The sequence below is a fragment of the Thamnophis sirtalis genome, unplaced genomic scaffold (genome assembly GCF_051295495.1).
Source record: "Thamnophis sirtalis isolate CommonGarterSnake01/CBP01778 unplaced genomic scaffold, rThaSir2_p1.2 scaffold_5, whole genome shotgun sequence".
NCBI lineage: Eukaryota > Metazoa > Chordata > Lepidosauria > Squamata > Natricidae > Thamnophis > Thamnophis sirtalis.
In genome coordinates, this window is record NW_028261385.1 from 89,341,204 (window position 1) to 89,462,323 (window position 121,120).

At 41.8% G+C, this 121,120-nt stretch overlaps 1 protein-coding gene across 2 annotated transcripts; it reads right to left on the bottom strand.

Moving 5' to 3' along the window:
• Positions 1 to 12,328: 12,328 nt before the first annotated feature.
• Positions 12,329 to 98,860, bottom strand: PTBP3 (polypyrimidine tract binding protein 3). 2 transcript variants are annotated; one of them, XM_087716171.1, is made up of 15 exons: positions 98,754 to 98,839; positions 71,688 to 71,721; positions 44,216 to 44,291; positions 41,090 to 41,259; positions 36,069 to 36,215; positions 33,705 to 33,869; positions 32,382 to 32,492; positions 30,915 to 31,089; positions 27,499 to 27,576; positions 26,755 to 26,894; positions 24,771 to 24,804; positions 24,345 to 24,437; positions 23,394 to 23,610; positions 18,339 to 18,416; positions 12,329 to 17,914 (listed from the first exon to the last, which is right to left on the bottom strand). In XM_087716171.1, the coding sequence occupies exons 1-15, from the start codon at positions 98,759 to 98,761 to the stop codon at positions 17,782 to 17,784; spliced, it is 1,659 nt and encodes a 552-aa protein (XP_087572297.1). In that variant the 5' UTR covers positions 98,762 to 98,839; the 3' UTR covers positions 12,329 to 17,781. The 2 variants fall into 2 exon arrangements, with proteins under 2 accessions (XP_087572297.1, XP_087572298.1); XM_087716172.1 differs by lacking the exon at positions 71,688 to 71,721 and having other exon boundaries at positions 98,754 to 98,860.
• Between the last annotated feature and the right edge of the window lie 22,260 nt (positions 98,861 to 121,120).

Here is a 121,120-nt window from a genome sequence, read left to right on the forward strand (position 1 = left end):
AGGCATGCTGTCTGAATGGTGCAGCTAGCATTTTGCTGAGCGTCAAAACCAAAGAATTCCACAAATAATTCAATAAAACGTGAGACAAGGGAGTTACAAATGGATTCCCCAATCTGGCCTTGTCAGTCATCCAGGTTATGGTTGTCCCACAGGTGCTTTTTCAAGAGGCAACTAGACTGGTGGGGGGGGTTGGAGGCATTTTGCTTCTCATCCAAAAAGCTTCTTCAGCTCTGACTGGATGGTGGGAAAAGTTTTAGTCAGGTGGTCATCTGGAACAATGTTCCAGATAAATCTATAAATTAAAGTTTGCTTTCTTGCTTAGGTGGCATCATGTCAGTGCCAACTCTTAGTGAGCATATACTGTAGATTTTTTTCCCCAGCAGGATCTGTCCCCAATTTGATCCTTCAGGGGTTCCAATGGTGCACCTATCTCCACTGTAGCTGGGTCTGTAAGCTTTGCTCTTGGTTGCCTTCTCCTCTTTTCTTTCACCTTTCCCAGCATTATAGATTTTTCCAGAGAGCAAGGTCTTTTTATAGTGTGTTGGAGGAATGAGGTCTCTGAAGTATGATAGCTCTGGATTGATTTGTTCAACGATCTGTTTTCTTAGCTATCCACGGTATTTTCAGATCTCCTGAGCACCAAATTCCACAAAGCATGAACCCACTTTCTATTCTGCTTCTTCAAATGTCCAACTTTTGCTTTCACAGACTGTCACAGGGAAAAGTATGGATTTCAGATTCCCATTTCACTTTGAGCTATTTTTTTCTACACCCAAGTGCTATTCCACTGTGAGCATTGGAGAGCATAACCAGACTCCCTTTTACTCCTGTAGTTCTGATCATTGTTTTTTATTTGTTCTACATCATGAATACAGAAGTATTTGTAGCATACAGGATAGAGGAAGGGGGGGGGGAGAAAAACTTTAAAAGTGTGTTTAAAAATAAAAGCAATAAAATAACAGTGTGAAGATGCTCTTACAAAGCCACTAGGACCAAGGTCTAAAATTCTAAATGGAAGCATTGATTTCCATATTTGAGAAGGACCAGTTCGGGGGTGGGGGGTATTCTGTTACTCAACTACAACTCTCAGCAACTTCAGCCAGCCTGGCTACCATTAAGAGATGTTGAGTGTGACAATTTAGGAACATTAGGTTCATGTAATGACAGGAAATGATCATAAAACTGATCTTTGATGGTTGGAATCGGATTGTTATGAATTGGACACTATCCCCTCAAGGTTTGTTTTTTTTTTGCCTTGAAAAAAAATATAAATTCCACATGCCGGAAACTAGTTAATCGCTTTTGAAAGCCCCATCCTGGTGAAGTTCATGGAAGGGCTCCCTTTCACAGTTCAGAAACAAGGGGGTACAGGTGGCAAAGAAGTGATATTGTGTCACTGGCAGGGAGTGGGTAGGAATGTTTTGCTTTACAGTGTTTTTTTTTTTTAAGGAGTTTGGGAGAATTGACCTAGGGTAAAAGCAGTGCTTTCCAGCAAGGATGGAAGTAAGGGTAGGATTTAGTGTTAGTTGGCAAGAGAGAGATCTTTGCTTGAGAAGAGGACATTGAGGAAAATTAGGACTCCCTCTTAGCCCTTGACACCTTGACTTTCCTGACAGCAGGAAACCACCTACCAACCAGGCTTGATGGCCTTATTTTGGAGATATAGCAAAAGGAGCAGTTTCCCCATTTTCTTTTAGAATCTTTGCATATTCTATTTTCCTTTTATTTTTCTACCAACTAAACCTCTGTTTCTGTAGAACATTCCATAAAGCCCTCATATCCTTCATCAATAGTTAGAAGTGAAACCCAATCCTCTTGTATTGTTTCATGACATATTGCACTGGAGCAGAATTATTTTACAATGCTAACTCTATGTGTGTCTCTCCCTCCATTAACAGAAATGCCTGGCCAGTGAAAGGCTCAATCTAACATTCTAGAGGTGCATGTTGAAAGATCCCTGGGGGATCCTTGATGTTCTCTGAACTTGATTGTTTGCTTGAAGACCTTTCATTACCCAAACTAAGTAACATCATCAGGGCTAGTAAGGAGTGGGGTTTGTTCTCGAGTTTGCTCAAAGGTCCCTATAATAAGTAAACACCGGTCATCTTGAAATCAGTCTTGGGAGAGCATTAGCACCGAAATCTGCAGAAAACTTATTCAAACATTATCACAGTCTCATCTTTAAAAGAATACTACAGTTTAACAATATCTCTTGCGCCCTTCTACAATTTATGTTCTTCCAAGCAAAAACAAACCTAAAACTAAACAAAAAAAGCATAAATCTCTACATTGCAAGCAACCAAATAAATATGAAAGACGTGAACGGCTTGGGCAGTAGTTGCCTTTAAAAAAAAAAGCAATAAAAATTGTTTGTCTTCAACTCGGATAAATGGGAGCAAGCCGAGAGCCTCAATTAATACAGATTACCCATTCACAATGGAACTTACATTTATTTTTATACGCTTTGCTGTCATTTGCTTCCTGCTGAAGGGCTAAGATGAGACAGCGGAGCATGATGGAGGACTGCCATTGTGCACATGAAATAGAGAGCAAATACTGTCCTTCTGGCTTGGTTGTAATCAGATTAATTAACAATTGCCTCCTGGTTTGCTGATTAGACAACCAGGCAAGCATAAGCAATAAAGTGTGCTGGAGCAGATAGAAATGAAAAACTGTGTGTGTGGGAGAGGGAGGGGGGAGAGACAGAGAGAGATAGAGAGAAGGGGGGAACTGCCTAGAGTCTTGGTTCTCATCAAAATGCTTTAGTGGTTATTGTGCTTGAGCATTTTTCTTGTAATAATATTGACTGCAAAGGGAATACAGCACCCCTTATAATATTAAGCAAACCTCTCTCTTCCATGGATAGAATTTATTTCTTAGCATGCCGCTCATGCTAAACTGAACTTAAAACTGTAGAAATAGCCGGCAACTGAAACCAGCACACTACAGGAAAAAGGAGGCTATTGATGCTACAGTATATAGGAAGATTAAGCAAAACCAGACACAACAGCAAAGCTATTAAGAACCTTCGCTTGTAGCCTAAGATGGGATATACACATCTAAACACTGGGACAGCTGGACATAGCATTCTATAAGTGCATTTCAAATTTCCTCCTGTTTTCACCATAGTTCTTCCTCTCCCAGAGCATGGAGGGGGTGTTTTTTTTAATGATGCTGATGCAGGAACTGTAACCATAGAGACGTAATAGTCATTAGAAACTGGCATTTCCCTCAGTATAGCTATACCTGCTATCTGGTAGCCCTGAAGATGTTCCAAAAATGGCTTCAGGCTGACACAGGACTTGAATTTATGGCCTCCCACTTTCTAGCCTTAACCACTAGACCAAACTAGCTCTCAAGAGACCATTGCTACTCCAATAAAGGCAATCGATCATGCTAAATATAGAAATATCCCTTTTTCAACATTCTCACAGATGATGCCTTGTCTCTGTGGAGGTTTTTCAAAATGATGTTGGGACAAAAGGCACGTGTGTGCAAAAAGAAGATAATTCATCAGTTTTATCTCCTGATGTGCACTTTGTATGTGTGTTGAAAGTGCCAAAACTTGTATAATAATTTATGAAGGCTTGAACAGCTGAACTAAAACAGAAACCGTGGTTTTGTCCTCTTCTCAAAAAATGGTGTACTATTGCCAGAACAAGGGCTAGGTATATTGCAGAAGTCCCCAGTTCATTGTCTTTTCTATTCTTCTTTTCTTTTACATTTTGCAAAACTTCTACAACTTTCCCACAAGTTAAAGGAACATACTGTATAGCTTATGAAAGTAGGATGCAATTGTTACATCATTGCAGCTCTCACCAGGAACCTCCTGTGCAGTGTAATTACTGTATTGCCCCATCATGCTTCAGCTGTTATTTCCCCTTCCATAACTTTTCTTAATGCAGTTAACATCTGGAGTGCAAGAGCTGGGAATGAACATGCTTGTCAGCCTCTGCCTTGCTGCTGCTTCGGCTGCCATTGGAACGGGGAGGGGGGCATGGTATTTGGGAGGGGAATCATTATATGCTGGAGGAATATTCTAGAAGCTGTCTTGACCATCTCATTGCGCATGTGGAGGAAGGGAGTTTCCCGTCAAGGTTAACTGTCCAGCATTCTACCCTGATGATGTTTTTTGAAGATATCTCCCACCTGACAGTTGGGTGAATTATAATTGGACTATGGACTGGGGTGCCAAGGGGAAGGGATTGAGCTATACATGATATTCATTGCTTTCGCGCCAATTAACTAGACTCAGCTTAGCTTTGCTACTATTCATTTGTAATTAGTAAAAGTACACTTAATTTCAAACAAATGGAGTTGAGTGGTTTCTTTCCTGATTATTAAATGAGGCAGCACCTGACATTAAGCTGAGTCTCACCTCGCACCCAACCCGGAGCGAACAACTTCCGAGGGGGGTGCCCTCACAGAAGGAAAAGAAAAATGTCTTTACATGAAAGCGACCAGGAAGAAGACATGGGTGCAACGGCAGCACCATCTTTAACACAAATGCTGGCCAACCTGAGAGTGGAGGAACCTGCTGTTCGACCCAGGTGGACTTGGGGTGTGGGACAGAAAGAGGAACCTGAGGAATTACTAACTGGAGTCACGAGAAGGAGACCAAAAAAATCAGCGGCTGACTCGGGTGGCTCTAGGGAGGAAGACTACAAAAGGCCCCAAGCCATGAGACTCCTTGAAGAGGCATGGAGTGAACACCGGGTTCGAGAGAGTGCTGTGGAAAGGGAACCAGCAGAGGAACTAGAAAAAAGGTACCCATAGCTTAAGGGAGACTGGAGGGGCCGAAGGGGGATGTGCGCAAGAAAACCCAGCACCGACCTCTCCCCCTGCGGTTAGAGACATTCCGAGAGCAAGGGCGGGCAGGCGACGCCGGGTGTCAGCACTTCTTCATTGGATAATCAGGAAAGAAAACCACAAGACTCCATTGATAGAAATCAAGTGTACTTTTACTAATTATAAATGAACAGAAGCGTAGTAAAGCGAAGTCTGATTATTTAGGCGCAAAAGCGAATAATATATTGTATAATTCATTCCCCTCCCCTTGGCATCCCAATTACAGTCCAATCATAATTCTCCCAAGTGTCAGGTGTGAGATAACTTCAAAAGGCATCACCAGGATGGAATGCCGGTGCCGTTGGCCTTGGCGGGAACCTTCCTCCGCATGGGCAATAAAGTGGACAGTTCAAACTCCAGAATCTTCCTCCAGCACAGTTAGTCCCCTCCCAAATACCATGCCCCCCGTTCAATGGCAGCCGAAGCAGCAGCAAAGCAGAGGCTGACATCCAGCCCTCCTCCGGAAAAAGGCGGTCAGACCTGGAAAAATGACAAAGCACAAACAAACAGACGAACAACAAGAAACGGAAAGTGAAAACGGGGGGGGGGGGGGAGAAAAAGTCAACATACGTGGAAAAACTAAGGCTTGGCAGGATAAGCAGAATAGAATTGGCGGAGCAGTTCAGGGGCCCGGACATGCGATTTGTCCACCCACTCGGCATGAGACGGGGGGAAATGCTTCCAAGCCACCAGGTACTGAACACGATTCCGCCATCTGCGAGATTCCAAAATTTCCCGAATCTCAAAATGCTGTTCACCATCAATCAACAGGGGGGCAGGAGGCGGATCTACCGGCGGACGTAAAGACGAAAATCGTAGAGGTTTAATGAGATTAACATGGAAAACAGGATACACACGGTTGAGGTGCTTAGGCAGCTGCAAGCGAACTGAAACAGGATTGATGACCTTGACAATAGGAAACGGGCTAACATACTTAGGCCCTAACTTTTTGGATTTCTGCGTAGTTTGTAGGAACTTCGTGGACAGATAAACCTGATCACCCACTTTGTAATCAGAAGGCTGAGCACGTTTCTTATCTGCCTGTTTCTTATGTGCGCGATGCGCAGCGTCTAAAGTCCGAAGTGCTAAAGGCCAAACACGTTGAAGACGATCACTCCACTCAGAGATCGATGAAACTTGCGGCTGCTGCCGAGGAACTTCGGGAATAGGAACAAAATCCTGTCCAGAGACCACCCGGAAAGGGGTGAAGCCAGTGCTGCTATGCACAGAATTATTATAAGTCACCTCCACATGCGGTAACAAGTCCACCCAATCATCTTGCTGGTAGTTGATGAAACAACGTAAATATTGCTCCAGAACAGAATTAGTCCTCTCACAAGCCCCATTAGTCTGAGGGTGGTGGGCAGAGCTTAAGCCCTGGGCAGAGCCAATCCATTTAAGAAACTCCCTCCAGAATACTGAGGTGAATTGTACGCCCCTATCCGAAATGATGCGATCAGGCACTCCATGTAAACGGTAAATGTAAGAAATGAACATTTTTGCGAGGGCTTTAGCAGAAGGAATCTTGGGGCAAGGTATAAAATTAACTTGCTTGGAGAACAAGTCAGTAACCACCCAGATAACAGTGTGTCCCTGGCTCTCAGGAAGGTCGACAATGAAGTCCATAGAGATCTCCTTCCACGGGGCGACAGGGCGAGCAACAGTCTGGAGCAAACCCTGTGGTTTTCCAGGCGGGCGTTTAGCGGCAGCACAAACGGGACAACTGGTGACATAAAGCTCAATGTCCTTTTTCAAAGAAGGCCACCAAAACTGCCGTTTCACGAGATGCAGCGTCTTCACGAACCCAAAATGCCCCGCCATCCTAGAATCATGAGCCCGTTGGAGAACCACCAGACGAAGAGAGGCAGGGACATAAAGCTTCGCCCCAATCCATGGCAAGTCATCCCTCATGGTGCATTCACTTTGATGCTGCTGGAACCAGTCATCATGAGGAAGGGCCTTCTTGAGATCGGAAAGAAAATCTTGAGACACGTCTGCCTTAGAACGTGCTTGTTGCCTAGTAATTACAGGAGCAGCGAGGCTTGATGTGGGAACAACGGGCTGGACAACGCTGAGCTTAGAACAGTTGTACTGAGGGAGTCTGGACAACGCATCAGCCATGAAGTTCTTCCCCCCTGGAATGTACTTCAGGGTGAAATTAAAACGATTGAAATGCTGAGCCCAGCGCATCTGCTTAGGGGAAAGTCTCCTGGGAGTTCTCAAAGCCTCCAAATTCTTATGGTCAGTCCACACCTCGAACGGGTGCTTAGCGCCCTCTAGGAAATGGCACCATGTGGCTAAAGCCCAACGAACAGCAAATGCTTTTCTCCCAGATCGCCCAACGTCTTTCTGTGTCAGTGAGTTTGCGAGAGGTGTATGCACAAGGTTGTAATTTACCTTGATCGTTGGTCTGAAGCAATACAGCCCCCACCGCCACGTCGCTGGCATCAGCTTGAACCACGAACGGCTTGTCCATGTCCGGGTGCTTCAGAACCGGCTCCTCGGCAAAAAGTCGTTTTAACTTCTCAAAAGCAGCTTGACACTCCATGGTCCAATCCAACGGCTTGCTAGGCTTGGGTTTCGGCCCACCTTTGGACTTTAACAAGTTAGTGATGGGAAGCGCTATTTTGGCAAAAGAAGGGATGAATTGACGATAGAAATTGGCAAAACCCAAAAATTTCTGCAACTGCCTGCGCGTACGAGGCGCCTTCCACTCAGTGACCGCTTTGACCGTAGCGGGGTCCATCTCCATACCTGCGTGGGAGATACGATAGCCAAGGTAGTCTATCTTTTCCTGGTGAAATTCACATTTGGACAACTTGGCATAAAGCTCTGCGGCTCAGAGTTTCTTTAGTACTGTACGAACCAACTTGACGTGTTCGTCACGTGTTTGCGTGTAAATAAGGATATCATCCAAATATACGATAACGCCCTTGTAGAGGTGGTCATGCAAAACTTCATTAATTAACTGCATGAAGACCGCAGGTGCCCCCTGCAGGCCAAAGGGCATTACACGGAACTGGAAACAACCCAGGGGGCAGTTGAAAGCTGTTTTCCACTCGTCTCCCTCCTTAATACGGACCCTATAGTATGCCTCCCGTAAGTCCAGTTTAGTAAAAATGCGGCCCTTCCCCAGGTGGGCCAGCATATCTTTCATCAGAGGCAATGGGTAGAGATTCTGGGCCGAGATGGAATTAAGATTTTTGAAATTAACAAACGCAGAGAGCCATCTTTCTTTTCTCTGAATAGCACAGGGGCAGCCACCTTGGGTCTGGCTGGTTCAATGAAACCCCTCTCCAAGTTCTTGTCAATAAATTTTCTCATCTCCCTGGGCGACATAGAATATATCTGAGGTTTTGGAAGCGCCACCCCAGGCAAAATCTCGATGGTGCAATCAGTGGGTCTGTGGGGTGGAAGCTTATCGGAAGATTTTTCACTAAAAACTCCTCTTAGGTCCCAATATTCTTTTGGAATCTTCTCCTCCCCTTCGATCCTCTCCTGCCCCCTGGCAGCCAAAGTGGGGTTGGAGCCAGTAGGCTCTGAGGCTTCGACCTCCCTGTCTGGGGCTGCGCTGGTGCGAATGCGCAGCCACCCCTCCCTCCAGTTAATGTGTGGGTTCCATTTACGAAGCCAGGGGAATCCCAAAATAAGGGGTCTGTCCATCCCAGGTGCCACAATAAAAGAGATTAACTCTTGATGGGTTCCCATCTTCATTTCTAGTGGTTCAGTGTAAAAATGGGCTGGGCCCCCACCTGCAATGAAACCATCAATTTGGCAAAAAACAATAGGAGTTTTTAAAGTTCTCAACTTCAATCCCAGTTTCTCAACCATTGCTGGACTAATCATACATCTGGAACAGCCGGAGTCCAAGAGAGCTGAAAGCTTCTCCGTCTCACCAGCAGGTGGCACTCTTAACTCAATTGGGATTTTACATGGGGCCTTTATTTGAACTCACCCAACGATGCGAGGCGTCGTCATCGGATTCATCAGAGGAACTGGTGGTCACGTCCCCTTCCTCCTCCTCCGGCTGGAAACGCTGGGGAACATTTTCAGCAGCGCACGCAGCCTCTCTCTTCTTCCCCAGGGCCTTGCCTGCCCTCCCCTCCCTCTTGGTAGGGGGTGGAGCAGTCTGGGTTAGTTTAACGCGGCAATCCACGGCGCGATGGCCTTCCTTCCCACAACGGAAGCACGTGAAAGGCTTGGTCTTGCCGGCGAAGCTTCCCCTCCCTTCACTCCTGATGCGAACCGGGGCTTTTTGAGCTGGGGAGGGGGGGCGACCTCTCCGCTTCTCTCTCTTTCATGCATTGAAGTCTAGCCAAATCTAACTCAATGTCTGCTGCATTTTCGTACCAAGCAACAACTCGTCTGGGAAGGTGTCTGTTAACGCATTGCTGGTAAATGTCCTCATTCAATCCCAAGGCAAACTGATCCAAGAGAGCCTCTTCTGACCATCCTCTCATGTAAGCTGATAGCTGTTGAAAATCCTGAACATATTCAGCCACTGGTCTATTTCCCTGCTTTAGGGCCATAAATTTCACCTTCCCGCGTTTCTCTATCAGCGGGTCATCAAACCTCCTTTTCAGTGCAGCCATAAAGTCATTAAAATTCCTCAGGAGAGGGGAATTGCACTGGTGTAAGCTCACCATCCAATCGGCCGCTTTTTCTTCCAATGAAAGTAAAACCATCCTCACTTTCATCTCATCCGTTTCTAAATCTGGACCATAGATTTCCATATAATTCCAAATTTGAATGACAAATAGCCCCAACCTCTTGGGATTACCGTTATATTTTACTGTTAAGGGAGGGACTTTTGCCATTCGGCGTCTCCTGGAGGGGGGCCTACTCTGGCAGCAGCCCTGGCTGGGGGGGGGAGGCTGGTTCTGGGTTTCCTTGCTCCCAACCTCCCTCGGCCTATTCACCCTCCCTTAATCTATGCATGGAGTACCCTTGTTCAAATTCCTCCGTTTGCTCCCTTTCCATCACTCTCCCACGGGTCTTTCGCTCGGACATAGCTTCCTCAAGGAGCCGTTTTGCCTGGGACAATCTGTAATCCTTGACCCCAGCTTCCTCCCATTCAGCTGGTTTCTTTTTCAGTCTCCTTCGGGTGACTCCTGCATCCAATTCTTCAGATTCCTCTTTTTGCCTAACACCAAAGTCCATCGAGGGCGAACAATAGGCTCTTCAACTCTTAGGCCAGCCAGCCTTTCAGTTAAAGATGGTTCTGCAGTTGCCCCTTCAGTCTCTTCATCGCTCGCATGCAACGAGATTCTTCTCTCTTTTTTTCTTGTGAGTACGGTAGGTTGAAACTCCTGGTGGGGTGTATTGTGAGACTTCGCTTAATTGTCAGCACTTCTTCATTGGATAATCAGGAAAGAAAACCACAAGACTCCATTGATAGAAATCAAGTGTACTTTTACTAATTATAAATGAACAGAAGCATAGTAAAGCGAAGTCTGATTATTTAGGCGCAAAAGCGAATAATATATTGTATAATTCATTCCCCTCCCCTTGGCATCCCAATTACAGTCCAATCATAATTCTCCCAAGTGTCAGGTGTGAGATAACTTCGAAAGGCATCACCAGGATGGAATGCCGGTGCCGTTGGCCTTGGCGGGAACCCTCCTCCGCATGGGCAGTAAAGTGGACAGTTCAAACTCCAGAATCTTCCTCCAGCACAACAGTTAGTCCCCTCCCAAATACCATGCCTCCCCTCCCCGTTTCAATGGCAGCCGAAGCAGCAGCAAAGCAGAGGCTGACACCGGGTGGCTAAGGTCCCACCCCTTAAGCGTAAAGTATGATGGAGAACCCAGCGGTCTGGGGCTGTTTATTATTCAGGTCTGGAATTATATGCAAATATATGGGCCTGATTTGGACTCTGATGAATCTAAAGTGAGAATAGTGTTAATGGCCCAGAGAAGAAAGTAGCAGACTGGATGGTCGGAGTACATAATAGTAACCCCCCTCTCCTGAGGAATTGGCTCTGAACTTCCAGTCCTTGATATTTATATCACACCTTTCATCCTGCTCCAAAGAGCTCAGGATTCTTTTATCACATTTGTGAACTGCCCATCTCCTTCATAGGGATGTTGTAATGTCAACCTCAGTCAACCTCTGAGATAGAATGAGGAAAGACTCTTGACTGAGTCACCTAGTAATTTCAGAATAGAATTCCAAGGATCAAGTTACAACTAGTGAATTAGGAAAGAAATAAAGCACCACCACATTTACAATCAGAGCTACTTTTAAATAGTCAGGGTACATATGCAAGGGCTTGGAGATAAAATAAAAATGTTGAGAAAAGAGATAATGGAATGTGCTGGGGGACAAAAAAGAAACGGGACAGATGTATTTGCTGCATTTGCATGAGGATGTCACTCCACCTATGCCATCATTGCAATCTCCTGTGACCACAGCTGGATAATGCAATGGCATTTGATACATTTCCTAGCTTGCTCATCACTGCTATCTGTTAACTGTTTTAAAATGCTTTTATGACCTTTGGAATATTGATATATTAATCAGCTATTCTTGTGTGCTTTAACTATTTGCTGCTGTGGTCTAACAGCAAATACAATAGCATGACTTGGGTCAAGTGCAGGGGTGTCAAACTTGTGGCCTCACATGATGTATCGGGAATCCCCCCCCCCCGCTAACCAGTCATGGCCGTGGCCAGCACATCCGGCCCGCGAGTTTGACAGCCCTGATCTAGTGAAATGGCAAGCCAATCTGGTATCCAAAGAGAGAGAGAGGCAAGATTATAAAATCATGTCTGTTGGGAATTAATTTAATGTTAATGCAAAGAAAAGATTTGCTCTCTTTTCCTCCAGCCACTCCCCCAAATGAAGCAGATTAGAATTAAAGAGTTGGCAATGGTATTCTGACTTGATGGAATGAACAAGGACAAAAAAAGTCACAATGTTTTTTACTTGTGGCAAAATGTTTCTCATGTTTGCTGGCTTGGGGTGGCAAGTGATAACTTGTAGCTGATGAGCTATGTGCTGTTATACTTTCTCTGCTAAGTCTGTTAAGTAGGCTCAGATGGCCTACTTATAATAGTAGGCCATAATAACTATTTGTTCTAAGAGTATTTGTCCCAGAACAAATTAAAACAAAACAGTACATTGTCTTGCAATTATATATTACTTTTTATAAGGTGGTTTCATGAAAACACGATTATCAAAGACTTGAGACAAAATCCAAAGAGAGCAAGTATAGATGGCCAATAGAAGAAAGAAAGACAAATAAAAGAGACAGACATTAGCTTAACAATTAAAAAGAGAAACCTAAAGTAATAGACAAGAACGCAGAAAAATTTGAGAGTACAGATGTCATGACATTTATTAAGAGGCATGCTACAACTAGAGTTTTAGAAAAAGAGTTAAGTAGATACTCAAGTAATAATCAGCAAGTACACAAAACTTAAAAGAAATGAAATAAAACGGCAGTGTACAGAAATTCAAATTAACCATGCACTACACAGTTAGAAAATAGGTTTCTTTAATATTTCAACTTCTTTGCATTTATAACATCAAGTCATCTCAACAACACGGGATCCTTTCTCCCCTCCAATGCCACAAGCTGCTTAACAAACAAAGCTGGTACTGTTGCTTTATCAAAATATACAAGACAATTGATGTTCTTTTTATTAATAATATAAAAACCATTTTATACTTGTTCCCAAAAACCTTTTTTTGCCAGGTAAAAAAATGTTGTTACAAATATTTACAGCATTTTCTTGTGTTAGATGAATATTTTTTACAAACTTAAAAAGGGATTTGTGAACACATGAAAAATTAGGGAATGTCTGGCTCCCATAACTGTGTGCCTTTATTTGTCTGAATACAGTATTAAATATCCACTCACCCCCCCTTCCCTTAGACCATTTTATTTGGTTCACATTTTTAGAAAATCTTATCTCTTGTTTAATTAATTAGTCTATTCACCACCCACAATCAGATAAAAGGCCACTTTACATGGAGTCTTTCAAGAAAAATACCTCAAGGACAGAACTGGCAAGATGTTTCAATAAAACTGGAGCAAGCAATCTTTGGTCATTGCAAATGAGGTGACAATCTAATAATGCAACATTTTGTTTGGTCAACAACCGTATCTTGAGAAAGTGGGAGGCTTGTTTGTTCAGAAACTGGAGAACAAATTGGGGAAGGAAAAAAAAACCCACAATTAAAGAGATGAATTAAAAATATAACTGATTGGGTGTTTTCCTCCTATCCTCACTAATGATGCACATTAATCCAAGAATGGGAATTTCTGCAAGAGCTCACTTATAAAAGAGGAAGTATATATCCTCCTCACTCATTTATTATTTTCCAGGTTACTGTGAGAACCGTAAAGCCAGATGTCTGGAACTCCTGTATGGTACAGCATGATTCATGTTACAATGGTAGACAGCAAAAGAGCTATAAACTGACTGAAACAGTAAGCAATCAACTGCACATAGACATTATATGTTCATGGGTCATTTGGTATTTTAGTCTATATAAATACACATTTCCTTGAACACAAGAGTATCGATTTAAAAGACTGAAAGATTAGGGGGGAAAAAACAGAAATCTACTGAAGGCACATAAACTTTGGTCCCATTGTTTTCTTCTTTGTAAAACCCTGAAATTAAGATTTATGAATCTTTCATTTTTTAAAAAATAATTCCTAATTGTTAAAATTTGCTTTAAAAATTAAAAACAGTTTCATATACTACATACAGATTTTTGCAAAGACAATTAGGAGTTTGTTTGCTTCAAAAACATATGTGTGCAAACTTCAACAGTTTTCAGCACAATTCAAATCTGGCAGTTGTAATTAAAGTTACCAGTCCACAAAAGTGTCAAGGCAAACAAAATGGCTTTAATACAGTTATCTACTCAGGTCTGCTTTGAACATAGCAATATATGTGTGACAGGATGAAGATTGGAACGGCACAGCTTAGATTTGCTATTCCCAGAAGTACCACCAGGGTCTTCCTCGGACATACTTAAATAGGCAGCAATGGATTTGGCTCACAAAATACCCCCCACATGCTAAACTTTAGAGTAAGTATCCATTGCAGGTGGAACCGTTCAGTCTGGAAGAAGAGATGCTACACAGACAACTCAAGGCTACTTTTGAAAATATAGGCACACAGAGCCTACAGAGTATCCTTCAAGCAGAGTTAAGAGTACAAAAGGTGAGAAACAGGAAAGGCAACCAAGTTAGGACAAAGCTTCAAATTAATGTTGCTTTGACATTCAGAAACCTGCAAATATATTGGATAGAAACAAAAATTGTGGCTCAATATTTAAATTAAACCATATTCAAATTTGGGCATGTATATATACCAATTATTATTATTAAAGACAGAATGTATGGTATGAAGAGACTGTAAGAGATTGCAGCTCTGTATGTATGCTGGATACATACTGCAGTTAACCTTCCCGAGCCAATTTTGAAAGAAAAAACAGTCTATTTTTTTCCTAGTTTATAGTCAAATACAGCCAGTTTGCATTTCACTGTTAAACTATTATGGCTTTTCCTCTAGGAATAAAAATCCTAAGGACTGTGGGTGATTATTTGATTGTAAACTTGAGCCAATACTATTTCAAATTAGCCTCTCCACAGACCTGAGGTTTGAACCTGGTTGTTTCTGAAGGAATTTTAGCTCTCTTACATTGCTATCAGATGAGGAATGTGGCACAATTCATAATTTAGAACGCATTTCACCACAAATGTTTATCTATGGAACTGCAAATTCTTCTTAATAAAAGGTGCTAATCGGTTTACTAAAAAAGCACCTTTGCTACTGCTGTTATGTATGAATATGATTAAAAACCAATTACCTTCAATTCTTCAACCCAAATACTAGAGATCACAAAAATGCCTGACAAGGAAGATTGTTACTTCAACTGCACTTCCAAAGGAATTGCAAGGGCCACGGAGCTTTACGGCTTGACAGAAAATAAAGGATAAGGCAACAAAAAGTGGTGAGAATGATCAAATAATTTCCTATACTAGGGTGCTTGATAAGGCAATATCTGCAAAAAATTATGTTACCCAATAACCACATCCTTAATTAAACCACTTGGTATTCTATGATAACATTATTTGTTGCTAATGTTCTGCAGCAAAGAAATAAAAGGACAAGAAAATGGTACTATCTGTTTTCATCTTAATCCAAATTCAAGAGGTTGCCTTCTAAAACATTCCACAGAAGGAGAAAATTAAGCTAACTATTGCTATAAATGGAATTCCTGTTTTAAACGCAAAGTTTGTACTGCCATTTTTTATATTTGCAATTCATGGAAAAAACAAGCTTGCCAAGTAAAATCACTCAAAATGTTAAACACACATACACTACAACCATGATTTATACAGAATATAATGTAATTATGATGAGACCTCACTAATATATGAATATATCCAAAATAAAATCCAAAACATTTGCCAGCATGTAACTATAATCATAGGTCTAAAAACTCAAGACTGAAAGTAGGAACTTTTATAGGAACTATGATATTTTTTAAAATCTTAAATTGACCATTTATTTTTCTTAACTCTACAAAATTGTTTAAGATTAGTAAAATCAATAAATTAAATGCTTGCAATGTTTATCAGCATAAAACATAAGGTATTTCACATCATACACATGCGCACACACACTCATACACAACACTCTTGATATTATACATGTTAATGCTCAGTCTCATTATTCCTGCTTCAGTTACATTCATCAAGTCCAACTACATCCCCCCTCTGTAGCAGCATTAAACACATGGTGACCAAGCCTAAAAGTAATTTAGCAAGTTACAATACAAGGCAAATTTATTGGTTCTCTAATCCAAGAAGCTATTTAATGGCTTAAGGGGCTAATCCTGAATATACTTATTTTGAGCCATGGTCCACTAAAATTGATAGAATGAAAGGAAACACTAAGGCTCATGTGCCATAATAGAATCAGGCACTCGTTTTAATCAGTTTGCTAAACTAAGAAAATATGTTGCTACTCTAGAGTTGGCTTGTTTTAATAGACTTATTATTTTCAAACAGCTGCAAGTCATAGCTAAAATGGGATCAGATCTTACTGGACACTAATGTAGCTTTACATGAAGAAACAAATATGTTGACAAAACAAAACAAATACATGCTAATCAAGTGTCCAAATTGTGATTATCAACTATCTTCCACGCACAACTACATAAATTTAAGGCAGCCAGTGTCTCACTGCGTATCCTTTCATGCTACAGCAAGGTTAGTAAGAAACTTGCATTTCAAAGGTAACTTATAATTTTGTCATTTTAAAGGAGTTTAGAGATTGATCTAAAGCTGTGAAATTCTTTTTGCCAAGCAAAAGTTGGTATTCACAGAACAACCTGATTTACTAAACATTCCAAAGACAATGAGCACACGTCATATTATCATGTTCCATTTTTTTCTTCTAAATCTTTATCTCCATTTTCAAATCAATGGAAAGGATTTACCATCCTTACTGACAAGAGGAATATTTTATAAAACAATGCATTTTTTTTCAGTAGACGTAACATCGTGAGACTCCTCTAAAAACATTGTATTACAATCATAGAAATAACTTGAGTATACCTATATTTCACAAAAAAATAGTTAAGATTGCATCTAAAAGGAGTGAACATTCACTCCTGAAGTTTTGACATTTGTGAATGCAAACCCATCTGCACCGAGCACAACAAGCCCATTACTGTTGGGTGAAAAGAATCCTGAGGCAAAATATTCTCAGAGTCAATAACTCAACTGTTACATAACAACCAGACACTGAGAACATTCTCTAAAGCCCAACAAGGGCATCACTCAACTGCAACCCCTAAAATATTGTAAAGAGGCCTAGATGCAGGAGCACTGAGTTATCTTCATTCCCAACCTACCCATCCCTATACCAAAGCACCAAAATCTGATTTGACTATTACTTATTAAAAACATCTTTAAAATCACCAAATGTTTAAAAACTAAGACAAAGGGGGAAAATTTCACAAAGCCACAGTACAGTTAAAGATACTTCAGATAAAACTCTAAACTATTATATCATTATAAGCACATAATAAGGCACATAAGAAATTAAGTAAATTCACAATAATTTTGATTTAAGTATTAGAGATTATAGTGGTACAAAAAACCCTTGAGGTTTAATTTTATATTTAAACAAGACCTTACCAAAAAATAACCTTTCTAAAAATTTGTCAAACCATATGACAGACCTGATTTTTTTCCTTAGGAGTGTAAACAATTATTTTTCTGAAAGAAATGTACAAAACTTGAAATCAGGACTATTTCTTCTTTCATTTTCTCCAATATCTTATTACACTTCATCCATAGTAACAACAGTTATCTCTCACACTCTGATGTAATGCCTAGTTAGAACTGTCAACATGGTCACCTTAGGACAATTTGCCTGTGTGGGTTACAGAATTAATTGGATATCATTATATTACTCCAAGGAGAAATAAGGCACGGCCTTTCCTCCAATATTTTCAATAGAGGATGATTAAAACATTAATTGGTAAAAAACACCTATTCCCAACAAAAATATATTGAATGTAACTGATGTATAAAGTAATTTCCCAAAATTATTTTTAAAACATTCCATCGATCACATTGTTTGAACACAAGAACACAAATATTGTTTGGGAATAAAAGCTTGATTATGTTCCTGAAATCACCAAAAAGGAAAAGAAAAGATGGGTTCTACTAAAGAAGGTAGATTATTAACAGAATTTTTTTGTGGAGGACTATTTGCCATTACAGCAAAAGATAAACCCATTATTTGTTACAATGTCTAGAATTACACATGAATCACACAAGTTTCATTGTTCAAGGATGCAGCATTGGTTTGGCCTGTTACAGTCTCTGCCTGAAATTTTTACTGGAACTATGGGCACACACGCTGAACTCCAAAAGGTCCTCAATGCATCAGGTTCAGATTGTAGATTTAGAAAAGGAAACTCTGAGGTGATGATTTTCTCCAAGATCGTGATTATGAAGCTCAGTAAGGGCTTGGATTGCTTCTTCCATAGTGCCCAATTGGATAAGAGCCATTTTGCGGTCTTTTCTAGAAGCAAAAAGGTTAACAGTTAAGTTCATATATTTATAAAGCACCATCCTCACTACCACAACTCTCACATTCTGCTTGTATGGTACTTATTTTGGAAAATCTTCAGAGACTCTCATTCTGCTTACATTGCAAGAGAAAAACACTGCTAAAAATCTTGGTTGTTATTTAGACTCCGATTTTTTCTTCTTCTATGTCAGTGCGCTAAAACTTGCTGTTAATTTTTTTAAAGCAAACACTTTTCAGCTACAGCTTTCCAGTCCTATGCTTTTAATTTCAGAAAAGGAAATTCAAAGATATAGTCAAGCTTTTAATTTTATGTAACTATGTCGTCCGTCCCCCCTAAAAAAAGATCAATCAATATTAATTCAAGATCAATTATCCTTCATATCCTTCATTCTTTGCACAAAGTGCAGAAACTTACGGAAAGAATTTGAAGGCTTTCACAATACACCCAGTACCAGCAAAAAGATTCTTCAGGTCATCAACTGTGATAGAAGGCCTGTAAACATGGAATTAAGTATCCAACATTAGCAAATATTCATGGAATCTAAAAAGAGAAATATTCTTCCCATTTGTCTCAGAGGTGCTTTTTCAAGAGGCAACTGGACTTTCTGAAGAAGCTTCTTGGATGAGAGTGACTATTTCCCCAGAAGCTACCCTGAACGGCAGAGAAGTGAATCCTGTGAAACCCAGCAAGACTCATGCCAATTTTGCTGCTGCAGATTGGTGGATATTTTCCCTACTGGTTTGTGAGATACTGAAAGGAGAATCATGTTGCCTATAAGAATTGGCCTGCTCATACACCCTTCAGCAATAAATCAGAAAAGTTTTTTTCTGAACAATAACTCAATTATTTAATAACTCAATTATTTTCTGAAAAGCAGTAACTCAGAAAACACCCTCCCTAGTGATAGGAATTGTCTAGGGCAGTGTCTAGCACACAAACCTTGGCACCTTCAACATGTATAGACTTCAACTCTCAGAAGTCTCGTAAGTGCTATGGAGTTAGAAGTCCATACATCTGGAAAATGTCATGTTTGGGAAAAGCTGGTCTGTTGGGACAGCATATATCAGCATTGCTTTGAGCCAAGTCAAGGATGAATAGATAGCATTTTAATTCAGAGGTCCATTACAGAATCAGGTATACCGAGTGATGCCAATCCACGACTGTTTATGACGCGATAGAGGGTTAGAATTAAAGTTGCCTAGATTATTTTTTTGTTACTGCATCAAATGAATACATTTTGCTCTGAAAATAAAACAATAGTCTTTAGAGTATGAAGGCCAAGAATGGAAACAACTTAATTCCTGCAGAAGTCAAATTATCTTGAGCTAAGGCACTAAGTAATGTATCAGAAGGATGCCTAATGTTCCCCATTCCATGCCAAATGCACTTCTTCGGCTGTAACTGGGCTGTGGCTCTTGGTAGGTCAGCATGAAAATGCAATATAGACTAAAACTAATTTTCTGCTGTAGGTTCTTCATTCAGTTAATCCTTATAGGTACATTTGCCTCCTTCTGGATTTGCCTCACTGTGGCTTTATTTATTTATTTATTAACCACATTTATATGCCGCCCAATCCCGAAGGACTCCGGGCGGCTTACAAAAATAAAGAGGAAAAAAAACACATAACGAAACACATAACGAAAGAAACAGTTTAAAACAGCAACACCTCATACATTCATTCTAATCGGGGCTGCACCTCAACAGTGAGGTCAACAGCCCCAGGCCTGCCGGAACAGCCAAGTTTTTACAGCTTTCCTGAAGGCCATGAGAGTGGGTATGGTCCGGATCTCTGGGGGTAGCTGGTTCCAAAGAGTCGGAGCAGTCACAGAGAAGGCTCTCCTCCGAGGCCCGCCAGCCGACACTGTCTGGCTGACGGCATCTGAAGGAGGCCCAATCTGTGGGATCTTACTGGCCGCTGGGAGGTATGTGGCAGTAGGCGGTCTCGAAGGTACTCTGGCCCTAAGTCATGTAGGGCTTTAAAGGTGATAACCAACACCTTGAATTGCGTCCGGAGACCAATTGGTAGCCAGTGCAGCTCGCAGAGGACAGGTGTAACGTGGGTGTACTTCGGTGCACCCAATATCGCTCGCGCGGCCACATTCTGGACTAACTGCAGTCTCAGAACGCTTTTCAAGGGTAGCCCCATGTAGAGCGCGTTGCAATAATCCAGCCTCGAGGTGACAAGGGCGTGAGTGACCGTTTGAAGTGCCTCCCGATCCAAATAGGGCCGCAATTGGTGCACCAGACGTACTTGGGCAAAGGCCCCCCGGTCACAGCCGATAGATGATGTTCCAGTTTCAGCTGCGAATCCAGGAGGACCCCCAAATTGCGAACCCTCTCTGAGGGGCGTAAGTTTTCGCCCCCCAGGGTTAAGGATGGACTGTCTAAGCAGTCCTTCAGGGGCAGCATCCAAAGCCACTCAGTCTTATCGGGATTGAGCACAAGTTTGTTCACCCCCATCCAGATCCTAACAGCCTCCAGGCATCGGCACATAACGTCCGCCGCTACACTGAGCTGGCACGGGGCAGAAAGATACAGTTGAGTATCATCTGCGTATTGATGGTACTTTACCCCATGCTGTCGCATGATCTCACCCAGCGGCTTCATGTAGATGTTAAATAGGAGGGGGGACAAGACCGAACCCTGTGGCACACCACATTTGAGGGGCCTAGGGGTCGACCTTTGCCCCGCGACCAACACCGACTGCGACCTGTCAGAGAGGTAAGAGGAGAACCACCGTAAAACGGTGCCTCTCACTCCCACCTCCCCTAGGCGTTGCAGAAGGATACCATGGTCGATGGTATCGAAGGCCGCTGAGAGGTCAAGAAGCACCAGGGTAGAGGAATGTCCTCTATCCCTGGCCCGCCAGAGATCATCTGTCAGGGCAACCAAAGCGGTTTCCATGCTGTACCCAGGCCTGAAACTGGACTGAAAGGAGTCTAGATAATCCGTTTCATTCAAGGTCCATCGGAGTTGAAGCGCCACCACCTTCTCAACAACCTTCCCCAAAAAAGGATGGTTGGAGACAGGACAATAGGTTTTCAAAATAGCTGGGTCCAGGGAAGGCTTCTTGAGGAGGGGTCTTACCACTGTTTCCTTTAATGGTTGCGGGAAAGACCCCTCCTGCATCGTATGGAGCCAGCCTCGTGTCACCTCTCTGCTGGTTGAAACCAGCCAGGAGTGGCACGGGTCCAATAAACAGGTGGAGGCACTCATCGCTCCCATGGCCTTGTCCACTTCCTCAGGGGTGACAAATTCGAACTCATCCCAGAAAATCCGATTAAGACTAACCCTCGGCATCTCGGCTAGTACTGTCCAAGCGGAGTCCAGGTCTGTCCGAATCTGAGTGATTTTATCCGACAGAAACTGAACGAACTCCTCAGCTCTTCCCTGCAGGGGTTCCCCTGCCTCCTCATCTTTCAGGAGGGAGCGGGTCACCCTAAACAGGGCGGCTGGGCGAGATTCCGTGGACGCAATAAGAGCGGAAAAATGCGTACATTTTGCCATCAGTATCACCACTAGATAAGTCCTAATAAAGGCTCTTAATAGTGATCGATGAGATTCAGTTACTAGCCCTCCAATGTCGCTCTAGGCATCTCTTTTGGCGCTTCATCTCCCGGAGTTCCTCGGTAAACCAAGGTGCCCTCCTGGATCCACTGCCGCGGAGAGGCCTCAAAGGCGCAATCCGATCCAATGCTCCAGCCGCCGCAATGTTCCAGGCAGCGACCAAAGACTTGGCCGGATTGCGGACAAGGGAGTCAGGTATCTCTCCAACCTCCCTCTGAAATCCCTCCGGGTCCATCAGGCGCCTGGGACGGAACCACTTAATCGGCTCCACCTCCCTGCAATGGGGAAGTAGCGTCCTGAAGTCAAGCCTCAGCAAGGAGTGATCTGACCATGACAAGGGCAAGGTCTCTATTCCCCTTAAATCAATATCACGTCTCCACTGCCCCAAGAGAAATACAAGGTCAAGCTTTCAGCTCAATTCCCGTTAATAGCACTAGTAATAGCACTTAAGACTTATATACTGCTTCACAATGCTTTACAGTCCTCTCTAAGTGGTTTAGAGTCAGCATATTGCCACTAACAATCTGGGTCCTCATTTTACCGACCTCGGAAGGATGGAAGGATGAGTCAACCTTGAACCGGTGAGACTTGTTTAGACCAGGGAAACAGGTCAAACAAGAGTATTTGAATTGGATATGCAGAATAATATAGTCTCAGTCCATTACAAATGGGGCCTCTATAGTAGACTTTTTGCTATACCTAGTTTTTTCTCCACCAGTCTCTCCCATTTAATATTTACACTAACAAGGCTTACCCATTGCATGTATTGGGTAAGAGTATAAAAGATATCACACATTCAGAGTGCACAATTGGAATGAGATCATTTAGACAATTGTAAATGTCTCATTGTGCTTCCCTTTATATCATAGGAGCACTTGACACTCCAAGCTGATTTTTCCCTACTTACTAAATGTACAGGTTAGCCTGATATTGAAGTTGCATCTTATTTCCTCATAGATCAATCTAGTGACATATCTCTATTCTCAAAATTTGTCAAGTGCAATTACTGTTTAAAGATGCTGGGTTTGAATTATGTTCTGGCTAAATGTGTCTTGCACAAAAGACTGTCAACATTTATGATTGTCACTACGTCTACCATCTCTAATATGCCAATTTCTCATCTAGTTTTATTAGCTAATACTGTTTTACTGCTTTCCTTTTGGTCCTTGACTGTAAACTAATAAATAAATAAATAAACTCCTCTGAAGTTTTATTTATTGTCCCACAGATAATTAAGGCTTTTTATAGGCTTGTGGCATTATAAATACATTTTATGGTACAACACTGCAATGAGACAATGCTGAGTTGTATTTAGAGCAAAAATAAACAAATGTTCTTGGGTTTAATTATGTCACCGCTCTGATGTGTTTTATCTACTCTACACATTATTTAATTTATGCACATGAAACTACAACTTATAAACAGGCACAAGAATTCTGAAATTCAGATACTTGTAGCTTTCAAAAATAGCTTTCCTCTCATAAATGTAAACTGCTACTGGCAAAAAGAAACTTCAAATGACCCCATGTGCAAATTTATAAATTCAAGGTTTTTTTTAGCAATATTAACATGCTCTACCAATCAAATTCATATCCTAGTAATAAAATTGGCAGGACAACAATACAATGGTCTCTATCTGCTCCAATACAATAAGAAACATCATTTAAAAAAAAAGAAAGCTCACTTAAAACTCAGAAGCTTCAGTTTTTGCCACTATCGCAAACTCAGAAGCGTGTACCATTACCAAGTCAACTGCTCATATCCTGAACTGGCCTACAATACAGCAGATTCCCTCAAACATCTGATGAAGAAGGCAACAAATCACTTATTTAGGCTGAATGGGAAGGAGGGAGACACAACAGCTCTCTTGACCAAGCCTTCTTTATATCTGGATGTACTTACGGAATGTTGGAGAGATGAAGAGTGGCAGATGGAGGGAAGATATTTTGGAAGTTTTTGGAGCCAGGCTTCTTAAAGCGATGCAAAGGGCTATTACCATAGTCCTTGGTTAGACCCTGGTCCTCTTGACCCTCACGAGGGAGCTGTACTGTTTGATGCTTTGAAAGTGTAATACGGAGCGCTTTCCCATACAGTTTTTGTCCATTTAAATGATTCATGGCTGAAGTATTTAAGACAACGAAATTAAGATTGGGGGGAAATAAAGAAAAAGATACTGTCCCAAGCAGTATTTTTAAAAAATCTGTTCCAATACTCAGTCAGTATATTAGATTCACCTTTTGCTAATTTTCAACTACACTGATTTTCATTATGCTATTTACAGCAAAAATAGCAATAGCAATAGCACTGAGGCTTATATACTTCGTCATAGTGCTTTACAGCTCTCTCTAGGTAGTTTATAGAATGAGTATTGCTCCCAACAATCTGGGTCCTTACTTTACCAACCTTGGAAAGGTGGAAGGTTGAGTTAACCTGAGCTGATGAGGACTGAACTCCTGGCAATGGGCAGAGTCAGCCTGCAATACTGCTTTCTAACCACTGCACCACCATGGCTGTTTCATTTTATGTTTCTGAATTAGGGTCAGATATACTCTAATTATTATTTATGAGAGCAGGAAATCACTATGCACAATTAATAAAGTATAGAAAATGAAACATGCATTAACTTCACATTAAAGAAACTTCAGTCGAAAAAATATTCAAATAAATTTTTAATCAAATGAAAATCAATATCCTGTTGCAGAGGTAAAAGTAGCAGTAGCATTTAGTTTCCATTCTTAGTTTTTTTCTCGTTTTTTTTAAAAGGAAAATTACAATAGATGTTTACTATAAAGTAAATTAAATGAGCAATTTATACAATGGAATCACACTATATTTGATTAGCACTTTTCATACCTAATTGGGCTTGAGTTGCATCTGCCATTTGAACTAAGGCATTTTCCTTCTTATTAAACATGATTTTTACACGGTGGACATCACCGTAAACACCTGCAAAAATAAAACACATTTTGAATTCATTTTCTGCAGCAAGATCATTCCAGTTATATATACATATGTTATAATGCCTGTGCTATGCCAAGGGAAGCTTTAAAAATAACATATATTAAGCACATCTGAGAACTGTGCAAGAACCAGGAGAACAGATATGAAAATCTGCAAGTCAAATATATTCTAATTATTATTTACAAAAGAATCAAGTTCCTATACGTACACCAACAAATATACAGATGTCACGCAGTATTTTTAAAAACACAAACCAATTACAATTTGTAGTTTCTCAGACAATATTATGTATATTCTGTATATAGAAACTAAACTTACCAAACAAGATAAAAAGCCCATCTGGTGTGATTGCCTGCACAGAATATAACAACAATAATGTATAATGCGTAAATCCGGAATTATCATATAGTTACTGTGTATGTTTGTTTTAATACATTCTATACTGTAGTACTGTATATAACTCACATCATTTAGCCATTCTTTTGTTGATAAAGACCATATGATTGTTTAGATTTTAACAAATAGCATAAATCTAATTATAATAGTTGGCAGTTCAATTAAGTTTGAAATGAGATATTTCAAATATCTTTGAAATACTGTTGCAATATTGTCAAAACCAGCTTTGTTATATATCCAGGATGGCGAACCTATGGCACACGTGTCACAGGTGACACGCGGAGCCATTTGTCAGGGCATGTGAAGCGTTGCCCTGTCAGCTGGCCCCATTTTTCACCCTCCCCAGGCTCCAGAGGCTTTACAGGAGCCTGGGGGGGGGGGGCGCAAAAAGAGCCTCCCCCCCCAGAGGCCCCCCGGAGGCTTAGAGCACAAACACCCACCCCCTATGGGCAAACCGGAAGTTCGGGAATAGACTTCCGGTTTGCTCGTAGGATCAGTTTAAGCGGGTTCAAATGCTTCAGGGACCTTCAGGAGGCTTCCCTGAAGCTTCTGGAGGACTAAAAAGGACCCTACAAGCAAACCGGAAGTCACTTCAGGGTTTGCTCATAGGGTCGGTTTAAGCCCTCCAGAGGTTTCAGGGACCTTCAGGAGGCTTCCCTGAAGCCTCCGGAGGACTAAAAACACCCCAATGAGCAAACCGGAAGTCCGGTTTGCTCGTAGGGTCAGTTTAAGCCCTCCAGAGGCTTCTGGGAAGCCTCTTGAAAGTCCCTAAAGCTTCCAGAGGGCCTCCGGGGGGGCTGTTTTCACCCTCCCCAGGCTCCTATAAAGCCTCTGGAGCTTGGGGAGGGCGAAAAAAGCATGCAAAAAATGGGGGGCAGTGCCTCTCATGTGTGCATGCACACTAAGGGGGTTGCGCATTGCATTATGGGTGCGGCACACCCGTGTATGACCTCCCTGCACTCCCCCCACTTATGGCACGTGAGCCAAAAAAGGTTTGCCATAGCTGTTATATATCTATGACTGAATTTAAAGGCATTGTTATTGGGAAAAGAGAATTGTTCTGGCACTAGAAAGTTTAACAACTTCTTTTTATGTAACCTGCCATAACTTTATCAGATAGTCAAGAGCATAAGGAGATACAGAGCAAGAAACTAGAATGCCTGGTATACCAGTGTAATACTGTAAAGGCCATTCTGGCCACATATGTCACATTATTACACATTTACAATTAATTTAAAAATACTATTGCATATCTTCCAATTTAGGTACATATCTTTTTAGGAAAAAACTGATAAGTTCAGTTAATAGTAGGATGTGATGCTCAAAACGCAACGGGGATTATTAACAATGAGAGCAGGTACTATAATATTCCCTTTTGAAAATAAGATTTTGTTCTGACAGAAATCAGTGGTTTTTGAGGATGCTTACATTCTTTTACCAGCCATTCAGAAAGTAATAGGAAAGCAGTGGAAAATGTCACTGCATGCTTTTACACACACACACACACACACACACACACACACACACACACACACACACACTAACTACAGGGTTGGAATGACTCTCATGTTCAGTGAATTACCCAGTGGTACAAAGAGCTTACCTCTTTTTCTTTATTTGAGCGAACATTTCAGTAGGAGTCAGACGCAGGAGGATTACTTACTATTTGGACTGTATATATCAGTTTTTATGTTTGACTAACCCCTTTCCTTGTTTTCAAGTGCATTGACAGATGTTAATTAAGGACATGAATGTCACTAGCGTATACATATAGGGAGTGGGGGTTTATTTACAAATGTAAGATATACATACTTTTTTCAGATTATGACTTTTGCAACAGAATAAAAATGATTAAAACAAAAGCTATATTTGAGTTGTGGCATATGCACACATGTGTTAGTCTTACATCAGGATTGAGATTGCTAACAAGTAACACAGAATTTCCAGGCAATCCTGTAACTCCTGTAAGAGTCATCCGCCCAGTCATTGCAGAGGTGGAAATTGCAAGAGGGCCAAGTGCGCTAGGAACAGCCGAGATCGATAAACCTGGAACAACCAAAAGTTCCAAAAAGCATTTCAGTAAAAACAAAGGTAACTTCATTTTTTATTTCTCAGGTTAAAAGTAAATCTAATCTGAAAATGCATGTCAATATATTTCTCCTCACTGGATTAAATGTCATAGCTCATGTCTCCATTCCATTTTGAAAAAGCAACCTGAATCAAATCAAACTCTCATCCCAATCTTTCAATCTCCTCCCCATGTTTTATGGAAGAAGGATTCCTTCAAAATGGCGTATTACCCAAGGCCTTGATTCTTGTGTTTCTCACTAATCCTGCTAGTTAAATATGGATAAAACACTCTCTTATATTCTCCTGCCCAATTGCAATCTAATAACTATCTTTGATTTTCTAACTGGAATTCAAAAAATCCAGAACAGAAAAATAGTCAAGCAATATTAAAAGCTTTGTTTTTAAATGCTTTGTTAATGTGCTGTCAAATAAAACAATAACACGTGACCCACACCATTAAAAAAAACTGCCAACATATTTGTCAGCTTTTGGTTCTAACACATATATAAATATTTAACAAACCTAAATGAAATATTAAAGGCAGAAAATTAGATCTTTACTATACTAAAAAAGTCTTTACCTGCAGCTTGGGGGAAGCCAATGGCAGGAGCAAAGCCAGCTGCCCCTGCATATGGTGAGGAGATGATACTTGGAGTGCCTGAAGAAGGAAAACAAATTAGACCAGAATACAGGTGGTTAATTTCTAGAGAAAGTAAAAAGTTAGTCAACCCCTAAGGAAAAGATTCTTGTCTTAAGATTTATTGTATGGGATGAATATATGCCCTGTTCAGTTCAGTTTATGTCAGTGATGGGCAACCTTTTTGGCGTGGTGTGTCAAAAATCGGCAAAAAATCGAGCATAACTCGCATTGCGTGTCACTTCGACAAAAACATAATTTTGCGCAATTTATGGTTTAAACTACAAAAATGTGTAATTGCAATATATAATTGTATTTAATAAACCAAAAACAAATTATTTAACATACCAGCTTAGTAACTTCTTTGTTCATCAGTCGATTTCGTATGTTGCCCTTGATATTATTGAACTTGTTTGGGGTGCCGTGAACCAGGGCTGTGGAGTCGGCTGCTTCCAGCTCCACGTCCTCATCAACATGCCGCTCCAGCCCGCCCCTGCTATGAATATTCCTAGTGACGCGAGGGCTGCTAATGGCACTCATAGTTCCCGTTGGCACTCCGCTGTTCCCTGCTGTGGTACGGTCGTAACCGACAGTCCCAGTACAGGAGTAGACTCTCTGTGCCGGCCTGACTGGAGAGAGGCGCGCACTGTTCTAATCACTGTTCCCGCGCTCCTCTCCTGCGGGTCCTCCCTCGCCGCGCTGATGACGTGTGTGCGCACGGCACGCACGCCTTACCAGCAGCCCCTGCGCTCAAAAAGGGGCGGCGGCGATACAGTAAGTGAGTGTGGGCGGGGGAGATCACACGTCCCCCCCCCCCGTTCCTCCAGCACAGATTCTTTCATCCTCGGCGGCCGTGCAGGAGCCGAGGATGAATCGCATGAAATCCTGTTCGTGTCACCCCAAATGGCTACGTGTGTCAGCACTGACACGCGTGTCATAGGTTCGCCATCACTGGTTTATGTGATTCTCTGCTCTGCTTCTATTTGAAGACTGTTCTGGCAATTAAGCGATGAATAATAGCTGTACAATCTTTTCCCTCAATATTGGTATAATTCCAATAGGCATTTTAGGATCTATTTCTCTGACAGGACATTAAAGAACCAAACCCCAAGTGCAAATAACCTGTACAAATGTAATACTTTTTCTGTAGTTTATTAATCAGGGCCCAGTGCTTCTTTTTTTCTTTTTATGTTAAATTATATAATGCTATTTAATTTTTTCCCATCTTCAATAAGATAGCAGGAAAAATACAGCAGCTGATTCATGCTATCAATTGCTTAGTCTCTAAAGATTACTTAACTGATTGAAAGTACCTTTTTACAACTTTTAGGTCAAACTATGGCATTAAAAACAGTTGCAGCAACTTGTACAAAATGTAGAATATGATGCGCAGAAATAAGCACTGAGCAAAGAAATCAAGTAGGCTCTATTTCATGAGACCAATTCACATGCTACAGCTATGGTGCTTTAGAAACAGCAGGAAATTGCCACATTCAGGTCTACAACCTTTACAACTCAATAGCTTCCTAAACCTCTTATCTTTAGTCACAATATGGCAGTTACACAAATACTGCAAAACACTATATATTTTATAGTTATAATACAGCATGCATTGGTATTGTGACTTGTATTTGGCAATATAGGCATTCATCATTTAATTCACACTTCTGCTCTCCATTATAATTCATTATGCAAACAGCTAGCAACAAAGAGCTTATTCAGCCAGATAGGGCCTGCGTGAATACTGATATCAAATACATACAATACCCTGTATTTCTTACCCAAGGATAGTAAAGAGTTTTTGCATACAGGATGTAAACTCTCTTTGCCGTACTGCACAAATGGATATCCTAACAAACTAATTAATTCACTTGATACTGGATCAACATATGGCTGCTTGAAAGAGAAAGTGAATTTTCTCCTCTTAATACTACCACTTACCTGTTCTTCTAATTTTTAAAGCTTAGGCTCAGAGTTTACCGAAGCTGTTTTGTGTATTTAGATAATTACTGATAGAAAAAGCTATAGAAAAAACAGGAGAGGAAATTCCCACAATCCTGCATTCATCTATTATGAGCAAAAATGTCTAGAATCAGAGTGCACCTTGTTCACAAAAATATAAATGCAAGGTTTTGGAAATTCTTTCCAAGACAAATTTCTGCTTGAACATTGCTCATCTGGATCTGTAACAATCAGTTACCTGCCTGGATGAATGAGAAAACTACAAAGCTAAGCTAGGCTAAATTTGAGATCAATATAATTTTCAATAGTCTGGTTCTGTTTTAGTTCTGAAGATTAAATTCCTAAATTCCTGAGCTCAATTTCTAATGTGCTGTCCCAAAGAATACCATGGCTAACTATAAGAGAAAGTTTTCATATAAAAGAACTAAGAATACCTTTCTACAAGGAGGAATGGTTTCCACTGCACTTGTAGAAGAAAGTTTTTTCTCTGCCTACTTTAGAAATAGAATCTTTTTAAAATGTTTTATTATGAGCTATCTTATGATCAATATGTTAGACCCCAATATATCGAACATAATAAAAATACAGTATATTGATTATTTTCAAAAGTATCCTTTCGGGGCATTGCTGACAGTGATTACTGCTCAACACTGAAAATGTATGGATAAAGATAAGTTTGATACAGTACCAAAAGCTCATGAGTTTAATGCTAGACTCAAGACTTTGTTCCAATTGGAAATGGACAGGGACAGCAAGAACCCATCAATACTTCTGTTCCAGATTCTACAATAATAATTCCCCTCTAGAGTACAGTAACATCATTGTAAGATGATAGCCTTATCAGAGCTTTGTAAAGTGTCAGTGTTCCTTCACGTTTTACAAATAAAATTTCCCCTGAAATAAGAGGAAGCAAAATTTATCTTCGTTATTCTTCTGGGTTAGCTAAGGAAGAAAAGTTTGGTAGTGATTTCCAAAAAATGCTGGTAAAAGGTTGTGCAAAAAAGAACATAGCATAATTGTAAAAGTAATTGTGTCAATTATTTCCAATACACTAGAAGGAATGTCCTTTTTAAATTTGACAAATTTTCTTTCACATCATCAATGATGCACAGGGCACAAAAGCTAAAAAAAGAGAATCTCAACTTTGGCTCTTAATAATTTCATAAGAGAGGCAGCTTTCATAGGCTGCAGTGTTGCAATTTAAAAATAATAATAATTAATCTAACATCATAACCTATATTAATAATCAATATTTTTCAAAGCCACTTCTTCCAAATGATGGGATGTGCATTTTACTGCTTTATAATGTCTCTTTGTGTAAAGAAAAATCTCAGTGGCCCATGATAGAAGGCAGGGGCAATTTGTTGTATCTTCAACTACAAAGAAAGAGTTCTTACCAAAAGCAGCAGCCATAGTAGGGTCAAGTGAAGGCTGCCCATCCCCTGAAGGAAGGTCCAAACGTGTGAAGTCTCTGCTCTTATCATTGTTATATTTTACATTAAGGCTTGTTAGCTTGGAGAAATCAATACGAAGAGTGCAGCAAGCATTATAGATATTCTGACCATCTAGAGCCTATGGAGATGAAAAAAAATTGAGGCTATGAAATGCTTCCAGGATTTTTTGTAATCTAGATCACATAAATACAAGCAAAGTTGTAGTGTGGACATATACTCTGGTTGACGCAAAGGGGCAAATGAGTTCACATTTTCAATGTTGCCTGGGCCCATTGTTTTACGTGCTTTATGTTTTATATATATATATATATATATATATATATATGGCTGTGTTTGTGTGTGTGTGTGTGTGTGTGTGTGTGTGTGTGTGTGTGTGTTTTCCAGCATAACTCTGGAAGGCCTTAAACAATTTCAACCAAACTTGCTACACAGATGACTTACTCTCTGGAAAAATATTGTGGGGGTAAGACACCTCTAACACCTCTCGGGGTGTGTGTTCTGTTAAGATACAGCCTGTTGTGCCGTATTGCCATATTAGCTTCTACTGTACAGTGCAGTGGAGTTGCCATGGTAATGGCTTCACAGTACTCCACAAGGGGGTTCCTCTGGTAAGGGGGAAAATCCAACATTAGAAATTAACGTTTGGTCCGCACATTTCTCCCCTATAAATATCAGGTTATTCGGTTATCAGCTAGTAAACAATAAAGGAACCATATTGCCAGAATTTTGTAACTCTTGTTAAACTTAAATTATACGTATAACGACAAACGTCATTTTGAAATTGCATTTCTTTGAGACTACACAACATGCTTATGCTGCATCACTCATGCTATCAAATTAGTAAAATATAGCTACCAAATGGTGCACAGCTCTATTAGATGATTTGAAAGATTTGAATAATTAACCAAATAGCCTTCGTGGAGCACCTGTTTAGAACTTGTAGAGCAGTTCTGAAATTTTTTTACTATCACTCTTAAAGGCTTACCAGAATAATCTTTCAAAACTGGAACATTAGCATCTGGCTTTTATTTACAGCAGTAGCAGAGTAAAGGGGGGGGGGGTGGAAGAAAATTGTAGGCACCTCTGATAGACAATAAAATAGGCCTTTTTGGAAAGCCGCATTCTGCACACTGGCCTACCAACATTTAAATGAAGCATATTTATAATGTACAATTATGTCCATCACAAATTCTTATGCAGTCTCTGAATTTCAAAGTAATATATGATACTGTAATGCAAAGAAATAACTGTATAAAATGATTATTGCTCTGGTGTGGGCTGCAAACATTATTTCTGTACTGTAAAATTGCAGCATAATACGTGTGTAATATAGCACCAGAAAAATAAGGCATTTTATATGCAGTAAACTGTTACAATGCAAACATATTAGAAATCTATTCACAAAGTTACCATTTTGGCATACTGTGCGTTCAAAGGGTCAGCATATTGAAGCAAGGCCTGAAATTGATTATTCTTTGTAAAAGTTATGATCTTCAGAACTGTTCCAAACTTGGAGAAGATCTAAATAAAAAGTTCAAACAGTCAATTCATGCATTAATACTTTATTGGGAATTTGAGATATGATCATTTCCAACAATCTAAATTTACAGGCATGGGAATTTTTATTATAATTTGGAAGTGTAGTACTCTGAACATTGTATTAATGTTAATGTTACACACTGGGGGTTATAACAAATTTTATAAGTGAAATAGTTCTCTCTATAAAAACAAAAATAATAAAGACTGATTTTTCTTCAATATGTACAAATTATAATTAAACATAATTTAATTAAACTGGCCAGTTACATTACTGTTTTTGCTGCAAGGAAAATATCACCTAAGCTTGAAAGGCTTTCCCCCCCAATATTTAATGTAAATAAGGTAAATAATCACAATAAAGAAACTAAGACTAAACAGTACCACAGTTGTCACATTATGCACAAATGACAAAACAAGGCTGCATAAAGCCTTTGAAAGGGTTGCTTTGCAACACAAAACATAGCATCTCTCTTTGAACTGCTAAGGCAGCTGTGTCCTTTGCAAGGCTTATGCAGGTGTTTTGGAAGTTATTCCTAGCTGTTTCCATATGTATGTGTGTGGATATCTGTTAGGCTTCATGGGAGGGGAAAAGTAGCTTTTCTTTTTGAAAAGCAACAAAACAAAATGGCTGTGTGTACACAAACAGGCAGAGATAGCCAGAAATGGCTTTCAAGAAAGCCATGCCACCCTTGCAAAAGACATGGCTGCTTTCATAATCCAAAGAGAGGTGTTATGTTTGCAACCTGGCCATTCAAAAGCTTTCCAACACCATAAGAAGCCACATTAATACAGTATTGGGATTAAATGTACCATAAAGCTATGATCTAACAAAATTTATTCATTTCCGTTTCTTCTTTCAATTCTACGGAATCTTTATTATGTGTTTATTGTCCTCCCTGACTTGAATTCATATTCATAAGCAAATATTTAAGATGGAGTGTACAAGAAATAGAGAAGAAATAGGTATGCATGATCCTGCTGGCTGGATCACTAGTGCTGTCTGTGGTACTGTTACAGCATGCAAGTTATCCTACAGTAAATATTTGGTTTTTATTACTTTTTTATTTGAATTAAGAAGAAAGACAATCATTCCGGACTTAAGATATTTGGCAAAGGGGAAAACACAACTGATAGCCATACTTTAATGCTAAATATATCCAAATAAATAATTATAACAAAAACATTTGTTTATACCTGACATAGCACTTCTAGAGTAACAGGGTAGAAGAGATTTTCCACAATAATTCGAAGAACCGAACTCTGACCAGGAGGCAGCCCACTCTCAGTAATTGGAGCACCTGTGAGGGCCATGCCTCCAGACTGCATAGCATTCACTGCTTGCAATGCAGCTTGAGTTCTCTGAGAGGAAGATGAAATTTTGATATATCTATTACATATGTTAAAAACATTACATACAGATTATGCTCAGAACAAAATGCTACAGGAATCAGTAGGTCTCCAGTGGATAGTCTTATGCTTCCTTTTTTCTACCTCAGCAATAGTGCAGATTGCTAATTTTTCATTCTGCTGCATCTCAAGTTTTATAGAAACATCTAAAACATGTTGTAAACTTTTGGAATAATTGAATAGCTATATAAGTTAAAGTAAATCTACTTCCATATTGTTGTTTCTTTTAAAAATACTAACCAAAAACAAGATAAGATTCGCTCAAAGGTTTATTCAAGTGTGCCCCAACAGCACCATTCTCCTACATTCTCATCAACAAAACACAAGGAAGTCATAAGAAAAATGGATACAGATGATAAGAGCTGCTGTTGTAGCTAAGAAATAGACTTGTCAGAATCCTGCTAGATACACTGTTCCATTTCCATAATGAATTCCAAGCATCATCTTGACGTCGCTATAGTGGATGCATCTTAGAGACTGCTATGATCCACCATCTTCAATTGGTTTCTTGCCAAAAACACTTGCTGCTATAAGACAATTACTCCAGCAGAGCATGAATTTCAAGTCTATCTCAAACTCCAAATTCCATTTTCTCTTGAACTGATGGGATACAAGGACAAATAACAAAACTCCCTTCAGCAGAATAGCTTTAACTATGCTTCATCATATTTCCTGAAAATATAGAACTTCATTGTTCATCGGATTTTTTTCACCATAGCCAAGTTACAAATTTTATCTAAAGTTTAATAAGAATAAATTGTTCCCGAACAGAAACATATGCAAAGCTCCCTGCTGAAATTGGAAGTATGATTCCACATTATTCTGTCATGGTTCCTCTAGCAGTTCCCAATACCAATTATGCAATATTCTTGTTTCTCAAAGTATAACATAACAGAGGCTTAATGGGTGTAACACACAGCTAGTCCTCAACATAACCAAGGCTTCTGTTGCTAAGTAAGGCAGTTAAGTGAGTTTTGCCCCATTTTATGACTTTCTTCGCCACAATTGTTAAGAGAATCACTGCAGTTGTTAAGCGAATCACATGGTCATTAAGCAAATCTGGTCTCTCCCACATTGACTTTGCTGGTCAAAAACTAGCTAGGGAGATTACAAATGGTGATCCCATGACCATGGAACAATGGAACTCTCATAAATACAAGCCAATTGCCAAGTCCCCAAATTTTGATTGCATGACCACTGGGATGCTACAATGGTCGCAAGTGTGAAAAACGGTCATATATCACATTTTTCAGTGCTGTTGTGAATTTGTTCACTAAACAAATGGTTGTAAATCAAGGAGTACCTGTAGTTAAGGTATTGGGGTGACTGTCAGTGACATCACCCACATCTTTCTCTCTCAACCCAACCAACTACCTCCTAGTAAAGTTGTTGTGGGAAATTTAATAGGAGGGAGCACTTTACATGCCACCTTAAGCTCCAGAATGAAAAGTGGGATAGTATTCTAACAAATGAACAAAATATATACATAAAAGATCTACAGAGCGAAGAGGACAGAATTCTTAAGAATACTATTAGGACGTTCACCCTTGAATTGAAAGAAAATTGTTTTCACTGTTTAACACTTTAAGTCTTTACAGTTTGTCTGTTTGCGGAGTTGAATAGATATGTCCATGCAGTTTGCTTTTAATAAGTATGTGACTGAGGCAATTGGAGTACAGCTGTTTTGAATGCAAAGATGATCATCTACATATAGGAACTGTATACTATGGAGATGTTCTGGATCACATACATACATTTCTTATAGGAAACTGATTAACGTTTTATTCTCAGACCAGCTACAATAGAATAACACTTCTCCTGATGCAGGTTTATTCCCAGATAGCCTTACTGGGATTTGAACTTGGGCTATTTTACAAGTTAGGCAATTATAATAACCTCTAAGATGAAGTGGCCATAATAATAGTAATAATAATAAAAAGTGGGTATTGGGTGGAAATGATGTAACATGCATGACTTTATTATCACACTAATGCTACAAATTATTACTTGCATCAGAAATTAGAATGCACGTATTCAATGGCAACATTTGTATGATAATGTCATGTTTGTATGTTGTCATTCCAATAGCACTCCAGTTTGCTGAGACTGAATTTCAAGGTCATGTACTTTACTCAGAGGTAGCATACTTACAGCATGGTTTGGTAGATTGTCAGTCTTAAGTTCTCTATGATTGGAATACTGAATATAAACAGGCTGACTGCGAAGGTGAGGAGTAACAGGAGTGTAGTAGTTCACCATAGTAACAGCAGCTTCTTCTGAAGCCATTTCTAGAAAAGCCTGAAATAAATACAGAGAAATGTCTTGACAGGAAAACCACTACCCTATCTTGGCAAATATGTAATACATATATGTGCCATCTGCAGTACTGTTATGTATGATACTTTTTTGCTTTAAGATACCAGAAATCAAATTTATTTATTTATTTATTTATTTATTTATTTATTAACAGCAGTATCAGCCTCTGCTTTGCTACTGCTTCGGCTGCCTTTGAAACGGGGAGGGGGGGCATGGTATTTGGGAGAGGAATCATTGTTGTGCTGGAGGAAGTTTCTAGACACTGAACTGACAACCTTACTGTGCATGTGGAGGAGGAGTGTTTCCCGCCAAGGCCAACGGTCCATCCTGGTGATGCCTTTCGAAGTTATCTCACACCTGACATTTGGGAGAATTATGATTGGACTGTGCACGGGGATGCCAAGGGGAGGGGAATGAATTATACAATATATTATTCGCTTTCGCGCCTAATTAACCAGACTTAGCTTAGCTTCGCATCTGTTCATTTATAATTAGTAAAAGTACGCTTGATTTCAACAAATGGAGTCTAGTGGTTTTCTTTCCTGATTATTGAATGAAGAAAGGCTTAATAAAACTTATAAAGTAGCAAAAACTACAATAGTATTACTACCCTTTTAAAATGTAATTGCCTAAAAAAAGGTTTGGAGGTGGGGGCTGTTGGAGCTGGGAGTCTGACTTTGAGTCAGTGTTGATTTCTGATGACTACTGAATTAGTTCCTGCAGTTTTCAGAGGTAGTTTGCCATTGCCTCTTTTCTAGGGCTGGCAAATAGGGGTTGGCCCTAAGTCACGCAGCTGGTTGCTGTCTAAGGCAGAACCGGAACGTATAGTTTTCATGTTTCTAGCCTGGTGCTTTAATCACTACACCAAACTGACTCTCAGTTCTTTATTAGTGGTGTAAATGATAAAGCTGTAAAACCTGACCAAGCCAATAGCTGATTATGCCAAGTGCACATCTAGCAAACTGATGTCGCCACATAGCCTGTTTTTATGGAAATACACATTTATATAACTACTAGTAAATCCAGTCTGCTTTCATTCCTCAATCTTAAATGCATAATATGCTGCAAAAGGGCTTTGCCAAAAACTAATGGATGTTTTAAAAAAAAAAAAAAATTCAAAATGGTAAAACAACAACAGAAATGATCTGGCAAAACTTTTTAAATTTGCTTTTATATTTTAAATACAAGAAACCTAGATTTCTTTTAAGAAATACTGAACTGATGGTGTCCATGTTTTTCATCTACTGTAGACCGGAAGAAAGAATAACAGATTAAAGATTAAACCAATCAAATATCATGTGACATCTAAATCAGGCAATCTGAGATTTGTTCAATGCTAAGCTTTGGAGGGCATGAATTGTATGAAGCCATGTTTTCTCATTTTGTATGAAATCTACCCGATATTTTATACATTCTAATTAAGATCTTTCAAAATACATTTGTACAAAATACAAAATGTACAAAATACATTTTGTAATTATTCCAGTAGAATGCCTCAAATCATGAATTGTGGTATTTTTATTTTAGTTTGAATATTTTAAATACAATTACCGTATTTTTCAGAGTATAAGATGCTCCGAAGTATAAGACACATCTAGATTTTCGGGAGGAAAACAAGGGGAAAATATCTGCTTCTGCCTCCCAGCAATTTGCCTCCTTGCAACAAACAGTACAGACAATATATACTGTTTGTAATGTTATATTTCAGACTATACTTGTACAGATGCTATTAAAATTGATGTGCTTTCTGGAAGTAGTTATTCTCTGCTATTTAAAAGAATAGCACTTTTTAAAACAATAGCACTGGGCCTCTTCAGATCAAGCATTTATTTTAAAAAGCTTCTTCATTTTGTTAAGTTGTCTAGAATAATAATAATAAAGCAGTCTTTAAAAAATAAATCTAATAATTTGAACATTCTATAGGCATTTATATTTGTTGACTTACCTCCTTGCAGCAAACAGCCTGATTAGCACAAGAAAAAAAAATCTACCTCTACCTCCCAGCAATTTGTCTCCTGGAGCAAACAGCAGGTTTTACTTTCAATTTCTCCAAATCATCAGCTGTTTCAGGCTGCAGGGCTTATTGAAGCCTCTGCAACCCCCCCCCCCTTTGCTGCAAAGAGGTAAATTGCTGGGAGGCAGAGGCCAAAGGGTTGGGGCCGGTGGATGGGTGGGGCTACATTCAGTGTATAAGATGCACCCAAATTTTCACCCTCTTTTAGGGAGGAAAATGGTGTGTCTTGTACTCCGAAAAAAACAGTAAATAGTTTGTGAAGTTGGTAGCTGTTAACTTTTAGCAACTAAAATGTTTACAAATTAGACTTAAAAAGCACGTAATAGTTTTAATGGAACTGTGTTTCAGAAAAATAAACTTAATAGGGTCATTTGTAGCAGCTGCTAAATTCTGATACCTTCTTAGATTAGCTTTTGGCCTAATTTGGAATTAGATTTAAAGTTCTCATTTATTTGATTGGCTACAGCAGTGTTTCTCAACCTTGGCATCTTTAAAACATGTGAACTTCAGAATTTCCTCAGCATGCCAGGGGGGAATTCTGAAAGTTGAAATCCACATCTTACTAAGTTGCCAAGGTTGAAAAACACTGGGCTAGAGTATATAATACTATTTTTAAATCAAATAATTATGCCAAAACTGACACCTTTTCACAAAATCAAAACGAATGTTTGGGTGTAAATCAGGATCCAGTCTCCTCCAAATAAATAAGGCAGTGTGAAGTATATGAAATATTTGTTCTCAAGGCATTGGTGAAGTTGCCCCTTTTCAAACATTAAAGGAACTAAATCTTTTAGCAGTTTTGCATGGAAGTTTCACTGAGTTGCCTGAAACTACCATCAAATTGAAGCAGCTGTGCACTCTACACAAAGTGCATGTACCGTATTTTCACGACCAAAAGCCGCACCGGATTAAAAGCCGCAGTATCAATTAACGTTAATTTTTTTAACTTTTTCCACATATAAAGCGCACCGGGTTATAAGCCGCACATTTCCCGACGCTTCTGGACATCGCGAGGAGCGGCACGAGGGTTCTTGGCGCTCCGGGGGGCGCCGAGGGCGGCTGGGAGGGGCGCGCGGCTTGGTTTCTCCTCCCTCGACGTTGCAGCGGCGGCCCCGGGCTCACCGATCTCTGTGTTTTTCGCATCGGGGCATGCTCTTGCAGCGCGCCCCGATGCGAAAGGCACTGGGATCGGTGAGTTTGGGGCTGCTGCTGCGGCGTCCAGGGAGGAGAAACCAAGCCGCGCGCCTCTCCCAGCTGCTTTCGGTGCTTCCTGGAGGGCCGGGAGCCTCAGATGTCCAGAAGCGGCTTTTGGGGCTGGTGGGGATTGGATTTCCGGCTCGGTGGCCCCTGTCGCTTCTGGACGTTGTGGGGAGCCGAGGAGAGTGTGGAGGGGAGCGCGCGACGGTTCTTGGCGCTCCGGGAGGCGGGAGAGGCGCGCGGTTTGATTTCTCCTCCCTGGACGTCGCCCGATCTCTGTGTTTTTCGCATCGGGGCGTGCTGCAAGAGCATGCCCCGATGCGAAAAACACGGGGATCGGCGCGCCCGGGGCCGCCGCCGCGACGCCCAGGGAGGAGAAACCAAACCGCGCGCCTCTCCCGCCTCCCGGAGCGCCAAGAACCGCCGCGCGCTCCCCCCCACACTCTCCTCGGCTCCCCACAACCGCAACAGACGTCCAGAAGCGACAGGGGCCACCGAGCCGGAAATCCAATCCCCACCAGCCCCAAAAGCCGCCTCTGGACATCTATTGCAGTCGCGAGGAGCAAAGCAGCTGGGAGATCTTTTTCCACATATAAAGCGCACCGGGTTATAAGCCGCACTGCCGATTTTGGATCAAAATTTAGGATTTTTAGTGCGGCTTATGGTCGTGAAAATACGGTACTAAGAGCCAATAAGAAACTTTAAGGTACCACAGAGCTTTCCAAACAATGCAACTGCTTCAATGCTTTGAAAAAAGATCGTTCAATATTATTTGCATAGCATCTTTTCATTTGCAAAGCACCTTCACCACCCCTGTACTATGTGTTCCACATAATGGCCTTACAGTTGCTTAATGACTGCAATGAGGAGAACCAGGATTGCAGTGATTCAGCAAAGCCACCGTGTGGGTGCCTTGCTTAATTACCGAAACAACTTACAACCAAAATTCTGGCCTCAAGTATGCCTGTAAGTCAAAGACTACTTAAAGACAGGAACCAGGTTACCTGAGGAATGCCTTCTCACAGTTATCTCTATATGCCCAATCCAGTCTGGCAAGATAGGCATGCTCCAAATCCCACCAGCCAAGGAATGACAGCTGGCAGGAACCAGGAGGCATGCCTCTCTGCTGTGGTGCCTGCCCTCTGAAACATCCTCTATCCGGATATTAAGAAGGCCCTGACCCTTTTGGCCTTTTTGTAATGCCTTAAAAGCTGCTAATGTGCCCAGATGGGCGGGTCCCAAGTATGCAAAGGGACCTATTTCCTGCTTATGTTAACGTCTGAAGATTGTAATATTTTCCTTGGCTGCTGTGTATTTAATTTTTAGTACTTAGTGATAATTCAGGGTTTTTTATGACTATTTGTTGGCTGGAGTCACTTTTTGAAGATGAGTGACCATACAAATTGAATAAAATAAAATAAAGTAAAAATAGATAAAATTTTAGAAAATGAAGTTTCATTTAGAAATAGAAATTATTTCCCCGTTTTAGGTTAAGAATGTTTAACTTATATCTGAGCCAAAACCTATGTACCACTGATGATGTGATAGTGAAATCTAGTAATTCCAAAGTTTATCAGACAAATTCATCATATATTGCACACATTATTTTCTATGGTTGCTTATATGATATAAAACATGCACTTACCTGGCTTTTTCCTTTCAACATCAAGAGATTAGTTACTTTGCCAAAAGGTACACCTAGAGAAATTACTTCTGCTTCAGTGACATCATTTGGAATTTTACGAAGATGAAGAACTCGAGAAGGGGAGCAGGGAGATCTGTCTCCTTTAAATTTCTTGTTGTCATTCCCATTAGCTAAAACATATATACAAAGTGCTTCATCATATAAAGTATACCTAGTACAAAGTGAGATTGCTGTGTGAGCTCCAAAATTTAACATGACTTCAAATTAATTAGAATCAGTAATAGTAACTTGTACTTTATTTGCTTATTAATCTTCTGTTTATTCACCTTTTCTTTTTGCTTTGGTTTAGGAAAAAAGTTAACACAGGAAATTTATAATTCTAGTTATGATCAGTTAAGCTATATGGTGCATTTCACTGATTTTTTTTGTTTTGGCATGTTTGCAAACAGAGACTGAACCAACAGTCAGAAGATATATGAAAGCAGAATCAGATACTAGTAGTCTTCTTCTACAGAAATATTTACAAGTACAGGACCTAGTGATTTGATTGTCTTCTGGGGACTTATACAAAACATAGGGAATGGCAGTGCTGGTAAGGATCAAAGATCTAGAAATTAAGAATGAGAAAACCAAAAATAATTTACTGTGATTAAGCAATGTTATTTATAGCCATTTGCTAAGATATATATACAGTAGTATGACTATGCCAACAGATTAGGATGAGGTTTAGTACATCTTGAAAAAGAATACAATAGCAAGCATTGTCCAGCTTTTGCCAAAAATGCATAATCCAGATCCCTTAGCTGGCACATGCACAGTAATCACAGGTTACCTTTGCAGGAAATAGCTTGCCATTTCTAAAGTCTCCAATTTAAATGAACATGTCTCCATTTGCTACTCAACCTGCCTAGGAAACTGGCTAGCAAATTATAGAGGAATATATACAATAATTGGAAGTTGGAAGTTGGTTTATACATGTGTCTGACAGTATCAGACTAATCTATCCTGGGATCAAACCGGAAACTTTAGAAACCATTTTGTGTCAAATTTTAACATTCCAAATGGTTAACAGAGAGGATTCAAAATGTAATATTTGCTATATGTGAAGATACAAGTGGATCAGACACTTTCCTTTCCCCTTATTTAATTTGCAAGGTTAAAGAAAGACATTTTTCCCAAACCAAGTACATTCAAAATTCTGACAACTTCAGGTCATAAAACTCTCAAAGCAACATTCCATCTACTGGTAATTTCAATTTAGAAAACAGAAAATGAATCCTCACGTCGTAATTGTAGCCTGCACAACCCGTGATCACAGAAACCCATATGTATTTCCCTAGGCTTGTGTGTGCAACAGACATTCCCTTGTGGGAGAGATGCACACTCTGGGTCATATATAGAGTCTGGTTACCTCTGCTTTTCTGCTGGAAAAAAACCAGAAGCAGAACTGAAGGAAAACACTTAGTCAGGAACCCATGGACTGAGGCTGAATTTGAGGCAGGGTGTTATCATCTCTTTCACAGCTTCTGCTTGAACTGCTGCTTAAAAGCTGCAGTACGTTAAAATAATGAAGCAAGATGAACCTTTTGCTTTAGCAAATTGCTATTTTGGCAGTGATCTAGCTGGAAATTTCAATTAGATTCTTTTCTTTGTGATATTAAGTCATGTTTGGTGTTCACAATTGTGTGTGTGTGTGTGAAACCTCTTCCCATTCTTCAGGCTAAGCATGAAGATAAATATTTTATTTATAATCTTTCTGTACGCTGCAATATTAAGCTGCAGTATTTTCCCTCTGAAGGGAGAACATGCCACTTGTATGCACCTATTGCTATCTCGGGGTCTGCTGAGAGCACTGTATATGAATATAGTTTTTCTTTCAAGCTGAAAATTGGATCACTGGGATACATATAGCTATGCCGTTTATACCTACCAATATTAATTATTTGCACTGTCATATTTAAAGTTGAAATGGGATGTGTGTGTTACATTTTAGTTCTTTTTTAAAAAAAAATCTTTATTGCTGTTTTCCCAGGAAAGAAATGTGAACTGAAGAATCTAGGCAAATATCTCTATGCGACAGTATTGAAATAATTCTGCTTTGTTTACCTTCTAATAGCCAGAAAGGCACTAAAGGCTGTGGTAGCCCTCTGACTCATATATACTAAGGTTAGGAAGAGGATGCCAGATAAGTGTTCTCTGGAAAGTAGATGGGGAAAGCAGGAACTACTAAGCTGCTATCAGAAACAGGAGATAGAAACAGGATGTGAACATTCAAGAGGGCTTCTGGGAGAGAATGCTTGAGAGTTCAAGCCTTCCACTTACTTACTTACTTACTTACTTACTTACTTATTTATTTATTTGGTTTGTATGCCGCCCACTCTCAAGAGACTCAGGGCGGCTTACAGGTAAAAAAGGAAGGGGGGGACATAAAAAAAAAAAACAACATTAAAAATTCCACAACATTCATAACTTAGGATGGGGCTGGATAAATCAACAGCCCCAGGCCTGCCAGAACAGCCAGGTCAGTCGCTTTGCGGAAGGCCGGAAGGGTAGTAAGGGTCCGGATCTCAACAGGGAGATCGTTCCATAGGGCCGGAGCAGCTACAGAGAAGGCCCTCCCCCGGGGAGTCGCCAGCCGACATTGACCGGCAGATGGAATCTGGAGGAGGCCTAGTCTGTGCGATCTTATAGGTCTCTGGGAGGTAACTGGCAGTTGGCGGTCTCTCAGGTAGCCAGGTCCGATACCATGTAGGGTATCACTTTATGGGATCAGCTTTCTGCTACATTAGCCCAGCCAGTTCAATCCATGGTTAACATCTCATAAATTAAGGAACTGTGATATGTTCCTCTTGTAAAACAAAAGAACAAGCTACAGTTTCATATTTTGAATTACCTCAAGAAAACATGCCACAGTGTCCGGTTCATATGATGGAATAAACAAACAGTGGATACATGCAAACATGGTCACTGATTTATTCTTGCAGGCAAGACCTTATTCTCACAGTTCTAACCCATCTGCTTAAAAAAAATTGATAGAAATGGTTGCAACCATCCTTATCTGTCCCTACATTAACTTATTGAGAAAACATTTATAGGAGCATATACAAAATGCATTCTTAATCATACCAGTAGCAGGAGTAGGATTGCTCATCGTAAGAGTCCCGTATGTGATACCAGAAGGAAGAAGCTCATCAGATCCACGCTGAAAAGAAAATTGTAAATATATTTGATCCTCATTTAGGCATGGACATTTTGTTAAAAATACAATTTAAAAAGACATTAAAAGCAGTTAAACATAAATGAAATATCTTATTTTTATTCCGTTGTGTGTTGCATTATAAGATAATTAGGATACTGAGTTGAAAAAATATAATACATTATATGAACAGTACATAAAAGCAAATATTTCAGGAACAATACTTGCTAAATAGGTTCTACATTAATATATTTTTTCTATTTATTGGTTCACAATAGCTAACTGATCATAGCTCTATATTTTCAAACAACTGGCTACCCCAGCTACACATCTGTTACCACTTTCTCTTTTCATTGTTCACTTTGTTCAACTTCTATACATGATTAAGTCAGTCAAAACATTCCAGAACCATTCTTCTAGCAGTATGTTGTATTTCAAAACTATTTTCTAAATTACTGAGATCATACTCTTTTTACCAATACATCTGATTGGGGATCACAGACACAATTGAAGACAAGCTAATGGACAACACTTCCATTTTTTTAAAAAAAACGAGATGTACAGGAGTATGGTAGAATTCTGACTCATTTGATTTACCATTTCTGCTAGCAACTTTTTCCAGTACAGTATATGCCAGTGATGGCGAACCTTTTTTGGCTCGCATGCCAAAAAATGGGGGGGGGGACTGCAGGGAGGGCGTGCATGGGCGTGCCACACCCATAATGCAATGCGCGACCCCAGCATGCATGCCCTCATAACCAGCACTCCTCCCCATTTTTTGCATGCTTTTTTCGCACTGCCCAAGCTCCAGAGGCTTTATATAAGTCTGGAGAGGGCGAAAACAACCTCTGCCGCTTTCCGGAGACCCTCCGGAGGCGTCAGGAGCTTCCCCGAAGCCTCCAGAGTGCAAAAATAAATGGCCCTATGGGCAAAATGGAAGTTCAGGAACAGACTTCTAGTTTGCTTGTAGGGCCAGTTTTAGACCTCTGGAGCCTTCAGAGGCCTTCCGGAGGCTTCCCTGAAGGCTCTGGAGGGCAAAAAATGCCCCCACAAGCAACCCAGATGTCACTTCCGGTTTGCTCATAGGGTCGTTTTTTGCCTTCCAGACCCTTAAGGGAAGCCTCCGGAAAGTCCCTGAAGGCTCTGGAGGGCTAAAACCAGCCCTACGAGCAAACCGGAAGTCTGTTCCTGAACTTTGGGTTTGCCCATAGGGCCAGTTTTTTTGTGCTCTGGAGGCTTCAGGGAAGCTCCTGAAGCCTCCAGAGGGCCTCCAGGGGGGAGGCTGTTTTCGCCCTCCCCAGGGTGCTATAAAGCCTCTGGAGCCTGGGGAGGGCGAAAAATGGCCTCAAAAAAAGGCTGGTCAGCTAGCCAGCCATACATGCGCGCTGGCCAGCTGACAGGGCAACGCCTCACGTGCTCTGAAAAATGGCTCCGCATGCCACCTGTGGCATATGTGCCATAGGTTCGCCATCCGGGGTATATGCACTACTAGCAGTAGATAGCTTACGGGAACTGCATATCCTATAAAACTGGATATACTATAAAAATAGGCACATCTACTTGATATAGCATGACAAAACATTACTATGATGTACAAAATATTGATCAATATCAAGTAGAGTGAGACGTAGCTATTGTTTATCACACAATTACTTTTTCTGTAAAAAAAACATTTCTTCAATATCTTGATGCATCAAAACTCAAAGCAAAACTTCAGAATTTTTTTAAAAAATATTTGCCAACGCTTTAGGGAAACAGAAACAATATATCATGTAACATCCCAGGTGATGAAATCTATTATACAATAATAAATCTAACTTCACATGCTATGGGAAAGGAAAATCAGCACAAGGGAATTACTTTTGTTTGTCAGTTCAGCTGCTGCTGTACTACTTATGTCATTAGTCATCTTTAATTCTTACGGATGTAAATATTAATAAAATACAGGACAGGCATTTCATGTTTTTAAAGACCTTATATGGCAGGGCTGTCAAACTCAAGGCCTGCAGACCGGATCCGGCCCATGAGGTGCTTAGATCTGGCCCATGGGACCACCCTGGAAACAGTGAAGGACCAGCCTGTGAAGCCTCTGCCAGCAAAAACAGTCTCCCAAAATCCGTTTTCACTTCGAGAGGATTGCAAGAGGCCGTCGCAGCTGAAAACAGAGCTCGGGAGACCATTTTCGCTGGCAGAGCACTCCAGGCCACCACAGGCACTGATATGAGTGACGTTGAGCTGGTCACACCCACGCTGGCCCCCCAAGGTCAAACACAAGCCTGATGACGCCGTCAATGAAATCGAGTTTGACACCAGTTATATGGAAAGGTTCAATGCTTGAAACTAAAATTACATATCCCAAATTCACCAAATTAAGTAGCAACAAACTGCAGTACGTGATATCTGTGATACCCATGTGAAAATTATGAATTGATTTTTATTACATATTATTAAATAAAAATTATAGGCATTCCTTAGCATTTCAGAGAAAATTAAGGCCATAATAAATTTGCTCTTGGAGGATGTCATTAAACTTAAAAAGGAAGAATCCAGTTTCACTTGTTATAATTAAAGGAGTGGGTCATTCAAAGTTTTTCCTCAAGGAAAACTGAGTAATAGCACCACAGAGAAGTCAAACAGTGTTATTTCTAATCATGTGTTAGCATCAATACACTTTCAAAAGATTTGGTAGAGTTATCTATTTGATCTCAATAAATTAAAGATGTTTGGGATAAAATCAGACTGTTTATTCAGCAATGGTATAGAAGTGACAACTGTAATTCCCATTAATGCACAGAAAAATATCTATAATCCTAAAATGATATATAAATGATTAAAAAAACATTGTTATATTATCAAAACAACTTTTAAAACTAAACTTAAAATGCATAATCACTTGCATCATGGCAATACTTTCAACCATAAAGGGCTCACCTTTGACTAAATTAAAGTACAGAGATTATTCTCAGACCACAGTAATTATTTTGATCAAAATCTTATCTGATGACAAGCATGACTTTGCTTTAAAAATCTAAATCCTAAGTGAACATACCATATTTTTCAGAGTATAAGACACACCTTTTTTCCTCAAGAGGCTGAAAATCTTGGGTGCATCTTATACACTGAATACAGTATTTTTTTGCCCCCCCCAAACCCCGCCCCTTCACCAAAATGGCCATGCAGAGCCTCTAGGAAGCTTTCAGAGAGCTCCTGGGGGTTGGGGAGGGCAGAAATGAGTGAAAAATGGCCCATGTTTTGCTTAACCCCCCCCCCCAAGAGTATTCTATAAGCTTCCTAAAGGCTATCCATGCCCCTTTTTGATAAAAAAACGGGCCCGTTTTTTGCTCGTTTTTGGCCCCCACCCCCACCCCCCCAGGAGCACTCTACAAGCCTCCTAAAGGGATTCAGGCCCTTTTTTTGAAAAACAAACCGGCAAACCCTCTTTTTTTTAAAAAAAAAAGCCTCTTCAAAATCTTGGTGCATCTTATATTCCGGTGCATCTGATACTCCGAAAAATACAGTACTTCGTTTTTTTAAAATATAACACTAATCATACAAATAAATAAAGGGCAGGTGATATTTTTTGCCATGGTAGGTTTGATAAAATTCCTAATTTTGATTGCTAGACTCCTCTCTGGCCAGCTGCTTAAACTTTGTCTTGGTTAATAATTCTCAATAAATACATTATTGCCATATTTTATAGTACTACTTATTATATCGTAAGTATGCATTTTTATTAAGAGTCTTCAAAGTGGTGATTTCTGTCCAGTCTGCAGACAGAAAGCTTCAGCTTTCATGTTTGGATATATCTGTAAGATTTATAGAATTTAGATACAAAATTTCAAATTTATAATCAGCATATGAGACTTCTAAAATCTTCCACAACAATAAGAGTGAGTAATATAGTGAATGCCCTCCTTTTAGCAACCTGTATTTTCTCTATTCTGTCTGGAATGTGGCAGGAGTCCCTTATATAACGATGCAACTGCTACACATCCATTTGGCTGGGAAACACAACAATTAATAACAGTGGAAGGTCAAATGGTTGCCCGCTGAAGTTAACCAGAAAAGCTGAAGTTTTAAGAAAATTATTTTTCCCCACTGCAAAATAGAATGGATTTAAATCTGCCTGAAGAAAGTTGTTTTAAATGAGATTAACCCTAACTTTTCCATTGATACATTATATGTCTCCTTAATCTTCAGTCATCATGCACAAGTCAGCATTTCAAAGAATTATAGTTTAGCATTATTTGCATACATAGCTATAGATAATTTCTTGGCCTACAGTAATTATACCAGCAATCTGCAAACATACTAGTTTTCTTTTGTTTTCCAATGTTTGCCCACTTTTGTTTAGTTCTATCTTGGCCCATCCTTCTTCTCACATATACAGGCAAAACAAACAAAACTGAATGAGCATCACTGATAGTCAAAGTAATGTCTGAATTATTTAATGAATTATTTAAATTCATTTCTGTAGTTTTTTTAAAAAAAATGACAGTTTGAAAGCCAATTAAGGATAGAGAATTTCCTGATCTATCATAAAAAGCAGTCACTGACAATATGACTAATGGTAAAGAACACTGGGATTTATTATGTAATCACAAGCCTACTAAGCTTAAAAACCCTCATAAAATATTGCTATTTGAAGAACAATTAAGCTGGTCATAGAAGACCCTCTTATAATTCAATTTATTTAGCAAAATTATTGATTTTATAGAGCATTAATTGTGAGGATACTATACTAACATTTCCAGATTTAATAAAATACATATTGTTTGCAAAATGTTATTTTTAATTGAAAGAAATCCAATTTAAAATGAACTATTATTATTTGTTACCAAAGAAAAAAGTCTGTTGCAAAGTTGCTAATAAATGAGAGATCCCTATTTATATTTGAAGAAGCAGTTGACTTTAATACTCAAGCCATTCGTAAGCAGCACCATAAAATCTACGTGGGCTGAAATCTGCCACACACATATACACAATACTAGCTTGATATTAGCTTTACCAAACAATAATTTGTTTAATATTGAACAAAGATAATTTGTCCAGTGTGCATTGTTATTGCCTACTCCTCTCAAGATAAGCAAAAACAACAGATTGTTTGGATTTAACATTCCTCTCCAGCTTGTCCTGACAGATACAAATTAGAATTATGTACACAGCAACCTTTAAGTAGTAATTCTATTTGCTAAAGGAGCCAGATATTGAGCAGGATAAATATTAAGCAAAGTTGTAGCTTAACTTGTCGCCCACACCTAATCAATGACAAAGATTATGGTTTGCTGTGGGGGGTGGGGAGGATATGAACTACACCTAACCTTTTAGTATGGTATAGGCGAGCGATGGCTAACCTTTTTGGTGCTGAGTGCCCAAAGCGTGCACGTGAAACCCCAAAATGAAATATGAGCACACACACCCTAAATGCACCCCGCCCCCTGCCCCCTCACCCATTTTTGGCTTCAAGGTTGGTGCAGGAGGCTTTCCAGGCCCAAAATGTTCCCCCTGCACCCCGTTTGGGCTTCCAGTTTGGTACAGGAGGCCTTCCAAGCCTAAAATGGGGTGTGGGGGGGCATGTGGGTGCACAAAACCCCCAAAATGCAATGCAAGCACCCCTTGCACATGTGCCCCACCCCACGCATGCACCCTGCACATGTGCTCCGCCCATGCGCAGCAGAGACCCAAAGACCAGCTGGCCAGCAGGAGGTGTGCACGTATGCATGGTGGAGCTGGGCTGGGCGAGAGCTGGCATGCAGGCAGAAAGGGCTCTGCGTGCTCCTGTGGCATGCATTCCATAGGTTTGCCATCAGAGGTATAGGCTATATGTCAAAATAAGACAAAGAATTCAAGTCTGCAGTACCAGCCAACTTCCCCATGTAAATCAGAAACAGATTGAGAAAAAGACAAGATTCATAAGCAGATGAACCAAATGGGTTATCAAACACCTTCCAACTTTGAAGATGCAGAATTATGCCAGATTAACTACACAATTCTGCACTGAGGGTCTCTCCCCCCACAAACACATACCCCAACTCCAACGATAGAAAGAAGGGTGCAAATTGTCGAGCTCCCATACAATAAAAGCATCTGAAGAATATGAAATGTACAGAGTAAAACAGATAATCTCTTATCTGCTATGAAGAATTAAATATAAACTGCTACAAATATAATTGGGCTGCAGTTTGTACCATGCCATTTTGCTTGAGAAAATCTGGGGGAAGATCTAATCACTACAGTCTTTAGTTTTGTTGATCAATTCATTAAAAAATTATAAATTCTGGTCATAGCCACTGATAAATGATGAAATGCAATGCTATCTCATGAAGCTTACAAAGCATTATTTCTAAATAGTTAAAAGTCTTCAAATCTTTAATCTGATGTATTGTCACATAGAAAATTGTTACAATCTCTTGCCAGGGGTTCAAATTCTTTCTAATTTTATATTCAAGAAAAATATAAAGTAAACATAAGTCATTAGATGAAGTTGCTTTTTTTCCCTTGTTTGCTCTAAATAATCTATATCCTATTAGCAGATGTCACTTTAAGGTTTGCAATTTCTATTAATATAGATTTAATTAACGTGGTCAAATGCATAACTATTTCTTAAAATATAAACCAAATAACTTATTGCTAATTAAGTCTCCAAAAATCACCACAGAATACTGCTACATCCTGAAGACTCAACTGGACCACCACAAGGCATACATGCTTCCATATAATATATTTAATATTGTTAGCCAACAGAGTTCTAGGAGCAAGTATATTGCATACTTCAATTAAAAGAGAAAAACATATGCAACCACAAAGAAATTGACCTGATTTTATGGAATTATTTAAAACAATATAGGCTAAAAGAATCAGAATGTTCCAAGATATTCTGATAAAAATATTTTGGAGAAGTATTTTGGAGAAAAAATTAGTGAAAAACAATTTAAAGTTCCAGGTTATGTCCTTTAAAAAAAATAGCATGTCTCTCTCAAAAATGTTATAGTCAACGAATAAAACGATAGGAGATATGCAAAAACATTCCAAGTTTATTTACAGGGAATCCTTAAATTATGCCTATTCATGACTGCTCAGAGTTATGACAGTACTGAAAAAATGGAATTAAGACTGGTTTTTGAAGTTCCAGCTCTTGTAGTAATCCCCCGGTCATGTGATAAATATTCACACACACCCCGCACTTACAACCATATCCCTGCCCCGCAATCCCCAGCTCAGTCATCTTATTCACTTGAGAAAAAGGATAGATAGCTTATACTTTAGATCTCACCCAAGCAAGTGGGTGAGAGTTATAAGTGAGTTTGTAGCTGATAGTGGCGGCGGGAGGAAGTTTCTGCACATGTGCAGAAGTGCAGCATGCACATGAGCACGAATGAAGTGGTAGTAAACCGGTTAGCAACCCACCACTAGAGTGCTTGATATGGTGGAGGGAGGGGGAGGTCTGCTGCAGTGCTGGGACTTGTGGCTGCCACTGCTGCCCTGGACTGCTGAGGCACGAAGCCTGCAGAGGGGGCTTAACTACAGCACAGAACTTGAGGTGACTTCTTGAAGCAGCAGTCCAGGGCAGCAGTGGCAGGGTGAGATTGTTGAAGAAGGCCACCACTGAGGAATGCTGCCTCAAGTCCCATGCTGAGAAAAGTTCTGTGCTCCCTTGGTGCCTGCAACACTGCACCCATCCCATTATTCTCACCCACTGGCCTGCTTTTCTAGGAATCCTGCCTCTTCCTACACAATCGTGTGAGGTCTTTATTTAATGACTTGCAAGGTCCTGGGTTTATGATAGTAACCAATATTGCCAGGATTTATGTTGTTAAGCTAATGTGGTTACATGACACTGCATTTTACATCTGTATCACTTAAGTGAGGAAATCATAGTCCCAGCTGCCATCATAACCCAAGGACTGCTGTATATATAGGCAGGGAATTATTTTTTCTCTATTTAGAACTTTAAAAAATTATGAACATTTTAGTTTTGCTCATGGCACTACTTTTTCAATCTAAGAAAACGACCAGTATCATTTTTCATGATTCCCCAAAGAATCAGCCTCTGGACAAAGAAGAATCAGAACAATTCCAAAAGAACAATTCCAAAAGAACATTATAATTCTCCTACAGCTTGCAGTTTTGTTCCTCAGGAAATCTTCCTAATGTTTATCATCTAAAAGTTTACAATCATTATACTGCAGGAATATAGCAACAAACAATGGATTATACAAAGTATTAAATGAGCTCACTTCTCACTGTGTTCATTCATAGACTCTTCTATGTGACTTCCAATGTCAAGGAATATCCATTTTAGCAAGATTTGATGTATAATTGTTGGAACAATTATACAGAATGCAAACAGCCAAATCCTCTTTTCAAAACTTCTGGAGGATGTTTCCAAGTTCCCTTTATACACACATGCACACACACGTAGGCAATTAGCAAAGATTATAGGTAGCATCATATCTCAGAAATCTTTTTATTTATTTACTTATTTAAGGCAGAAAGGAGTGCTATGTATGCGATCCTGAGTTCCTAAAGAAAAGGCAGGGTTTATAAATCTAATAATTAAGTAAATATGGTTGGATTTAAAAACTCCATCTTTACTAACCTTTGTACCATGTGAAGGACAACTGGACACTCTTTCATATGTAAACAGATTATAGTGTTACTTCCACAGATATGAACACTTTGCATAAACAAAATTGCTCAGCCAGAAAACTTTGCAAATCCATATTAAATCCTAAGATGAGAATGCCTAACTGATTTTGTATTTTTTGTTTTATTGTTTTGTAAACTGCAGTGTCACTTTATCACTGAGATGGGAGGGAGAGAAGGAAGGAAGGAAGGAAGGAAGGAAGGAAGGAAGGAAGGAAGGAAGGAAGGAAGGAAGGAAGGAAGATGTTCTGAAGAAACAAAGTTAAACTGATGTCAGTTTACAAGAAGGGCCAAATGGAAGTACATTCAAGTATTTATATAGATTCAATGAAAAGGAAAATCGGTTAGTATTATATCTGGCCTTGGTAACTCTATACAGAAAATGTTTAGAAACAAAATATTGTGGAAGAGCTAAGCTGATGCAAAGAATGTAATTTCACAGCACCAAATCACTTAAATGAAATAGCAACAAGCCTCACAAAACAACCCACAACCCATTTTACTACAGGTTCATTGAATTGATCAGTAATCTCCCTAGAAACAAGGTTCTCAGTTTAACACAGGGAGCAGGCAGCTGTTTCAGTCTTGTTTTCTCACTGGCACCATTTCCATATGGCTAGTTCCATTGTCTAATGTATCAATTACTCAAGCTTCCTGCTAGATCAGTATCAGGATCCAGTATGTCTTAAACAGACACATACACAGAAAATATGACAATCATTGAGGGAATGAATTCAGTATCCATATAATAAATTAATAGGATGAACAAAATAAAAATACTTTATCCTCAATAAATTCTTATCAGATGGTCAATCACAAACAGCTTAAAATTCTTAATATTTCTCTTTTTATACCAAATTGATTACAATAAGAAATAAATAGGTTTCTGAATCAGTGGCATAAATCAATTCATGAAGTCTCCAAAAGTAACTTCTGGGCTATGCTTCCTTAACTGGGAAACCCAACAGCTAAACAACTGTTTTAGTTTCAGCCTTACCCTTTTTCATTATTATGAAGGCCGGAATGGGGAAGCCAAGATATCAATTGCATAAACTGTATTAATTGCTGGCTGCATAGACTATATTAATATAGTTGCCTGTTGTATAGATTTGTATAGATTTGCATAGATTTCAAACACAACAGTTCTTTGCAAGGAATCAAATAATCAATTAAAGGAGCTCAAATAATGAATTTTTTTATGCGCACAACTGGCTCTTCCAAGGAATATTAGAAAAGTATTTTATAGAGTATTAGGAGTAAACCTCTTTATTCAATATTTCATTAATTTGGTGTGGCGAAATCTATACTGTCTATTAATAGATTTCTGCCAATTCATTTGAACTTTTAGTCCCAAATTATGCAATAAGGTGATCGTTACACTCCCAAATTTTCCACCAGTCACAGGAATTGAAAGTAAAAGACCTCCTGCAATTTCTGTAATAAACCTAAACGACTTTTAATTTTCCTCCTGAGACACTTAGTATTTTTATAGTTATTCAACGTAAGGCTAGGATTTTATATTTATTTTACTGCCTTAAGAAAGTACTTTTAGTAAGTGAAAAAATTACTCTATTTTGTAAATACACAATTTGATTATTTATCTTCAAAATTTTGTGCATTGAAAGAAAATAAATTAATAAAACTTAGCAATTGAGTAGCAACAAACAAGTGGTTACTTGTAACAGAAGTCTTTTCAAGGATCTTATTACAAGTTTTATAAAGAGGGTTCGCTTCCCACAGAAGGTTGAGCGTTCAATCCTAGCTAGTCGAAGATGTTTCTCTATCAGTGTGGAAAGAGAAAATATCTGTGAACTCCACATAGGCATCAGGAAGGGCATCCTGCTAGTAAACGTTTAGCTCTACTCAGCAATTCCAACTCCACCAGAATAAAGAGATTAAAGTTCATAAAAAGAAGAAAAAACTGTAAGCCCACAACTGGAATTGATGATTTATGGATTTCCTGATTAAAAAGGGATTGAATATGAGAGTAGCCTTAAAGAGAAAGGAGAGGTAATAAACTTGTTTGCAACTGCTATAAAGGATGGAAGTAGCTTTTCTACCTGCACCCCCCCCCTCTTTTTTTCTTTTACTTTTTACTCTTCCCTTTTTAATTTCACTCTATATAATTTCATGTTTATTTTTTACTGATGTGAAAATCTTTAATAAAAATTACATTCAAAGATTAATGAAAATATACTCTCTTTAAATAGCTATAGCTGTTACTATGTAAATAAATACCAAATGCTATCTAAATGAAGTAACAACTAGAAAGCCTGTTGTGTATATGGGGAATTCCTTCTGGTCATATTTTTGATTAACTTAAAATGTAAGCAAGTAGAACAATATTTACAATTCTTTTTGAACAAATTGCTCTAAGATCCTGATTTCAAACTATTCTAGTATATATTAGGAATGTTTGGGTATGTTTTATTTCACATATCTTTTTTCCTCCTAGACAAAAATAATTTTACCAACTGGAGTCAGGGGCAACATAGTGCTAAGAACATGAATTCAGAAATGTAGGGGAGAAGCAGATACCCAGAAAAAGATAAAAGCTCCTTAACAGTGTTTGTGACAGCTGCTATATGCATCTGCACAAATCTCCAAATCATAATGTGCCCTTTCAATCTCAATCACTATTTTGAACTGCAATTTGCTGAAAGCTCATTAAGGATTTCTTACAAAAGGAATTTTCAAACAATTTCAGGTTGTACAACCTGTCAATTAAAAAGATTCCTGGAAGCCCTGATAACGAGATGCAGTTTGAGTGATTTTCCCTCTCAGTCTCTCATGAAATCCCATCAAGTTCTCTCAGAAGTTTAGGGGCCTGGGAAACTCTAAAAAATCTTATTTTAGAGATTGACAATGGTGGCTTTTTTTTACAAGACTTCAACAAAATGCTGATGATTTATCCATCAATCCGTACTCATAATAGATTCATTGGGTACATTTGCACTTCTAACTAAACATACAGCACTAAAATCACACTGAGAACATTAAGCTAATTTACTCTGCCACCATGTGTTTTCCAGATGACTGCATTACAAAAATCATAATCCCTTGCTACTGGCCATGCTATTTTTGGCATGACAGAAGTTGAATTTTAAGGGATCTCTAGAGTATAAGTTTATTTATCCCTCCTTTAGCAAGAGCTCCAAAATAATCCATGTCATCAAATAATTCTTTGCAGATTAGGACACTATAATGCTACCAATACAGAACAGATCAATATTAAACAAGGTAACAACTTTGCCAACAGAATATAACGAGTGCTTATGAAAATTCTAAAACAAAGAGACTCTTTTAACATGTTCACTGTTCCATATTAGCTAAGATTTGCACTTATAATAAATCTCTTCTACAAACAGGCAGAAGTGATGAAGCAGATTACAAATGGATTGAAGAACAACAGCAAATCTAGACTGAAAATGTATCTTTTATCAAAGGAACAAAGTTCATAGTATCAAGAAAAAGATAGAACCTATGTAATTAAAAGTTTTAGACTAGATAAAATAAGCTTTTAGGATTGTACATCTGACATTAGACCTAAAGATAGTCCATCAAAATTCTGTTTAGCAAGAAAAGTTTTTTTAAAAAAAAAGCTATTGCATATACAACATTCCATTGTTTATTTTTCTGTATTATTATATCCAAAAGTTGATATTTACTGGTAATAAATTACCATCATTTGAAAGGCAGTGCAATCTACTTACAGAGACAAATACACAGTATTCTTTTTCTGGTGTGTTTCTGACAATATAGCATTCTCCATTCAGGCACAAAAATCCGCAAGCAAGGAGCACAGCAAAAAGACAGAAGAATCTTTTTATCATGTTAAATAAAAAATAGTTCAGAGAATGGGTCTTACCTGAGATGCCCATTCTCTGGGCAGGTGGAGATAGCATCCAGAAATGGGTTAATAACTCTGTCTGTTATCCAATCAGACTGAGTCCTCAAATTTCAATGTCCCGCCTCCTCTGGTAGCTCCACCCAGTTTTTTGACAAAGGCGTTGCTGCAGACTGACATGTGATGAATGGAAAGTCTCTCCTTGCTGACCCAGGACCGGACCTCCTACAGGGTGGGGCTGGATGCTATCTCCACCTGCCCAGAGAATGGGTATCTCACGTAAAACCAACACCCATTTTACATTGTTGGTGGAAATAGCATCCAGGAATGGGACATACCAAAGCCTGGCCTATCCTCACGGGTAGATTGTTGTCCCGGTCAGTCACCTGGCTCGTGTGAACTTGCTGCAAAACCCGCCTGCCAAAGGCCACATCTGCTGATGCGTAGCTATCTATCTTGTAATGGCGGATAAATGGAGACAGAGAGGCCCAGGTGGGGGCTCAACGAACCTCTTCCAGTGAAGCCTGCAGCCTGGCCCATGCAGCTGACGTGGACGCACTCCTGGTGGAGTGAGCGGTGATGCGCCCTGGAAGTGGCTGAGACTGCACTGTATAGGCTTTCGCAATGCAGGCCGGTATCCAACGACCCAATGAGGAAGGGGTTGCTTTGTGTCCCATTGAGGTTGGCTGAAATGAGACAAAGAGCACTTCCGTGTGACGTATCGAAGATGTCCTATGGAGGTAGATGTGAAGCGCCCTTCTGACATCTAACGTGTGCCACTGTCATACAAGACGGTGAACCGGTGACATGCAAAAGTTCGGTAGTATCAACTCTTGAGCACAGTGAAATCTAGTGTTGACTTTTGGTACGAATGAAGGGTCAAGTCTTAATACAACTCTTGTCGGAATGGAAGATGCACAAGTCCTGCATTACTGACAAGGCTGCCAGTTCCGAAACCCACCTGGGCAATGTGACGGCCATCCAGAATGCAACTTTAAAGGAAAGGTAGCAGAAGCAAGTGTCCTTCAGGGGTTCAAAATGGGGCCCCATGAGGAAATGCAGCACCTTGGTCAAGTCCCATGTTGCATAACGATTGGAGGTCAGAGTTGGTGGCCCCTCACAGGAACCGTTGTATCAAGGGATGGTGTGCCAGAGATGTGAACGATCCACAGAAAAGAACCGTTTGGAACAGGATCCCACCACTGCACTGAATTCTGACTGGCCTGGTACAGATATGGGCTGCCCCGGCAGCTAGGAGTTTGGTGAACATCCTGAGGGCCAATGAGAGCCCGATGGAAAGGGCCCTGTACTGAAAATGCTTCCGCTGTTAGCAGAATTGCATATACTGCCTATAAGCTGGGTGGAATGGCACATATAGATATGCCTCTGTGAGATTTACTGAGGTGAGACATTCGTCCCTCTGGATACTCCCTAAGTTGGTCAGAAGGGAATGCATCTTGAACCGCTGGTAGACAATATGGCAGTTCAGGTGTTTTAGATCAAGTATGGCTCTCCAACACCCCCCACCTGAGGATTTTGGACAATGAACAAGAGGGAGTAAAATCCCTGTCCCTTTTGATCCTCTGGAACAGGCTGAATCACAAAGATTTCCAAGAGATGCTGAATCTTTTGTTCCACGAGGAGTTTCTTTCCCCGATCTCGAGACAGAGTAGCTGATGAAAAACCTCAGGGGGTAAGAGAGAAACTTGAGGGAGAGGTCAAATTTTACCATCTCCCTGATCTAAGCATCAGTGGTGATCTCCTCCCATTGGTTGGCAAAGAAGGCCAATCAGCCCCTGATGGGAATATTCTCTGGGCAGTCACTTTTGACGCCAGAAGGGACGAACTGCTCCACCCTTGAAGGACCTCTTGGGCAGATAACATTGATCATTTCTGGTTGCTCTATCCTGCTGCTGACCCTGTCTAAGGGGAAACATTGTTGCAGATGAGGGAGATTGAATCCCCCATCCGGGGCTCAAAAGGGTGAATGGTGATAATAGGGGAAGGAACGGCCCTTGGACATCCTGTAGAGGGAAGGCAAGATCATTCGCTTGTCCCTCAACTCTATGAGTAGGGGTTCCAGGGGCACACCGAATAGTCGGTCTCCTGAAAAGGAAGCAGAGGCCAGCCACCACTTATTCCTGGCATCGGCTTGCCACTGTCTAAGCCAGAGGAGGCGCCTGGTCACCACCAAGGAGGTATGGACTTAGAAGTGAACCTGGTCGCATTCAGGGAAGCATCTGCAGAAAACTCAATTGCTGCCTTGAGCTTACTGAGGTCCTGGTGTTGCTAGTGGGGATCCTACCTTGAAGCTGTTTTAGCCATGGAATGTAAGCCGTGTTAAAGAAGGATGAAGCCGTGGAGGCTCTCACCACCCAAGCAGCAGCCTGGTGACTCTTCATCAAGGTCTGTTTGGACTTTTTGTCTTCTGGTCAAAGTGACTCCTCAGGAGTACCAGGGATGACCAAGGTAGAAGACAGTGCTACCACAGGTGCATCCACAGCCGGTACCTCTAGGATCTTGGCCGAATCGGAACCCACATTATAGAAGCGCTTGTCCTATTGGGAAAAGGCCCCTATCCCGGGGAAGCCCACTGTCTCTGAACAACATCTAAGAGTAATTTGGGAGAAGGGACCACCTCCTTCTCTACAGCAGGTTCAGAGAAGAGAGGGTCCATTATGTCCCCCAATCAGGAAGGGGTTGACTACATGAGCTGACTAGTCCCTATGTTAGCTACTTTTTAAACAGCAGGGACCTAAAGAGAGAAGGCCGGAAAAGGCCAACGAAGGTAGGTTGATTGGGGTTGAGACCTTCGTCCTCAGAAAAGTTGGAAGCCCTGCAGACATCCTCCTCGCCTGAGAGGGATGACTGGCTCGGCGATCTTGGAGCCCGTCTATCTGGGCAGGCAAAGGCTCCCTGGGAGTCCCGACCTTCCCTGTGACCCGGGGTCCTGCTTCTCTCGGAGGACTGTGGGGAAGCCCACTGTTGTAAACCTGATGCAATCCCCTGCCAGATGGCCTCTGAAATAATGGCTATCATATTGATCAGCTGAGCCTCCACAACTTGCAAGGGACAAAGCCTGTTGTGGTTGGTGTGACTGAGGCCTCAGGCCTGGAGCTATTATGCTGGAGGTCGACTCTAGACAAGAGGGAAATCTAGGACCAAACTCCCTTCCACAGGGAGAGATAGTAGAAAGGCTGTTGGTACTTACCCGATACGCCTCTTCTCATAGTGGGGGGGGGGGGGGGAGAAGCCAGAATGTGTTGACCTTGTCCTCTCATGATTGGATGAGTCAGATAAGCTCTTTGGGCAACGCCCCCGGCCACCAGATATTCCCCATTATTGACGAAGAGCTCTATCCAACTCGTTGCACCATTCACTCCAGACTCTTAATTCAGTTTTTATCGTCTTCAACATCAATATTTATATAACTTCATAAACAATGAACATAACCCTTAGTCATACAAACATAGTCAGGGAGAGACTGGATACTCCTCCCCCCACTATGAGAAGAGGCGTATCAGGTAAGTACTTTCTCCATAGTGAGGGGGGAGGAGTATCCAGAATGGGACGTACCAAAGCCTACACGTCCCTAGGGAGGGAGACCCCAGAGGCTCCATGTCCCCCACTCATGCCAGTTGAAGCATGGGCCCCACCCTGTGAACCGCCTGCAACACCCTGCGGCCAAAGAGCCTTCTGCTGAGGCAAAAGAGTCCAGTTTATAGTTCCTAACAAAGGGAGAGTGGAAAGCCCACGTGGCTGCCCTGCAGATTTCAGCCAGGGATGCTTGCGTGGCCCAGGTTGTGGGTGTGGCTGCGCTGCGCGTGGAGTGAGCTGTGATATGATTGGTGTCTGTAAGCCCTGCGATTGGTATGCAGTGGCAATGCAGGTTCACAACCACCTGCCTATTGTGGTGGAAGTTACCTTGTTATCCAGGACCCTGGTTGGAAGGAGACAAACAGAGTTTCGGATTTCCTGTTTGGCCTGGTTCTCCTGAGGTAAATCTTCAGAGCCCTCCTTACGCCCAGAGTGCGCCACTTCTTCTCCAACGGGTGAGAAGGGTCTTGACAGAAGTTGGGCAAATCAGTTCCTGGGCTCAATGGAAGCAGGGGCCCACCTTGGGGATGAAGGACGGATCCAGTTGTAAGCCCACTCTGTCTTGGTGGAAGACTCAGAGATCCTCCCTGGTGGACAGAGCTTGCAGCTCGGATATCCGCCTGGCGGAGGTGATGGCCACCAGAAAGGCCACCTTCAGAGTCAGTAACTTAAGGGAAACTGTTCATAAAGGCTCAAATGGAGCACCTGCTAGAGCGTCCCCTACACCAGTGTTTTTCAACCACTGTGCCGCGGCACACTAGTGTGCCGTGACATAGTGTAAGGTGTGCCGTGGGAAAAACACCTTATATATAGTCAATATAGGCACAGAGTTAATTTTTTTTAACATTTTCTAATGGTGGTGTGCCTCGTGATTTTTTTCATGAAAAGAAGTGTGCCTTTGCACAAAAAAGGTTGAAAAACACTGCCCTACACTATTCCCTCTAAGGTGCGCAGATGCGCGGCCACGCACGTGTCAAGAAAATGCCATGCAGCAGTTCCCAACGGCCGCTCAGTGTTTTTTAGCATGATAAATCCTCAGCTCTACCAGCCGCCTTCCTCTCCCAAAACGAAACTGCCCAGCCGGGGCGAGCAATGAAGCCAAAATGACGCCACGCAATTTATGACCGAGAGGAATTGACAAGCTCGGCAGGTAAAAATCCTCCCCAGCCGCCACCACTAGCAACCCCTGGCCCAGGACTCTGTTCAAGCTTGTCAAGGAGTGGCTATGCTGCCAAGCCAGTTCCGTCTTTTGGCAGGCCCAGCCGAGCAACTTAAAGGCGGTCATGAATAAAAGGCGGGAGCATCTTGGGGGTAGATTCGGCCTCCGCAGAAGGAAACGTGTGATGGACAGGAGGGAGGTGGCAGTGGAGAGGGAATTGCGGCGGTGGCGGCTCTGCCTCAGTTCGGATGGGCGCATCACATCCTTTTTGCTGTGTGGTTTGGCGGGCGCTGGGGCTGCTCCTGGTGGTTGCCTCCTCTTTCCCTGAGGGGAGAGCAGAGCAATAGCAATAGCAATAGCAGTAGACTTATATACCGCTTCATAGGCCTTTCAAGCCTCTCTAAGCGGTTTACAGAGAGTCAGCATATTGCCCCCAACAATCTGGGTCCTCATTTTACCCACCTCGGAAGGATGGAAGGCTGAGTCAACCCTGAGCCGGTGAGATTTGAACCGCTGACCTGCTGATCTAGCAGTAGCCTGCAGTGCTGCATTTAACCACTGCGCCACCTTGGCTCTTCAATCTCCCGGAACCTGCAGCCCCCATCGCTTATGGCGTCTAACTGGGACTGTTTTTTGAAGCTCTGAGTGCATAAGGCAGGCGGCGAGTCCGCAAATTGTTTTCCTGAAAGTAATCTCCACTTAACGGAGCAGAGCTTCCTTGTGATAATCGTGAACAGGACCACCGGCCCCAAAGGGCTGCTGGAAGCACATTAGAGCATTCTGCCTTAGGGGAAGCGGTTGGATTTCAGGATCCCAATCGATCTGTTGTACTTATCTATTGCAAAGTATAGGCGCGAAACACACACACACACACACACACACACACACACGTTTAGTCTGGGAGGGGGATTCCTTTCTGGTTAATTCTTAAAGTGTAGGATCATATACCTCTTTCCCTTATCTGTCAGGGGGAGGCTTTTGCTGACACTTGCATGCTGTCATTATGTATTTTCTTTTTAAATGCTTTGAATTAGTCTTCTGTTTTTTTACCAATGGCACAAGAGAAGAAAGAGATAATTTTCAGAAAACAGAAAACTAACCTACGGTATTGGTTCGCATCTTTTATGCATCTTTGTATTTTTACGTCTGAAAATTAGTACTTACACATCATCACACATTCCATGCAGTATTATACTATTTGCATATGAAAGGGCTGTATATTAAATGAGCCATTTAATATATTGAAAACCAACTTTATTTTCTGTTGGTTCATCCTCTCAAAGGTGACTGATCAGATTTCTTTAGCAAGTTCAAATTGGCCTAACCTCCATGTAGATTGTTTTGGCAGCAGTAAAGAGTCTACTAGTTTTGGGGGGATCAGCTATGGTCAGCTAGGTGTTACCATCCATAGCATTGATACAGCAAATGGTTCCAGTTCTTGGATCATCATATAAAAACAAGTGGTTAGATATAATTTACAGCCAGCCAATATATAAATGTTGTATACATGCAACTCAATAAATAGGTTTATATACCCCAATTGCTAATCTACATCAATGGGTAATTTATTCATAACTTGCTAATATCACTGCAGACTATTGGATAGTAAGGAGGGAAGTATAAAGCATATAAAGTAATTCATAGTATGGAAAATATGGATAGAGGGAAGTTTTGATCCTTTCCCCATAGAGAGTCATCCATTGAACTTGAATACAAGTAGTCCTCAATTTACTATATATATTATATAGTTATATATTATATAACACTTTTAATTAAGCGGGTACCTTGAATAAACATAACTTTTGAGTTTCAAATAACACTGATTTTGTTGTTGTCTTGGGTGACATCTGTGAAAAAAATTCAGGTGCTCAGGCATGAAAATGTGTCGCTCAAACACTATACTTTTCCGCACACACTGAAAAAAAATTAGAGGGAACATTGGTCCCCTACCCTGTGTAAGTCCCAGGAAGGGTACCTGAATACCATGGGCGGTTTGGGGTTGGAAGCCCACTTGAGGAATTGCCTGACCATAGGATGGTGAGTCAAGCTCTGGTTCCTGCCACGCAGGAGAACTGATGAGATGGCTGAAACCTGTCTCCTAATCGTGTTAGGAGCTAACCCTCTGTCCAGGCCTGCCTGGAGGAAGTCCAGAATCTGTGGCACTATCACCTGGATAGGATTGTACCCCAGGGAGTTACACCATGAGGCAAAGACCCGCCACATGGAGCCATAGATACGCTCCGTGGAGGGTGTGTGGGCAGTCTGGATAGTCTGTATCACCGGGGGGGGGGGGTAGAGGTCTTTCCCCAGGATGCTCTGCTCAAGAGCCAAGCGGTCAGCTGGAGGCCATTGAGGGTCTAGGTGCTCCAGCGACCCCTGGTTGAGGGATATCCTCTCCTGGGGGATTCTCCAGGGCCTCTCCCCTGAAAGCGACTGGAGATCTGCAAACCATGGCCTCCGGGGCCATGAGGAGCCAACAGAACCCCTTCCGCCCCCTCCCGAAGGATTTTCCGTATGACCCTGGGGATCAGGGGTAAGGGTGGAAAGGCATACAGAAGACCCCTGGGCCAGGGGCTTCGCAGAGCATCCACCCCTTCTGCCCGCCATGTCTGGTACCTGAAGAAGGACCTCGGGAGCTGAGCATTGAGGGATGTGGCGAATAAGTTGACCTCCGAGCGTCCGAAGCACTCCGCCAGGTACTCAAAGATTGCTGGCTGCAGCCTCCACTCCAAATTGTCCACCTCGGTCCGGCTGAGCCAGTCGGCTCTGATGTTCTCCACCCGATATGTGTTCTGCCCTCAGTGAATGCTGTCTAAGATCATGGGCTATCTGAGGTGCTTCTGCGATTTCTCATAGTTGGACATTACATTCTGAGTTTGTGGTGGGTTCTGGCATGGGGACTGGCCTGTCTGACCCTTTTCCCCTGGCTATAAGGGTGCTATGATGCTATGACTAGGATTAGCTCAGAAATATTCTGAAAGCAAACACAGACGGAGTTCAATGGTCAGCCCCTAGGGTGCGTGTAAAGATGAAGTGAGGGAGGCTCACTCTAAAGAAAGGCCTGTCACAAAAGTAAAAGAAAAAACAAAAAAGGGCATCTTCCAACATGTTAAAAACAAGAAAAGATTAAGGAAACAATTGGTCCATTGCTGGGAGAAAGTGGCCAGAAGGTGACAAGCATCAGGGGTAAAGTAGAACTATTTAACTCATGTTTGGCATCTGTCTTTACACAAAGGGATAAAACAGTCCAACCTGTCAAAAAACAGCACCACAAAAATCAGATTAGGAACCCAAGTTGAGATAGGGAAGAAAATGGTAAGTGATCATCTGTCTACCCTAGACAAGATCCAATTCCCAGGACTGGATGGATTACACCCCAGGGATCTGAAGGAACTGGCAGACGAGATCTCCAAACAACTGAAATATATCTTTCAGAGATCCTGGAGTACCGGGGAACTACCATAGGATTGCTGATGTGGTTCCCATCTTCAGAAAGGGAGAGATCAAAAGCCAAAGCCAACATGGGTTTGTCAAAAAAAAGAAAGAAAGAAAGAAAGAAAACAACAAAAAAACAGATCATGCCAGACTAACCCTATTGCATTCTTAGATAAAGTGACAAAACTAGTAGACCAGAGGAATGCCATTGATATAGTTTACTTGGACTTCAGCAAGTCCTGATAAGGTAGAGCATAACCTACTACTAGATAAAGTAGAGGAATGTGGGTTAGACAGCATCACACCAGATGGCTTTGTAACTGGTTAACCAACCGCACTCAATGTGTAGTCCTTGATGGAACTGCCTCTTCATGGAGGGAAGTATGCAGTGGAGTACCCCAAGGCTCTGTGTTGGGCCCAGTACTCTTCAACATCTTCATCAGTGATTTGGATGAGGGTGTTAGGTATGTAAGCTAACAGTTGGGTTAGCAATATATATGCTAATAGTACTGTTTCTTTAAGTACTGCTGCAAATGTGGTTGGATGCTGTTACCTCAAGCGGTCATAAGAGGGAGCCAGAATGACTGTTAGCTCTGTTTGTTAAATGCTGATCAGTGGGGGGACTCATCAAATTTGCAGATGACCCCAAGCTGGCAGGAATAGCCAACACTCCAGAATGCAGGCTAAAGATACAGAAGGATCTTGATACACCTGAACATTGGGCACTATCTAATAAAATAAAATTCGATGAAGTAAGGTTCTACATTTAGGCAACATAAACGAAATGCACAGGTACAGTCCCTTGCTCCACAGTCGTAACTGTGAAAGGGATCTTGGAGTCCTAGTGGACAACCATTTAAATATGAGCCAGCAGTGTGCAGCAGCTGCCAAAAAGGCCAACACAGTTTTCCTAAACAGAGGAATAGAATCAAGATCATGTGAAGTGTTAATACCACTTTATAAGGCCTTGGTAAGGCCACACTTGGAATTCTGCATTCAGTTTTGGTCACCATGATGTAGAAAGGATATGGAAACTCTAGAAAGAGTGCAGAAAAGAGCAACAAAGGGGATTAAGGGACTGGAGGCTAAAGCCTATGAAGAACGGTTGCAGGAACTGGGTATGTCTAGTTTAATGAAAGGAAGGACTAGGGGAGACATGATAGCAGTCTTCCAATATCTCAGGGGTTGCCACAAAGAAGAGGCAGCCCCACTATCCTCCAAGGCACCTGAGTGCAGAACAAGAAGCAATGGGTGGAAACTAATCAAGGAGAGAAGCAACTTAGAACTGAGGAGAAATTTCCTGACAGTTAGAACAATTGATCAGTGGAACAATTTGCCTCCAGAAGTTGTGAATGCCTCAACACTGGGAGTCTTTAAGATGTTGGATAGCCATTTGTCTGAAATGGTATAGGATTTCCTGCCTAGGCAGGGGGTTGGGCTAGAAGACCTCCAAGGTCACTTCCAACTCTGCTATTGTATTATATAGTATTGCACTGCATTGTATTTTGCTCTTTGCCTAGTCGCCCCCACCCTTGGATGGGCCTTCAGGGGTAATCTCTAACCTGATTGGAGGTTCTTCTGTCCCTCCAGTGGAGCTGCAGCCGTTAGCAGCGACGACTTGATTCCTGCTTGTCCTCCCAGCTGCAGGGGGCTGCCATCTTGGGCCACATGGGGCCTCTCCTCCCCCTTCTTCCCAAATGGCTCTGAGGGGCAAACACCATAGCCCCGCCCTCAAGACTTAGCAACCAAAAAAAACACAGCTTGTGCTACTAAGAGCTGCTGCTGATAACTGCTGAGAGCCTTCTTGTCCCTCCCTCTTTCTCCTACTTAAAGGGGAGTGTTCTTAAAGGAGAAGCCTCTGGAATTCTCCTATTACTCGGCAATCAGAAAGGGACAGAATAGGGCTTGCATAAATCGTGATAGCAAGGTTGCTGGAACACCAGATGACAAAGCCAAAGGGAATTCTCCCCTGGGGGGAGGGGTTCCTTTTTTCTGCCCTGCCCAAGTGGCAATCTTTTCTCAGGGTGGGGGGGAGGGGGGTTCTTCCTGCTGCAGGCCTTGTGGCAGCTGCCTCTGTGATTCATCTTGGAGGTAGGCTTGGAGGGGGGGATTGATCCACCGCCTGCCTCTAACACCCTTGATGGAGATATGCCTCCTTTTGCCCTTTGCCTGCCTCCCCCGCCCCTGGCTAATGCCTCTGCTATGGTCTCTAACCTTTTTAAGGGCTCTTCAGAGCCTCCAATGTTGTTGCTGCAGGGCTGAGAGCTCAGCTCCTGCCGGCCACCTCTGAGCTTCTGGGGGCCGCCATCTTGGACCATGTGGTTTCAAGATGGTCCCCGGCTCCAAATTCAAAAAGCTCCTCCTTGCTGGAGCACATGGAAATGGCTTATGCCTTTGCAGGCTGCCATGCAGCTGCCACTCCCGCTGGAGGCTCTCTCTCTCGCCTCCCGCAGCTCTTTCTGAGCCTCTCCGGCTCTCACCTTGTTCTCTGGTGATCGCTGCCAGCGCAGGCTCTCCAGGGCGTTTTAACAAGCCGCGGTTCGTGGCTCAACCCCTGAGGGGAACGGGGGAGCGCTCCTGCGCCTGTGAACCTCTGCGGCAAGGGCTTGCCTCCAGGAGGCTTGTGCCCTCTCCTCCTGCTTGCCCGGCAAAGGTCTTCACTGAGTGACTCCAGTCTCACTCAGTGGCCAGGGCAGCGTGCCACCCCAGGGGGCTTGTGGCAGTCCAGTCCTTGCAGGAGGAGGCTGTGCACGATGTAGAGAAGCAGGATTCGCCAGGTTCAAGCTTATTTTCCTTAATCCTTTGTAAATTACTAGAGGTCCAGAGTGGTGCACCTTTCCAGTGAGTGGATGAGTCAAATAATGGGGAATACCTGGTGGCCAGGGGGCATTGCCCAAAGAGCTTATCTGACTCATCCAATCATGAGAGGACAAGGTCAACCCATTCTGGATACTCCTCCCCCCTCACTAATGGAGAAAATCCTCATCACTGTCTGGAGACATCTCATCTGGTTGGAGATTGCCCTGAACAAGGGGCACCTCTTAAAAGGGGTGAAGGTTGACCTGCTCATCAGGGTGCTGGTCTGCTGCCCTCCTAGCTGCTTCCCTTTGGGCCTTGGAAAATTCTCTATCTAAGGCCCTCTGGCACCTGCTTTCTGCCTTTTCCATGGCCTTAGAGCCCTTCTTGGAATTCCCCCTTTATCTGGTATGGCGGGGCCGCCCTCTTTCTCTCAAGCCTCGAACCCGAGGTTCCTGCTTCCTGTTGCCGGGGAGAAACACTCAGGGGAACCTGCCACATCTGATGAGGCTCCCAAATTGCCATCCACCATGCCCAGGAACCACGTGGAAATCTAACCTTGTAATGTGTGCTGGAGGGTGGGGCGGTTGTGCGGCTGGGTTAATAAGCCCCGCAGTTAAGGCTCGCCTGGCCTGCTCCACTGAATTTAGATCACCAACAATGAACTGCTGCCCAAAATGGTGGCCGCCAGCTTCACGCCCTAACAAAATGGTGCCTGTCTTCTTGGAGTGATTCAAAATGGTGGCCCACAGGTGGGAGAAGCTTAGAGAAAGCCACAGGGTAAAAAGCTCTGCGAGCCTTGGCTCCTCGCCTCGCTGGGACTGCGCTGGTCACCTGCAGTCCCAGGGTCAGCACTCCAGGGTAAAAACCCGTGTCACTGTCCCAAGACGTCTTTGCCGCTGCCACGTGGCTCTCAGCATCCCAGGGAATCACCCTGGACGCTGATTGCAAAGGCTGCTCAACCCTGGAATATTATTAAGGGAGCAAGCCTCAATTAGCAGTTAGACTTATATACCGCTTCATAGGGCTTTCAGCCCTCTCTAAGCGGTTTACAGAGTCAGCATATTGCCCCCAACAACAATCCGGGTCCTCATTTTACCCACCTCGGAAGGATGAAAGGCTGAGTGAACCCTGAGCCGGTGAGATTTGAACAGCCGAACTGCAGAACTGCAGTCAGCTGAAGAAGCCTGCAGTGCTGCATTTAACCACTGGGCCACCTCGGTGTAGTAGAAAGGATTGGTTTTTGATAAAGTTGAGAAGGAGAGAAAGGATAACATGTCCTGTACTGAAGACTGAGTCTAAAAGCTGGGTGGAGCTACCAGAGGAGGCAGGACACTGAAGTTTGCAGACTCAGTCCGATTGGATAACAGATGGAGTTAATCCATTCCTGGATGGTATCTCCACCAACAATGGAGAATGCATAATTTCTGAAAGTTCAAGTTCTTTAAGCCAATTTTCTTTGCAAAGGACTCCTTAAATTGTAAATTTCAGTTTAAAGCAGGGTAAGAAATTATCCATTTCAATAACTTTCCATCAAACTCTGCAAACTTTCTTGTAGACTGGGTCTATTTATTTCCTGATGCTAAAATGTTTCCCACCAGACAATGTTTTTTGTCCCTGAAGTCTCTGCCACCTCTATTGCTTAGTAAAACATTCAGTACTTGTCTCTCTCCCTTTTATTTTAATATTTCAGTAATATATTGCTACCAAAAATAAAGAAACAGCTGGACTTCTCTTCACACAAAAAGTGGCTTATTTGAAACCACTGCACATTTTTTGTAAAATTAAACTCAAGCATATTTAGAAGAAAATTGTGTCTAAATATATACTTCCTATTTTGGAATTATGTTATTCTACCTTTCAGCAACAATCCAAGTCGTTTTCAATTCTGAACACAGAAGGTTCTCATAAGGCTGCAAAACTATTCTTTCAGCATGATCTATAGCTTTTTTGTCAGGCACAAGCAACCAGAACTATTCGTGGATTAGCCCAAACAGATACTTCATTGCTGATCATCTATATTACAAGGTTCTAACCAGATTGTCTGCCTTCACCTGAGTTACAACAAATACAGACCTATAGGTTTGATGCCAATTGTTTTCTCCCCCAATGGACTCTAAACTGGAATGTTTTTTTACTCTCCCTTTACTTCACAACATTTTTCCTCTCATTGATATGTTACAAAACTCAATGTTTGATGTTTGTAATATTCCTCCTTCTCCTCCCCCAGAAAAAAATCCAATTAGAGATAGTCTTTGGTTAATAATGTTAATTGGAACTGGAATTTCCATGTTAAAGCAATGAAGCTATAACGTGTGACATCATGTAATTGTACTGTTTAATGATGGCAATTCCAGCGGTCCCCAATTAACATTGTTAAGTGAGTACTGGGTCATTAAACAAGGACTTCAAGTGTTTATGACTTCAAACTTCCTGCCAGCTTCCCCATTGACTTTACTTATATGAAAAGCCAGCAGGGAAGTTTGCAAATCATGAACGTGTGATTGCAAGGGAATTGCACCAGCCAGAACTTTGATGACCAGTCATATCCACCATTTGTTCAGCTTCTTGTAACTAAAAACATTCAATGTAAAGATCCATTCAACCAAAGGAACCTAAATAGTTCAGCTCTGCTATAACACATAGTTAACTTCCTGGTGTGAATATACAACAAGGGAAAAATAAAAATAAACAGAGGGCTTTATCTCTATGTCTGTCAATGATATTGCCTATGCCTGTAGTCCAGAGGCATACACATTCACCAAACCCTTTCTTGACAGTGTATGCTGTCAGTATAAACCCCAAGAATTAAGATTATTTTAGCATTACAAGGGTGTCATAATAGTACATACATCTAGAGAAGACATATTTACATGGTTGCCAATATCAATTGTGCACGCAGCTTTACTATGACTATCTGCTACTATTTAAAAAAAACATACGTCCCTATACCACCTGAACATTTGTGCTTTCGTGTGCAAATATATGCCATTTCTTTGTGAATTATATTACTCTTTAGCAGAACTATAATATCAATGTTTCAGTATAATAATAAGTCTAATCATCAATTTTCTCTATAGCTCATGATGCAATGTCTTTTTAACTTTAAACTGTAGTTCCTTACCAGAATTTATTTTGTTTTTAAATCCTATGCCCTGAAATGTTAAAGCAACCTTTATTTTATTTTTAAATTTGATTTCTATTGTGTGACTTCCATTTTTATTGCTTTAGAAATATTTATCTTTTAGGATTTTAGAGTTTTAATGCTGTAAGACACCCAGAATTGTTTCAATAAGAAATGGGTGGCAAATAAATTTAACCAATAAATAAACCTTTGCAAAACTGAAACACAGAATTTGAACATTGTCCTCCCTTATTACCTTTATATGCATGCCCAGAAAGACTTCAACTGGGACTACCACTATAGTGAAGGGGCTGTGCACATAAACACAAGCGAAGGCAACTACAGACAGTTTTCCAACAAACACATAAACCTTGCTAAGGTCTTGGTTGCTTTAGTACTTTCAAAAGTAAAATTCTGGCTAATGTGCTCCACATACACCTTTTTTAATGCTTTGTGCTACTCTATTGAGCAGTGAGTTTAAAAATGAGTTGCAGCTTTTTATGACTTACCTTTGAACAGCATTCCAAGCACAGGAATGGGGTGAAAAGTACATATTTTACAGCTGGACTGAGAAACAGCTTTCTAAGTTATTAATATCCTTAGTTGAATTGGAAGAAACATAAATTATGAACTCTTAAGAATTAAAGAGTTAAGATCCACTTCATGATGAAAGAAATTGGATGGAAATAAAGCAATGTCACAAGGGGGGGAAATGATGCACAAGTTTAAATGTGTTATCCAGAAATAATAAAAATGTGGATAACAAGTTTATATGAAAGGACAGAAAAAGATTCCTACCTTTAAACCGACTGCTATAAGATCTGTAACAACACTGTGTGAAAACAAATGGGAGAAAATGGAAAAGTTAGAAAAGCAGTTATTGTACAGGCAATGATAAATAAAGCTAAAGGAAGAAAAAATATCATAAGAATGAAATGAGTTATGGAGTGTTTTTGCAAAGGAAATAGACCAGTTTAGTAACACATAATATGAAAAAGAGAGGCTTAGATAGAGTAATCAGATAAAACTTTACAACGATTTTAAAGGATTCCTTTTTTCAGACATACACAACACAAAAAGCCTTTCTAATTTACCTACCAAGCACACATATAGATAAAATATGCTATAGTTTTTTGGGAAAAAGTCTCTACATTCACATATAAAGTATCAGAAGAACTAAACACTAGTCATCTAATGAACTATGAAAATAAGATTGCGCATTACAGTTGCAAGAATGGTCCCATTTACTAGACAGAAAAGGTATAATTTCTTCTTTGTGTTATCTATATGTTGAATTATTATCAGAATATGTATCTTAAAAGCTATAGTAAATATAAACAATGGGAAAGAGGTAGTAATACTATTTTAGGGCGAATATTTTTATAAAAATAACAGATTAAGAGCAATGTCATACAATCTACTTCCACATGAGCAAGGCAGCTCTTAATATATCCAGCTCAGTCTGAGAAATATATTTCAGCAGAAATCAAAAACTATGTCAATGCTGGTTGAGGCTGTAATTCCATACCTCTTTTGGGAGTTGAAAAAAGGCTGAATTATATTAAACTAAACAATTTAAGTATGTTAACTATTTATAAGTGCAATTATTTCTGAAATCATTATGTTGTTTTCTTACATCCACATATAACTAACTTAAAAGGGAAGCAACATATTTAACAATATGCTTCTATAAATAAAATTAACTATAGTCAATACTAGTACTTTCAGACATACTTTAGTTAGAATATCATTATCTGACGCTGAAAGACCTAACACTTTACATTACAGTTGCTGTAATATGATCCAATATCAATCAACTAACTTCCTTCTATTAGTCATAGATACAATATAAATTACCATAACAATGCAGTGCTACTACTGAGATTGCTAAACAAGACATTTAAGAGGATTATCTGTTCCCAGTATGCATTACCTGGACAAGTAATTTCAGTTATGGTTCCACAAATTTTTATGCAATCTTTTTCTTAATCACTGACAAAATAACTGTTTTATTGGACAAAAATGAACATTCCTGAATAGGTATCATCAAACTGTGGTGGTCTCATGTTCAATTATTTCTTTCATAATTCCTAGCAATTAGCTATTCTGTCAGAAACTCATGGAACCTTGTCAAGAAAAAAATCAATTAAAAAAAATCCCATGGCCAACATAAATTAAAGCAAATTTAACACAGTATCTCAGCAATACACTTAACTCAAGAAAGTCTGTACATAGCCTCCTAACAAGCTTAGATAAACCGTAACAAATACCAAAAACTCTAGTGTACACAATACAGTAACAAAATTCAGCTTGAACAGAAATGAGGAATTAAAACATAAAAGTTGCTGTTTAAGAAGATTATGTGAAGTTTCAACCTAATAATCAGAACTGAGCCCAACATTACTGTTGCTAAGCAAGACAGTTAAGTGAATTTTGCCCCATTTTATGATTTTTCTTGCCAGAATTGTTAAGTAAATCATTGCAGTAGTTAAGTGAATCTGGTTGTCAGAAAGTCTCAAAAATAATCATATAACCCCAGCACACTGCAACTGTCATAAATACATGCCAGTTGCCAAGCATCCAAATTCTGATCAATTGATCTTGCGGATGCCGCAACAGTCATGAGTGTTTAAAATGGTCATAAACCACTTTTTTCAGTGCCACTGTAGCTTCTAATATTCACTAAATGAATGATTGTTAAGGATATGAATTTGCAATTTGCTCTTGCTACCCAAAATTAAAGGACTTAACAGACATACATTATATTAAGCAAGAAGTTCATATGACAAGATAGGCATTTATATCATCAAAATTGAAGAAAAGGTCACAGTTTTATAAGCACTTAGAATGTTCTTTTTGTTATGTAAAAAATCAAAATATAAGCAAGTGGGTTAATAATATAACACTATATTTTAACAGAATTAGGAAATAGATATTTAACCATGATAATGAAACTAAAATTAAAGAAAATATTCCATATATTAAATAAATATTTACTGTGTGACTACACTATCAGAAACTTCTAAATGTGCTGCAATAATTGTCAGAAATTTGATCATTTGTCCAGAGTCAGAACTAGAAATTAATGAATGTACTGCATAAGTGTAAAGTTATGACATGTCCAACTATCAATAAAATTTGGTTCTTCTGATATTGCTATTTAACACTTGTACAAGGATATAAGCAGCTAAATTTTCCAAGTTAAAGTATTCAACTGGCAGAAGTTAAAGTGTAACAAGAGCCAGATATTTAATTCTGAATTTCCATCACTTATATTTGAAAAGTTTTAAGTGTGGACTCTAGAGGAAGAATAGATGGCTTCCAACCAGAACATGCCACTAAATTTCTCATCCATAGCCAGGCTCTATACTACAACCCAATTTGTTCTGACCCCCTTGACACAGATGTTTGACTGACAGAATCAGTCAGCCAACAAGAGTGAATCCATTCAATGAAATCAGTAGTCAAATCAATAGAGCTTTATCAATTTCAGGGATGACCTATTAAAAGACAGAGCACAGAAAAGTGAACCAAACACCACTGCTTGTCACCCACAGCTTACAGCTCAAGCCACTCCAACATTATTAATAAGCTACATCTCACACTGTACAAATGACATTGTGTTTTCTCAAGTGGCAATAGGTGCCAGACCCATACTGAATACAGACAACTACTCAACTCCCAAGCAACCAAAATACCAGGTCAATGGTGCCAATGAGGAAACCAGACCCTGCAATAAACACAAATGTCTGCTTTGCTCACACACGGATAAGTACTTTTGCATGCTCTTCCTCCGATATACCATCACTTGCTAGTCATGTCTCTCTGAATTCTAAATTGGACAAATCAGGAATTGTTGAGCAAAATAATTAATGGAAACAAGTTTGATAGAGGGATTTAAAATAAGAACAAGTATCGGAGCATTTCAACCTTTCAAAATACTATATGGCAAACTTTGAAGAATCAGCTTTGGATATATGGGACTTTAACACCAGCATGAGGGGAAAAGCGATGAACTCGCGTACATAAACATGTTTTAGGCAAATTCAGACGCTCTTAACAAAGGGTTTTTAAACACAATTTAACAACAGTTAATTGATAAGGTATTTATATTCTATCTCATGTGCATTTACATAAGCAACCTATTTTTCTGTCTCTCCTTACCCCAATTCAAATCTGACATCAGTCTAGCCCAGTGGTTCCCAACGTGGGGTCCATGCATCACAAAAGTAAAATTTGATTTTTAATGGGGGCAATTTGAACCTTGTTTAAGCCAAGTTAAGCGCCTTTTAGGCTTCCTCCATACGAGTAGAGTTCACTTTTTAAATAAAGTAAGAAATATATGTCATGGGGGGAGGGGCGTCAGGATATTAAAGATGCTTAGGTGGGGCATGGTCAAAAAAGGTTGAGAATAACCATTGGTCTTACCTGAAGGGTCCTTTTCTGCACACTGCGAGAGAGTCCAAATTGTGGGTTATTTCAGTCTGGTTGCCCTGAAACTGAGGAAAGACTTTTCCTTGGCCACGCCTCCAGGCGTGCCTATTCCCCAGAAATTTGAGACACTTTGGCCGCAGCTGGAGATAACCTTAGAATGGAACCGTGTTGACACGACGATCCGTAACCCCGGACAGACCAGAGTGGATTGGACTCTCTCGCAGTGTGCAGAAAAGGACCCTTCGGGTAAGACCAATGGTCATTTTCCTGCACACTGCTTAGAGAGTCCAAATTGTGGGACATACCCAAGTTAATGTCCATCTGGGCGGGCAGAATCAGAGTCACGGGTTACAACAGAAGTAGTCACTGCCTGCAGCACCTGCCTGCCAAAGGCCGCCTCAGCTGAAGCAAACATGTCTAACTTATAGTGTCTGATGAACGGAGACGGTGTAGACCACGCGGCTGCCCTGCAGATCTCCTCGATCGGCGCCTGCGTGGCCCAAGCTGCAGAAGTCGCCGCACTGCGCGTCGAGTGAGCCGTAATTCGGATAGGAACCGCTCTCAACTGTAATTCGTACGCAGATGCAATACAGGCTCTGAGCCATCTGCCAATCGTGGACGAAGAGACTTTCTTCCCTAGCGATCCGGGCTGGAAAGATATAAAGAGAGCCTCGGACTTCCGGAAATTGGAGGTGCAATGGACGTAGATTTTTAGTGCTCCTTGCACATCAAGCTTGTGCCACTTGCGCTCGCTCGGATGCGGGCAAAAGTTCGGCAACACAACCTCCTGCGCCCTGTGGTACCAGGAGTTGACCTTGGTGAGAAAAGTCGGATCAAGCCGCAAAACGACCCTGTCGGAATGGACGACGCATAAGTCCTGGCGCATAGACAGAACCTCCAGCTCCGAGATCTGACGGGCGGAGGTGATGGCGATGAGAAAAGAAGTCTTTAGTGAAAGGTGCTTGAGAGAGGCTGTCTGGAGAGGCTCAAACGGCAGACCCATGAGAGCCTGTAGCACCACAGAAAGTTGCCATGTCGGATAACGGTGGACCGTGGGAGGCCGGATGTTAGAGGCGCCCTTGAGGAAGCAGCGCACCCTGGGAACCTTGTTGAGAGGAAGAGAAGGGTCGCCGGACCAAACAGTAGACAAGGCCGCCACCTGGCGATGAAGCGTGGCCGGAGCGAGACCCCTCTCAAGGCCCCCCTGCAGAAAGTCCAGCACCCTTGCCACTGGAGCAGTGACGGGGTCAAGTCCTGAGTCCTCACACCAATGGGCGAAGGTAGCCCAAGTGGAGTCGGAAATCCGAGTTGTCGACGGACGCCGAGCCGCTTGAATAGTGTGGACGACGTCATCTGGCAGACCTTCAGTCCTTAGCAGGTCCCCCTCAAGTGCCAAACGGCCAGCTGCAGCCATTGAGGCTCCAGATGGACAATGGCCCCTTGGCTGAGGGAGACCTGATCCGGGGGAATCCGCCACGGCGGGGACACCGACAGGCTTACCAAGTTGGCGAACCACGACCTCCGGGGCCAGTGGGGCGCCAGGAGTAGAACTTCCGCCCCCTCTTCTATGATCTTGATTAGAAGACGAGGAAGGAGTGGAAGAGAAGGAAACGCATAGAGGAGGCCGCGAGGCCATCTGCAGCGAAGAGCATCCGTTCCTTCCGCTCCCGAACACTGGAAACGGGAGAAAAAGCGCGGAAGGTGCGTGTTGGCTTTTGTCGCAAGCAGGTCTATCATCGGTAGGCCGAACCGGCGAGAAAGTTGTTGAAACAGAGCAGGATGCAGCCGCCATTCCGCAGAGTCGATGGTGGTCCTGCTCAGCCAGTCCGCCTGGGTGTTGTCCACGCCGGAGATGTGGTCGGAGCGGATCGATTCCAGGTGCCGCTCCGCCCATAGTCCCAAGGCCTCCGCCTCTGCCATCAGCCTTCTTGATCTGGTGCCCCCCTGGCGGTTGATGTGCGCCTTCGTGGCGATGTTGTCCGTCATCAATAGGACATGACGGTGGCGTATGTGACGGTGGAAATGACGGAGGGCCAACCTCGCAGCTTGCAGCTCCAGTAGGTTGATGCTGCAAAGCGATTCCGCCGGGGACCACCTGCCTTGGATCACGAGATGATCCATGTGCGCTCCCCAACCTGCGAGACTGGCGTCGGTGGTGATAACCAGGTGTCCCTTGGTCAGAGCTGGAAAAGCCCACCACCGGAGGGACCTCTTGACTGACTGAGGTACTGGAATCAGTCTTGGTGAGTTGCTCCTGTTGGCCCTCTGATGAGGAAGAAGCAGCCACTGCAGGGCTCTGGAGTGGAGATGAGCCCAAGGGACGATCGACAGACAGGAGATCATCTTCCCCAGTAGTTGTGAAAGGAGGACAATCTGAACCTGCCTTGCTTGCCGTACAGAGATGGCCTCCAACCTGTCTTGGGAGAGGAACACCCTGCAGGAGATAGTGTCTATCACCGCCCCCAAGTGATTGATCTTGGTGGTTGGGGTAAGGTGACTTTTTTCGAGATTTAGGGAGAACCTGTGATGCCTGAGGGTCATGGTTATCTGGAGATCCCGCAAGGCCTGCCGCCTGGACGACGACTGAATAATGATGTCGCCTAGTTAGCATTGGAGCCTTATGGGCCTGCGGCGGAGGTGGGTCGCCACTACTGCCAGAACCTTGGTGAAGGTCCTGGGGGCCGAGGACGGGCCGAATGGAAGGGCCCTGTAGTGGAAGTGGCGGCCTGCATAAAAGGAGCGCAGGAACTTCCGATGTCGGGGGTGAATTGGGATGTGTAGGTAAGCCTCCCGCAGATCTATGGAGGTGAGGAGGTCTCCCTGGCGGATCCCCGCCAAAATGGACTGGAGGGACTGCATCTTGAACCTCCGATAGGCAATGTGCCTGTTGAGGTTCTTGAGGTCCAAGATGGCCCTCCACCCCCCCCCCCGAGTTCTTGGGGACCAGGAAGAGAATAGAGTAGAACCCTCTCCCCTCCTGGTCCAGGGGCACCTGCTCGATGGCATTGATCTCCAGGAGGTGGGGGACCTCCTGGTTCATCTGCTCCCTCTTGGTGGGACATGAGGGAGTGGGGCACCTGATAAAGATTCTGGGAGGAGAGGAGAGGAATTCTAGGGATAGAACCTCCCTGACCACTTGTAAGACCCAGGCATCGTGAGCCGTCTGGGCCCAGTGGGAGGCGAACAGCTGCAGTCGACCCCCGATTGGAGATGAGCTCGGGGAGTCACTTGGACTTCCGGAAGGGCCTGTTGGAGGCGCCTCCTCGATTGAACTTACGGAAGCCAAACTGTTGCCTACCGCGGTCTCGAAAGGAAGACCTGTCCTGAGCCCTCTCCCCCTGCTGCCCAGAGTTTCTGTTAGAGGGGTAGAAGAAGGAAGACGTGGAGGGCTCTGAGGGCTGAAAGGACTGCCGCCTCGCATAAGGGGTGGACTTGCGGTCCTGTTTCTTGGATGTCGAGGGAAGGATTTTTCTTTTATTCTTTGATTTGATCAGGAAAGAATCCAAGACCTCACCAAATAATTTGGACCCCTTGAAGGGGCAGAAGCCAATTTCCATTTATGCTTCTGGTTCGCCTGCCAATGTCGGAGCCAGAGCAATCTGTGGGAGGTGACATTCGCGGCTAGGGCCCTAGAAGCGAATTTAGTGGCATTAAGGGCCGCATCCGCGGCGTACTGGGACACCGCGATGAGCTTGGTCACGTCCTGATGAAGACGGGCATCCCCTTGGGGAATCTTATTTATGATGTCGCGTGACCAGATTACAGCCGCTCTACTAAAAAAGGAGGCGGAAGAAGAGGCCCTGATGGCCCAGGCCGCCGCCAGGTGAGCCTTGTGACAGACTTTCTCGGCCTTTCTGTCCTCCGCCTTGAGGCCTTCAGACAGGTCTGCAGGTAAGGAGGCGTTAGAAGTAAGGGCCGTAATGGGGGGATCCACTGCCGGGAGAGCCAGGTGGTCTTCCAGGACAGGCTCCATTGTGTACAGTTTCTTGTCTACCCTGCTAGGTGAGGACAAGGTGGCTGGCTGAACTCAGTGACGCTAGATAAGGCCTAGAAACAACCCGGGAACGGGAACCAACTCTTGTTGGGAAGTTGGAGCGTCGAACATGACCGCATTCGGGTTTACTGGGGCCTAATCAGTCTGAGTGGTAGTGGGCTTTGGTTTGATGCCCACCATAGTGGTGGTCTTCACCTTGCGGAGGACCGACTTAAACAAGGTGGGCTTGAACAGGCCGGAATAAGAGGGGGTATCCGGGGAGAGATCCTCATCCTCGGACAGACCCTGCTCTATGGGATCCGCTGCCTCCAAGGCCGAGGCCTCGCTCACAATGGAGGATTCCAGGGATGGATGGCGCACCCGCTTGGCCGGGGGAGGACCGCCCTGAGCCTTGGGAATCGAAGGAGCCGCCTGCCTATCCCGTGCCCGCATGGCATCAGCTATGCCCTTGGCTATGGCATGTTCCACTATCGCCTGCATCTTAGGAGACAGCTCGGGATCCTGGTCCGAGTCACCATCAGCGCCCAAAGGCTCCTCCCCCTGGGAAGGAGAATCCTCCGGGGGAACAGCTTCCTGGGCTGGTTCTTGTTCAGGGAACCAAGAATTGGCAGGTGAGGGAGGTTCAGAAAAAGACCGGTCAGGGGACAGATTCTGAGAGTCAACCTCTTCTGCCATAATGGCTGTCAAATCCCTTCTGGGATGTGGGAGGACAAAGGAATCCCTTGAGGGAGTCTCCTTAGCCGCTCTGCGATGGGCTTTTTTTTTTTTTTTTTTTCAAATTGCTTGTCAAGCGCCCTTTGGCGCCTGGCAGCGTCCCTAGCCTCAGAAGCAGATGGAGTTGAGGGGAGGGGTCTGGGAGGGAGCCCTGTCTCCACTAGGCCTCCCACCCAAAGATATAGAAGGAACCTGATCCAGTCCCTGGGAGGGTCCCGGTCTACTGGACAGAGGTCCCGATTTCTCCATGCCTAGGTTTCACGAGCAAGCAAGCGCAGGCCGAATGAGAGAGAACTGCAGTAGATGATATTCTGCTCTGTAACAAAGGATAAGAGAGAAAAGTCAGTAAACAGGCCATATGCAAATATAAAGTATAATGTAATAAAGAGCGAAGAGCAGAAAGGTGCCTGAGTTGGAGGTTTATTAACATCAGGCGTATAGTCAGTGATAGACAAGCCTGGCAGGGATGAGGGGAGGCTTGGGCCTTGAGAAGGTCAGGATTACTGTAGGCCTCCCAGGCTGGGCGAAGGTCTTTGATTAGGCCAAGGCACCAGCTCTGCTCGCCCAGGAATGGCGAAAAATAAGTAGACAGAGGAGAGGCAAAGGCCAGAGGGCCGAAACCCTTGCTGGCCTGCTGCCCCTCAGCGATCCCTGCTGTAGCGTGGCTGCGCGGCCTGCAGCTGGGCCTAAACGGCAAATTCGCGCCTAAAATGGCCGCCGCGCCATGAGGGAATAGTAAGGGCCATGAGGTGATCGCCCTAGCCCTGGGCGATCACACTCGCGCCTCCGCGGCAGTTCCTATAAGCGAGGGGCTTGAAAAAACGAAGAACTCGCAAGAAAACAATAAAAAGGGAACCCGAGGGGTTAATCAGACTCCTGGAGCCTTCCTGCCTCGTGCTCGTGTTTTAAAAGGCACAGCAAGCCTCCCAGATCGGCCTGAGGAGATCGACAAAGGAGGCCCTTCCCCCAGCCAAACGCTTACCTCCTGCCTCCTGGAGGCTTGAATACAGCAATTAGTGAAGGAATGACAAAGAGAAAGGCAAGAATGCCTAAGGGGAAATATACTCAGCCGGAAAAGTCAGAAGTAATAAAGAGAGTCCAAGCAAAGCACTATTTCAGCTGGAGCTCCCAAAACAGCTTCCAAACGGGCCAAACTGAGGAAAATTTCTGTCCTCAGTTTCAGGGCAACCAGACTGAAATAACCCACAATTTGGACTCTCTAAGCAGTGTGCAGGAAAACCACTAGTCTAGTCATTCCATGCATCTGATGAAGTGACTAGCCATTCATGAAAATCCATGGCTTTTAGTAAAGACAAAAAAGACTGTGTAATTTTAAATTGTTACTGGGTTAACAAAGTCATACAATAAGCAGAACAGTTTGAATTGGGGAGTAGTCCAGAACAGCAAGAAACACAAAATATATCAGTTCAGCTAATTCAGAGGTCAGGTATAGCCTAGATGGAAATTAATCAAGGTGAGAAAGAATTTCCTCTGGAGATTTGTCTTCTGAATGAGAAATACCAACACTCTAATTATTTAAATTGGTATACAAATATATTCAACACTTTTGGTTTCACAAACTAAAGTGTTTAATTCTCTCTCACTCTAACATATCTCAAAGATGAACGAAGAAGAATAAAGCAGGGAAACATCAGTCCGTGCAATAGGAACGGAGACGAACTGTAATATTTGTATTATGCTTGTTCTTTCTTAAAGTCCATTTTGTCATTCAACGTTGTTTCATTTTATCATTCAACATTTGCAGTATCCCATTTTTCTACATTTTATTAATTCAAACAATTGTGGATTTCCAAAAGCATCCACTTAGTATAATTGTATTTCTGAACAAATATTTACTTCACAGAAATTGCATGGCATGTTTTGGCCATCAAAGTTTAAAGAAATCATTTAAACATTTTCAGAAAACTTATAATTTTAAATACCTAGGAGCTATTTGTACTACAGAGTCATTTTAATGGCATATGAATTCATATTCATACTATTGCATTATTATTTATACAGGTTTTCCTATCCTGGCAACCATCTGATCCACTGAACAGTTTCATCATGGTCATATTCATGATGGTCATATTTGTTGGAGGATTCCACATTATATTGGAGAAATATGAATTTCATGTACAACTATAGTACAGACTTGTTAGAACTTGCTTACTTAGGGTCTATATTCACAAATTTTAAAAACAGGTTACTCCTGTTCAGTAGACTCTCTTTAAAGATGGATATAACCATGGAATTAATTACCCATCATTGCCAAAAGGCTATTTTCATAATTTAAAAAAAAAATCATATTAGCCTTTTGAAACTCAGCTGGTGTCAGCCTCTGCCTTGCTGCTGCTTCGGCTGCCATTGAAACGGGGAGGGGGGGCATGGTATTTGGGAGGGGAATCGTTATGTGCTGGAGGGAATATTCTAGAAGCTGTCCTGACCATCTCATTGCGCATGTGGAAGAAGGGAGTTTCCCACCAAGGTTAACTGTCCAGCATTCCACCCTGATGATGTTTTTTGAAGATATCTCCCACCTGACAGTTGGGTGAATTATAATTGGACTATGGACTGGGGTGCCAAGGGGAGGGGATTGAGCTATACATGATATTCATTGCTTTCGGCCCAATTAACCAGATTCAGCTTCGCTTCGCTACTTATCGTTTGTAATTAGTAAAAGTACACTTAATTTCAAACAAATGGAGTTGAGTGGTTTTTTTCCTAGTTATTAAATGAAGTAGCACCTGACAATAAGCTGAGTCTCACCTCACACCCAACCCGGAGCGAACACCTTCCGAGGGGGGTGCCCTCACAGAAGGAAAAGAAAAATGTCTTTACATGAAAGCGACTGGGAAGAAGAAATGGGTGCAACGGCAGCACCATCTTTAACACAAATGCTGGCCGACCTGAGGGTGGAGGAACCTGCTGTTCGACCCAGGTGGACTTGGGGTGTGGGACAGAAAGAGGAACCTGAGGAATTACTAACTGGAGTCACGAGAAGGAGACCAAAAAAATCAGCGGCTGACTCGAGTGGCTCTAAGGAGGAAGATTACAAAATATCCCAAGCCATGAAACTCCTCGAAGAGGTATGGAGCGAACACCGGGCTCGAGAGAGTGCTGTGGAAAGGGACCCAGCAGAGGAACTAGAAAAAAGGTACCCATTGCGTAGCTTAAGGGAGACTGGAGGGGCCGAAGGGGGATGTGCGCAAGAAAACCCAGCACCGACCTCTCCCCCTGTGGCTAGAGACATTCCGAGAGCAGGGGGGGGCAGGCGACGCCAGATGGCTAAGGTCCCACCCTTAAGCGTAAAATATGATGGAGAACCTAGCTGTTTGGGGCTGTTTATTATTCAGTTCTGGAATTACATGCAAATATATGGGCCTGATCTGGACTCTGATGAATCTAAAGTAAGAATCCTACTTTGATCATGTTATTACAACCTACAACATAGTAAACGTTACCTTATCATGACAGGGGGGGTCTGGATACTCCCCCCCCCACTATGAGAAGAGGCGTATCAGGTAAGTACCAACGCCCTTTCTCCATAGTGAGGGGGAGGAGTATCCAGGATGGGACATACCAAAGCCAAACGTCCCTAGGGTGGGTAATAAGTTGAAGACCCCTGGCCAAACTAAGACTGGTGAGATGTATCCCCTGCCTATGGACAGCCTGTAGTACCCTGCGCTCAAACGAAGCCTCCACTGAGGCAAATGTGTCCAGCTTGTAGTTCCTCACAAAGGGTGAGGAAGAAGACCCTGTGGCTGCCCTACGTCTCCGTCAATGAGGCCTGTGTAGCCCAGGATGCTAAGATGACTGCACTTCGTGTGGAATGTGCTGTGATGGGGCTTGGTGCCTGCATGCCCTGGGATTGGTAGGCTGTAGCAATGCAGATCCTCACCACCTGCCTATTGTGGTGGAAGTCACCTTTTTACCCAGAGACCCCAGTTGGTAGGAGACCAACCGGGCCTCAGACTTTCTCTTTGGTCAGTTCTGTCTAGGGTGTGCCACTTCCTCTCTAGGGGGTGAGCAGGGTCCGGACAGAAATTGGGCACACCCAGGTCCTATAATTTGTGGAAACATGAACCCACCTTAGGTATGAAGGAAGGGTCCAGCCGCAACACCTCTCTGTCCTGGTGAAAGATGCAGAGGTCGTCCTCCACGGACAGGGCCTGCAGCTGTGATGTCCGCCTGGCAGATTTGATGGCTACTAGGAACACCACCTTAAGGGTTAAAAACTTTAGAGACATTGTTTGCAATGGTTCAAATGGAGCCCCCTTAATGCGTCCAGCACTTTATGCAAGACCCAGGAAGGGCACCTGTGTATCGTGGGTGGTGTGAGGTTGGATGCGCCCTTCAGAAACTGCCTTGCCAAAGGTTGTTGACTGAGTGCTTGGGCTCTACCGCATAGAAGCACTGAGGAAATGGCCGAGACTTGTCTCCTAACCGTGTTAGGGTCTAACCCCTTGTCCAGGCCTGCCTGAAGAAATATGAGCACTAAGGGCTCTATCCCCTTGATGGAAAGTCTTTCCTCCTTCAGGATGCTCCGCTCAACCGCCAAGTGGTCAATTGGAGCCATTGGGGTTCCGGGTGTTCCAGCGACCCCTGCCTGAGGGAGATCGTGTCCTGAGGAATCCTCTTGTGCTCTGTCCCCCAATAGCGACTGAAGGTCTGCCAACCATGGCCTCCTGGGCCAATAGGGGGCAACCAGTACCACCTCCGCCCCCTCCCAAAGAATTTTTGGATGACCCTGGGAATCAGGGGCAAGGGTAAGCGTAGAGCAATCCCCGAGGCCAGGGGCCTAGGAGGGCATCCGCCCCTTCTGACCCCTGGTTTTGGTACCTGACATAAACCTTGGGAGCTGGGTGTTGTGGGGGGTGGCAAATAGCTCGACTTCCGGGTGGCCGAAGTGGCCCATCACCTCTCTGAAGATCGCCGGGTGCAATCTCCACTCCGAGTTGTCCACTTCTGCCCAGCTGAGCCAATTGGCTCTGATATTGTCCACTCCCGCTATATATTCTGCCCTTAAGGAGAGAGCATTCCTTTCGACCCACGGACCCGGCCTTTTGGCCTCCCGCATGAGGGCCTTCAACTTGTTCCCCCCATCTGTTTAAGTGGGCATTGGATGCAATATTGTCTGTGGGGGGCTGGAATGTGTCTGACCTTGACAGAGTGGTGAAATTTTTCTAGGTTCAAGCGAACTGCCCTGCATTCCAACCAGTTGATATTGTGAGTCAGTTCTGTCTGGTTCCACTGTCCCTGCGCTATCTGGTCTTGTAGGTGGGCGCCCCCCCCCAAACAGGCTGGCACCCGTGGCTACCGTCACCCGGTCTGGCGTTCTGAAGAATTCGCCCTTCGTTATCGCCCGGGATGTCCACCAGATCAGTGAGCATGGAACTTCTGCCGGGAGAAGAACCCTGGCCTGGGAGCAGCTCCTGTGCCTTCACTGGAACGGCAAGGGAACCATTGTAGGTCTCTGATGTAGAGACGGGCCCAAGGAATAATGCCAATGGCTGAGACCATGGTGCCTAACCATCTAGACCACGTGGCTAAAGGCACCCTGTCTCCCTTGATTACCTGGATGACTAGTTTTCTTAGCGAGCACTGTCTTTCGGGTGACAGGAATACCTTACCTGCCACTGAGTCTATCAGAGCCCCTAGGTGAATGAGCCTAGTGGAAGGGTAGAGTTGGCTTTTAACCGGATTCCCCGAGAACCCGTGCTCCCTCAGGAATGGCAAGGTGATATCTAGATCCCCTAATGCCCCTTCAAAGGAGGATGACTGTATGAGCAGGTCATCTAGGTGGCCTAGAATCCTAACTGGAATCTGCCTCCGGCTCGCTGCTAAGGCAGCCATTACCTTGGTGAATTCTCACGGAGAGGAATACCGGCCGAAGGGCAAGGCCTGGTTGTGGAAGTGCTGCCCCAGGTAGCAGAACCTGAGAAACCTCCTGTGATCCCTAATGATAGGAATGTGTAAATAGGCCTCTGTGAGGTCTATAAAAGTGAGGAAGTCTCCCTGTCTGATTCCCTCCAAGATGGAGTGGAGGGAATGCATTTTGAACCTCCTGTAACGATTGAAGCAGTCCCACCGCTTCAGATCCAGAATTGCCCTCCATCCCCCTGATGCCTTGGGGATTACGAAAGGGATGGTGTAATGCCCTTGGCCCTGCTGTCTAGAGGCACTGGCTGGATGGCTCCATGTCCAGCAGGAGTTGTATAGCCTCCTGCATCAGTAATCTCGGTGCCGGGTTATTTGAAACCGGGCAGCTCCGGAAAAACCCTGGGGGTTTAGACAGGAGTTCCAGAGCCAGGCTGTGCCTCATGGTGTTCTGAACCTATTTATCTGATGAGGCATGGTCGCAGCAGTCGGCGAAGTATGCCAACCGCCCCCCCTATGGGGGGGTGACTCGGTTCTGGCCTTAGTTTTTGCGGAAGGGGCACCCCACCACCACATCCTCCACTCCCTTGGAAGGGCCGCTTCTGCTGCCTGCCCCTCTGCTGCCTATCTTGGCGTCTCTGCCTGCCGGAAGAGCCTCCTGGTAATGCCTGGCACCTGAGTACCCCGCTTCTGAACCCCTGAAGGGATCCTGACCCCAGAAGGAGGACCCAAAGTCTTGTCCCCGGGAACAGGGCCATCTGGAGTAAGGTGCCATCCTGAACTGTCCCCTCTTAGGGGCTGTGGGGAGCCCCTTCTTCTAGTTCTTATTCTCGACCAGATAGGGGTCCAGAGCGGTTCCAAAAAGGACATCTCCTGTGAAAGGAGTGGATGCCAGGCGCCACCTGTGGTGAACCTCCGCCTGCCACTGTCTCAACCACAGCAGCCTGCGAGATGCAACGGAGGAGCAATTGCCCTGGAGGCAAACCTGGCTGCGGACAATGAGGCATCCGCCGCAGACTGGATGACCGCCACCAGCTTATTGATGTCCTGGTGCGCTCTGACCTTGGTAATGGGGATGTGTTGTTGCAGCTCCTGCAGCCAGAGCAGAGGAGACCTGTTGAACAATGAGGCGGTGGTGGCGGCCTTCACTGCTCAGGCGGCTGCCTGATGCCTCTTCAGAGGGTGAGGTCCGCCTTCCTGTCTTCCAATGTCAGAGCCTGCTCAGATTCCCCTGGCAAAATCGGGGGTGTATGCAGTGCCAATGCCGGGGCGCCCCTGGTGGGTGGGATAGCACCCCCTCCATGTCTTGATCCACATTGAAGAAGGCCTTGTCTGTGGATGTGAGCGTGGGGCCCGACGTGGGAGTGGCCCCTTGGCACTTGACCAATTCAAGAAAGGCCCTGGGAGTTGGCACTGTGTTGGTCTCAATGGCCTGCTCCTCAGATATGGTTTCCGCAGAAAACCTCTGCTGCTGAGGTGGTGCCTCTGCTGCTCTGTTCCCAAGCCTGGCGGCTGCTTAACCCTTAAAAAGGAGCAATTTATATAACAAAGGCTGGAACAACCTGGTGAAGGTCAGCTTAGGAGGGGGCAAGCCTATGTCATTGGATAGTTCATCCTCCCTGACTTCCCCCTCCTCACAATCCAGCTCACTCTCCTCCCGTGATAAGGCTGAGGAGCTAAAGCAGTCCTCCCCCTGGGTTTCCAGCCCTTCTGGTATCCTAGGTGAGGATGCCACTGAGGCAGCATTTGTGGCTGCTGCAGCAATGTCAGGCATTGCTGGAAGGCCTGCATCATTATGTCTGAAAATTGGGGGGCCCTGTGGGAGCTTGCTGGCTGGGGGCCCCTGCCTGCCTGTGGGGGGGGGGGCAGAGGCTGATCTCAGGGAGGCAGCATGGGGGAGGGGGATTGCCACCTCTGAGGGAGACCCCAAGGACTAGGGGTGTCAAAGGGGATTCTTGCCTGCAATATGGTTGTCTCCCCTGTAGTCCCGCCTGCTGTAGGGCCTCCAGGAGCCTTTCTTTTCTTTCCCTGGCGTGGGATGGATTTGAGGCCAATTGCCCTCTTGCAAATCTGTCCCAGTCTTTAATGCCTCCTCCTTTCTTATTTAGATGGCTTGGGAGGCTTGTGACCCCCCCTCCCGCTTTCAGCTCTGCTCGGGGGCGAGGTGCTTCTTTTTGTCTCTGCCTTTCTTCCCACCCCTTCTCTGGGCCGCCTGAGGGGTGGTCACTTACCTGGTGGGACTGCCAGCTGTTGTTGCCAGTACCTGTGTCCTGCCAGTCTCCTGTTGCCTCTGGGCGCCATCTTGGAACACGTGGTCCCTTATGGCTTCAAGATGGCGCCTGTGCCAGGAGATGAAGGCGCCCCTTTTGAATCTTCTGGCTGGGCGGCTTGAGCTCCGAAGAGCTGCCACGCACCTCCGCTGCCGTTTTCTTTGCTTCCCATGCCACTAGGAGTCCTTGCTCTGCCTGTGAGCCCCCTCCAATGAGGTGGGTCACGTACCAATGGGGCGGGCACTCCGCAGCGTTTGCAAGGCTCCCTTCCAGGTGGTGGGGGGCTCCGCGCCGCCCTCGCCTGTCCCTTCTCTCGATCCGCAGCTCTTGGGGAAGTCTCCGGCGCCGCTGGCGTCCTTGCAGCAGGGCGTGCCTGCCAGAGGCTTCTGCCCTCCGTCTCCTGCTCGCCCAGCAAATCCCTTTCTGAGTGTTGCTTGCCTCACTCAGAAGCCTGGGCGGCGGGCCGCCCCCTGGGGGGCTTTTGGCCGATCCTTACAGTCCAGGGAGTTGCCAGCTCGCCTGGGATGCTGTAGGAGGGAGACACTGGAATTTTCCTTCCTTCCCTTTCTTGAATATCTTCGACCTGTCGGAGATCCAGGATGGTCAACCGTCCATTTGAGTGGACTGAGTCTAAAAACTGGGTGGAGCCTGGTGGACCAGAGGCTTATACCAAGAGCTCTGATGACTCGGTCCAATCAACGAGAGGATAAAGTCAACCCATCCTGGATACTCCTCCCCCTCACTATGGAGAAAAGACACTGAGACTCATGTAGCTAGTTGTCCCGTTTGTGCCGCGGTGAAATGCCCTCCGGGAAAACCCCAGGGATTGCTCCAGGTGGTACCTCACCCAGAAGCCCCGTGGAAGGAGATCTCTATGGATTTGAGGGTGAGCAGCATTTTGAGGTCCGTGAGATTTTGGACTCTCGTAAATGAAGGAACCGTATCCAATACCTTGTGGCTTGGAAGCATTTTCCCCCATCTCACACTGAATGGGTTGACAAGTCTCATGTTCGAGCTCCTCGTCTGCTCCGCAAGTTCTACTCTGCCTACCCTGACAAGCCCTGATTCTTGGATGGTCTGCTAATTTTCTTTTCCCCCCCTTCCCGTATCTCTCTTCTGTGTCGTATTGTCTGTCTGTTTGTTTGTGTTCTTCCGTTTCTGCAGGTTTGACTGCCCTTTCCTGGAGGAGCGCCAGATGTCAGCCTCTGCCTTGCTGCTGCTTCGGCTGCCATTGAAACGGGGAGGGGGGGCATGGTATTTGGGAGGGGAATCGTTATGTGCTGGAGGAATATTCTAGAAGCTGTCCTGACCATCTCATTGCGCATGTGGAGGAAGGGAGTTTCCCGCCAAGGTTAACTGTCCAGCATTCCACCCTGATGATGTTTTTTGAAGATATCTCCCACCTGACAGTTGGGTGAATTATAATTGGACTATGGACTGGGGTGCCAAGGGGAGGGGATTGACCTATACATGATATTCTTTGCTTTTGTGCCCAATTAACCAGACTCAGCTTTGCTTCGCTACTTATTGTTTGTAATTAGTAAAAGTACACTTAATTTCAAATAAATGGAATTGAGTGGTTTTCTTTCCTGGTTCCACCACAATAGCCCTTATCCGCGGAGACATAAGCGCGAGTGCTAATCCGGCCGGCCGAATCGCTAAAGCAAATGCGACCTTACCGCGCTGACATAAGGGCGGAGGGCAAATCCGTGCCTTCCGAAGCACTCAGCCTAACCTAACCCTAAACCTAACCCTAAACCTAACCCTAACCCCAAACCTAACCCTAAACCTAGGGGCTCGCAAGCGGGGCGGCAACGCGCGGCGGAGGCAGGCCGCCCTCTTCTTCCCCAACATCTCCTTGGACGGGCGGCGGCCGCCACCGGGCAAGCCCACTTCGCCGGCCCCGGGAGAGCCTCAGCCGTCGCCGCTGCTGCGTCCTCCGCCGCCGCCGGAACCTCCCCCGGCGGAAGAGGCAGGGCGGGCGGCGTCAGAGCCTGCGCTCCGCCTGCTGCTGCCGGCCCCGCTCGGGCCCCCCGCGGGCTTCCTGCTGCCCCCCACGGCTGAGCTGGACCCTTCCCGCGGGCTGCTGCTGCTGGGCAGCCCGCTTTGCCCCGTGCCCGCTGCCGCTGTCAGCCCGGCTGCCCTGGCGGGGGTCTTGGTGGGCGCCCCCAAGACGGGCATTGCGCCCCCCGGATTACTGAGCCCCACGCAGGGCGCCCCTGTTGGAGCAGCAGGAGCAGCTGGAGGAGGGCTACCTTTGGAGGTACAGAGGCAAAGAACGAAGCATGTATCTGGATCTAAAGCGCCCTTCTGTCGCCGCGCTGTTGTCGCCGCGGTGATGACGCGCGGTGATGACGTCGCGGCTTTAGCGACGCGGTTTAATTACCGCTATTTTGACGAGCGCGGTTTTGTCGTGCCACGTTCTTTCCTGATTATTAAATGAAGCAGCACCTGACAGCTGGATTCATGCAGCTACATGCCTGCAATAGGAATAGAAACTGCTATAAATTCTGCAGTACTAACTGCATCCTATTCAAATTAGTAGCAGGAAAATAATCGTATCAATTAATAGTTTATTAGATTATTCTAATAGAAAGTTTTTACCAGTATGGTAGTGTGGACTTGCAGCTGCTAAGATGTATTTTGAAGCAAGTGTGCTATGTTATTTACAACAATTGGGAATATTCTTTTCAACCATTCAAGCAATTACAAATAAGCAGAACTGCTAAAACAAGAAAGGGAAATCTAAACATCATGTATTTTAGACACTTCATTACATTGTCAATTCCAAGCTCACTCACACCATAGCAGTTATAGTACAGTGTTATTAAAGTATTTATTAACAATTACCTTGGATCAGGGGTGTCAAAGTAACGTTGTCACATTGGTGTCACATGACATATCAGGACTTTTCCCCCTTCACTAAACCAGGTGTGGGCGCAGCTAGCATGTGACACATCCGGCCTCTGGGCCGGGGATTTGACAGCCCTGCCTTAGATTATTGAAATAATTGAACTGAGCACAAAAACCAAGGTAAAATGTTTAGAAACAAATTAATTTTTTTTCTGAACAATTATATGCAACTTCAATCAATTTTCAATATCTGACTCCATAAATCCGATTTCTACACTTGTAATTCCTCAGTTCTCTAAAATTCAGAGGGCTGAAGTCTGTCATGGCTCCTATAGTACTGAACAAGCCTTTACATGAAAGTTCAACCTCCCTCACATTGAAAATTTTCTGGATGCAAGTGAAGACAGAGCTCTTCCAGACAGTGTTTTATTTATTGTTAAGATGGAACTATCTTGTGACTGTTTTCTTTTATGAGGAATCCAATTTTAAAGTATACGCTGGCTTTAACATGCCATTATATTTCATTGATTGTTTTATAGCTTTTTGTACACTACCAAGAGCCTCATAATTATAGCTCTATAAAATTAAATATATCTCACTATTGCACATTAAAGTGATTATATAAAAGCAAAATATAGTTATGAAAAATGAAATGATATTTAAAGTAAGTTGTCATATTTAACATGCCAATATATTCAGTGGAATTCATTTTCAAATTAGATAGCAAACTTGAACTGACAGTACACTAAACATTTTGCAATATGGTTAGTTTTACAATCTTATAAGAAGCAGATGTATCCTCAAGCTGCTCATCTTTTCCACCTAGCTGCATCTGAGCAAGGCAAACTGCAAAACCGGTTTTTCTAGATCAGTTAGAATCAACTGACATTTTGGTTTTTCTTTTTCCCCGAATGACTTTCATAGGAATAATGTACTGGACCACTGTAAAATCAGTTAAAGAATTTTAAGAACTCATATCTGGATTTGCTTGCTTTAGTATTTTTACTGTTGGATTATAGGCTCAAAGCAAGGATTGTGTTAAAAAAAACACTGCATAATATTTGAAAATACATGTAATCCTCAACTTACAATAGTTCACTTAGTGACCATTCAAAGTTACAACAGCACTGAAGAGATTCATCATCGTTTTTCACACTTACAACCATTGCAGTATCCACATAGTCATATGATGAAAAATTGATGCTTAGCAACTGACTCATATTTATAACAGTTGCAGTGCCCGTGTCACATGCTCACTTTTTGTGACCTTCCGACAAGCAAAGTCAATGAGGAAGCCAGATCCATTTAACAACTGTGGCACAAAAGGTCATAAATTGGGACAAAATTCATTTAACAAATGTTTTGCTCAGCAACAAAAATTTTGGCCTCAATTGTGGTTGTAAGTTGAGGACTACCTGTATTATATATTTTTACGATGTTCTATGCATGAACCAGTCCATGCTCAGAATAGATGTTTTGGGGTGATCTGTGTCCAGACAAATGGACATTTATGTCCATTAGTATTTGGGGCAGCAGGCTCAATGAAGAGCCAGGGAAAAAACCTGACTGGTTGCAGCACTGTCATTGTCAGGTAGAGAAAAGGAAACATTAAAATGATTGAGGGGGGGGCAGTCTGGTTATTCTTGAAGTCAAGGACATTGGTATCAGCTAAGGAACAGCAGTGAAAGGAAACTGCTTGAAGATCGATTAGTAGAACACTATACAGGCCATGCAGAAAACTCAGAATGGTATAAAATTGGTACAAATCATTTCAAATGGAAATACACTTTGGATTTATGAAAGGGATGAGAAGAATAGAAAGTGAAATATGACGTATACATTTGCCTGCAGTGCAGAAGATTTGAAAAAGAAGTTTGTAGCCTTGAAGGTAGCTTTCTACTGACTAAAACCAAATCAAAGTAGCAGATCATAAAAGCAATCACTTTTAGGAAATTGTAATAAATATGCTACTTATGCGGAAACACAGGGAACTGCACAAAAAAGCAAATAATGCAGCAATAAAATAGTAGGCCTGGATGCTTGAATGAAGTATCTTAGCCCAAAAATGTTGAAAAGAATCAAGGTCTATGTTCAACTTACTAAGCATCTTACATGCTCCTATTTTTAAGGAGTATCTTTTCTGGTAGTAATTTATTTTGTTTAAATCTAACAGAAACAAGAATTTTACGATTCCAGTTTGGTCTGTGTATGTACTTTTTAATACTGAAAAAGCAGTACCATCGTTACATTGCTTTCTTTTGTTTGGATGAGCCTACATATGGCATTATCTTGATTATCCCCACACCACTTTCTAATATTAATCAATTTTTATTAGGGCTGCATTCCCCTCCAAACCTGCCGCTAAAGCTCTTTGGAGGTCCAGCATGGCTTCTCTGAAGCCACATTCACCTTCTGAGCACATGTGTGCATGAAAATCTTTCTACTGGAACTGCTGCTTCAGTGAAATGGAGCTTGTTTTCTATTTCAAAGTCATCTGATAGCAGTGTTCCAGCTACATCATCTATGTCAGATGATGCAGTTTATCCTTCCACTGCAAACAAAGTCCATCCTACAAGAAGCAAGTATGAATAACTTTGTAATAAAATTGCAGCATGGACTGTAATTCATAAATACTGCTTAGTGTGATTATATACCAACTCTCCAGATAGTTGAAATTGCAGATCTCATTGATAGGGTTCAGTCATTTCTTATCAGGATACAATTCACCCAACAGAGTATATATTGCAGAATAATCATTAGATAAATGTAAGGAAGAAATTTAAAAAGTCAAATATCTAGTGGATAATAGTTAACCTATATCTGGATGGCTAGAGCAATATCCATTGCGACATATCTTTGCCTATCAAAGAAAGAACCAGTTTCTTCTTTACTGATACTATCAGGAAATGTACGTTGCTGAATATTTATAGAAAAGACTATCACAAAGTTTCAGAATAATTTTCAACACCTAATAAAAAGTTTGCTATGGAGTATATTGCCAGTGTACAAAAGATCAGAAGAAATTTAGCATTAGGAAACTAATATTCAGGCTAAAAGAATATACATGGGGTTATAGGTCATTTAAAAGGGGAAATTACATTCCAGAAGTACTGCACAGCCAGTATTACTCAGCCATGGCAAAGAAATGAAATCCAAATGTTTTGATTGTTCCACGTTTTGGCCAAAATCCAGACAGTTCCCAGTGATTTTATGGAAAGGGTAAAAACAAGGCTGTACGCTACACATACACCTTCCTGCCCTGTCCACCGATTTCCAGGCCTCTTCCTTTCCTACCTCTCAAGACACCACTGATGTCCCATGCATTACTTATCAAATCTACCCAGTGCCCTCCCTTCCTTCTCTTTGCTACTAATCTATTGTTGCTACTGATCTCCACACATATGATTGCCAAAGAAACCCCTCAAGCTTTGGCCCTTCCCCCCCCCCCCAATCCAAAACAAACTCTTCTGCCTGGATCAATTGTATTTTGATCTTCCAGAAAAACAACAACACACTATTTTACTCCTCATAACTGAAGCACACTTAAAATGGTGGGCCACAAAGCACCCAAAAGCAGTTGTTCTGTATACAGAACAATGCATGCACAGAATGTTTTGTGTATCCCTATTTGCAGTGCTTATATTAGGCATCTCCTATACCTCAAGTGATATACCTCCTACACCTCAATGCTCTAGAAATAAAAGACAATGTGGCATACATTGAAAAGAACTGTCACAATAATCATTTTGTAGCAGCTGTTCAGCAGAGAGCACAGAGAATTTATTTTCCCAGAAGATGCGCAATAGGACACATTAGTGGATTGCTTGAAATGCTATTACCAAAAACTAACGTAATGTAATGAAAATTTGTAAATGAGTTTGTGAATAACTGAAAATAAGAGGAGCAAAATTCTTAATACAGATCGAATCAACTGAACATTTGATAACAATACCATACCTATTTCTATAGCCTTGAATAGTATAAAGAAAAATATGTTTTATTTCAGATGGTGTGAAAGTTATGTAACTTTGAAAATATAAAAAGGAAAGTAGAGTTTGTAACTACATTACCATCATTAAAACAATCTATGAAGCATTCCACTATAGACTAATGTCTATTCCGGCAAAAGTGTTTTGGAGGAAGTAAAAAAGCTAACAATGGCAGTTAAGTGGTGGAAGGCTAATGGCCAATCCACTACATAGGATGTGCAGAAGAGAAAGTGTCAAGTTACCAGTTGTTAAAAGAGAGGGGGGGGGGAGAGAAGCACTGAGAATATTAGCAAATGGCACAGCAATGGCAGGGAGGAAGGGCAAGGTACAGTAGTCTTATTCTATTCACTCTGTAAGATTTCAGATTTTGTTTGGCCTAAAACAAAAAGCACCCAAAAAACATTCTGGGTTTTAGTTTTACAAAACCCAAGCTTACTCAGACAGGTTGACAGAACTTCTAAAAAAAGTATGTTTATCTTAGATTTGAAATGACATATTTTTCTAAGTGAAAAAAATCAAATTCATGTTATATCAAATATAAATATTTTATAATTGATTTAATTTGAATGTAACATGTGAATTCCTTGACAAGGAATTTGCAAAACCCGTGAGTAGCCACTAAAAACCTTGTTTCTTGTATATCCACAAAAGCGTCCCAAATCATAGAAATTAAAACTCCTCATACAAATCTTAAAACACATTCATAAAAGGAAAATATTTAAAATCTATCTGCTCAGTCATATAGGTGGGGCTTGTATACTTATTTAGAATTTTCAGGAAATACAGAGTCTCAAATTGATTGTCGGGGTACCAGAGTTAGTAAAATAAATATATATTCTTAATAAATCATGTTTAATCATTATTATCAAAAAGTTCTATGTGGTCACGTTGTTATTCCCCATTTTAGAATGAGCCATCTAAGCAAAACTAGTACCATTTTAAGCATTTCCTGCTTCCAGCCAATTCCTCTTTGCATGGACCAGACAGTGTATCTATATATAAAGGCACAAGCAACATATTCTAATCCATTAGAAAACCCCTCCCCAAGGAGTGTGCACTACACACGCAGATTGCGAGTATCCCAGTTTCCTTTGCTTTAAATATATTATTTATTAGATTTAATATAACTTCCCTGTCAAGTAGCCTCTGGGTGTCTCACAGAGCATAATTAAAACATGCATGGTATTATTTTTTGCCATATTACATGTATGAAATGCAAGAAAGATAAGAGTAAAAAAACAAGGAAAGAAGTGTGAGCTAATTGTATTAGTGTTTTCTATTTCCTAAAGAAAATGTTTGCATTAATACCAAACCCAGATGACAAAGGGAAATGCCATATTTCAAAAAAAAATGTTTGGTATCTTTTTAGAAATAAAGTTCAACATGATCTAATCATATAATTGATATACGTCCTTAAAATTTCCAAGATGGTATGTTATATGTCCAGCTTCTCATAATAGAATATGAAATATTATGCGTTTACAATACAATGTTCAACATGCTCAATTAAAAGAAATTAATGTGCAATAAAGATAACCCAGTAATTTCAAGCTGCCATTGAATTTCTATATAAGAATTACAGATTAAGAACATAAATTTAATAAGTTTTGGAGTTAAACTATACTAAAATTATATACCTACCTCCTCCTATTATCATATTACATACCTAATTATTTCTTCAAGTAAATTGTTATAGCAATGCAGTCTTAAAACAAAAAGTAGTAATACCATTTGCAATATTCCTACATTCAGTAAGGCTTGAAAATAAATTTTCACATTTGTTTAGACCTAATGGTCATTACCAATAAATTAAATTCATTATACTTAAGATACTTCCTTGCTTAGATAAATGTGAAGAGAGATTGTTGTATTACTAAATCAGAACAGAACACCTACACAAATGTTTCTAATCCTATTTTCTTACCAAAACTGTGACACCTCAGGCAAGCAACATTCAAATAATTAGTGTGAAAATTATGTTCAGAATACTAGAAATCCTATCTCGGAAAGAGATACCTAATTAATATTGCTTCTCAAAACTTAAAATACATACTTCAATGAATGATAAAAACAGTCAATAGAGCAGAAGCTATTTTTTGGATGCTTTTATTGTTGTATTGTGTTAGCTGTTTTATAGTTTTAGAACTGTCAGCCACCTGAGTTGCTTGGCTTAGATGAGGAGCTTTAGGAATAAATAAATAAAACACTGGAGTCTCAAGACAGAAGCACAAAGACCAAGGTACGAGCAGCTATCTTTCAGCCATTACTGTATTTAAACATTTTATCAGCCCCCCAAAAAGGTCTAACTTTCATGGCTATGAGAGAGTTCCAATCAACTCCTAGTTAACAGACTTCATCAGCTCAAAAATCAAGCTCACACTTGCAAGCTTTATCAGCCGTCCCCGCCGGCAGTGCAATATACTATGGAAAGCTGCTGCTGGGGGGGGGGGGGGAAGGGGGGAATAAAACCACCACACACACTTGGAAAAAGAGTTGAGTTTTGCCGTATTTTCTCGGGCCTGTCTGCCACCTTTTAACTTTAAGGCGGCGCTCTCGATTTCCTGATTGCGTTTTTCTTCGGTGGTTGGAAAGGCGTGACATGCTTCGACAACAACTCTCCTCACTCTCGGTGGGGGACCTCCCATCCTCGAGACCACGTTCGCCTGCTTCGCAAACTGTTCCCTTACTTACACACGCACCAACATTTGTTTGCACCTCTGGGCCAAAGGGCACAACTCTGAAAACGATCCAACCGGCGGCAACTCCTATAAGCAGAACTCTATGAAGTCGAAAAGCCACACCTGACAATCGCGGGTGGAGGGGTGGGGAAAGGAGGAAGGAAGGAAGGAAAAGAGGAAGAAGAAAAAGCCAGAGAACTCTTTCGCCCTTTTATTGTCGCAATCGAAGAGGAAGAGGAAGCGGAGTGGGAAGGGAGAGAGAGAGAGATCGCCTGCTTTTTATTTGCTTTTCATTTATTTCTCCACCACCACCCTAGTTTTTTTCTTCTACGGAGACAAAAGGTCACCGAGGGACCTAATTCCAAATTGCGCGATAAGTTTAAGGGCTGGGTTTCTGGGCGCCGGCCGACCACACCTGAGGAAAGTTAAGATCGCGTCTTCATGTTCGCCTCGCCCTCATCAAAGGAGGGGGTGGAAAAACTCACACCGCCTTTTATAAACCCGGATTTCTTTTTTCCTTCCTCGCCTTCCCACGCCTACCGGGGAGCGAGGTTAAAAAAATAATAAAACAAACTCGGGGGATCGCTCGCTGCCCGGGTTCCGAGGAAGGGAGGCGGAAGAAAACAAGGAGGGGCGGTGGGACTCGATTCTCGACGATTCCACTAAAGTCCTAGTCCGGGTGAGGACTCCCAAGACTACAGCTTCCGTCACCCGCGCCTTTGGGGGAGTGGACGATGGGCATGGTAGTCCAAAGGCAGGGGGAACGACGCCCCCGCCCCACGGGTTTTACTTCCTCGCCTAATAGCCGAGGTCTCATTTGCTCCCTCGCCCTCTTCCCTTGGCGTCTTACTCCGCCTTGCCCCGTCGCCTAGCAGACCCCTCAAGCTGTGCATCGTCCGGAGCCTCGATTAGCCGCCACCGAATGCAGGACGGCCACGCGAAACTGAAGGGGAAGGAAGGAGGAGGGGGGGGTCTTTTCGCCTCCTGTTCCTCCTCCTCCTCAGCGAGCGGCGGGGAGAATCCGCAACGGCCGGGGCGAGGCAGGTACTCACCCATCCATGGCAAGACAGGAGGAAGGAAGCGGCGAGGGACGGGACAGGGTGAGGGGGAAGGGAAAGGGAAAGGGAGCCGAACAGCCGCTCTCTCAGGAAGAAAACGAGAAAAAGGAGGGGCGGACGGAGGGCGGGGTTGCCGGCCACGCGCATGCGTGACAAGGCGTTCCACGCCCTGCTTCTCCTCCGCCTCTTCTTTCCCCGCCCCTCCACTGGGCCTTCGGGATCTGCGTGAGAGCGTTGCGGGGGAGGGGGGAGAGAGAGAGAGAGAGAGAGAGAGAGAGAGAGAGATGAGGAAGCACGCAAAGAGAAATGCGCGTAGCTGGCTTTGCCCCGGCCGTTGGAGACTTGGTCGAACAGCGCTCGTGCCCTGGGCGCGTGACTGAACGTGCCGAGAATGTGAGGAAAGAGAAAAAAATGCAAGAAGATGCGCGCGGCTGCCTGGGAGGTCGCTTCGCCTGAGCTATTCGGAGGCAGCAACAACAGGCGGCAACCAGAGCAGCGGGGGAGGGGGGGAGGGGGAGTGCGAGCTACGGTCATTGCTCTTTTTTCGACGGATAGATAAATCGATCCTCACCAATGAGGGCAGAAATGTAAACTACAGGGAAACACATTCTTCCGAGTACAGAGTTTAAGTTGTGGCGCAACATTTATCTTGAAAGTTTTTCCACGGTTTCGTTACACTTATATCCTGACTGAGTAATTTTTTTTAAAAAAATGAGTATAAATATGCGTAAGCAATTTTCTCATTTTTGTATGCTGTCAAATCTTCACCTCACAGTAAAACCACACATTGGAATACGTTAAAAATGCCCCGTATAGTTCGAATAGTAAAATGCAACAGAATATTTGATACAGTATGGAATGCAACAGAATCTTAAAATAAAACCTCAAAGCACAGTACGTTCTCATAATAATTATAGTACACAATGATCACTATTTTAAAAGACGTCCAATTCTCCTAATTCTTGAAAAGCCTTCTGCAAAAGCTGGGTCTTTAGAGATTTCTGGTGGGCTATTGGAGAGGGGACCCCATTATTCCTGGAAAGCAGCTGCAATATATTTATTTTGCAAGTAATATGCTTACACTAGTCAACAAGAAGCAGTTTGAACCAACTGCAGTTTCCAAATGGTTTACAGAGGCAACCCATCCAAAGCACGCAACACGTTTAATCAAGTAATGATTCAGACATGAGTCACTAGCCAAATCCTGCTGCTCTAGGACTGGCTGCTGTTGGCACATGAAAGCTAGGCAAAATCACTTCTGATCAAGGACTTCATCTGCCCATTTATCAGCTGTGAGTAGGAGAATTCACTAATCTAGGAGTTACTTTGTTACGATCACTGAAATATTATCTTCTAAAAGGTATCAGAATTTTAATTTTTACATTTAAGATTAAATATATTAAATACATATAAATAAATGATAACAGTAAAGGTGTGATAAAATGATAAGATACTGAAATGAGAGCCCAGTTAAGTGTAATTGTTAGGGAGCTGACCTAGGCAGCAGGAGACTAAGTTTTAGTCCTGCCTTGAGATGAAAAGCAGCTTGGTGACTGGTTGAGCCAGTTTTTCTCGCTCAGCCCAGCTGATCCTGTGGGGTTGTTCTTGTTAGGGAAAATAGAAGTAGTTGTATTAGTATGTTCATTACCATGAATTCTATATGAAAAATAGGCTAAGTAGACCTGAAATGAGATATATATGTATTAGAATAAATACGTTGATCAAAAATAATTGTATAATTGTGTATGTAGTGTATATGTTATTTGTCTTTCACTTTGGTTTCTATGGCGAATGAAATGCCAAGACAGTCACACTGTGTTCAATATACTTATATATAAATAATAAATATATATATATTTTAAAAAGTAGTATTAGTATTAGTATGTTCATTACCATGGGTTCTATATGAAAAAAGGCAGGATAAAAATTTGAAAAAAATAAAAAAGGCATCTTTCTCAGATTAAGAGGTTAAATTTATGTATTGTATTTCAGTGGGCAAATAGTGACATATCAGTGGTGGGATTCAACCAGTGTGCACCTATTCGGGAGAACCGATTGTTAACTTTTTAAACAATTCGGAGAACCGGTTGTTGGAAAAAATCTTTTGTTTCTTTCCACTTTACACTGTAAGGAAGGCAGGAAGGAAACATTCTGGTTTTATTTCTAGTCTATTCTTTATTGCCCTGCTTACAGAAACTGCCTTTCCCGTTAACCCTTATTACATTGTAACTGCTAAGGCGAAGCACCCATTGACTTGAGTGACGTTGAGTTGGCCACCCAGTCACATGACCACTGACCCATGCCCATTCAGCCATTCATTAGGGCAGAGAACCGGTTGTTAAATTATTTGAACCCCACCACTGTGACATATGTATGCAGTATGACTGTAGAAAGTTAGCACCCACCATTCTCCTTGAAGAATGAAATATTCTAGGGAATATTTAAAGGGAGAATATATATTGAGAAATGGAGAAGCATGTTTTTTAGACATGAAGCAGACACACTCTTAATAGGCCCCACTCTCTTCAATAGCCCACAGCAGATGTCAGCACTTAAGAAATAAAGAGATAGCTAGGTCTATTCATAAACAAATACCCTCACCCAAGATCCAACAAAAATAGGATTAGCCCTCAGCCATAATAGGAATTGCCCCAAACCCTCTTAATTACATCATCACCCCAGGACCTCAAGCCATTTGGTCCTGTCCACCATTAAACTATCTTTCCAAACAGCTTCCATGTTTCCGGTGCCTTTCTTCCCACTTGAAACTGAACTCAGATGGACATTTCTTCCAACAACTGCATGCAGTTTAATAGTGTAGTCTAATATTTATCAGGGAAATAGCTGTAGTGAAAAGAAGGACTCGGGGTGACATGATAGCAGTGTTCCAATATTTGAGGGGCTGCCACAAAGAAGAGGGAGACCGCCTGTTTTCCAAAGCACCAAAAGACAAGACAAGCAACAATGATAGAAACTAATCAAGGAGAGAAACAACCTAGAACTAAGGAGAAATTTCCTAACAGAACAATTATCTAGTGAAACAGCTTTCCTTCAGAGGTTATGGTGCTCCATCACTGGAGCCCCTTGTCTGAAATGGTATAGAGTCTCCTTTTTGAGAAGAAGGCTGGACTAGAAGACCTCCAAGGTCCCTTCCAACTCTGTTATTCTATTAAAACATTTGTTTCTGTATGGCTACATTGGCTGGAAATTCTAGAAGAATAATACAAGACATTTCAGCTGTGTTCCTTCAATGCTTTGATAAGATATAATATTAGTGGTTTGCAAATCATCCTTGTCTGATTTATACAACATCGTTTTTTATTAGTTTATGAATTTTTTTACACCACCTTAATCTCATTGGACACTTATATGTAAACAAGTACATATCCTAATTTTTGATTTATGAACGGTCTCTTAGTAACCGTTCAAAGTTATGATGGACTCCCTAGATGCTAAGTCTATCCTCCTGACATTTACACAGACTTTTAGAATGGATTCACACACTGTGACACTGTTTATGAGAATCCAGGCATTGCCATTTATAATGCATACTTCAGTTTATGCTTTAGTATATTTTAGGAATCCATTCTTGGATTATGAAAAAAAATCACAATTAAACCTAGAAAACAGAAGGAGATAGGTGCTTCAGTCTGAAACTGTTGTTGAAGCTGCCAACTCTGTTTTGATTAGAGATGCCTAACCTTTTATGTAAGAGAGGAAGAATGGGGCCTTGAATTTCTTCCATCGCAAAATATATTTGTATAGAATGTTTCCCACCAGATTGTTTAGTTCTCAGAATTGCCAGCCTTTTTAGAGTTTTAAAATCTGAATCACAGTTTTTTCAGTTTTCAGTTGGTATTCAGAATATTTGCTGGCATAGTTCTTTTTTATACCAATGAGTGATAAAAGTCCAATGAAGCATTCATATCTGTAGTTCATACACCATGCTAAGCTAGGATTTGTTTTAGTGATTTGTTAAACAATAATACATGAGCCAATGTAGACTTGATTATAAGGTATGTACATAGTTACAGCAATAGCTATAAATATATGGCAATCATTTTAAAACTGTTATTTACTTGCACTTGTGGAGTGGGAAGAATGCAAAGCAAGGCATAAGTTCATGTGCACAAACAAACCAAATATTCTGAGGGTTTTAGCATCGTCAGATGGGCAATATTCTTAATCTTTTCAAACTATGGCACATAAAGGACATTCTGAACAACAATCAGACTCAAGCAGAGGTGGGTTCCTACCGGTTTGGACCGGTTCAGACAAATAGGTAGTAATTCGGCCGCCAATGCATCCAAACCAGTTCTATCGGCGGTGCCATAGGTGACACCATCTTATTTTTTGCTTCTGCGCATGCAAAGAAGCAAAATTTTTACCTACTGCGAATGTGCGCATAGCGCGCATACGAAGCACATCCCTGAGCAAACCAGCAGTAAAAGAATCCGGAACACACCCCTGGCACTGAAGCTAAGGTAGTAGCTGGGTATGCCAGTATCTACTTTCTTTTCCCCATATTTAAAAGCATAAACAAACCTGGAATAAAACATAGAAGCAGAGATGCTTAATGGTAATATTTCTTGACAAAAAATTGTTTATTCTTTTCCAAATGGAACCAGTTCAACAGTAACATGTAGAAAAAAACATAACACATTTTAGAAATTAAAAACACTAATGCTTAAACCATTAATCAAGGAACACAATTTTAATTGGACAACACCAGTCTTTGAATAGAAAGCAGGCACTGCACTGCAAAAGAAAGCAGATTTTTAAAATGGGGAAAATAAGATAATTTTTTGGTCAAACTCAACTGCAGTGACTATATGACTATATTTGGCCTTTGTCTAAACACTTTTTATTATGGTTGTTGTTGTTATTATTTCTTCCTAATTTGAAGCCCTGGGATTTTATGGCTGTTTCCCATCCAACCACTAACCATGTTAAACATTTCCTTAGTTTTTTCAGATGAATAAAAAATGGGGAGTACAAAATTAATTAATAATATTATTACTGTATTAAAAATTAATTAGACTGTTAGATTAGATTAGATTAGATTTATTTATTTATAGGCCGCCCTTTTCCCTGAGGGGACTCAGGGCGGCTTACAATCAAAAAGGAAGGGGAGTGTAGGACAATACGAAAAAAGAAATGTGCACAAAGTAAATTAGACAATAAAACTCAACATTCACTCAGCATTCGGGAGGGGCGAAAATAAGATTATCCCCAGGCCTGACGGGTTAGCCAGTTCTTGAGGGCTCTGCGAAAGGCCTGGACGGTGGTGAGGGTACGAATCTCCACGGGGAGATTGTTCCATAGTGTCGGAGCCGCAACAGAGAAGGCTCTCCTCCGAGTAGTCGCCAGTCGGCACTGACTGGCGGATGGAATACGGAGGAGGCCAACTCTATGCGATCTGATGGGACGCAGGGAGGTAATTGGCAGAAGGCGGTCTCTCAAATAGCCAGATCCACTACCATGGAGCGCTTTATAGGTGGTGAGTAGGACCTTGAAGTGCACCCGGAGACTAACAGGTAGCCAGTGCAGCTCACGGAGGATCGGTGTTATGTGGGCGAACCGTGGTGCGCCCACGATCACTTGCGCGGCCGCATTCTGGACTAGCTGAAGTCTTCGGATGCTCTTCAAGGGCAGCCCCATGTAGAGCACATTACAGTATTCCAGCCTAGAGATCACAAGGGCTCGAGTGACTGTTGTGAGGGCCTCCCGATTCAGGTAGGGCCGCAACTGGCGCACCAGGCGAACCTGGGCAAAGCTGAATATTAACATACTCAATTTTTTGTCATACTCATTTGTTATCACACTGTTTTCCAAAAGCAGATAAATACAAACTGGGAATGAAAATACACTCAATATCAGTACAAAATAAGGCCTGTGTAGAAACAGAAACAAAATTAAGCACACTATAGAAGCCAAATTTGATTTATTTCATTTTATATTTAACAAATATTTGTAAATACACTTTGCATCTTTTCTGTTACAATGCTTATGTGAATATTCTCTAATCTTCTGGTGTTGCACATATGCTTGTACAACCCAACTTTAAACATATTAAAAGAGGTTGGTTTATTTGTTTGTTTTAACAAAGATAAGATTAATTAAAACAGGGTATTAGAAAATAAACATTGGCTTTCTTTTCCTGGTAAGGGGTGGTCTGGAAAAGGAAATAAAAGTAACTAACCTGGTAGAACTATCTGGCTAATTATCTGGGTCAATTATCAGGCTATAAATTCTAAACCAGAGCTTCAGAATTATTAATACATAGGATTAAACTGCTGTGATGGACTGTAGCATAATTTCCCTTTAGATGTTTCCTCAAGAATGTGTAAATTTGCATTTATAATTTATATTTATAAAACTCATGATAGAGAGAGGTGAAGCAGTAATTGGTACTAGTTTTGTTCTTGCATTTCAGGAGGCCCCTTGTAAAAAAATAAGCTTTTGACACTAGCGCACAAAAAAAAGAGAAATATATTACATCTCTGTGTCTTTAAAAATATCTCCCTTACAAGTTTAGCAAATAGACCTCGGTTTTTTTTTTTAAACAAAACACATATGTTTTTTATTAAGGCTAAATTTAAAGTATGACTTAAAATAATGTGAATAATATTTCTATATTTGGTATACAAAAAGAAGTTGTCAATGCTCTCTAGCAAAGAAGCCAGATTAACTGTTATTTCCTTTTGGTACTTACTGTATAGCTATAACTATAAGAAAATACTTGCTAAGTAACTAACGTGGTTCCCTGAAAATACGATAGGGTCTTATTTTCTTTTTACTTACAAAATATGGCCTTGGGCTTATTATAGGGGAGGGCTTATTGTTTTGGGGTTGCCAGATGGCTGTTCCCTTGCAAACTGGCTCCCAAAGAGCCGGGCACAACCTCAGGGGCAAAGCAGCCATGAGGTGACCAAGAGGGTATCACTAAAATGCCAAGCCACGTGGCGCTCTGCCCACTCCCCAGCTCCCGCGGCTTGGCATATTAGGGATACCCGCTAGGTCAGTGCATGGAGCTCTGCCCGGCTGGATAATATTTCTCAATAGCCATAGTTATACCGTGTTTTCCTGAAAATACGACCTGTCCTGAAACTAAAGCCTTTCCACATTTTTCCCGTGGGCAAAAATATAAGCCCACCCCTAAAAATAAACCTCCGGGACAACTCCCCCTCTGGCCAGGCAGAGCACCGCTCACCGACATAGTGGTATCCTGAAGGCGCCAAGCCACAGGAGCCGGGGGGAGAAAGGCGCTCACATTGCTTGGCACCTTCGGGATACCACTAGGTTGGGGAGTGGCATTCTGCCTGGCCAGAGGGGGGAGTTGCTGGGCGGCTGCTCCCTTGAGAACTGGCTCCCGAAGAGCCGGGCACAGCCTCAGGGGCGAAGCAGCCATGAGGTGACCAAGTGATTCACTTAATAACTGTGGCAAAAAGAACGTAAAATGGGGCAAAATTCACTTAATAAATGTCTCACTTAACAATAGAAATGTTGGGCTCAATTGTGGGCATAAGTAGTAACCTGTACATTATCCACATTTTTGTGTAACCCACTCAGAACCAAAATAATTCAAGAGTTTTAACATGCAAAATATGAATATTTTTTATGATTAAAAAATAGCCGAGGTGGTGCAGTGGTTAGGGTGCAGTACTGCAGGCCACTTCAGTTGACTGTTATCTGCAGTTCAGCGGTTCTAATCTCATCGGCTCAAGGTTGACTCAGTCTTCCATCCTTCCGAAGTGGGTGAAATGAGGACCCAGACTGTGGGGGCGATATGCTGACTCTGTAAACCGCTTAGAGAGGGCTGAAAGCCCTATGAAGCGGTATATAAGTCTAACTGCTACTGCTATTATGCATGTGTAAGGTGACCCGACATCCCGATTTCAGTGGGACAGTCACGATTTATAACAATTGGTCCCGTGTCCCGGGGAGTTTTTAAAAAGTCCCGATTTTCTGGCTTCATGTTGAAAGCCCAGTGGATTTGCTTAAGAAATCCTAACCGGGGCAAGACAAAAGACCCCCTGTCTAACCTCTCTTTCTGTCTCAGTACTTTCATTGAGGATATTAAAATGTTAAAGCAACAAAACGGACCCCCCCGTGCCCCTTTAACCTCATTTTATAAGAAAAAATGACCAAGTACCATAGAGCTCCAGGAAATGCTTGGCTAGAGAAGCCACGAGTGTTACTTCCTGGATTTTCCGGAGGGGAGGGGCACGGAGGTTGGAGGTCGGCTCGTGTGAAAAAAAATGGTGGTAAAGTTTCTTTGAAAAATATTTCCCTGACTAATTTCACCATTTTAATTTGCTCAGTTCTTTGTATTAACATCTACATCATTCTGGATTGACTTGGAGTGTTCACTTGTGCTTGCTGGTAAGTGAACTGGGTTTTTTTCTTTTATTTTTTAATGTATTTTAAAATAATATTTTATTTATTGTGCATAGGATTTTTTAAAAGTTTTATTCTGTGTGGATTCTTTTTTTAAATTGTCTTAGACTATTTAAAAAAAGATTCTATCCAAAATAAATTGAAGTGAAACCATTTTTAAAAATTCTATGCACAATACTTTGAAATGTTTTACTTCAATTTATTCTGTGTGGATTCTTTTTTTAAATTGTCTTAGACTATTTAAAAAAAGATTCTATCCAAAATACAAAATACCAGCTGCAGTTATTCACTTAAGAACTGTGGCAAGAAAGGTGGTATAGTGACCAAAGTTACAATGGCATTGAAAAAAGTGGCTGATGACCATTTTTCACACTTAGCGACCATTTTCACATTTAGCGACCGTTGCAGCATCCTCATGGCCACGCGATCAAAATTTTGATGTTTGGCAACAGATTCGTATTTATGATGGTTTCAGTGTCCCGGGGTCATTTTAATTGCCTTTTGACAAAGGCAATTTGGGAAACCCGATTCACTTATGTTACTAACTTATCAGCTGCAGTTATTCACTTAAGAACTGTGGCAAGAAAGGTGGTATAGTGACCAAAGTTACAATGGCATTGAAAAAAGTGACTGATGACCATTTTTCACACTTAGCAACCATTTTCACATTTAGCGACCGTTGCAGCATCCTCATGGCCACGCGATCAAAATTTTGATGTTTGGCAACAGATTCGTATTTATGATGGTTTCAGTGTCCCAGGGTCATTTTAATTGCCTTTTGACAAAGTCAAATGGGGAAACCAGATTCACTTATGTTACTAACTTATCAGCTGCAGTTATTCACTTAAGAACTGTGGCAAGAAAGGTGGTATAGTGACCAAAGTTACAATGGCATTGAAAAAAGTGACTGATGACCATTTTTCACACTTAGCAACCATTTTCACATTTAGCGACCGTTGCAGCATCCTCATGGCCACGCGATCAAAATTTTGATGTTTGGCAACAGATTCGTATTTATGATGGTTTCAGTGTCCCAGGGTCATTTTAATTGCCTTTTGACAAAGTCAAATGGGGAAACCAGATTCACTTATGTTACTAACTTATCAGCTGCAGTTATTCACTTAAGAACTGTGGCAAGAAAGGTGGTATAGTGACCAAAGTTACAATGGCATTGAAAAAAGTGACTGATGACCATTTTTCACACTTAGCAACCATTTTCACATTTAGCGACCGTTGCAGCATCCTCATGGCCACGCGATCAAAATTTTGATGTTTGGCAACAGATTCGTATTTATGATGGTTTCAGTGTCCCAGGGTCATTTTAATTGCCTTTTGACAAAGTCAAATGGGGAAACCAGATTCACTTATGTTACTAACTTATCAGCTGCAGTTATTCACTTAAGAATTGTGGCAAGAAAGGTGGTATAGTGACCAAAGTTACAATGGCATTGAAAAAAGTGACTGATGACCATTTTTCACACTTAGCGACCTTTGCAGCATCCTCATGGTCACGTGATCAAAATGTTGATGTTTGGCAAGAGTTACAATTTATATTTGTAAATTGTAGTTATGTTGAAATTTAAAAAAATTACAATACTATTTTTGCGTTATATGAAAATTTTTGTTGCTCCGTATAAAATTTTTAATCAACCCCCCCCCCCCCGCTGCCCCGGTCAAAGGTGTCCCTCTTTACCAATCTGAAAATCTGGTCACCTTATGCATGTGTATAATTATACATATTTTATACTGGCTTCAGTGCTCTCAAAAATGCTAGCTGAAGCCCAAGCTTTGGGGAAATTCACTTGTCTGGAACAGTAGGGTCTCCTGCTTGAGCAGTGGGTTGGACTAGAACAGAGTTCCCCAACCTTTTCAACCAGCAGGGGGAGGAGAGGGGATGGTTCCATATGTATGGCAGGCAAGCGCACACGTGTGATGCTTCATTTGCGTGAACAGTGGGCATACATGTCACTACTCGCACAAATGGAGCATGCATTGCACGCACTCACCCGCTGTTCGTGTTCGTGGGGATGCTCTTGCCTACCACTTTTGCAGCCCAGTTCCAATAAGCTCAAGGCCTGGTAGGGGCTGCGGCCTGGGGATTGGGGACCCCTGGATTAGAAGACCTCCAAGGTTCCTTTCAACTCTTGTAATTCTGACTTCTGACTCTCCTATTTTGCTGTCTCCAGGCCACATCCATTATTAGACTATTTTGTCTTCCTTATTGACAGTTGTTCCAATGTATTATTTATCTGAAAACACTATTATATTTTCCTCAGTGGGTGTAAATTTTTTTAGCATGGGGCTGAATTTCTGCAGTGCAAGAGAATGCACGTAGTACCAATACAATATTGTTTAGCTTTCTAGCCCTGTACAGGAGAATATTTGGTTGTCCTTGTTGGATGCCTCTGATTTACATTATGTATGTTAATCTGCTAAAATATGGCAAGTATATGCAATATGTGTGCTTACAACGAAGGAGGATATGTTAAAGCTGTAATTCGCAATGCTAATTTAAGAGTTATCTTCATTAAGCTGACATAGAGCAGCTGGTCTAGAATATTTAAATGAAGCATCAAAAGAAAGAAATCCCGAGTTCCTGCTGTACAGAATATAGTATTTAACAGGGGGAAAAAACAAAAAAGCACCCCAACCCAAAATTATCTGTACAAATGGTTAATTTCCAACTGTTTTAGTCATTTACAATTAACTATAAGAGGGTAGGCTAATGTGAGACTTTGCATTAAATAAATAATTTATGCAAGGTGTTCGCCACTCAGATATAAGTACTTGTCACTTTTAAAAATGCATGTTGCCAACCTCACATTTGTATGGAAGAATTGGTATGACAAAATTAGCATGCAAACAAGTAAGTGAGCAAGCAATAGAGGTTTCCTCTATTCTATTTTGCTACCCACTTTTCCTGTTAGCCCTCTATGCTTACTGTGCAACTTGCTCCACTTATCTCATAGAAAGTATAGGAGTTGCAAAACTGAGTTGTTTTTCTGATCATGGTAGGGCTTATAAGATAAAGTGAAAAGAATATAATAATTTAATTTTAAAGTTGACCCAATACAGACTGAAGATATTTTTTAGTAAGCCACTAATGCCGTGATGCAGAAGAAAATAATATGCAAGCATTCAAAAACAGTATCCATGAATGGAAGGAGAGATTTTTTTACACTCACTATTCTCCAGCTATTAGATAAAACCATGTGTCTTTTAAATATTTATTCACTATTTAAATCTATTTCAAATTTTATTAAGATGAAAACTGTCTAGTTTTACCATCATGTTTTCAGTTCTCGTAGAGTCTAAGGTCTAAAGTCTAAGTTAGCAATCAGATTACATATTGTAAAACAAAGCCTGTGCTTTTATTTGTTTCTTAATAATTGAAGCTTCTGTGTAAGGCGAAAATATTTCAGCACCAAATACATTAAAGCCTAAACTAAATGTCTGTAATCTACATGAGTTCCATCCTTCAACTTCATACAAATGAAAATTTAATAATCCGAAAGCCAGTTGTTTTACCTCTTTCCATGCTTGATTTATAATTCTGAGACCAAGAAAACTCAAAAGCTTACTCTATATTTTATGAATTTTAGTTAGCCAAATAAAGAGATTTTTCTATATGGATTCCTAACATTTAAATCCATGTGCAAAACATTTTCCCATCTGACCATCAATTTGTTCATTGCAGCCATAAAAAAATAGTTTAAATGCTATATTTAGCTTAATTCTATTCTCTTTTAATATGGATCCTTTGCTTTATTCAAAAAATTTCTTCTGAAGGAACAATATATCAAAAGTTCAATACAGGTAGTCTTTGACTTATGACCACAACTGAACCCAAAATTTATATTATTAAGTGAGACATTTGTTAAGTAAACTTTGCTCCATTTTATGACCTTTCTTGCCACATTTGTTAACTGAATCACTGCAGTTGTTAAGTTAGTAAAGTTGTTAAGTGAGTCTGGCTTCCCTATTAATTTTGCTTGTCATAAAGTGATTACATAACCCCTGGACACTGCAACTGTCATGAATATGAACCAACTGCCAAACATCCAAATTTCAATCATTGACCATGGGAATGCTGCAACTGTCGTAAGTGTGAAAAACAGTCATGTCACTTGTTTTAGTGCCATTGTAACTTTGAGCAGTCACTAAACAAACTGTTGTAAGTCAAGAGCTACTTGTACCCCACTATCTAAACATATCCTAGGAAATCTAGTTAGTAAAGGGAAGCAGAGAATCTATGTCCCTCCATATATTATTGGACTATAACTTTCATCTTCCTTGATTATTGCCCATGCTTGCTTGGGAACAATAGTATTTGGAGTAGCATACAGGAGCATTAGGCTGCCCACCACTGGTGGGTTCCGGATTCCGTTCCAACTGGTACGACAGCTTTAAACCACCATAAGGTGCTCGGGCAAGCGGGTGGGCCCTCCGGAGCACCGTACTGGAATGCTACCCGGTGCTCCGGGCAGGTTTCGGTACGCTCATACCCGAGTGTACCTCCTGCAACCCGCCACTGATGCCCACCCACCCCCACCTGCAGTTTTCCATAAATATAGTATAGTAAACCCTAGCAGATGATGTTTTCTTAGATTGTGCGGCACACTCTTCAAATTCTTCTTCATAGAAGTGAGTATTTATCAGGACTCTATCATATATTTAATTAGCTAGGAACCCATTATATATATATCCGTCTTTTAGCATATTTTTACACATTTTACATTCTTGTTAAAAAATATTCATTAGATGAGCAGCAATTTCCTTCTATTTCCTATTACCTGAACTGAATTTAAAAGTTCCCTACATCCCTAATGCCTTCAAGTAACAGTTAATTATTAGTTCACCAAAGGCCTGCAGTGAGATAAATGTAGATTAGGAACTGACAGAAAATTCAGCTTTTTTCTACTAGACTTGTTCAGGCCCTACTCCCTTTTTCAAATTGGCTTGAGGTGCCACGATTCCTTCAGCTGCATTTCTCCTTCATTCTTCTCTATGATCCAGTCAATAGGCCGTGACCTTCCTGAGAGGAAAAAAATAACCTGCAGATGATCTTTTTTAATATTATTATGGAACTCTAGAAGGGATATGTACATTTTTATCTTCTGAGATAGTTATAGTTTACATTAATACTTTTGGAACATGCCATTTCACTAAAAAATTTGAAAAATAAAATATTTACCTTATGTGTTTTGAATATGGTATCTGTGCTTTTGCCCCCAAAGGGTCAAACGTGCTTGACTGAAACTTATATTTGAAAGTTCATTTTTTTCTTTAAAAAACAAACAAACAATTCAAAACAATGCTCAAGAAGTCAAATAGACTCTAAACTGAATTAAATAAAATGTAAAGAAAAATGTTACAAGATGATGTATCACTGGTATCGAACATCAGGTAAGTTGTCTAAAATGTATAAAGATATTTCAAATGAATGTTAGCGTGACCCGTCAAAACCGCGGAGGACAAAATCGCGCTCGACGAAAGCGCGCATGTGACATCATCACAGCGCGACGAAAAAAATTAAAAATTTAAATAAAATTAAAATTAAAGCAAGCCGATTCACATAAAGGTAAGGGTTAGGTTTAGGTTTAGGGTTAGGTTAAGGGTTAGGGTTAGTTTTAGAACGTTAGGGTTACGTTTAGCGTTAGGTTAAGGGTTAGCGTTAGGTTTAGCGTTACGTTAATGGTTAGGTTTAGGGTTAGATTTAGGGTTAGGTTAAGGGTTAGGGTTAGGGTTAGGTTTGGGGGGTTAGGGTAAGGTTTTCGCTTTATTTTTACATTTTTCGATCACAGCGCGATGTTTTCGTCGCGCTGTGATGACGTCAAATGCGCGCTTTCATCGAGCGCGATTTTGTACTCCGCGGTTTTGTGGTGGAACCGAATGTTAGAAGTGTAAAAGTAAAGGAGGGACTTTTTATCATTTATGGTGGATATGTAATAAAGCAAATAAATTTTGGAGTAAGATTCATATTTTAATACAGAAAATTCTTAAAATGAAGATAAAGATGAAACCAGAAACTTTTCTTTTGTGTTTAATGAAAAAAGACTTGGGTAAAAAAATTGGAACTTTGATCTTATATATGTTGACTGCATCAAGACTACTATATACACAAAAATGGAAGGAGACTTTGATTCCCACCATAGATGAATGGCTGCAGAAGCTGATGGAGTTGGCAGAAATGGCTAAATTAGCCATTTTGATTAAATAAAGTATACTGTAAGTACATTTGTTTCCACATAGAGATTGCTTCTGAACTTTGTGCTTGAGGTGGAAAAAAATGAAACTTTTATTTTGGGTTTTACCAATTAGATTGATAGATGCTTATGGAAATGGCTAGTTTATATTACTATGAAAAAACAAAAAGTTGTGGTTTGATTTTAATGCTTTATTTTACTGCAACAGAGGGAGTCAGAAGTCAACGCTTTTTCCCCTTTTCCCAGCCCTTCCTCACTTCTCTTCCCCCTTCTCCCCTGCCTTCCTGTTTACTTTAGTATTTTGTATCTTATCTTATAACCTTAAATGGTTTTTTAAAATAAATTGAATTAAATAAAAGAAAAAGAAAAGAAGCTAGTATAAGGTGACCAGATGACCCGATTTCATCGTGACAATCACGCTTTATAACAATTTTTCCCATGTCCCTCCGCATTTTAAAAAAGTCCTGATTTTTTTTCTGGCTTCATGTATGTTGAAAGCCCAGTGGATTTGCTTAAGAAATCCTAACCGGGGCAAGAAATCCTAACCGGGGCAAGACAAAAGACACCCTGTCTAACTAACCTCTCTCTCTGTCTCAGTACTTTCATTGAAGATATTAAAACTGTAAAGCAAGAAAACGGACCCCCCCGCCCTTACTCACTTTCATAAGAAAAAATGAACCATTACCATAGAGCTGCAGGAGGAAACACCTGGCTAGAGAGGGAAGCAACTCTTACTTCCTGGATTTTCCGGAGGGGAGGGGCACGGAGTTTGGAGGTGTGCTCATGTCGTGTGGGGAAATGGTGCTCTTCTTTTTTCTTTGAAAACTATTTCCCTGGGACTATTTAACCATTTTAATTTGCTCAGTTCTTTGTATTAACATCTACATCATTCTGGATTGACTTGGAGTGTCTGCCTACTGGTAAGTGGGTTTTTTCTTTTATTTTTTAACGTATTTTAAAATAATATTTTATTTATTGTGCATAGGATTTATTAAAATAGTTTTCTTCTGTGTGGATTTAAGTTAAGACCTCCCTGTTATTAAGCTTTCCTCAATTAATCTCTGAGTAGATTCCCACCAACTTCAAGATCCCAAGGGCACATCTTGGAAGCTATACCTTTGCTTAGTTTATAGATGATGCCTTTCCTTAAATATGAACATAAATACATTTATTGTTCAAATGTGTACATCTCAATAGAAATGACTCTCAGGGGTGACAACAATCCACTAAAATAATAATATAAAACAGTAATTATAAAAACAGGAGCAACTGTTATGAAAATTATTATTAAAAAATAAAGAATAAAAATGGAGTTGTTAAGTACATTAATTGCAGCAACTACACTACAATACGTCGGTCCTTCTTTTCATTAAACTAGACATACTCAATTCCAAGGAATTAAAAGACGCTTGCTCCTGGGGAGGAAAGCTATGGTAAATCTAGACAACATCCTAAAAAGCAAGGTGACCAGATTTTCAGTAAAGAGGGACACCTTTGACTGGGAGTGGGGGCTTAGCGACCATTTTCACACTTAGCGACCGTTGCAGCATCCTCATGGTCACACGATCAAAATTTTGATGTTTGGCAACAGTTACAATTTATATTTGTAAATTGTAGTTATGTTGAAATAAAAAAAAATATTACAATACTATTTTTGCGTTGTATGAAAATTTTTGTTGCTCCGTATAAAATTTTTAATCAAGCCCCCCCCCCCCCCCCCCCCGGTCAAAGGTGTCCCTCTTTACCAATCTGAAAATCTGGTCACCTTAAACTAGTAACAAATCACAAGATTCCTGAAGCTACAAGTGTTTCAAACCAAAGCAAAAGCTTGTCTTTAGCATTGGTTTAAAAGTTATTTGCTTTTTAGTTTACAAAGTTTCAATTTTCCATTGAGGGAATACTAATCCCTAATCAAACTAACTTTATCTAAAATTTATGTTGCGAAGGTTGCATGCTCAACATTTTTTTGCTATTTTTACTTGCAACAGAAAGTATCAGCACATTTTATTCTCTGTGCATACACTGACTACTCCCCTATCCTACCAATAGGATGGCCAGGTGGTCTTCTTCACAGACCCTAAAAATTGAAACATCCCTATCATTGCATTACTATCCTGTCAGCAAGTCAGAGCCTTAGAATTTCTCATTTCACAGTTCAAAATTCCTAGGAAAAAATTACTAAAATATATTAAGCCTAGTTCCTCTTTTCTGTAAACTGGAATCCAACAATCATTGTTTCAGTAATGTGGTGATCTTCCTCCTCTGAATTGCACTCCATTTTTCAGCAAACTGCTATGCAAACAGTGGTTTCGTCAATGTATTTATTTAAACAGAGAGGAACAAGATTTTAGACAGTGAGCCACATTTCAATTTCATACAACTGTTCCTTCGTTTTCTTAAAAGAAGATCCCATTCTCAGAGGCCAAGATATGTCTTTTGGAATATGTGATGCTAATAAAATGGAAATTTAGATAGTTTGTTCAGATCAAGCAGGGGGTTGGGCTAGAAGACTACGAGGTTCCTTTCAACTCTATTATTCTGTAGTACGGGAAGTTATCATCCAGCCCTCTCTCAGAAAAATGAAATATCCTAAGAAATATTGAAAAGACAGAATATTTCTCTGGATATGAAAAGAAAGAAACATGTTTTAAAACACAGATCTCTGGATCAGAAATTGAGAAACAATAGCCACACCTTTCTCAATGGGCCATTAGTGGCCCTGAGTTAGTTTACTCTGCATAACAAAGGTAGGGTTAGTTTTCTACATAAATTCTCACATGGCATCTGGGAACTCAATCAAACTTGGGACTCAAAACACAGCCTAGAAGTTGCCCCTGCATGGCCCCATGGGAGTCTGACAACCAATCAGAATACAGGAAACAGAGAGGTGGGGCCGGGCAGAGAATATAAAGTCAGGAACTTTCAGCATTTTGCTCTCTTCTTCTTTACCCAACATCTGGAAGCATGTGATCACTTTTCCCCCAGGACCTCAAGCCATGTGGTCCTGTCCATCATTAAACCATCTTTCCAAGCAGCCTCCATGTTTCCAGTGTCTTTTTCCTCACTTGGGAGTTGAACTCAGGAGGACATTTCTCCCAACAATTCTATGTTCTAAAGGATTAGATATCATACCAAATATAACAAGATTATAGTACAAATGCAATAGAATACAAATAAACAAAAGCAGTATCACAGTACCGGTATTACAGTTCTTAACTTTAGCTGTTTACTCTCCAAAGCCTTTCCAGAACAGCTTGACCTTAACCATTATCTGTAAACCCTTAAAGAGGGGAGGTAATTGTTGCATTGAATCGTAAGTACTTTCAAAGGAAGGGGCCAGCCAAGAATATCTGACTCGGTGCCCTTCTCATTTATCTTCCTGAGATACTTCTTAATAGGAAGGGACATTCAGCTGCTCTCTAATCACCCCAGGATGAAGGGGCAGAATATCCTTGGGACAGGCAAAGATATATTATCTATCTAGAGATAAAAGGATAACTAAGATATTCAGAAGTTGTGGGTGTTTCATCACTGGAGGTTTTTAAGAAGAGACTGGAGAGCCACTTGTCTGAAATGATAGGATCTCATGTTTGAGCAGGGGGCTGAACAAGAAGACCTCCAAGGTCCCTTCCAGCTCTATTCTGATTCTGGTTCTTATTGTATTGTGAACATGCTCTGGTTTCTCCCTAGTACCTTTGAAAGTCATGATGAAAGAAATGTCCTTCTGGGTTCAGCTCCAAGTGGGGGAAAAGACACTGGAGACATGGAGGCTGCTTGGAAAGATGGCTTATTGTTGGACAGGGCCACATGGCTTGAGCCCTGAACAGAAAAAGTGATCACATGCTTCAATATTGGTGAAGAAGAAGAGAAGGGCTGAAGGAGGGGCTTGCTAGGCTTTTTATAACCTGTTCAGTCCCACCTCTCTGTTTCCTGTTCCTGTGTAAGAAATGTATTCTGATTGGTTGTCAGACTCCCATAGGGCCATGCAGGGGCAACTCATTGGGCTGTGTTTTGAATCCAGGTTTGGTTGAGTTCTCAGATGCCATGTGGTCAGTTGAGTAAAGGTAAGGTGACCAGATTTTCAGCTTGGTAAAGTGAGACACCTTTGACGGGGGGGGGGCGGGGGGGGGGGCTTGATTAAAAATTTTATACGGAGCAACAAAAATTTTCATATAACACAAAAATAGTATTGTAATATTTTTTTTTATTTCAACATAACTACAATTTACAAATATAAATTGTAACTGTTGCCAAACATCAAAATTTTGATCACGTGACCATGAGGATGCTGCAATGGTCGCTAAGTGTGAAAATGGTCGCTAAGTGTGAAAAATGGTCATAAGTCACTTTTTTCAATGCCATTGTAAGTTTGGTCACTAAACCCATTATACCACCTTTCTTGCCACAGTTCTTAAGTGAATAACTGCAGCTGATAAGTTAGTAACATAAGTGAATCTGGTTTCCCCATTGGACTTTGTCAAAAGGTCACAAAAGGCAGTTACATGACCCCAGGACACTGAAACCATCATAAATACGAATCTGTTGCCAAACATCAAAATTTTGATCGCGTGACCATGAGGATGCTGCAACGGTCGCTAAGTGTGAAAATGGTCGCTAAGTGTGAAAAATGGTAATCAGTCACTTTTTTCAATGCCATTGTAACTTTGGTCACTATATCACCTTTCTTGCCACAGTTCTTAAGTGAATAACTGCAGCTGATATTTTGTATTTTGGATAGAATCTTTTTTTAAATAGTCTAAGACAATTTAAAAAAAGAATCCACACAGAATAAAACTGTTTTAAAAAATCCCTTTCCTACCAGGGAATTTCGCTAGAGTTTTACAGATCAAAAAGGTAATCTGTGAAGGACCTCTGCCTTTTCAGTAGTATCCCACCCCTCCTCTTTACACACAATGAGCCTTTGCTTTTTTTTGCTTTCACAGGACAACAGCAACAACAACAACATTTTCATTCATTTTTCCATCCATTTTCACACACACTCTCCTTTCCCTAACAGAGGGTCCTGTGCTCTGGCCTGACCCTAATACTTTCCAGGCTCTCTTGGTAAAACACACAGAGGAACCAAGATCCAGCTGTGATCAGGAGAAGGATCCCACACATGCACGCATACACACATTTCCCATGCTTTGCCATGCTTTAAATTAAATTTTAGAGAATTAAAATTTAGAGGTACTCACCTTCTTTCCAGGCAGCCTTTGAGCTCAAACTCAAAACCCCTTTAAAACCTAGACCCAATGGTTAAGGCCAAGATAAAGTCCACCCACAGACTCAATGGGGTCTGTGCCGGCATGGGAGGCTTACCTGGGCCATATCCATTTGTTAGGCTAGCTTGGAGTCCCATTTGTGGGTTGCCAATTGATGAAAGAAATGTCCTTCTGGGTTCGGCTCCAAGTGGGGAAAAAGACACTGGAGACATGGAGGCTGCTTGGAAAGATGGTTTATTGTTGGACAGGGCCACATGGCTTGAGCCCTGTACAGAAAAGGTGATCACATGTTTCAATGTTCATGGAGAAGAAGAGAAAGACTGAGGAAGGGGCTTGCTAGGCTTTTTATACCCTGTTTAGTCCCTCTGTGTTTCCTGTTCCTGTGTAAGAAATGTATTCTGATTGGTTGTCAGACTCCCATGGGGCCATGCAGGGGCTACTCTCTAGGCTGTGTTTTGAATCCAGGTATGGATGAGTTCTCAGATGCCATGTGGTCAGTTGAGTAAAGGGCCAATATTATCACGACTTTACTCCCACCACCCCCTGGGGCTGCAGTGGAAAAGTCTTTATTATGTAAAAGGGACTAGCTTGGCCTTCTTAATGTCCCATTAACATTGGGGATGGGTAGGAAGCTACAGGCAACTATTCTGTCTTTTAAAACATGTTTCTTTCTTTTCATATCCAGAGAAATATTGTGCCTTTTCAATATTTCCTAGGATATTTCATTTTTCTGAGAGAGGGCTGGATGATAACTTCCCACAGGTGGACAGGACCCCAACTCACCACATGGCATCTGAGAACTCAACCAAACTGGATTCAAAACACAGCCTAGAGAGTTGCCCCTGCATGGGCCCATGGGAGTCTGACAACCAATCAGAATACATTTCTTACACAGGAACAGGAAACAGAAAGGTGGACTGAACAGGTTATAAAAAGCCTAGCAAGCCCCTCCCTCAGCCCTTCTCTTCTTCTCCACCAACATTGAAGCGTGTGATCACCTTTTCTGTTCAGGGCTCAAGCCATGTGGCCCTGTCCAACAATAAACCATCTTTCCAAGGAGCCTCCATGTCTCCAGTGTCTTTTTCCCCACTTGGAGCCAAACCCAGAAGGACATTTCTTCCATCATTATGAATTACAAAGTCCAATAGCTAGAACTACAAGTTTAAGGCAAAACTTGGAAAGGTGATTTCCCCTCCAGTTTAGCTACTCTTTCACCTGTCATTGTGAAAGGTTTTTTTTTACTAGTAACCAGTTAATTGTTTGTTGTGTTGGAAGAAATGTCCTTCTGGGTTTAGTTCCAAGTGAGGGAAAAGACACTGAAAACATGGAGGCTGCTTGGAAAGATGGTTTAATGGTGGACAGGACCACATGGCTTGAGCTCCTGGGGAAAAAGTGGATCACATACTACAAGATATTGGATGAAGAAAGAAAAAGAGTGAAATGCTGAAAGTCCCTGGTTTTATGCCCTCTCTGGCCTTTGATCCTGATCTTGTATTCTGATTGGTTGTCAGACTCCCATAGGGCCATGCAGGGGCAACTGTGAAGGCTATGTTTTGAGTCCAAGTTTGGTTGAGCATTGCTTCTTCCCAGATGCCCTGTGGTAAGATGGGTAAAGGGCTAATACTATCATGCCTTATCCCATCACCCTGGAGCTGAAGGGGGAGGTCTTTATTATGTAGAATAGACCGACTCAGGTCTTTTAATGGCCCATTGACAAAGGTGGGGGCTATTAAGAGTGAGTTTAAGAGGGAAACATTATTCAGAAATACCAATGTGGCTTTCAACAATGGAAGCATTGACATATCCAAATACTAGTGGTATGAAAAATATTATTACATACAAAGATATCTTAACAGAAAGTGGGGAAACTAAAAAAAACAAGAATTAGAAAAACAAGGGATTGATATAGGTTGGTTTTCACAATTGTAGATACAATCATGATATGAAAAAGATAAAAGGGAGTATGGTTTTAACTTAGGAAGTTCGGAGTTGGATAAGATACTTATGGCAACGGGAGAAAGAATAATCAAGGAATTATATAGCTACCTATTAAGACCTATGCTAGAAGAAGAAGCGGTAAAAGATACAATGTTAACTTGGGCAAAGAATTTTGGCCATACAATTGAACTAGAAAAGTGGCAGCAACTATGGGAAAGGAATTATAAACTAATCATATCAACAGCTTACAAAGAAAACATACAAGTGTTTTACAGATGGCACATGTTACCGGGAAAACTAGCTAAGATGTTTAAAGACAAGTCAGCGAAATGTTGGAAATGTCAACAAGCAATAGGTTCATACTACCACATGTGGTGTGCAGAAGCAAGGAAATATTGGACTAAAATAAGAGTATGGTTAAAGAAAATGTTACAACAAGAAATAGAATTTAGACCAGAGATATTTTTATTAGGTATTATCCCAGAGAAATTCAAGAAAGAGGATACATTTGATTATACATGTAACTACAACAACGAGAATTGTATTTGCCAAAAATTGGAAATTAAATACGCTACCAACAGATGAAGAGATA

Excerpts from the sequence above, each read along its gene's own strand:
- PTBP3 (XM_087716171.1), bottom strand. Across the intron at positions 31,090-32,381 it reads ACGCACAGTATGCCAAAATG|GCTCTAGATGGTCAGAATAT; the intron begins GTAACTTTGTGA and ends TCATCTCCATAG. Across the intron at positions 17,915-18,338 it reads AAAGCCTTCAAATTCTTTCC|AAAAGACCGCAAAATGGCTC; the intron begins GTAAGTTTCTGC and ends TTTTGCTTCTAG.